Here is a 144,179-nt window from a genome sequence, read left to right on the forward strand (position 1 = left end):
TGCCCTAGGTCACACCCCCTCACTGCCCCAGTTTAGTGACCTCCATGCTTGCGTTTGCTGGGTGGAATATGCCTTCAAGCTGTGAGCATGCAACTGGCTTACGTGGACAGAGAGAGGTGGGTGCAGGTGTAGAAACCTCTTGACATCTACATTGCAACCTGCCGTATGAGTCATCTGTGTTACACCAGCCACTTTTTGTACTGCTTCTGCCTCCTCTGGCCCTACTCAAGTAACTTATCTGCATCAAGAACGACTGAACGACTCACATCCGGTGCTCAAATGCAACGGAATCGCCCCGGCTGCTAACAGAGGCTGATTCAAAGAAGGCGAGGCCACAGCAGGGACTCCTGCAGAGACGTAACAGGCGGTATTCTGAGTTCAGGGAATTCTATCTGTATCGAGGCAAGAGCGATCGAATTCTCTGCTCACATCCAGTAAAGAGATGTAGCAGAATTGTCTCCACGGCTAACAGAGGCTGAGTCAAAGGAGTAAAGGGAAGAGCAGTGACTCATTCTCAGCTGCAGCAGGCAGCCTCCTCTGTGGGGTGTGCGAGCTTTGGAACTTTTCATTGATCCGTTTTTGTGAGACACTTGCAGTTCTTTCACAGTTTATCAGTGTGCCCTGTGCCTTACAGTGGGAGTGACAGCAGAGTAAACATGGATGGTCCTTCAGCCCTTGGCCAACTAAAAATTGCTCTTGTTAAAAATTGCCTTATTTTTCCGTCTATGTTTTTTTTTGCTAAAAACATTTACTTAAAAATTGGGGGTCGTCTTACACACGGATGGTGAATACCCCCGGGGGTTTTTTAATATTAAAAAAAGCCACTACTTTTCTTCCCCTGGCTATCAACTTTGTGCTACCAAAGTTGTGCTGCTCAATATTTAAAATATTGATTTATTAATTATGGGTTAAAAAAAAATAGGGGTTGTCTTATACATGGGGGTGGAAAAATACAGTAGCTGCTGACCAGAGGGTTAAATATGAGAACTGAACTAAACCCCAGTGCAGATCCCTGTTGCAGGTCTTTGAGAAACCAGAAAGGCAGGTGTGTTTTGGAGAGCTCACAGTGATCAGAACAGTAATCTCAGGGGAGAGGGAGGGGTGCTTCTAGTACAAATTGCTTTCCCATACAGGAAGCTCAGTGATTTTGTATGGTTTCGATCCTAAGCCGGGCTGCAACAAGGCTGCTTTAGCTTGGTGATGTGTGTTCCCTCAATCACAATCTTAAAGGGAAGACTTTTAAATGGCCTCGGTCCAGTATATCTGAAGGAGCATCTCCACCCCCATCGTTCTACCCGGACACTGAGGTCTAGCGCCGAGGGCCTTCTGGCGGTTCCCTCACTGCAAGAAGCCAAGTTACAGGGAACCAGGCAGAGGGCCTTCTTGGTAGTGGCGCCCTCCCTGTGGAACGCCCTCCCACCAGATGTCAAAGAGAAAAATAACTACCAGACTTTTAGAAGACATCTGAAGGCAGCCCTGTTTAGGGAAGCTTTTAATGTTTGATGTATTACAGTATTTTAATATTTTTTGGAAGCCGCCCAGAGTGGCTGGGGAAGCCAGCCAGATGGGTGGGGTATAAATAATAATTTATGATGATGATGATGATGATTATTATTACTTGGGGACAAAAGGCAGAGGTAGGTGTATGCCCAGAAAGGTAGGTTTGATGGCATGTGTGGCTTGCCCAATAATGTGCAATGTTGTTCCCCGAATACTTTTGTTTTGAAGAGTTGCCAGCCATCAGGCGTTGCTGTTTCCGATTCAGTATGAAGTGCTTTGTCCCGCAACAGACATATTTTTGCACCAGAGGATTCTCCTTCCTGCATAATCCCAGCTAGGGGCATGGGATAAATGCATTTTGGTTTCCATTTAAAGGTGAATGCATCAACTTCACACTTTCTGAAACAATCCATGAACCAAGACACCGTTACCCTTTGATAAATGCGGTTTTCCAATTAAACAACATTTACAAAATATGCATCTATTAGAGGAAAGGGGGCGTAAAAGTGAAGATATTCCTGAAAATAACATACACAGATGCATTTGATATGGGGAAATAGCTTGCAAAACTGTGTACACGTGTTAAACCTGCATACAAAAATGGGTTTGATAGGAGAAATTTGCAGTAAAATGCCGATGAAATGTGGAGAATGGACTAGAAGGAAGAGAAACTGAAAGAACTGAAACTGGCAGATCCTTGCAGTCCTAACTCCAGCCCCTGATTTGCCTAGACTGGCTGAATGTAGTAGAGTGGAGGGAGGCACCAGCTGGGCAACCCCCAGGGGACGAAGGCTCAGAGCCCAGGGATTGGTGGTGGGATGAAGATGACTGGTCAGAGGGAGATGACTGGGAGGAGGAGGTGTCTGAAAGTGAAGAGGTAACAGGGTTTAGTGAGCAAGAAGATGCTGGGACAGAGAGCAGTCCAGAATCCGAGGCAGAAGCATGGGAATAGCCAGGGGAGGCAGGGAGGGGCAGGTGCCCCCCCAAATCAATGAAAATAAATAAAAATACATGGATGTCAGGGAATCAGGAGCAGGAGCACTGGGGAGAGAGGATTGGGAGAGCGAAGGGGAAGAATCCGAGGGCAGCGTAGGGGAGTATGACAGTGGCCCGAGAGATTCCATGAGCTTCTCCAGCGAATCAGAAGATTCCCAGAAGGGGTCGCCGATGGTCAGGGCAAGGGGGGTCCCAGGGGGGACGCACCAGAAACAAGGAGCCAGAGGGGAACCCCAAAGCAGCAGTGGAGGAACGGGACCAGTTTCCCCACCAGAGCATAGTGGGGGGGAAGAGTCACATGTGTCAGGGGCAGTGTCTCCTCCAGAGAGGGAGTCAGGGCTGACCACGCCTCCAACGGAGGGGAGGTCAGTTGCAGCTAGCCCCCCCGAAGGGGGAAGCAGTGACAGCAGCAGTGGAACGGTCAGGAGGAAAGCTGCTGGCTGGGCGCGCGCGCCAAGTTCAAATGTGCTGGCGCGCGGAACAGCAGGAGACCCGGATGGGGAACCAGCTCCTAAAGCCCGCCGGAGGGAGGGAGAAGGCTCAGGGGAATCAGCGGGAGAAGAGGCTAGAAAGGGCGGAACCCCGGCGGGCAGGCGGACCCAGAGGAGGAAGGAGCAGCGGAGAAGGTGGAGCAAGGCTAGAATCTTAAATTGGTGTCAAGGGGGAGGAGACTCAGACGGAGCATCAGCGGTCTGACACTTTAGACGTGGGGCTGCGCGCTGCGGCTCTGGAAGTGAAACTGAACTTCAATAAAGACTTTTATACTTAACAACGAAGCAGCGTTGGTCCTTTGTGAGCTGGGACCTAGGGTAGCTCTGACAATAGCTAACTCAGGTTCTGCCCCCCACAAGAGGCTTGCTCCTCAACAAAAGGCTCCCCCGCAAAAAAAAATCCCATGGGCAGAAGCAGGGGCTGGGGAGGAGGAGGACTGAGAGGCAGAAATGAGGCAGGCTGTTGAAGAAGCTAGGGGGTCCCCCCCTCCTGGTCCCCCCCCCCAGTCTCCCAGACCAGAAAAGGCACAAAGAGGAAGGAACAAAGACAGGCCTGTTGACAGAGTCTCAGATTGCTTGGGAAGGACCTGAGAGAGGAGGAGACTTAGGAAACTGTAGGAAGACAGAACTTCAGTCGCCACAACGGCTTCATAGAGGCAAGATCAACCGGGGAAAGTTGCTGTGCCCACTAGGCCTGGCCTCCTGAGCAGGTCTTGTTTCCTTGAATAAAGAGCTAAAAGGTTTTTTTTTAAAAAAAGGTAAAGGACTCCTGGACGGTTAAGTCCAGTCAAAGGCGAATATGGGATTGTGGCGCTCATCTCGCTTTCAGGCTGATGGAGCCAGTGTTTGTCCACAGACAGCTTTCTGGGTCATGTGGCCAGCAGGACTAAACTGCTTCTGGCGCAACGGAACACCGTGAAGAAAACCAGAGCATATGGAAACGCCGTTTACCTTCCCACCACAGCGGTACCTATTTATCTACTTGCACTGGTGTGCTTTCAAACTGCTAGGTTGGCAGGAGCTGAGACAGAGCATTGGGAGCTCACTCCGGTGCGCGGATTTGAACCAACGACCTTCCAATCGGCAAGCCCAAGGGTCTCAGTGGTTTACACCACAGGGCCACATGCACTGATGTCATGTGATTTATTGCTGACCTGCTGCTGGCTCCCATTCCTGATGGAAGGCTCTGCCTCTCCACCCAATAATCCATTAGGCTGTGCCTCATGATGGAAAACTCACAAGGATCCACCCCAGGACCAGTTCAAACTGTTGCTGTCTCTATCCACTGATTGTCCCACTTCCTCCCCCAGGCTCCTTCACCTCACTGAACTGAAAATTTTAGAATCACAAATTGGCAACTATATTATTTGGACATGAGTGAATTCAGTGACTGAATGATAACAACATTTAGTTCCAAGCAAGTTCTGTGGCTTGCCAATTAAGTTATGCTAATTAAAATATCTTCGTTATGTTTACAGATTTTGTTCTGCTTACGATGTCTGAGTTTTCACAGACTTGGAGGAATTATTTGGCAGTCAGAGCTGGCTAGCTCCAGAGGGCGGCAAGATACTGAGTCCCTAAAATGGGCAAAGTAAGAATGGTGGGAACTAAAATTATGGAAGCAGAATAAAGTATGAAAAGTCAACTCGTACAAAATATGCTTCGCATATACACCTTAACTGGCAAGTTACAGAAGTTGAAAACTCCTATAGTTGGTGGGTCAGGCACATACATAATCACACATCTTTAACACACAAGTGATTTTCCATGGAAACAGAGTCATATACTTTACCAGTAAGTCTACTCATTTCATCTTCTACTTTCTCCATAGATTTTACCCCAATGTTTGTGGAAAACTCTCCAACACCCTTTATCTGTCCTGACTGTGCAGAATGCAAAAAAAGTTCAGCAGAACTAACGCTCATCTTTAATTACACACTGAGTCTTATAGCTATTTGGAGCAACAAACTTCAAAATGCAATTGCGCCCCGGCAAATTAGCATTTATGCAGTTGCAAAATAAATGGCTAACCCTTTTGCACCTTAATTATTTATAAACGTATTTTTCTGTACTGCCATATCATGGCAGGGGGGCGGGGGAGCAGTGTGTAACAATTTGTAAAAACAGTACCAATAAACATTAAAGTGGCTGTCTGAGATTAAATATTTGCAAGGACATTTTCTCCTCTTCTTTGATCTCCGTGCAACACATCTTGCTGCAGTAGAAGGAGTTGCACACTTGGTACAATATCAAAGCCCTTCATCCCCTCAGTTGGTCAGGTGGGGACCTTGAAGCCTGGATAAAATCCAGCTGCAGCCTGTAGGATGGGGTTTCCCCGCCCTGCTTCATAGGAAAACTTTGATTTGGCTGGTATTGCACAGTCCACTTTTAATCTCACTTTAATTACAGAGCTGTCAAATGCCTGGCTTAATCTGGTTCTCACTGAGGTAAGCCTTGGGGGTGTTTTGCCTCTGCCTGCAGGTTCAGCAGTCAAGAGCAAGGACCAGGCATGTCTTGCCAGCTGAACCCAGCACATTCTGTTATACTTGCAAAAGTTACATAAATATCCCTTTGCTTCAAAGCACCCTCTCTTCTACGGTTCAAAGTTTGCCCCCAGTCCTGGTATTTGATAAGCTCTTTACTTGAATTCAGAAAATTGCTGAGACTCTTTGTTCGGATGGTACATGATTGTGAGTACAGTGGTACCTTGGTTGTCAAACTTAAGCCGTTCCGGGAGTCCGTTCGACTCCCAGAAGTGTTCGAAAACCAAGGCGTTGTTTCTGATTGGCTGGAGGAACTTGCTGCACTCAACTGGAAGCCACGTCGGATGTTCAGCTTCTAAAGAACATTCGAAAACCAGAACACTTACTTCCAGGTTTTTGGCGTTTGGGAACCAAAACATACGTGTACCAAGGCGTTTGAGAACCAAGGTACAACTGTATTTCTGCCTGAATTTCTACAACTGGTGTAGAAGCAGCAGCAATCTCCATCTTAGTCTGTGAACCACTAAGCCAGTCTGACAATAGCAGATACTGTTGGACTTTGACGGGACAGGGGATAGGCTTTAGTAGACATTCGATTAGTCATGGAGTAGACCCAATGGACCTGACTAACTAGGGCCCATTGTTTCAATGGCTCTTCTCTGGGGGTCCAAAGCAGCCTCCCCTCTGCGTTTCTGCATCTCAGCCATCTAGCTGCATCTCAACAAGATAATTCAGCATCACCAGGGTTGTAAAGACTGCGGAGAGAATAATTGGGTGCGCCCTTCCCACCTTGGATCAAATCTATGCTTCCAGGTGCCATAAGAAAGCTGCAGAGATAGCGCAGGATAGTGCACACCCCGGAAATGATCTCTTTCAGCTTCTGCCTTCTGGAAGAAGGTACAGGGTTATAAAGACTAGGACCTGGCCTGGGACAGGTTGTGGGTTGGGTCCGCATGAGCAGGGATGGCCTGAGATGTTTTGGCACCTGAGGCAAAATGCCCCACCATCACCCTCATAAGGGGGGGGGGGCACACTCAGAAAAGGCTTCTTGAGGCAAAGTCCTTGTGAAGGTTCCTTGCCACCTGGTGGTGAGGCTTTGCAAGGGCTTTTCCTTTTTTTAAAAAAAATAATATTTATTAACAGTTTAAAGATTACAAAAAAAGAAAGAAAATTAAACAAGACAATACAATGCATTACACAAACTAGGTGCTTCCGGTTTGGGAACGCAAGCAGCAGGGAGCGTGGAGAAGCCGCTGAGAGCTTTTCCGAGCTTCACGGGGACTCGGGGGCGACGCAAAGGCACTGCGACCCCCCAAATCTCAAGGGGGGCACCCTTGAGGGACAAGCTATCCAGCAGCGTTGGAGTAGTTCCGAAGTTTTTTTGGGTTTTTTTTTAAGGACCCGAGAGCGACGGGACTGAGAAACGCAAATGGTAAGCTCTGCGGACCCTGTGCAGCGATGCCTCTAGCTCCTACTGGAAAAGCGACAAACCTCCGTAACTTTAAGAACAGAACCCTTAGTGTTTTTGGAGTAATTCTGTGCTAAAATTTTTGGATTAAACACTAAGCGAGATCTGGATGCAAAAGGATTTAAGTGTGAAAAGGATCTAGGGGTCTTGGTGGACCACAAGCTTAACACGAGTCAACAGTGTGATGCAGCAGCAAAAAAAGCTAATGCTGTTCTAGGGTGCATCAACAGAAGTATACAGATCAAGGGAAGTAATAGTACCACGCTATTTTGCCTTGGTCAGACCACAGTTGGAATACTGTGTCCAGTTCAGGGTGCCACAATTTAAGAAGGATGTTGACAAGCCGGAACGCGTGCAGAGGAGGGCAACCAAGATGATCAAGAATCTGGAAACCAAGCCTTATGAGGAACTGTTGAAGGAGCTGGATATGTTTAGCCTGGAAAAGAGGAGGCTGAGAGGAGATATTGATCGCCATCTTCAAATACCTCAAGGGTTGTCACATGGAAGAGGAAACAAGTTTGTTTTCTCCTGCTCTGGAGGGCAGGACTCAAACCAATGGCTTCAAATTTGCAACCACATTATTGAAATCTGGTTATTGTCACAGAAAAATATGAACCACCCTGAGATCTAGGGGTATTGGGTGGTCTACTACTACTAGTACTACTACTAATATACTTCCGCTTGCAAAAGTTCCTACTGATCTTATAGAAGAGGTACTGCATGCAGGATTCCATGGACATAACTTCTGACAAGAATCACTGTCTGATTATGCCACAAATAACCAAAAACGTTCTTTTATCTGCCACTAATATGCTCTGATTTACTTCTTGGATCCAGATCTCCGTGTCTCTGCCAAACCCAATAGATTTCAAGTCATTAAGTGAGATATTTAAGTGGCTGGCAATAATCCTAATAATTTTCTGCTCAGTTGCACAGTAGAAAAACTTCTTCTTTACAGCCAAGACTTTGCTCCATATGTTCTCATTTGGAAGTCCACAGGTGACAGTTCCTGACATTTGCAAACATTATGTGCAACTAGACAAACAAAGTTCTTCTTGTTTGTGCAGACTGCTCCCCGGCTCTTGCATCATTGACCATGTTCCTCTAAACCGCTTTATCTCCTGCTCTGTGTAAGAGTCTCATACTTATTCCTAGAGCCGCAAGCTATAATTGGCTTCACTGATAAATTTACTGGATGCTTTAATCAAACAATGGCAAATCTTATTTGATTGGGCTGAGACTTAATGGACCCATTTTAAACTGCCTTTGGCTATATGTTTCTAAGTGCCCTATTTTAACAGGGAAAGAACAGGGAAATATTAAAGATGGCTTTTCTTACTAATAAGTACCTTTCTGTTTACCTTTTTTATTAAAGTTTGGTGGGGTTTTAAAAAATGAATAACATTATAGAAATTTTTTAAAATAAAGTAACTTTCGGCGTATTCATCACATTTCTCCAGTTCCTAGAACAGCCATGAACTGAGCTTTTGGTACATTTTATTTGAATGTCATCAGCCAGTTACAGGGAGGAATAAAATAACGTGTGTGTGCGTGTGTGCGCGCGCGCATAATTGATCACACAATGCCCATGGCAATGCCCCTCAAATACTTTTTTGGGGGACCCAAAGGCGCTCAGCCCCTAGGAGTTGGCTCCTACGGCCGATTAATAGTTCATAGGTTAATCAACCAACAATTCTTTAACTGGCTAACAGTGCTATGCATTCCAGAAGCCATTTGGCATACCGTATTTTTCGTCCCATAGGACGCACCTAGTTTTTTGGGGGGGAAATAAAGGAAATAAAGGAAATTTTATTTTCCCCCCAAATATCCGCAGCGTGGGGAGTGCCTAGGCTGCGGAAGTGTTCCCAAAGCGCCGGGCGCTCTGCTTTCAGCGTGCCCGGCGCTCGGGGAAGCAGGCTACTATCCGCAGCCTCCCGCAGGGCTGCCTAGGCTGCGGATGTCTTCCTGAAGCCTGGAGAGCGAGAGGGGTCGGTGCGCACTGACCCATCTCGCTCTCCAAGCTTCAGCGAAAGCCTGCATTCGCCCCATAGGACGTACCCAGATTTCCCCTTCATTTTTGGAGGGGAAAAAGTGCGTCTTATAGGGCGAAAAATACGGTATCTTGTGCAGTAGATACAGCAACATACTGAAGGCCGCAGGCTGGGAATCTGTATGTGACCACAGCTTCCCACTGAATTTGCATGCAGTAAAACCAACGAGAATGTTGTCGCTTTTTGCTGCATGTGGAGCTGCCCTCAAAGACTGTTCCAAAGCTGTATTTCAGGCAGAATGCTACTGCTTGCTTCTTCATGGGTGTAGTGAGTAGTGCAGGAGTTGGTACCTGGAATTTTGGATTCAAATCTGTATGCTGATTCTTACTTTTAAAGCCTTTGGCTTGCTACTGAACATGATAGCGAAATGAAGCCTTCCTCTTCAAAGTCTCTGTCTAACGGGCCAAGGATGCTGGCTCCATGTTTGGGTTTGAAAGATGCCCAGAAACCTCTGGCTGGCCACAGTTGGAAAGAATGCTGAGTTATAGAGGGACCTGTGGTCTAACTGAGGATGAAAGTTCCTGTGTTTAGGCAGGCTCCCAAAAGACCATTCAGTGTCATGGAAACCTTTGAAGAGGGAAAAATGTGCTCAGCTTTGCTTACTAAATATGTATGTCTCGCTTTGTTACAGTAGGTAATACACAGCTGAGGACCATATAGCAATCTTCTGGCACTTGGTTTTATCCTCAAAATCTTAAGTACTTGCTATGTTGGTGGTTAGGATGGAAGGAATTCCCCCTCTCAGGACAAAATTGCGGGATATTTTGGGAAAGTTCTGTTCTTCCCCTTCAGCAATGCGGTAGTGGCACAGGCCACAGGCCTGCAGCCCATTTTCAAAATGTATTCTTTGCTCATCTAGCAGCACTTCTGGAGAAGGAAGTCCTGGCTTCTGCTGCCTGGGCCTGTGGTTCAGTATAATCTGAAAAACATGGTCCTTACAAACAGGAGATCCCATACCCTTAGTGCTAGGGCCTGAATAGCTCTTCTGATGCATTTTTGCTTTAGAATTCTACCAACGTTACCATTAACCGTATGAAAGATGTTTCCGTATAACTCATCCTTTTCTTCCCCACCAGTGCTCTCCCATGCTGATGGTTTATAGCCAGAGCTGCACATACGCCCACAATTCTGTACAAGTTCTGAAAAAATTGATACAGTGGTACCTCGGGTTACATACGCTTCAGGTTACAGACTCCGCTAACCCAGAAATAGTGCTTCAGGTTAAGAACTTTGCTTCAGGATGAGAACAGAAATCATGCTCCAGCGGTGCAGCGGCAGCAGGAGGCCCCATTAGCTAAAGTGGTGCTTCAGGTTAAGAACAGTTTCAGGTTAAGTAAGGACCTCCGGAACGAGGTACTTAACCCGAGGTACCACTGTCCTTGATTTCACTTGCAAAGAATAATCACTTTTAAAAGTTAAGGCAGGTTTCTAGTCCTAGGGGGTGCAAAGCATGTAGGCAATGTGCGGTGAAATCTTCTGAAGGTGGAGGTTGTAAAAATAAGGGCTGCATAGGCACAGTGGCAGAGGAAGAGGAGTGCGGGGGGGGGGCGCACAGCCCCTGCCAGCGCGATCCCAGTGGGGTGCCATTGCGGCTGCCCCCCTGCCCGTGCTGGGCACCAGGCCCCTCCAGGCAGCATGCCTGTGGGCAGCGTACCACGCCCCCAGGACACACGCCAACCCCGTCCCCGCCTGCTCTCCGCCGCTGCATAGGCACCCCATATTTAAAGCACTTTAAATCTCATTACTTCCCTCCTAAAAAGAGTAATTCTGGGAACTGCAGTCTACACTTCACAGAGCTACAATTGCCAGCACTCTTAAGGAACTCTAGTTCTCACGAAACCTTGTGGGGAAGAAGTACGGGGCTTTAAATATGTATTGCATATGAAGTCAAGATTTCCGGAGGCCAGGAGCTCCATTCAAGTACACAACAAAGCAGGCCTAGTTAATTAATGTTAGGAACCTGGAGCTGAGCAGTTATCACAGCTGGGTGATATAAACGCACAGAAGGCACAGGTGAAGCATTTGAACACCCAGAGAGAGGAGCCACCAGCCTTCTCAGACCCAGGAACACCTGAACAGATTTTTCTCAAGGGAATGTGGCCCATGACTTCGGCTAAACATTAGGAAGTTCTGACAGTAAGAGCTATTAAGGCAGTGGAATTGACTCCCTTGGGAGGTTGGGGACTCTACTTCCTTGGAGGTTTTTAAGCAGAGGTTGCATGGTCAGCGGTCATGGACGATCTGGTTGAGATTCCTGCACTGCAGAGAGTTGGACTAGATAACCCTTCCAAGTCTATGATTCTATGAGAGGAGAGAGGTTAGAGAGTGGAAGAGAGAGTTGACCATCCTCTGTGGACCATCTTACTATACCAGATAGACACGGGTGGCGCTGTGGTCTAAACCACCGAGCCTCTTGGGCTTGCCGATCAGGTCAGCGGTTCGAATCCCCCTGACAAGAATGAGCTCCCGTTGCTCTGTCCCAGCTCCTGCCAACCTAGTAGTTCGAAAGCACACCAGTGCAAGTAGATAATTAAGTATCGCTGTGGCGGGAAGGTAAACTGCGCTTCCATGCGCTCTGGTTTCCATCATGGTGTTCCGTGTGCCAGAAGCGGTTTAGTCATGCTGGCCGCATGACCCTGAAAGCTGTCTGTGGACAAACGCCAGCTCCCTTGGCCTGAAAAGCGAAATGAGTGCCGCAACTCCCTAGTCGCCTTTGACTGGACTTAACTGTCCAGGGGCCCTTTACATTTTTACTTTTTACCAGACAGAAAGAATCAACAAGCAATGGTCTCACCGCACACTACTTTTTGGCCATTTTCATCTCAAAAAATTAAAGAGTTGGCCTTTGAACATGTTAAATCTTCTCTTACCTCTAAAAAAAAATCCAAAATGGTGCCCCAACGCTGGGGAGGGAAAGGAGCTGCAACATGGACTCCTCAACGCATGACCACGGACCTCTGCAGGTGGTGACAGAAAGTCATACTGCAATGGCAACAAGAGTTTTCCTTAATTTCAATTCATTAAATCTAGCACGTGGGGGGGGGGCATTTTATCTAATTATGTAATTCAGTATTTGAACTATTGGTATTAATAATTGTACAATAAACTGATGTTGTTATAATGAGGCTATTATTGGATTGCAACTGAAACCTAATAAAAAAAATATTATTACAATAGTTTCCCTTAATTTCGGTAGAGGGCTTAATTTAAATGGGAACTGCTAATCCTGGAATGGCAAGCACTGGTTTCCCAACGGAGATTCACTTCTGAGTAACAATGCCTGACTATGGCCCCATGTTCTCTGAAGCTCCATAATTTTAAAAACAAGTTTATGTTTTAACATATGTGGATTGGGAGCTAAGGGAGAAGAACCACCAAAGGATTGAAAATATAAGAGCAGAAACATTCCGTCGAATCAAAAACACCAACTTTTATTGTTTACAATGTCTTTAATGTAGTTTCTTGCAAAAAAAATAAGTCACCAAGCCACAGCAATGCTAATTTATCAAATGCTGCTCTGTGGAGCAATTCCTCCCCCTGCCCCCTTGCTATGAACATATTTTAAAGGCACTTTCGTCAAAACCGTTGAAGCTGAGAGCGCTAAAACGTATTCTCAGGTAATTCAATGTGGTTTCTATGACATCCCCCCCCCGATCTTCACACAAATAGACAAAAACACACAGCAAAGCTATTTATGATGTGCAACTTAAAAGTTGCTTGCATAGTACAAATGTGCCCACTCCCCCTAACGACATCCTGGACCAGATTTGGAGAGGGTTTTTTAATGCCTTCCAAAGTCCAGTGAAGCCATAGAGAGATGGCAATTTATTCTGAGAGTTAAAGGCAGCGTGAAAGGGGTGTGCGCATGCTCTGCCCAATTTTACCATGGTTTAATTTTTTTTGGTGTGTGTGCCTCTATCACCCCCCAAACCCCAAAAAACTGACCTGAGCAGGTAGAACAGTGGGACAAAAAGAATTCGTGCATCCGCTGTGGGAAGCGAAGTGTTTCGCAAACAACATGCTTTAGTTCCCCCCCCCCCCACGTATCCTGTGAGAACAGGATACTGCACTAGATGAACCACTGGCCTGATCCAGCACGATCCTTCTTATGTGCTTAATATTTAAGTCTCTTAAAAACTATTGTGTCTCCAGCTTGCAATATGTAACCTACATACCTGCTTTCTGAGGAAGAAAGACTAGAAATTTCCAGAAAGAGCAAATTTATTTCTGGAGGGTGGGCATCTCAGTAGCTCTCGCAGAGCTAAAAGACTGGTTATTTCAACAACAGGCACAGGTTGGTTGTTGGTTTTTTTTAGTTTCCTTAACTACTGGATACATTAAAATAATCGGGAGGCACTATTCTCCATAACTGTTCTTTAAAAAAATAAACCCACCATACTGAAGCATACAGCTGGGTTCCAAGGGCTGTTCACATATTACTTGGAAAGTGAATGATTTCTACCTCATAAACGATACCACATTCACACCATACATTTAAAGTAGCATCATACCTCTTTAACAGACATGGACTGGGAACTGTAGTTTTGTCAAGGGTGCTGGCCTCACAGAGCTAGTTTCCCCAAACCCTTGAACTACAGTCAGCCTGGATAGTTCAGTTTGGTTAGAGCGTGGTTCTGACAACGCCAAGATTGCAGGTTCAATCCCCGTATGGGAGAGCTGGGGGTTGGACAAAATTATCCTCGAGTCTCTTTCAACTCTCTACAATTCTCTGATTGATACAGTTCTTGGGGTTCTCCCCGTCTGTTCCAAGTAGTATAATGGTGCTTTGAATGTATGGTGCGGATGCAAATGTCTTGGGTATATATGGGTGCACTGACCCACCACTGCAAGGGAAAAGTATGTCTGAGCTAGACTGTGGTGCTAGTGTGTGCATTTCAATACTCATGCTTCCCTAACTGACCCCAGCCCACTCATTTCTTCTGGGGCTCCTTGCTATCAGGGTTCAGGGAAAAGCTCCATGCAAATATACAGCACAGTATGGATTCCTCCCCAAATACTTAGGTGAAAGGGTTGTAGAACAACCCAAGTCAATTACTATAGCAAGATGTATACCCACTATAAGAAATACCTGAACAGACCCATTGGTTCAAAATGCACCTAACATTTGATTGACTTAAAAAATAATAATCCCTGGTTACTTCTCAATTAAGGCACATTCCAGAGTGTTTGCAGTCAACTCCAAACACAAGTGAGCATATTTAAAACGAGAGGAAGACATACACTTCCAATTACAGATATATAGTTGTTCTGCCCTCTTCCCACACACCCAATAGTAAAAGGCTAAGCATTTGGCTCAGAGTGTTGAAATAAATAAAGAAGTTAAACCCAACATGCATGCATGAATGAAAGACACAAACACACATTACCAGCTAAATAAAAAAGGGCTCAATTCTTTGTATTCCTCCCTCCCCCTTAATTATCCAATTAGAATAAGTCAAAACCTCTTCAAGTTAGGAAACTCAGGACCTGTTTGAACAACATTCTCCACCGAACAGGGTTGTACCCTCCTTTCCTCAACTCTTCTCGCTGTGAAGAGAAATTAATGACTACGCATGAGATCCCCTCAGAGATATTTAATCTTTAAAAAAAGATTCTCTCAAATGATCAGGGGGATCCTGCTCTTGAGTAAAGGCAAGTTTGCCTGGTTTAGATATTCACTTCTTTTTGTGATTTACAGAGTGAGAGAGAAGCCATGGAGATTTGGGGTGAGGGAGGAGAGAAGTCCATAATATTTCCCTTCCAGGTATTTTGGACTACAACTCCCATCAGCCACGGCCAGCAAACTATGGTTGCTGTTCCTCACATGGCTGAATAGCCTCAGTGCAAGAGGGAGAAGCGTGGTGGATGCCTGCAGAACAGAGGATCTGTCTCCAAGCACAGGCAAGTTGGCTTTGCAGAAGAGAATTCCACCAGCATATTTTCTTCCCCCAGCAGCAGAACTTATAGTGACAGCAGCAGATCTCCATCTCAGTTTGTCTAGGACTAGATGATTTGCGGGTAGCTTTCCTTTGGCAACACAGCTGAGGAAGTGGAGTGGAAAAGTCCAAAGGTTACAAGAGGGCAGGAAAGCAGGTTAAGTGCCCCATCCTTTTAAAACTAGGTTGGACGTGAGGAATAGTGAGTATTCCAGCGGCGACTGCTGCTGTCGCCCGAGGAGATACTGGGAGATTGGTGAGGAATGTGGAAACTGCTTGCCAATTATACTTCATGCATCTGATGAAGCTCTCCACAAGAAGCTTATTGGCATAATAAAAATTGTTGGTCTTTATAAGGTGTTGCAAGCCTCTGCCTTGTTTATGCTCCTATATACAAGGCATAAAATGAGGTGAATTGACTTATGTGCCTCCACAGAAATAGGAGGCTGTGCAGCAGAAAGCTAAAGTTAAAGCCCATCCTCATTCATTTATGGAGTCCTAAGAAGGTCCTGTGAATGGTTTTGAGCACGCCTGATGCTATAAACACAGATTCTGACATTCTGGAAGAAGTATCTAGTTCCCTCCCGACTCTATGAGCCTATGATTCTAAATTTTGTAACCTAACAGCACTGCAATCATGTCACCTCTCCACACAGACAGTACAGAGAGGGCAGGGAGAAAACACAACATCTAAACAGGACCTGAGTTTCAAAGGCATCCAGATGGATATTTTGAGAATTCACAAAAATATTTTAGGAGATGTCTTTATCTCCTCAAGCAATATACTAAAAAGGCCACTTTTTTAAGGAGCACACCAACATCACAAGGATGGTTTATACAAATCAAAGTGCACAAACCCCCTTTTTAGTCTGGTTTAAATGTGACTTTGCCTGCAGCTTGTATTGATGGTGTTAACATGCTATTAGGTTTTATATACAACCCCCTGCAAACTTTTCAATAACATGTTGCAAAAATAAAATTTCACGTTTTAACATACAACACTGCAAGAAAAAAATATTTTTTTGTTTGACATTTATACAATATTCAGTCCTTAGAATAGTAAACGTATCTGACAAAATATTTTTTTTAAAAAAAGAGACTACCTTATGAACCCAGAATTACAGACCTTTTGCCATTCCTCAGTGAGAAACAGATTGCATTGTAACAGTAAAAAAGGAATATGAAATTCAGCATACACGCATAAGGCAATCAAAAAATGGTACTTATGCAAGTCATTCCAAACCCCCCAATGTCAAGGACTTACAGACATCATTGACAATGACACTTTGTAGGCCCACTGACCTCAAGCAAGGGAGTTATATCACAAGTCAATGGTTCATCCACTGATACAGACTACAGAGGCAGCCTAGGCCCAAGCTGCATAGTGCAGCCAATTCCCCCCTCCTAAAGAGTGGCAAATTCCTACTCACTGCTTAATAAGGTGCTTTCATATAGAGTTTCTGTTTATTTAGTGAACCCCAGGTCCTTAGTCTATCTATTGCTGCGCCTTCCCTGAAATCCTACCTATTTGCATAGGTGCCACTGCCTTACAAATGGAAATGGGCTTCGTTGGCTTGCAAAATCTTTGGCTGCACTGCACACACTGCTACTCTGTGTGCTTCTAGAGGCAAGCCCATACCGCAAACTGTTGCCTGAATGTTGCCTGACCTTCCAATACACAAGGTAGTGCTCCTCAGGCTTTGTGAAGCACTTACCTTGAGCAATACCTGGCCCATTCATTCAAGTGTGGCAGTAGTTTGCCAGTGATCAAGAAGAGGCTGAGTGCGCTTACAAGAGGAATGCTAACACTACACACAGATGGACTGACTCAGGTGAGCAAGTGAATTTTTAACAGGGCAAAATGCACGCGGAATGCTTTTTGTGTGTCCATGGGCCACATCTCATATGTTTGGCCCCAAGTCTCAAGCTTGCATTCTGCCCCTCTACCTCTTTCCCTCACAGCAGGGAGAAAGCACTGCATGATCTCCGGACTATAGCATGCGTATTTCAACTTGGGATCTCTCTAACCATTCAGTTTTCCCCAAGACAGAAGGAGAACTTCAAGATCAACTTCAAGGAGGCTAGAAAGATCAATTTGGATTCAAACAAATACTGTGCAGTCCAGTTCACTGTGCTTTTTCCCTGTGGTGGACAGAAACCCACGTGAAACAGATAACTGGGTTGAGAACTTTGCTCTCAGAGTCAGAGCCTAAATATTTTTGTCACGCAAAGACATTTTTCAGGAAAAAGAGACCCAAGATATTAAAATTCCCTCTGCCAGCAGAACAGAATCGAAGCCCCCCCCTTTTGATAATCCTATTTCTCTTCCCTCTTTTTTCTTTTTAGGTGTTTCAATAGCTATGAAGACAAGAACAATCCTGTCTGCAAGAATGGGGAGCTGTATCAAAAGAGGTAAACTCAAAAGCAATTTTAGCAGCATTTTCCAGTCCTTCATACGGTAACCACAAGCACTGAATTTTCATAAACATTGCCCAATTTTAAAATTGAATGGGGGGAAATGGCCCATAATTGCATAATACACCATCCATTTTAAAGCAGAAGTATTTCCCAAGTTTGTGCTACTGCTATTTATAGTGGAGAACATTGCAGTAAGCAATGGGCACCGTCCACGATGCAACTCTCTTGCGCAAGCCCCACTGAGGCACAGAGGAACCACATGAATGGATGGATGGTGCCTTCAGGCAGCTTTCAGACCTTCTTATGGGGCTAGCACAGCAAAACTTCCCAGTGGATTTTGCCCATATGTCACTACTATTCCCTGAAAAATTGACATATTTACGAACTCCTACAAACAGTTCTAAACTTTAAAAGAGAGACACACATAGCAAGAGTTTTGAGATTAAAATTCTTAATTGTCCATCCAACTGAAAGGCCTCAGAATGGCAAAAATAAGGCATCCTTTTTTTTCATGTTGATTGTAATAAAACAGCAGGGATAAAATTCTGATAGGATGAGCAGCCCCTGTTTAGGGTTCTCCAAGTCTTCTGTTGCACCTCTGGCATGCTAGCTCTTTGGTGATCCTATATCCACTGTGATTTTTGTATACAATGGGAATTTCTCAGTTCTTTCTACTGTGTATTTCAGAGTGTTTAAGCCATCAGAGTTCATCGTCTCCTTGGTGTGAGCAATTTTGTTGAACCTGCAAGAACAAGAGAGATTCACTGTTGGGAAATCTCCATTTGCAAATAGAACCTTCTTTTGCCTCCTCGAAAGGGTATTCGGGCTAATACGAAGAGAACAAAATATTTTATGTCCCAAATGCTCAAACCTAACATAAACATTTGTGCTGATATCACACAGAAATCTAGGAGACGGTATTTTATTGAACCAGCTAATAGTTTCAAGATGCGGCGCAAGCTTTCAAGTTTCACAAGGAAGAGTTAGGACTCAGGGATGGAAAGGGGCATAAAACAATCTCTTGCTTTTCCATTTGGCTTAGAGCCTAGAAGCCAGAGTAAACACGATGGTAGGGAGCAGACTTTTCCACCCATGTTCCTGCTTCATTCACATCTAAAAGAGGAGTAGTAGTTTCACTTTCTTACATAAAAAGGGTGTGCAGGTGGACAACAGAACCCTCACCCCAAATTACTTCCTTGTGAACTATCAGTTCAAGCATCATACTCTCCCAAGCTCAGCTCCGATGCTGAGGTGGAGCTGGGCTAGAGAGGAAAATATTTGAACTGCTGAGCAGAGGGAGAGGAAGATGGAGAATGGCAGGGTTACGTACCCCTCACCTGTACACTCTTTCCGTTGTAAAAAGACAGCCCCCCCACCTTGCTCCCCCCAGCAACCAATTCTAAGTATGAGCAGGCCATACAAGTCCCTTCACTGTTAGACATTTACCGTATTTTTCACTCTATAGGACGCACCTTTTCCCTCCTAAAAAGCAAGGGGAAATGTGTGTGCGTCCTATGGAGCGAATGCAGGGGGGAGGCAGACGGGAAAAGCCCCCAAGAGCCGCACACAAGCTCCGTGCGCTCTTGCAGGCTTTTCCCCAGGAGGGAGAAGGGACTGACTGGCCACGTCAGTCCCTTCTCCCTCCTCGTAGAAAAGCCCGCAGGAACTGTGCGCTCCTTAAAGGGTGCGTGGCTCCTGTGGGCTTTTGCGGGAGATGGGGGAATTCCCCCACCTCCCGCAAAAGCAGGAAGAAGGTCTGGGAGCAGCGCACAGGCTGCCTGCAGCCTGTCCGCTGCTCCCAGAGCTGGGGGGGGGGAATCATTCCCCCCCTTGATTTCCCCCTCTGAAAACTAGGTGCGCCCTATGGACCGGTGCACCCTATGGAGCGAAAAATACGGTAAATTAAAGAAAAGGAGAGCCAGCAAAATGGGGACATGTTGTATCCAATGGTGTCCTTCATGCTGATGGAAAGCTCCTTTCACCCAGTCGTGGCTACCATTTTCAGAAATCAAGGTAGGCAATTTTTTTTTTTTTGGGGCGAGTTCCTGCCCCCTGTGAGCCTCCAAGGTCTGCTTTGAAGGAACTTCCTGAACAGTATGGGAGCTTGCAAGGGGGGAAATGGGAGGAAATCACCTCCCACTGAAGGAAGCCTTGCTAGATCAAAAAGCCCACTAGCAGCATGAGAGAGACCACCGGCTGCCACCCAATACCACCATTTTGAAGATGTTTCTACAGAATACGATGAAGAAGGACCTACCTCTGTGGGTTGGGCTCATTTTTGTTGTCTCTCGAATGGCGAATCATCCGACATTTCCCAACTGCAGCATCTGGGCGGGAGATTCTCATGCCTTTGAAAACAATCCTGCAAAAGGCACACAAATAGAGAGGCTTGTTGTTACATAAAAGCACGGCCATGCTTTAAACCAGGAATGGGATGGGAAGCCTGTGGTCCTCCAGGTGTTGTTGAAACCCCTGGTATAGCCAGTATGGCTAGAGTCAAGAGTACTATAAAGTCCAACATCATATGGAAGGCCACAGTTTCCTTATCCCTGCTTTAAAGATGCCCATGGAACAAAACATAAGTCCAGCTGAAAGTAGTTTTTCAAATGAAAGGGAAATAATGTTATCACTTATTTCGCTTTAAGTTTATAGTACACTTATCTCATTATTATCTATAGCACAGTAATTAATGCGATACCCCTAGGTAAGTCACTTTCACAAGTATATATAGATATACAAATGAGTTATATAGATCAGTGTTTACTCTGTCTACATGATGGTTCAATCCCTGTGAATTCTGATGGCACTACCTCACTGTATTGGGCTGAAGGCTGATCCAGAAAGAAGTCAATATCTTCTTAAAAATGCAAATTCTAATGTAACTTTCCCCAGTCATAATTAGTAATCCAAGAGATATTTGGCAGCTGCAGCACCAGGAAATACAGATTAAGTGCCAAGACTCTTGGAAGGTTTCCACAACAATTTTTGTTCAACAAACTGTTCTCTGCCTGTCCCCTGCTCCATAATGTTATGTCCTTTATGTTCTCAAAGCTCTTCCCAGACCAGGCCCCATGGATTTCAGAAACTGCCTCTCCCTAGTCAGGCCCTGCTTTATATTCCTACTCTGTATAGGGCCTTGATATCTGTTGCAGAAATGTTGTGGCTATTATCTCCTTCTGGTAGGCATAGAGTTATGTTGCCACACACACACTAAAGGCTCCTGCCATGCTAACAAAGCTGTGGTTTCCAAGTCATAAGCAGTAATAGTTCCTGTTTATTCCACATTAGTCAGACACTGCCTGTGTAGACACTATATCTTTAAAACACATTTGAAGTACAGTCATAACTTGGGTTGAAGTAGCTTGGGGGTAACTATCTTTGGGCTGTGCACTGCGGCGACCCAGAAGTAACGGAGCCTGTTACTTCTGGGTTTCACCGATCGCGCATGTGCAGACGGTCAAAATGACGTCATGTGCATGTGCAGAAGCGGCGAATCGCGACCCGCGCATGCGCAGAAGCGCGGACGTGGGCTGCGTTCGCTTCTGGATGCGAACAAGGTTTCGGAACGGATCCTGTTCTCATCCAGAGGTACCACTGTACTCCCCCCCTCAAAGAATTCTGGGCACTGTAGTTTACTCCTCAGAGAGTCACAGTTCCCAGCAACCCTTCACAAAACACAGTGCCCAGAATTCTTTGAGAGGCAAAGTGTGCTTCGGATGTGTGTACACAGTCACCGTCCGGGGCACTGTGTTTAGTTTGTGTACTGCAGTTTAGGAAGTGGTAAAAACAGTTCAACTATGGAACCGTTTCCAAAAGGAATTGGGGGCTTTCTTCCTTTAAGCAAGAGTCGGGATGCTTTTGCTCTGGGTTGCCTACAAGCCTCCATGCCTGCCCCCCAACTCTTACAGTTCAGCCTGGCTTTTAGTCTGTACAACCCATTTCATTTGACTTTTAGTTTTGTTGGACGATTTTTCCCAATTCCCCAACGTTTGTGCTTACATTGTGTTTTTCAGCTATGGGCGTGAGGGGGGTAGAAGTGGCACTAACTAAATAAATAATTGTCAAGAGCTGTTTACCTTCTCATGTTAAGAACGGCTCACCTTAAGGAGCACTGAAATAAGAAGTAGCTGAAAACATGTCTTCAGCCTAGCAATAAAGGGCTTGAGGGCTGAAAAGCAGGTTTCTTGGTCTTGTAACTCTGCTTTTAACTTTTAACAGAGTTAACATTTGGCTTAACGTTTAGCATCACGGCCCTCTGCCATTACTGGAACGCCCTTTCTTTAAATGAAATGAAAATATACAAGAAGGAGACTTCTGAGCATGCCCAGAGTTCCTTTGGCTTCTGACAGTTCCAACATCCTGTGCTCAGGACACTTAGAATTAAAAGAGCAGGAAGTCTGGCCAGGGTTCCCAGAGCCCCAGTACCTTTATTTTGAGAAAACGAAACAGTGAATTCATTTCCTTTGACAGTATTCTTAAAACACCATCTACATTTTTTAAAAAAGCATTTAAGACTTAGGCATCTTAAATTCCCATACTGTTGCGGCAAGAGTATCGTTAGCCCAGAAATGGAAACAAGAAGAAATTCCGACGAAAGAAGAATGGCAGACGAAACTAATGGACTATGCAGAATTGGACAAAATGACAGGAAGGATTCGAAACCTGCGGGACCAGAGATTCACAGAAGATTGGAAGAAGTATATGAATTATTTGAAGAGCAACTGTAACCAACAAATTACGCTAGTAGGACTACAAGAAGTTTTGTAAGGAGAAATATACAAAGTGTTACAAAGTAGAAAAAGACAGAGATATTGGTTATGAGTTTGAAATGTAATAGGGAAGATAAGAAATGCATACTGAGAGATTAGATTGGGAAATTTTCAGACAGGATGGATGGAAGTCAAAAATTTGAATAAGATGTAAAAGTATGTTTAATTACTGTTGAAAATGATATGTTAAAAAAAACACTAAAAAAATTATATCTTAAAAAAATAAATAAATTCCCATACTGTTGTGCCTGCAATCCATACTCCCCACTTTTTCTACTCCACCGAAGACATGGACATCCTGGCATTACTATGTAAAGACTTCCTGGAACCTCCAAAGACTAGGAGCATACTTCCCTACAGTGCTAGTGAAGAGGAAGCAAGCTTTCAAAGAGCCTGAATGGAAACACTTGGCTGCCAAAGGCTTGACCCTGACAGTGGGAAGACAGACTCTTGTTTGCTCTGCAGTTTAGTGAGCGGCGCTAAAGAGACAAGGAGAACAGTGACCCCAGCGCAGTGGAGAGCAGCAGACTGTCCCAGGATCTCCTGCTTTCTGCCAGCTCCGATTGACAGCGAGCCAGGAAGAAAAGGGAAACAATGGAGGAGCTCCATTCCCTGGCCTTCTTTGGATACCAGACACTGCAGGCTAATGTCTGGAGTTCAAGCTGAAATACAAACAAGTTAAGCTATTTGCTAATGTCACAGCCAGGAAGGCAGGTGTGGCAGCTGGGGAAAGGTTACATAGCCAGCGGGATTTCTGGCACAGGCTTGTAAGCAGCCACTTTCTTGGTCAACTATGGGATGTTAAGAAGCACCTCCTATAGTAAGTGCACACAAGGAATGGGATTCAATGTCACGCTATGACGAATGTCCTGCTTATTCAAACATTTCGGTTTGCCAGACGAGCAATCCCTCTCTCCTCCTCCTTCTCTAATCAGCGAAAGAAATCTATGTTAATTGGGAGACACAGGAGCCTTACCTGTTATAAATGTCATCATCTTCACCACCCCAGCCCCAATAATTATTGGGAAAGCCATTGATTTTTTGGAACTGCTCTTTGCTCAAAGCAGACACTCCTCCAAAATACTGATTGTAAGGCAAGCTGAAAGAGAGAAAGGCAAGTCATTAAAAAAATAGTTTTTGCTATCACCAAGACGTTAGGATTGCTCGTCTAGTTGCGATTGTAAGTTAAAGTATTAATAATTGCATTAATAAGAACAGTAACAACAACAAGTGTTTTATTATTTGTACCCTGCCCATCTGACTGGGTTGTCCCGGCCACTCTGGGTGGTTTCCATTAAAGCAATTATAAAATGTAACATCAATAAATGCCATAGAAATATGTGCTTCAACACACACACAAAATCCTGAATGCCTTAAAGAGAATAATCTATGTTTCTAAAGATCAGGATGTAGTAAGCTCAGAATTCACTCAAACCCTTCCCCCACCCCAGGTAAGTTGGCCTGTTATTGCACTAAATGGAAGCAACTGGTTTTCATTCTCTGCCCTATCAGAAATACAGCAGAATGTAATAACTGCATAGTTATCAGAATTCTTTTTTTTTTTGTACTTAGCACATTACACACCTCAAGACTTCACTTTTCAGGCAATCATCTTCCCACCAATATAGCAACAGCCCATTTGATATCTCCAAAACTTGTTCCTAATGAAATTGCATACATAACCTGCAAGCATTTTCAGGCCTAATTCAGCCATGACAATAAACCATAATTTCCTGTTATATGTTCAGGCCGTGATGATCTTGCCTCTACTCCCTTTCCCTTTTCTCTGTCAAGTGCCAGAGGAGAAGTGAGTGCAGGAAAACAGCAGCTCATTCATATTACGGGAAACAAGGCTTCTCCATTACGTCTAAAATGGACCTCAGACCTTGCTTCCCACAAGGCAAATGGTTTTACTGTTGTTGTTGTTTTAAAAACGCATCATTATTTTTTATATAAACTGTTCTGAGAGCCTCTTGGCTGAAGAACAGTAATTAAAGTATCTAAATAAACAAATAAAAATAAACTTTAGGCAAACAGATCACAGATTTGAGAGTAGAGCAATTTCGGAGAAGAGGGAAGTAGGCTACTTTGGAACATAAGTAATTCAAGTGCAGAGTGGGCAAGCCAATTTGGATACAGGTTGCTAACATTAATCCACTCTTGATATTAACAGCCATGCTATTATTATGTGATTTTTTTGCTAGCATTGAATAAATGTTAGCAATTGATCTCTTACCGGAATCCAAATTTATCCATCGACACAGAGAGGTGCCTGGGTTGACTGTAACACTTGTATATATTTCTGTCATCCATAGGGATTAGGTCAACATCGCTGAATACAAAGCAGTCATAATCGTATTCTTTCAAAGCTTCTGTGAAGCCTATGTTCAGAAGCTTCGCACGGTTAAATGTTGCTTCTCCACCCTAATGTAAGAAAAAGAAGGGCTATTAAGCACAGTCAATAAAAGCTGCTTAACATTTACTAATGTTAACTGCTGAATTGCAACTCATTACCAAACTTAAAACCATGGAGAGACCTGGTCTGAACAAAGACATTGGGTTCTTATCTCATTATACATGACAAAGACATTTTTCACCTTCTCACCCCTTGCTTTTTCCTGTAAGACCTATTGCAGTTGTTAAGAGTCGTCAACAGGCTCATCACAGCTATCTGCCAATCACCCATTCCCACCACCCTTCTGAGTAATACCCCTCCCCACCTTCTCACTATATAGAAGGATCTGGCAACTTCTGTTTCAGTGTATCTGAAGAAGTGTGCATGCACACGAAAGCTCATACCAAGAACTAACTTAGTTGGTCTTTAAGGTGCTACTGGAAGGAAAAAAAAAATTTGTTTTGACTATGGCAGACCAACACGGCTACCTATCTGTAACATTTACTATTTATTATAGGCCTGCCCCTTCACAAGCAGTAATGTAGACATGCGGGTGGCAAAGTTCTCTCAAACGTTTCATTCACCATGTTTTTCTGTCCAGTTTAGCTTAAAATTATGATCAGCTGGTTCAACCCAAAAGAAGCATGCTTTTTCCAGGGTCTTGCTTGTTTTGCATTCCACACCGACCTCTCTTGAAACCTTGGGGAGGCTGAGAGCATATGCACCAAGTCCCTATCATTGTAAGGAATCTCATGGCTTTCCAACGTCCTAAAATATTCTCTTCCACAGAGAAGGCCTGTTATTGTGTTGCCACCCTCTGGACCTCTTGAGGAGGATACACACAATGAAGGGCCTCAGAAGATGATCTCAGGGTCCGGGTAGGTTCGTATGGAAAAAGGCAGGCCTTGAGGAATTGCGGTCCTGACCTATTTAAGGCTTTATAGGTCAAAACCAGTACATTGAATTGGGCCCAGAAACTAATAGGTAGCCAGTGCAGTTGGATCAGGATCGGTGTAATATGCTCAAACCGTCTTGCTTCTGTGACCTGGCCGCTGAATTCTGCACTAGTTGGACAGTCGTTCCAGAAGGATATCAAAAGCCACTGAGAGGTCAAGAAGAATTAACAGGGACATGTTCCCCTTGTCTCTCTCTTGATGGAGGTCATCATACAGGGTGACCAAGCAGTTTCTGTGCCCAAACCAAGCCTAAACTTTGTCTGCTCTGCAACCACTCGCTCCAGAACCTTGCTTATAAACCACTTACATTTTGGTACGCCCCAGCGACCCCAAAAAATGTATCAGCCAGCTGATTCCACCAGATGCCAATCTCATTTATGGGATATGGAGTGTGTGTGAGAGAGATCAGCTTCAGAAATGATTTATGATTTTAAAAAATGTCAATAAGAAGCTTATTTTCCTCATTCAAGGCCTTGACTTCTCCCTGAAGTTCACAGGTGACCCCATTTTTGTCTCCCGCCGTGGTTTGTGATCCACTGAACAACTCTAACCCAGAAGATTCTATAGGAGCCTGGAAATATCACTTGACCTGCTCTGACCTATTGCTTTCTTATGGGCAGGCCACACACAGACCCCTCCTTTGCACAAAATTAGGTAACATGAAGCACAGAAAAGCTAGCACTGTACTTGAAATCAGTCTGTTAGGGAGCTGGTTGGCTGCTGAGCTACAGTTATACAGTGGTACCTCGGTTTTTGAGCGTCTTGGAACCCAAACGCCGAAAACCCGGAAGTAATTGCTTCCATTTTCGAATGCGCCTCGGAAGTTGAATGGCTTCCACTGCGTTTTTTTCTTTTTCTCCATCAACTTTGCCAACTGCCCTTTGCGGTTGTCGAATGTTTCGGAAGTTGAACGGTCTTGTGGAACAGATTCTGTTCGACAACCAAGGTACCACTGTACTAATACAGTGGCACCTTGGTTTACGAACGTAATCCGTTCTGGAAGTCTGTTCTTAAACAGAAACTGTTCTTAAACCGAGGTGTGCTTTCCCTAATGAGGCCTCCCGCTGCCGGTGCCCTTCCAACGTTCAGATTCCGTTCTTAGACCGAGGTAAAGTTTGAAAACCAAGACACTACTTCTGGTTTTGCTGAATTTGAAAACCGAATCGTTCATAGACTGTTCTTCAACCAAGGTACCACTGTATAGGAAATTGATAAGGACTCATTTCCTCCCAGTAAGTGATCGGTTAAAAGTGGTACCTAACCTCTATAAAAAGGGTTTAGTCCTATAGAAGAGGAGGAAGATATTGGAGGCAATTTGGATCTCACTCAATACAAATACTGAACATCTGATGCAGCTGTGCTTCTTATTACTATATTTATATATGTGTGTAAAAGAGTTACTCCTCCTGAGGAGCACAATAAATGGTGTTATGTGGAGTGGTACCTCCCTGAGGTCCTAGATTTAGGATTAGTTGTATACTTGACAAGATCCCATATTCAAAATAAAACATGGCATCTTCTAGATTAGAAGGTAGCTAGTAAACCTTCTCTCCGTAGGAAGTGAAGTGGGAGAGAAAGGACGCTGAGTTCTCAGTTTCATTCTGGGATATTATTCTTGGAACCAAAGTAATAAGCAAGAAGGCCTGTGGAGACTGATAAGAGGAAATACAAGGAAAAACCTGTTTTTTGTTTTTAAAAGATTGGGACAGGAGGATGCTGCTGTATTTTGGGAGTTCCCTAATTTTCATGTAATTCATACTGTTTTTTTTAATGCAATACAAGGGAGTAAAAGATACCTGAAGGTGCTCTTAAATATACCTTATTCTTATAGCTATTTTAATAAGTAAATGGTTTCTGCAACAATGTATTGTCAGTTTGTTTTCAGAGTTTCTAAATTGTAATCTGCTCTGCTCTGACTTTCAAATATAATGAAGTTGTTCACAAACTTGGCAAGAATTCCAGGATTCTTAAATCCTTAAATCAATGAAACTAAAAAGTGTCCTTGCCAATTTAAGGAGGATATAGGACATGGCTGAAACCACACGTTTCTCTTATTTTAATTAACCCTTCAGGAAAACCAGCTAGGGCCGACTGCACACACAAAAAAGCAGCTCTTGATTACTATAGAAACATAAAAGCCAAATTGTAAGAAAGGAGAATTAAAATGTGATGCTCATTCAAGAAAAGTTTCTCATGAGCAAGTATTTCAGAAGTATATTAGGGGATTGCTTTGCTTCCAAAAGTGTAGAGAAAACTGTTCTAAAAATTATGCTTGTCTAGCAAATTCCAAGCCAGAATAACTTTCATAAATGCTATGAGACAGAGCTGGTGCTCAGCTTACTAGGGTTAAACAGAGATTAATTGACCACATTTTAGAGGGGTCTCACATTTTAGCCCCAACAACTGTATAGTGGATGTAGGTAAGGCAAAGTGAGAGCAAACCTCATGGCCAAGTGGTATTTGATGTTCTATCCACTACTCACATAGGAAGCTGCCTACTAAGTAGAAGAGGAGTTTGGATTTGATATCCCGCTTTATCACTACCCGAAGGAGTCTCAAAGCGGCTAACAATCTCCTTTCCCTTCCTCCCCTACAACAAACACTCTGTGAGGTGAGTGGGACTGAGAGACTTCAGAGAAGTGTGACTAGCCCAAGGTCACCCAGCAGCTGCATGTGGAGGAGCAGGGAATCAAACCCAGTTCACCAGATTACGAGTCCACCGCTCTTAACCACTACACCACACTGGTTCCCTAGTGTGGGAGTAAGAACATTTGGTCCATCTAGCTCAGCACATTGATTGACAGTGGCTCTCTGAGTGGTAAAGGTAAAACAGGATCTACTGGTAGATCTCTGGGTAATTTGCAGTAGATCACAAAGGATTTCTCGCTCCCCATTGATTAACAAAAGCAACTCCATCACCAAATTGGGCTACTGAAATGGAGAAAGCTGGGGGATGGGACTGTGAATGGATATTTGAGTAAAGGCCTGTGAGCTCAGTTCTGGTATTGAAAAGAAAATCCTGGGCTGAAATGACCCCAAGGTGCCTTGCTCCTTAATTCAAAGTGCATGCTGGCTGTTTCTTTAAGCCAGTGTTTGGCTCTAGTGGGTGGACTTCATGGTTTGAAGTAAAAGCAACGTAGACCTTGCAAGCTTAAAGTCTGTCCAGCCTGACACTGCCTCTCTCATTTCTATGTAACTGCTAAATTAATTTAATATTCTATATTATAGTTTCCCCTGTGACATTGTTACTTCTCAAGTCTTCAGAAAGGAGAAGGGCAGGAGATGAATTTAACAAAACAAAGTGTTATCAGCAAGTTTGCACTTGTTCACCTTAGTGGCGTAATCTCACAACCCGTTTGCTATCGGCATGGCTCAAGTCCAGACACATGAAAGCAACAATCCCAGTTGGGTTATGTGAAATGGCACTGAACCTTTACGGACAGAAAAGCTTTGTAATAATGACCCCTCAAACATAGCCCTAGTCACCTGTTATGTACTGAAGTTCTCACCCTGGGCCAGCAGGGGGATACTGTAGATAGTTATGCAAATGAAGGATCGAAAAGTAACGTCCAGTGATTGGATAGTTTTGTATGCAAATGAAGGATCGAAAAGTGACGTTCTGTGATTGGATAGTTTTAGAAAATGGCAACAGTTACATTGTTCTGGAGCTCTATATAAGCAGGCTGACTGAGCTCCTCAGCTTAGTTCTGTTCTGACATCTGAATAAAGAAGAGCTGTTTGAAGAATCGCTGTGTCGTCTGCTATGTTCGCCCACAACTTAACATCACCCATCCAAGATACTAATGGCAGGACAAATGTAGCACCACAGCTTCCATGAGTTCTCACAGCTTCCAAATAAACACCTGCTGGGTGTGTGTGTGCTCAGCTAATAATTTATGTTTACCTCATATCAAGCAAACAGGCGTTCCATGCAGAAAAACACTGATAACAATGCAGATAACACTGAAACCACAATTCATGCCAGCATTCAAGGTTAGCGTTAGAAAGTGCTGCAGGACAGGAGAAGCCCTACTGAAGAGACGACAGGTGCTCTTTCTCCTTTAAGGCTTATCGTGACAATCTTGCAGCTCTCTCTTTCGTGACAGTACAGTTGTATTGCTAGGTCTTCACCCTCTTTAAAGCCTATTTAAATGTACACTCTCCAGAACAGGATTTTTAATTGTAGCAGCAGAGTAACATTCAGTTCAGAAATAATTAGGCATTTCTGAGAGGACAACCTTCTGCCTGGTTACCACACAGAGAGGGGAGGGGAGAGATTTGTTACTACAGTACAGTGGTACCTCGGGTTACATACGCTTCAGGTTACATACACTTCAGGTTACAGACTCCGCTAACCCAGAAATAGTACCTTGGGTTAAGAACTTTGCTCCAGGATGAGAACAGAAATTGTGTGGCGGCAGCAGGAGGCCCCATTAGCTAAAGTGGTGCTTCAGGTTAAGAACAGTTTCAGGTTAAGAACGGACCTCCGGAATGAATTAAGTACTTAACCCGAGGTACCGCTGTACTACATTTGTTAGTTGTGTCGGCGTCCCACCCCCACAAGAAGTGATTTAGGGGATAAAATACAACAGTTATGATATGCCGGATGAGGATTATTATGTTAAAATGTGCACAGTGGGAGACAGCAGGTCCTACCAAAACCTTTAAGATAACTTCATAGGACACAGGAAGTATGTGCCTTATCATGAATCAGAACATTGGTCCATTTAATAGATTACTACAGGGTTGGAGCGTGGGAAGGACCGGGGGTGTGTGTGTGTGTGTAGCCCCAAGTGCATGATTTTGAGGGGGTGCGAGCCAGGCACCCCCACACATGGATTCCTGCCCTGCCTACTGCCGGGGGTCTCCGTGTACCCAGCTCCCTTGCTGAATGGCCACAAAAATAAAAAGGGTTAACAAAATGATGTAGATTGTGGAAGAACTAAACACAAAGATGACTTGGTTGCTGCCCACAGTAGTATTCCTGTATGGCCCTCTCCTTTTTCCCCACTAAGGTGGGCAGCTAAGAGGGGGAGTTGAGAGGACCTCAGGTAAAATCTCAACTCATCCATGAATTCAAGAGTACAGCACATGAAGGAGTTAGACAACCTGTCTATACAACCTTGGCATAAGAACATTTGGTCTGTTGTAATCTCAGAGAAGATAATGTCCAATCTACGATTGATACAGGGTAAAGCAAAACCACACTACATATTTTAGTGCAGTATGGTGGGACTTTATTCAATTTACCATGGATCAAAATATGTACATCTCTTTGCCAGAAATAGCCAAATCTATATGGATATCATAGACCATGAACACAGACAATTTGGCAATTGTCTCACATCCCTTTAGTTATATAATATATAACAATACTGTATGAAGTGCTCACCTACACCAATGTAACAGCAGATAGGTTTGGTTTTATATAGTCATCTTGAAAATAAAAAAAAAATAACTAACAGACCATGAACTCATTGGGTGGATTTAATGAAGCCCCTATTGCAGCTTTGGCTGCTCATAAGAACCTGCCTTAGTGTATATGAAGCTCTCTGTATTTTGGAAATGCACTATTAAAAACGTTTATTAATGCTGACTGCGCTTCCTTTTAGGGAAATTTAAACATAACAAACCAAGATTGTCTAACCGATTCCCAGGCATTGTTTTCTAGTGGTTAATCCCCTCTTTGAATGAATTGTGTTAGTTCCAACTCCCCCCACCTCTTTCCCCAGTGCAATAAATAACCACAGGGAAAAAATTGCAGGAAGGAAATCACAAGCCAAGTGCCTTAAGCAAAGGATTTGGAAATAAAAGCCTTTCATGTACATCCTCCTCCTTTTCACATGCACTTAAGAAGCCATCTCACCAGAGACAACCAACTTTCACTTCTGTACATTTCCATATCTTGAGTATGCTTTAATGAACTGACACCTTTATAATTTATTTAAATGCAACAAGGTTATAATGAAACAATGTTAAATTCTTGCCAAAGAAAGCTTTGGGTGGGTTCAAGGTCCTAAAGATATTTAGAGAACCATTAAGCTCCTGTAGAATGTCAACTAAATGGCTGGATGAAAAGCTACCAAAATTCTAGGCTGCAGCCCTAAACACAAATTTTTGAGAAAGTAAGCTCAACGGAACTCATACAGAGGATTTTACTGTAAAAAAACAAAAGCTGTTCTGAACCACAAATACATTCACTGAAATGTAAGGTGAAATACTCTTCAATATATTGTTTTTTACCATGTTGTAATTTTGTGTGTGTGTGTGACACGGGTGGCGCTGTGGGTTAAACCACAGAGCCTAAGATTTGCCGATCAGAAGGTCGGCGGTTCGAATCCCCGCCACGGGGTGAGCTCCCGTTGCTTGGTCCCTGCTCCTGCCAACCTAGCAGTTCAAAATCACGTCAAAGTGCAAGTAGATAAATAGGTACCATTCTGGCGGGAAGGGAAACGGTGTTTCCGTGCGCTGCTCTGGTTCGCCAGAAGCGGCTTAGTCATGCTGGCCACATGACCCGGAAGCTGTACACCGGCTCCCTCGGCCAGTAAAGCGAGATGAGTGCCGCAACCCCAGAGTCAGTCACGACTGGACCTAATGGTCAGGGGTCCCTTTACCTAATTTTGTGTGTGCAATTACATACATGTGTATGTAAATGTATGTTTGCACTTCCAATTTTCCTTTTTCCCTAAATAAACATTATACAGATAAGCAGGGCAGCGGGGTTGGTCATGGCACTCACCAATAGAGAGTACTGTCACCGCTTTTTTGCTGCCATTTTTTGGTGGCACTCACAGCGCTTCCACGAAGTACAGGTGTTTTTTTTAACCAAAGGCTCTGAGCTTGGGGGATAAGGTGGGGGGAAACCTGAAAGTATGAAAATCTACTAAATCTGCATAATGTATACAGGTCGCAGGGTTCAGTTTCTTGGGTCAGAATTTGAACTATTTCCTTTTTTAAAAAGTACAAAATACTTGGCTTAAAATGTTCTGGGGTAACTTGCTTGCTGCTTTGTGACAGGCTCTTTCCTGAGGCAAAATCAACACAGAAAACAAATTAGGAAACAGAATATCTGCTAGTTCATATGTAGCAAGAAATGGAGAAGTGGGGTTGGGCACAGCGCTGAAACCTGACGAAGTGAAACAGAACATAAGGAGAGAGATTTGAACCAAGAAAATAAAACTCTATCTTAAAACTATTTTCAAGACAAGACAGCAGTAAGGTTCCTCTTGGGTCTTGCACTGACCTCCTCCTTTTTGGGGGGGAGGAACAGTCCAAAATTGTGTTGCCCAAACTTAGCTGCGTATTAATTTCATCTACTCAATACAGAAGCAACAGAGCCATTGTCTGTTTGCACAACACACACAACTTCTGCTGCGGGCTGCAGAATCAAAATACATTTGCAGTCCATCCAAGTTTGGTCAGGTGGTTTTGGGTCAGCTGATCCACCTGCCATGTATGTAACATAGACAAACTGAACCCTTGGAAACAGTTCAAGAAGATGTAAATATTAAAAGCAGGTCAAAGCTGGCATTCAGCTGGGCAAGAGAAGATTTACATAGGAAAGATTTACTTATTTTTCCGGTTTCATCATCTGCTACCCTTTGACAACATATCTGGGACAGTTGCAGCTGTGCCAGCCACTTAACTCTCCTCCATATATTTGGTAAAATATATGATTATTTTTTTTGTTAACAGATATAGTTTTGTTAAAGAACTGAGACGGTTTGTAAATGTCAGCAATAATTAATAATAATAATTTATTTGTACCCCACTGGTTGCCCCAGCCACTCTGGGCAGCTTCCACCATATATAAAAACATAATAAAGCATTAAACACTTAAAAGCTCCCTTACGTAGGGAAATAAATAGAAACAGATCAGTTCTGATGGCACAAACATAGACTATGCTGAATGTGTCCAAACCTCCCACTCTTTTTTTGGTGCCTTATTTTGTTTCTGTGTGTTTCTCAAAAGCTGGAAGTGGCCTAGGCCTCTCTGGACCTCCGAGAGAGACTGGGTGAATCCTGCCCCCACCTATTTTCTTCCCTCCAAAATTGCACTCCCCCACTGCTTTTTAGAGGTTTGGCAGAGATCCAGCTTCCAAAACCCACAGAATATCTAGTTTGGCCAGCAGCAGAGTATGGTGAAACATGCCTCCTTAGGGGGGGGGGAAACAGTTCATCTGGAACCAATGTACAGCTTGCAGAGTCTCTAGTCATTCTTATTCTTCTTATTTTGCAAATTTAACAGGGCAAGGAAAAGGCAGAGGGAGAAAAAGATTAAAGTCCTGGTCGAAGAAAGACTGGTAGACCTGGGGAGGTAGGGGTGGGAAATATGGGTAACAACAAAGAAATCACATTTCTATCTTCCATCTGCGGGGACACAAGGGAAGAACTTGTTCCAGAGTTCTGGAAAACTGTCAAGCCCAGTGGTATGTGCTAGGTAACCAGCCCTTTCAAACAGCCCCTTAACCCCTAGAGAGATGGAAGGACCAAACCCACAGGGGGAAGGGAAAGTCAGAAAAAATGTGGGTGTTTTTTCTCTCTTCCTTTTTCCTGAGTCTTAATAACAAGAAATGCACACAGAGATTGAGAGGGGACTCTTAACTTTTCCATTAATAACAAATGCCACACTTAATTACACCATTTAGTTTTACTCAAACCAACAGCTTCCTTCCAGTATTCGGCTATCATTAATTTAGCTACCCCCAACATGAACACAACTCAACATTTTGACATCACCCCCGAGTTCTCTCCCGAGAAGACAGAAAGCAGACCTAATTTGAGCTCCTTAATGAACTAGGATGGCATTTATTTCTGTTATTGCACCTTCCCAGCGCATTTTCTATTTATATATTACAATACTGAAGTCAACACACAAATTCCAGCCCCAAATAAACATCTCTATTTTTATTTTTGCTCGACGAAAGTTAAGAGAATTTGTATGATCAGCACTCCCTCTTCGTTTGCTAACTAGGAAGACACTTTTCAGGGCTAAAAAGCAGGGTATAAATAGTAATTTGAATGATTAAAATAATCAACTAGCAAAAAGAAGACTTAGCTAAGCATCCTGCCTTCAAAGATTTCACAAAATTCACAACCTCTACACTGCCTCTGAAGAAGGGTCTCCTGGTTCTTAATTGTTTAAAGCCTCATCCACAACTTTGCTTGCCCCGCTGCTTTCACACAGGAAAACTTGTATGGGGTTTTAGGGGAGGGGTGGTACCTCTGGTGGGGGGCACATTGTGCTCCTTCAGGGGTAGTTAGTCCACCTTTGGTCCCCAACCTGCACTCCGCTCTCACCTGTGGCTCCTAAAAGCTGTCAGCATGTGACAGCAGACACACCCTGGGAAACGGATTCGACTGGCCAGCTAAACCAGGCGAGGGAGTCCCTAAGATGGTTGGATGGCGCCTTGTACGCCTCCTTCCAGCAACTCCTGCAGCCAAGCTGGTGCCAAACGTATTGCCCTGCTTTCCTTTAGACCATGTCAGTGGGTCCGAGAACAGGGTCTTGTCATCTGGGCAACCCAGGAACTCCATACATGCTGCCCAGGCTTGTGCCCCAGAGAGAGAGAATTTGGATTTGATATCCCGCTTTATCACTACCTGAAGGAGTCTCAAAGCGGCCAACATTCTCCTTTCCCTTCCTCCCCCACAACAAACACCCTGTGAGGTGAGTGGGGCTAAGAGACTTCAGAGAAGTGTGACTGGCCCAAGGTCACCCAGCAGCTGCATGTGGAGGAGCGGGGAAGCGAACCCGGTTCACCAGATTACGAGTCCACCGCTCTTAACCACTACACCACACTGGCTCAGTGCTTCAGTGCTGCTAAACCAGCAAAAACAACGCAGGAGGTAGCAGCTACACGTTGCCAGCCTCAGCCAGCACTGTTATTCTCCCGCGGCTTGACTTTGCCCCACAGGGCACACTCCTCTGTCACTTGAAACAAAAGGATGCCAACAACAGCTGAAAGAGAACAAACGTCAATCAGGTTTTCTCCAGATTGACGCTTGCTCCCATTTCACGCTAAATAGTGGGTTTTTCCAGTGGGGGTGGTGTGGTTAGCAAGGGACAAATGGAAAACCGCTTGGACCTTTCTAAAGCACAGGGCAAGTGAGAGTGTGGACAAGCCCTCAGCGTTTTATGTCACTATATATTATATATCACTAGAAATCAGCAAAGCTGACTTTTACGAGTTACTGTACAGACACCATTTTGAGGATACCCAACACACCTTCACTGCGCTCCTCAAATAAGAAGCCTCAAACTAATTACCAGTTGGTTCAGAGAGCCAGCTGGACGTCTGCCTGGAGCAGCAGCTGTAGGTTTCTGTCAAGTCTGGGCAGACAAAAATCCCGTTGGCTCTCCTAAGTCAGCCAATCCCACACAGAACTCTTTGCTCCAAAATTGCAACATGTGCAACAGCTGGTGCGCATTAATTATCCTGCACAAATATTATCTAACAAAGAATGAAGAGCGTAAGATTGGCGTTGCAAGCTTGGCGAGTTCAGTTCAGACTTGGACGTTGCTGCTTCCTTGAGGTTGGCAGAGCTCAGAAGTTAGAGGCTTCCCATCCCGCCTCTGTTTTGCAGGAGAGAGTTCATGTCCTTGCTAATTAAATCTCTCATTTATGATCGCATTAGGAAGTTGCAACAGCAGACGCAGATTTCTTAAGTTAACCAGTAAATAGCTGCTCTGTTCTTTCTATAAATGTAGCTTAATGCTTTTCGCTCTGTGTTCCAGGGCTCTCCGATGTTCACAGAAGTTCACCAAGGCTTGTCCAGTGAGAAGACTATCTATTATGGGGGAGCGTCCCTGAAAAACAGGTTGCTGTTTGCAACTATTTGCCTCAGGAGGTTGTTAAGTCTGCTCAACAACACACTCCAATGCATGCAGAGGTCTTGGCCAGTGGCGTAAGTGCTATGTAAACCCTATAATGCAGAGGAGTTTCCTGGCAGGCCCACAAGAGTTCCTTGTCAGACAAGTCAATGCAATTTCAAAGCTAGATGGAGTCCAAAAGCAAACCTCTGTGCTGTAGAACAGGCCTGTTTTATAGCTTAATTATAAGCTAAAGTTAATTTAAGCCAACTTTTATCAACTGACTGCAAATCTTGGTTAACAAGCGCCTGCTAACCATAATTTGTAACCTATACTTAAGTTGCATGGCCCCGTTTGGACCATTTTGAACTATGGTTAACTAAACCATGGTTTATAAACCATAGTTTAGTACGTTGTGCAAACCAGGCTGTTGAGTGTCCACTGAGCAATCATCTCAGCCAGAATACTATGCAACAAACAGAGAGCAGGTGCACCATTGAGATGTGACTGCATAGCAAGTAACTTAAAGGTAAAGGACCCCTGACAGTTAAGTCCAGTCGAGAACGACTCTGGGGTTGCGGCGCTCATCTCGCTTTACTAGCCGAGGGAGCTGACGTTTGTCCGCAGACAGTTTTTCCGGGTCATGTGGCCAGCATGACCATGGTTTAAAAAGAGTGAGGCAAATTGTATACTAGAAAGGGGTCAAAATTAGCATCCAGTTTTTTCCACTGGCTCCAGCGGCCCAACTTCCATTTTACGTATTCTCACATCACATCCCCCCCCCACCTCCACCCATCTCCATTTCACTATTCAGCCCAATTTAATACATTTCAGAGGTTCCAAAAGTCAATGGTAAACCTGCAGTAGATTCAAGTTTGAATTTGCATTGCACCGAAAGTTAAGAGGTGGGACGTTACCATTGAAGCAGTAGCGAGGTCAGCATTCCTTCCTTCCTTCTTTTTTCCTACCAGATGCAGAGTACAGAAGGATGCAGACGAAGTAAGAATCAATCGCTCACATACAAACTCTCCTTGCTCCAGCGATTGCTTTGCTATAGGACAGGTTTAACAAGAGAAAGGTAAGATTTTCCTCCCTAGAAGGAAGGGAGAAGAGAAGGAAGAATGGATGCAAAGGAAGGACAGACAAGGGAGGAAAAAAAAGAGAGAGAGAGAAAGCATTTGTCAAGAGAGCAAAGAAATAAGAACGTTTTCTTAGCAGGTTTTAAAAGCTCCTCATAACCCAAGAAAAATACCATCTGGATAATTTAGGCTCATTGTCAATGTTGCTTGATGCACACAAAACTAACACTGCTTTAAGGAAGTTAACTGAATGCTTCATTGACAAATTAGGCCATGATGCTCGGTAACTTTTGTATGATTTCTGCAGCATAATGGGGAAAAGCAGCGACACAATTATACTCTGTACACACCTAGCCTGTGTATGCTTACTGTTATCCACCATCCTCTGTTTTTCTTTCTAAACTATATAGCCCCTTTTTTGCAGAATGTCATCAGAGCCCTGAAAGCTAATAACCTTTGTAAGTAAGCTCTGTGAAAGTCAACAGAATTTCTTTCCAACTCAAGCATATTTTGGATCAGGGTGCCATCAACTTACCCCATAGAAACTTATCTCTATGTCTGCACAAATGACTCCTTAGCAAAAGAACTAGAAACCTTCATTCAGCCACAAGGAAACACAATTAAATAGCCTCACATCCCAACCTATGCTGATTGAAGCAAACAAAAATTTTAAAGGACAAGACAGAAGTTTAACTGAACAAATTGTGATAAGCATTTTCCTTAGAATAGAATCATAGAATCATATGAAAGAGACCACAAGGGCCATCGAGTCCAACCCCCTGCCAAGCAGGAAACACCATCAGAGCACTCCTGACATATGGTTGTCAAGCCTCTGCTTAAAGACCTCCAAAGAAGGAGACTCCACCACACTCCTTGGCAGCAAATTCCACTGTCGAACAGCTCTTACTGTCAGGAAGTTCTTCCTAATGTTTAGGTGGAATCTTCTTTCTTGTAGTTTGGAACCATTGCTCCGTGTCCGCTTCTCTGGAGCAGCAGAAAACAACCTTTCTCCCTCCTCTATGTGACATCCTTTTATATATTTGAACATGGCTATCATATCACCCCTTAACCTCTTCTTCTCCAGGCTAAACATGCCCAGCTCCCTTAGCCGTTCCTCATAAGGCATCGTTTCCAGGCCTTTGACCATTTTGGTTGCCCTCCTCTGGACACGTTCCAGTTTGTCAGTGTCCTTCTTGAACTGTGGTGCCCAGAACTAGACACAGTACTCCAGGTGAGGTCTGACCAGAGCAGAATACAGTGGCACTATGACTTCCCTTGATCTAGATGCTATACTCCTATTGATGCAGCCCAGAATTGCATTGGCTTTTTTAGCTGCCTTCTTAAGACATTTGTAGTAGGTATCAGATGGCAAAGAGTAAGACCCCATCAGATGTATGTCCCAGCGATACTCAAACCGCATGACCTCCAGAAGCATGTCTTGAAAAATTAAGCCACCATTTTGGACTCCTCTACTAGTCAATGATCCTGAGCAGAGCAGTGGTCCATGTACCACTGACCATCATCTGTCCTGCCAACATCCTAAGAAAAGAACCAAGGGTGTCCTGGATTTCCCCAACACAGCCAGCGCTGAAACTGATAGGCAATCCCAGAACATAACCATTGCTGAGAAATCGGGTCCCGTTCCTGAGCAATAAAGCAAGAGGAAAGATGAGATGCCATAAACCAATATTAAAAACAGGCTATTCTACTTTGCAAAGGAACATTTCTGTTTGTTGTTTTGGGAGCCAAATGGGGAAACACACGTTATATGTTTGCTGGCAACAATGAAGTTTGTCTCTTAAGCTAACAAACAACCTGCCCCCAGGTCATCAGTGTAATTTCATAAATGCTTTATTGAAATCCCATTCAAACGAAACCTGCCTAAACTGCTAAAAAAAGTGCCCCGAATCTGGAACTATTTGTTATTCTGTGGAAAAAGTATGAGACTGTTGTGTTATGCAACAGTGTACATACCCTATGAAACTGGCACATGAAAAAAGCATCAATTTGGCTCATGAAGATTAAGAAAGCTAAAAAAAAAACACACCAAAAAAACCAGGTGCATTCTGCTTCCCCAAAGCTCAGCACAAAGACAAAGAAGACATTAAGAGATAACTCTGAGCAGGCAAGCAAAAACCCCGTGTGATAATAACTAGAGGAGGCAACTAAAATTTTCAATATAATGTGTAAACTCATTCCAAGTACAACAAAATGCAACTAAATCTCATAGATATTCAGTCAATGCAACAGAACTAAGTATAGTCCATTATAATACAAGCCTATCAGTTAAAAGTTCTGCAGTACCTCACAGATCAACCAAGACTGCTGGCTAGAGAAGGGAACTGCAGGCAGTCCCAACTGCAATCGTTGTACAACTCCCAAATCCTTTGGCTTGGGACCTCAGGTGACACAAAAATGACCAATCCAGTGCTACAAGTCCTATAAATAAGGATGTTGATGAAGATGACGACAACAACAACAACAACAATTTATACACCACCCATTTGGCTGGGTTTCCCCAGCTACTCTAGGCGACTTACAGCATATATAAAAACATTGCAAAACATCAAGCATTAAAAACTTCTCAATAGAGGGCTGCCTTCAGATGTCTTCTAAAAGTAATGTAGTTCTTCATCTCCTTGACATCTGATGGAAGGCATTCCACAGGACGGGCACCACCACCGAGAAGGCCTTCTGGATGGTTCCCTATGACCTCACTTCTTGCAGTGAGGGAACCAGCAGAAGACCCTTGGAGAAGGACCTCGGTGTCCACCAGGCTGAGTGATGGGGGTGGAGATGCCCTAAAGCCATTTAGGGCTTTCAAGGTCAGCACCAACACTTTGAATTGTGCTCAGAAATGTACTGGGAACCAGTGAAGATCCTTTAGGACCGGTGTTATATGGTCCCAGTGGCCACTCCCGGTCACCAGTCTAGCTGCCGCATTCTGGATTAGTTGTAGTTTCTGAGTCAGCTTCAAAGGTAGCCCCACATAGAGCACACTGCAGTAGTCCAAACAAGAGATAACCAGAGCATGCACCACTCTGGGGAGACAGTCTGCAGTCTCAGCCGGTGTACCAGATGGAGCTGGTAGACAGCTGCCCTGGACACAGACAGTTCACAGATCCACAGCCATCCCCTCATTTTGGGCAACTTGTAGCCAAGGGAGGCTATAGGCTTCTCTCACTGTACCAACAAACTATTGCCACTGTTTTAGCATCAAGGTACAAAGAGGCTCTGTCAGCCCAATGACCCTAAACAGCTCAGATCTAGCAAACAGAAATATAAAAATCAGAAGGCTATACACTCACCTTGCTACATTATTTTATTATCATGCTGTCTATTGTTATGCTTTGTGTTAAGTTTTTATCATTAGGCTCTACAAAATGTGTTCTTAACGTTGTACATCGCCCTGAGATCTTTTGAAAGAGGTTGGAATATGAATTATAATTTGAACACATTTCTTATAAATGTCAGCTTTGTGTGGATACCTATCTGGACTGCACAGATCTATCTGTTTAAATTAATATAGATATATTTATGGTTATTTTTCATGTATGTTAATATGAGCTAAGGGTTTCCCTCACTTCTCTTAATCCACCCTTTTTTTCTTCGTTCGTTTTTCCTTTTTGTTAAATTTCTTGTTTAGAGGGGAAGATAAGGGAAAACTTGTAAATATATTTGAATCGGATATGCAGTAATAAAAAGATATAAAATAAATAACCACAGAAAGGAGGGGAGGGAAGTTGAAGGGTAGCTAAATTAGATTTGTATAGATTTTGTTTTCTATATGAAGGAAGGAAATGCTCCCCAGGAGCTCATATACCATGACCAAGTCTAAGTGTTGTAAAATGTATTATACGAAGGAACCCTTAACCATCAGAATCTTTAGCTGAGCATATTATAATACCGCAACAAGGGTGAGGAAAACCTTTCCTAAACTTTCTTTGTTTTTACACAATTTTGCACAATTCCACAACACTCCTGTTGCTAGCAGAGTTAAACCAACCATGAGGCATTACACACCGCAATACCGTTTTTAACAATTCACTCAGCAAAAAGTCCACGACGTGTCTGAAAGAAAGGGACAACATGCACGTGCTCCTTTGGCAAACGCAATAGGCTATTTGGAATCTGGCGATCTCTTACCTGGTTAATTACATATATACCATAATCAAGCTGCTGCCTTTGAAGGATTGGATGAAGATAATACAGCCAGTATTTCAAGTGTTCATCTCGATTTCTGAACGGGATGATAAGCGCCACTTTCTGAAGCGCTCTGCATTCCTTTGGGGTGTGGCGTCCTCCTTCCTTGACTTCTGGGTTGTCGTCTGCCACTTTCTTCAAATCCACAGTCAGCGAAAACTCCACACGCAAAGGGCCAACTGGGAGGGAGGGAAAAACCACAAGACAAGTCAGACAAGACAATGGTGCGAGATCGTTGGCGCCTTGTTAAAGAAGCGATAGGTTTGCAAAAGGTCTCCTAAAGAACAGGGGTGGGAGTCCAGAATTTCATTCTGGATACATTTATGGAGGACAATGTATTAGAGAAGTTTTAGCCTCATGATTCAGAAATGGCAACCATTTTAGGTGCCTTCAATTGACGCCCCAACGCACAGGTCCTTCTGGATCTGGAAGAAGGCAAAACAGGGGCAGAACAGCACAATTGGGGGCGGGGAGGCGGGGCACTTATACGCGCCCCGTATAACACGCAGGGGGCACGAACAGAACCCCCGTGAGAAATGGTCACCATCTGTACTTAGGTCACAAAGGTCTCTCATCCAAGCTATGGGTGGATACAAGTTGCCAGTCCCCTTTGTAGATGTTACCACACAGCTCAAACTGGATACAGTTGTACCATGGAAGTCGAATGGAATCAGTTCCGGAAGTCTGTTCAGCTTCCGAAAACGTTCAAAAACCAAAGTGCAGCTTCTGATTGGCTGCAGGAAGCTCCTGCAGCCAATCAGAAGCTGTGGAAGCTGCATTGGATGTTCTGGTTCCAATGAATATTCACAAACTGGAACACTCACTTCTGGGTTTGCGGTGTTTGGGAACCAAAACATTCGAGAACTAAGCTGTTTGAAAACCAAGGTACAACTGTAGTTATTTATTTTCTTTTTTTCAGAATGAAGCATTTTACTTACAGTTTTTATTCTCCCCCACTTTTTTGTTTTTGTTATAATGGCAGCCCTGGTAATATTGTACCACTCCTTTATATGCAGGCACAGTCAGATACTTCTGAGGCCTTCATGCATCTCAAGCCCTGATGATCAATGCTAAGACAGCAAGACGACAGTGTAGTTAACACTGTGAACTACAGATACACATGGAGGAGGAATCTGTTTTAAACAGATTTCTGTGTGGAACTTCGCAGTTCCAAGCCGACTGAGCTTTGCTTTCATTGGCGTGCCTCTTATATTGAATGCCCGCTTATCTCCAAACTGATCGTGCATTGTAAGTTGACTCATTGTACGTCAAAAATATGAACATTTGACATCTGCTGTGTATAAAGCCTCATAGGGTACTACTTTTCTGTAGCAAGGTTTTATAAGCAGCTAATAGTTGTATCTATAGACGGTTCCTGCACAGAGGGTTACAGTTTGAAAGACATGGCACAAAAGGAAAAATGAAGGAGGAGGGGAGAGGAAAACAAGCAAACACAACCAGGAATTCTTAACATTACACAGCAGTTTACAACTGAAACAGCTCAGGAAGATGAGGAGTCAAATGGAAATGAGTTGATGCACTGCAAATGACTTATTGATCATAGTCTGAAGGCGCCCAAGGCAACAACCTTGCTGAGTCTGGGACTGGTCAGATAGGAGACCAAGTATGGATGAAATGTGGGGTGTGGGGTGTGGCACGATAAAATCCTGCTTTCAGGCTTCCCGTAGTCATCTGGTTGGCCACTGTGAGAACAGAGTGCCAGACCAGAAGGCATGCTGGCCCAATTCAAAAGCGTTCTTAAAATAGAAGTCAACTTGGCATGACCACTTTGCCTAACCGTCATTCACCCACTTCTATCTAGTACCAATACACAGACGCTGAAGATACAAGGCAGCAATGTATACAGTCATTCTTAAACAGTCTTGAACATTTTCACTTCTAGGGTGTGTGTGCGTGTGTGTTTTAAACTTTAGGTACTAACCACATGCAAAACGAAACCTCTTTGGGGTTTAGCTCAGCCACCGAAAATACAACTCCTAAAACTCCTTTACCAGAATTCTAAAGCAAAATGGGTTTCCGGTATTGTAAGCTGCCAACGAACTTGCCTGGCTCCAATGCACACTTTTAACACAAACAGGGGGAATCCAGCAGCCTTTCAAAATAACATGACCAGCTCAGGATACTGGAATAGACTCATGTAGAAGGAGACACCAGGCGTACTCAACCTTCTTAAGGGAAATTAGATGCACTAGTGGTCGACTTAGTGATGTATGGAAGTGAGAGCTGCACCATAAAGAAAGCTGATCGCCGAAGAATCGATGCTTTTGAATTCTGGTGCTGGAGGAGACTCTTGAGAGTCCCATGGACTGCAAGAAGATCAAACCTATCCATTCTTAAGGAAATCAGCCCTGAGTGCTCACTGGAAGGACAGATCGTGAACCACACACGTGCATTTAGGACGGAGGTAATGGGTCATTCACAAAAGAGGGGGCACACGTTCCCATAGGGTAGGACTGGTAGAAAGCTTTTGATTCTGCTTGGATGTGAGTAAAGACAGTCTGCCCACCTTAAAAAAATAAAATAAATCTGCTTCTTGGCAGGGTGAGCTTGATCATTTCCTTTCATATCTTAAGGAAATAAGAAGGGCAATGCACTAACATGTTCAGCCTGCCAGTTTAATAAAACCAGCCATCACAGAATCATTCTAGCTGGACAGATAAAAGAAAACAAGTACAGATAAGGGCAAGGAGCAGGAAATTTTGTACATGGGGGCGTGGAAAACCCCTATGTGAGCTTGGCATACACGACACTGAAGCCAACTTTCGTCTTGCTGAGATTTCCCTCTATATCTTACTTCCCGGTTCTTTCTTCAATCATTTCCAAGTCTCTAGATAAATATACATAGGCTGCGCTGGTCACTGATCGTAATAAAAAAAGTGACTTGATACACAGGGTGGGGTGAAAGTTGCCCAATCTTTTACTGTGTATAATAAACAGATATCTATTGTGTTTGGCCTGGGAGGGACAGCAGGGCAGAAGAGGCAGGGAAAACCAGGACAGAGAAAGATCCCCTATACTGAGCCAGCAGTGTCAGAAACTCAGATATATAATCTAAGCACCAAATGGCTTCTTAAACCAAGGTTAGACTCACCAAAATGGAATGTCTTGTTGCACTGGCTGTGATTGATTCTCAAGTTAAACACCTGGCCAGTTCAGACGACTACCTTGAGCTAGGTGAAGAGCTTAAAGAAGAAAAGTCACTTGATGGTGGAGGTGTCAGGCATCATCCTGGTGCCCCAGCACTTGGTTGCAAAATGCGTCTGGCACCTGGCTAATTTTGAACACTGGTTTGTGGCACAAGACCTTCCGATCGTCCATGTTTGTGCCACCTGAATTTGCCGGTATGTGAACATAGTGATAGCCTGGAAACACCCCATGCCTCCTTGATTATGTCTGGCTTCCAGCTTTCAAAGCCAGATTTGGGCTGGAACCACCGGGACAGTAAAAGAGCACAGAGGAAATTCATTCAGAGAATGTTACATTTGTATCCCCTCCAATCTGCGACAGATCTGATTAATAGTGAACACCACATCAAACTGCTAAAGGATAAGGGGCATCCCCTCTCTGTGGGATAATTCTTCCAAAGTTTGCCTTCCTGGGACACTCTGAAACAGCATACAGTACATAATATGGAAAACAAAACACTCCTGCACAGTTGCTCTTATGCAATATAATTAATCATCTACAAATCTACAAATCAAGGTAATCTTAGAATGTGCCAAGATATAAAGCGCTGAGAAGTTTGGGAACAGGAAAAGCTTGCTTCATTTGGGAGTTTTTCCCAGTTTTTGCAACGGAGCAGATTTTCAACAGCCTCAACTATTTCACAAGAGGACTTTTATCCACGTTATAAATACAGTCCCTTCTGCAACCAAACGCCCATGGCCACGATTCTGGAAAAACTAGTGAATGACGACAGACATGGATGAGAGTCATTCAAGAGGCGCACTCTTCAATTAGAGCAGACTGGAGCATACACTGTCTATGTTAAAGGTCAGGCTCAGCTCTGCACACACAAACAATGTTGCTAAATACCGGAGTGCATCTGAGCATGTTTCCAGTATTCACACTCTTCACGGGTACATCTGTGTTCATGTGCCTAGCCGCAATGCAGGAAAAAACTACCCTACGTCTTCCGACATAACTAGCGCATGTCTGAAGCCACACTAAATATAATTGCAGGACAGATTTCTCAATTTGGTTAAAAACTCATTTTGGGGCGGAAATGCACCAAAATGGAGTAGGTAAAGGAAAAGGACCCCTAGACAGTTAAGTCCAGTCAAATTTGACTATGGGGTTGCGGCGCTCATCTCTGCTTTCAGGCCGAGGGAACCAGCGTTTGTCCACAGGCAGCTTTCCGGGCCATGTGGCCAGCATGACTAAACCACTTCTGGCGCAACGGGACACCGTGATGGAATCCAGAGCGCACGAAAACGATGTTTACCTTCCCGCCACAGCGGTACCTATTTATCTACTCACACTGGTATGCTTTCAAACTGCTAGGTTGGGAGGAGCTGGGACAGAGCAATGAGAGCGAACCCCGTTGTGCAGATTCAAACCTCTGACCTTACGATCGTCAAGCCCAAGAAGCTTGGTGGTTTAGACCACAGCGCCACCCGCATCCACCAAAATGGAGTATTTCATACAGGGTAGATATGAATTGTGGCTAACTGCATACGTCACTTCCCAATCCAGCACTGGGAGAGCATTGGTTGCAGAGCAAATGGAGAGTGTACAGAGCCTCAGTCCACTCTCTTAAAAGTGACTAAAGAATCAGGGTAGTTACATGTACACTTTCTGATACAGTGGTACCTCGGTTCTCGAACGGTATCCATTCTGGAAGCCCATTCGGCTTTTGAAACATTTGAAAACCGAGTCGTGGCTTCCCATGGGTTGCAAGAGCTAAGCGGAAACTGCATTGCACGTTCGGGTTCCAAAAAACGTTCGAAAACGGAAGCATTAACTTCCAGGTTTTCGGCGTTCGAGAAAAGAAACATACAACAACAGAGGTGTTCAGGAACTGAGGCACCACTGTACTGTCTGATATACTGTTCTTTTGCTGACTACAAAGAAGGTTAAGACCGAGCCACAGAAAATTCTTAGGCTTCTCATTAAAGCTAGTCCTTTATGCGAATGTCAACATTTGATGTCATATGCAACTGTACTTATTCTAGGTGCCTATCTTATTGTTTTTGTTTCTCATCTTTTAACTGCACTCTGCTTTTTAGACATTATGAAATGAACTTTAAAAAAAAAAACTTTACCCAAAAAACCCCAACACCTGATGTCATAGAGAGTAAACCATACAGAAGGTTTATCCCCAGTGGCGACCAGTATATTCCACGATCAGTCACACTTTTCCTATTGACTCCCATTCTATTTTACAACACTTTTAGAAGTTTGATTTTAATATATTTCTGACATTTCCCATCTTCCATTCAAGCTCCAATAAACAAAATCTTTAAAATATCTAGGAAAGTGAAAAGCACTCCCTTCTTGTCCTTCAAAAGCATTTTCAATGCTGTGACCAGCATAGAGTGATTTCTGTTCTTAAAACGGTTGAGCGCTCTACCACCTTGTCAAAGAAAGGCTGTTATGTGCCATGTACTGATTTATTTGTTCCAGCTTTCCACTAAATTGACTAATAACATCTTTGACCAGAATCCTAATCACACTCAACTAGCCATAAATGCCACTAAACTCAACAGGATTTGCTTCTGAATAGGACTGTGCTATGTAGATGGTCAAAGAAGCGCACAAAATTACTTTAGGCAATATAATCAATATTAAAATTCTTAAAACAAAAGTATGCCTAAATCAATAAAAGGACAGCTAAGAGCCTGGCCCATTCCTGCATAAAGAAAAGCTAAAATATTGGGGGCTTTTCAGGTGGGGGAGACAAGACAACTAGGAAACATGACAGGTGGTTTTCACATAAAGAGCAGTAGCAGCAAAAGTGAATTTTCTCCCTCTCTTATATAATACAGTGGAACCTTGGTTCCTGAACGGCTTAGTTGATGAACAAATGAGCTCCCGAACGCCAAAAACCCGCAAGTAAGTGTTCCGGTTTTTGAACATTTTTCAGAAGCCGAATGTCTGATGCAACTGCCAGCTATTGTTTCTGGGGTACCTGCACCAATCGGAAGCCATGCCTTGGTTTTCTAACCTTTCGGGAATTGAATGGACTTCCAAAATGGATTACGTTTGAGAACCAAGGTTCCACTGTACAGTGGAAGGTCCATTCTTAACCTGAAACTGTTCTTAACCTGAAGCACCACTTTAGCTAATGGGGCCTCCCGCTGCCGCCGCGCGATTTCTGTTCTCATCCTGAAGCAAAGTTCTTAACCCGAGGTACTACTTCTGGGTTAGCGGAGTCTGTCACCTGAAGCGTCTGTCACCTGAAGCGTCTGTAACCTGAGATACCACTGTACTGGAACTTGGGACCACCCAAGGAAAAATCGGCAGCAGATTTAGGATGGACAAGAGAAAAATAGTTACAGATAGGTAGCGGTGTTGGTCTGCCATAGTCAAAACAAAAAATTTTTTTCCTTCCAGTAGCACCTTAAAGACCAACTAAGTTAGTTCTCGGTATGAGCTTTCGTGTGCATGCACACTTCTTCAGATACACCATCTGAAGAAGTATCTGAAGAAGTGTGCATGTACACGAAAGCTCATACCAAGAACTAACTTAGTTGGTCTTTAAGGTGCTACTGGAAGGAAAAGAGAAAAATAGTACTTCACGCAATGCATCATTAACATATTGAATTTGCTGCAACCACACTAGCATCATTGGTTTTAAACGAGGCAAATTCATGGCTAATACTCATGATAGCAAGATGGAACCTCCATGTGCAGAAGCACAGAATCTCTGAATACTCACTGCTGGGGGGTGGGTAGGGGCAACAGCACGGGAGGGGGTGTCTACATATGTGACTTGTGGGTTGTGTTTGGCTTAGTGGTTCACAAGTTGTGCAGGCCTGAGCCTGCCTCCCATCTGAAATTTCCATACTGCGTGCCCTTATCGGGCAGCGGATATATTTAGTCTCCTCAACAACACAAGGTCAAAACAACAAGTTCCAGTGCTGCATTTCAGTTACGATAGTATCAGAGTTCAGTCAGCAGCAGCTCAGCAAAGCAATTCATGGAAAGCTAAGAGTCAAGGAAAGCCACATTGCATTGGAAAAGGAATGATCTCAATAACTGCATTAGATTCCTTTAGAATACACACACCCACACACACCACACACCCACGGGTTGTTTGCTATATAAACACGGATGTACCACAATGTTATGAGTCCCAAACCTGCAACATTGAAACAAGGAACTTTATGACTATCATTTAGTACAGGGGTCAGCAAACTTTTTCAGCAGGGGGCCGGTCCACTGTCCCTCAGACCTTGTGGGGGGCCAGACTATATTTTGAGGGGGGGGAATGAACGAATTCCTATGCCCCACAAATAACCCAGAGGTGCATTTTAAATAAAAGCACACATTCTACTCATGTAAAAACACGCTGATTCCTGGAACGTCCGTGAGCCGGGTTTAGAAGGCACTCCTATCTTTGGATGGAGGTGCCATTTCAGGAATAATTTCAGTATTATTTTTTTTGCATTTCTAGACTGGAAGGAAGCAAGACTGGAAAGGACAAGGGGAGTTGCTAATGATTACCTTCGTTATTGCATAAATGGATTATGGATAAACTACCGTTGGGGACACACAAAAACAGTAGAACACCAGCATCATCAAGCTCAAAGTAAATGTACAACAGGAACAGAAACACAATCTACATAAATGTGATGTTAAAGAAAACAAAGACCTTCTCGCTGGCCTCCTCCAAAAAGACAGCCTACAGCAAAGGCACTAATCCCCACATGAACACACAAAAGGCAAAGCCAAGATCACTGTGGCTGCATCTTTAGCTCTGGACCTAGTAACTTCACCCATATTAACCCCTTCCAGCAAGACATTTAGCAAAACCAGACCATTATTGCATTAAAAAATGGGTTAAACAATGGTTCTCATTGTGTGCAACTTAAAGTAGTGGAAAAGATATACCATATTTTTTGCTCTCTAAGACTCACTTTTTCCCTCCTAAAAAGTAAGGGGAAATGTGTGCACGTCTTATGGAGCGAATGCAGGCTGCGCAGCTATCCCAGAAGCCAGAACAGCAAGAGGGATTGCTGCTTTCACTGCGCAGCGATACCTCTTGCTGTTCTGGCTTCTGGGATTCAGAATATTTTTTTTCTTGTTTTCCTCCTCCAAAAACCAGGTGCGTCTTGTGGTCTGGTGCGTCTTATAGAGCGAAAAATACGGTACACATTGGGCATCCATCTATCATCATACATGTTTAATGCAAGTATAAACAAGCACACACAAATACAGACACACAGGCAAACACACAAAGCTTATAATAACAGGGAGGATAACAGCAGGTAGGAACGGGGATTGCATACTTACAGCAAGCTCAGACAGTCAAGTGCTTACCGTTTGGAGGCAAAAAAGCGGTTACAAATAAGACAAGCTGCTTCTACATACTCCAGGGACTCCAAAGGTATGCTTGTGTTTTTAAAATAAAAAATGGTTTAATGGAGAGAGAGGAACCTGAGAGCCCAGTGTTATAAGAATTTATGGTCTCAAATATATAAATTAAATGTTCATAAATTTACAAAGTGTGTAAGCCAGGTGTCTGAAATAGTACAGAACAATCCTGAAACCATTTTGACTCTTCGAAATTGACCTCAAATGTTTCTCTGCAAGGAGGAAGGAAATGGAAAAGCCTCTCCATTGTCTTTTGCTTACCTGTCTTTAGGGCATCTTTGTGTATGAATAGGGTGAGCCTGTGACCTGGATTCAGGAATTAAAGTACCGTATTTTTTGCTCTATAAGACTCACTTTTTCCCTCCTAAAAAGTAAGGGGAAATGTGTGCGCGTCTTATGGAGCGAATGCAGGCTGCGCAACTATCCCAGAAGCCAGAACAGCAAGATGGATCGCTGCTTTCGCTGCGCAGCGATCCCTCTTGCTGTTCTGGCTTCTGGGATTCAGAATATTTTTTGTTTTGTTTTCTCCTCCAAAAACTAGCTGCGTCTTATGGTCTGGTGCGTCTTATAGAGCAAAAAATACGGTATTTACCATCACCAAAGAATGGCCAGGCTGCCCAAGTAAGCAATCACTGGCCATTATCAGGTATTCTGGCAGACAGGATTTCTGTTGTAGACTGCCTCCTTCTGTGATGTATGTATGTTGTTTTGGGGGTGGTCTTGAGCTACAGGGTGGGCAATTTCAAAAGTCTATATAAGGGCTTGCACACCTTTGTTCTGGGTTCCTCCTCCCTCCTGCGTGGGGAGGGGGGCAGTGAGCACCCTGTTGCAACAGTTTAATAAAAATCAGGCTTACTAGCTGCTTTGCTTCTCAATATTCTCTGGTTAAAAAGGTAAAGGGACCCCTGACCATTAGGTCCGGTCGCGGATGACTCTGGGGTTGCGGCACTCATGTCGCATTACTGGCCGAGGGAGCCAGTGTACAGCTTCCGGGTCATGTGGCCAGCATGACTAAGCTGCTTCTGGCGAATGCTGTTTACCTTCCTGCCGGAGCCATACTTATTTATCTACTTGCACTTTGACGTGCTTTCGAACTGCTAGGTTGGCAGGAGCAGGGACTGAGCTACGGGAGCTCACCCCGTCACGGGGATTTGAACCGCCAACCTTCTGATGGGCAAGTCCTAGGCTCTGTGGTTTAACCCACAGCGCCACCCGCATCCCTAATCTCTGGTTATTTTCTCTTATTGATAGGGAACCCACTTAAGGACTCTATACGGGCTCTTGGATACCCCATAAGGAAAAAGGAGCAGATTTTGTTTACATCACCAGCAAGGATTACGTGTGCTCCATAGTCCCCAGAAACTGCAGAATGTTGGAGTGTCCACTGGATATGGGAACTGGGAAATCTTGGGGAGGGAAAAAGCAACTTGCTTTGTTTAACCTTCCACCCTACTTTATAGTTTTCTGGAGGACAGCATGTCAGTCTGGCTGGCACCCTGAACAGAAGCAAGTCTGCCCAAGTGAGACGGATGCATTGCAGTACAGTCGTACCTTGGAAGTCAAACAGCTTAGTTCCCAAACGTTTTGGCTCCCAAACGTCACAAACCTGGGAGTGACTGTTTCGATTTGCAAACTATTTTTGGAAGCCAAACGTCTGACAGGGCTTCCGATCGGCTGCAGGAGCTTTCTGTAGCCAATCAGAAGCTGTGCTTTGGTTTTGAATGTTTTGGAAGTCGAACGGACTTCCGGAACAGATTCCGTGCAACTTCCAAGCTATGACTGTAATTTGTTCTTCTAGTTTGTAGTTATTTTCCGCATTCTGTTGCATTCTTAGCATGAAGAAAAACTAGGACAAGCCCATGTAGATGAAGCATGTGGCATTAACTACCAATTAATGGAACGCTCTACTATGCATGTATCACCCTGGTGAGACAGTGTGCAGGCAGGCAGGGTCTCAGCCAGCACAATGGAATGAATTTCTGGAAACAAAATGCTTTTTCGCATGGCCTGAGCAGAAGCAGTGGACAACGTTATACCTAATTATTGTATCTTGTCTTCACACACCCCATCCCACTGCCCAGCTCACAAATTGTGCAGAATATTCTTACATCATGAATGGTCCGTGTCACCATTAAGAAAAAGAGGTAGGCATAAGAGGCCAATATATATGTGGACTGTCCCTGGATCAAGTGACTTTTCTTCTCAAAGTTCTCCCAAGTTCTTAACCTAGCTCAAGGTTCTCACTTGAACTAGCCAGATGTTTAACTGATAATCCATCACAGTCAGTCCACCATTTGAAAAACAAGACTTTAGAGCCATCTTGCCCCAAAATGGCAAATATACATTCCGTTTTGGTGGCTGCAACCTTGCCTAGCTTATATATTCGAGTTTCTAACACTGCCCACCCCACTCTCCACATCAATAAATGCCAAATTAATGACAGTGTTTCTAATCTTTGAAAATTAGGAAGTTAGGTCTGCTTCAATATTGTTTACACTGACTGACAGCAGCTTTCCAGAGTTTCAGGAGACATTCTGCATCCCAACCAGTGGTTTTACCACTGAGCTAGGGCCCTGTGTCTGATGCCAACAGTGTTGCATGTTTAGTCACCGTGTTAAGAAAGCCTTGTTCCCTTGAACTTTCCATGAATGGATTAACATTGATCTGTTTCAACAAATGGGAACCGCTACTTATGTTTCTCAAACAAGTTGCGTTTTTACAATCTTAAGGTAAAGAGTTGCACTTTTAGTTCATATTCCCTCAGGGTTACTACAGTAGATAAGGTCTGAGTGGTTTCATTTACTGTTGCTATGATGCACAACATAGAGATAAGGCCCAAAGTAATAGCAGAATATGCAAATACAATAAAAACTGGTCTCTTCCAATGTAAACAGAACACCTTTATATTCTAAAATACTGACATAAAACAAGGAAAGTAAAACAATAAAAAAGATCTGCAATCAGTTTCATAGGTGAATTTGACTGGACACGTTAGAGCATGTATATTTGTTGTTTAATTATATAGCTATTCTCCCAATTATTGGGGGGGGAGATAAAGATTTTTTAAAAAACTGACCAAAATGAATAAAATATTTGAGTTCACATATAAAACTAATTTAGATTTTGAAATATAAGCTAAGTTAGAGAGAACTAGAGCTTGGTTGGACTTAATTTATATAAAAGAAACCTAATGGCCATGAGCTACAATAAACAACTGTACTTCTACCTAAGCGGGAGAGTGATAAAACCTATCAACTATTAACACACTATGTAAGAGAGAAAATGAAAAGAGAATATTGCCAATCTTGTCAACAAACTCCAAAACATTCATTTAGAGCTTCCAGATGAATTGTATTTATTTAAAGGACTTATAATCTGCTTTTTTAAAGAAAACTGCTCCACAAAGAAGCTCAAAATAGATGTAAGAGAGAAAGCCAAGTACAGATACTGCGCAGAACCATTTAAACAGCCATTTTATAGCACTATCAAAAGCCTAACAGAAGTAAACCAAAGCAAAAGCTCAGTTGGTTAGAGGATAGTGCTGGTACTGCCAATGTGTTGATCTCCAGAGTCTGGGCAGGCTCGATAACAGCAGTCCTTTAAGTAACCCAGCCCCAAACCACGTCTGCACTCCACAAAGGCAGAAGAACTGCATGACTTGAGCAACAGAGGAGGGAGGAAGAAAAGGACCACATTATCTATTCCAAGGTGAGGAGAAAGAAAGCGGTGGATTTCGCCAGGCTTCACTGTAGCTGCAGAACAGACCTCTCTGAGCAACTGGGCACCCAGCTTATATAGGCATTCTGCCAATATTCAAAAGCAGTCTGTTGATAATTCAGGACGTTGGCTGCGATGGGAAGACGGAAGGCATGCCAAACCTCATAGATTGCGCTTGAGCTCCATGCAGTGTCTAAACAAACAACTTGGGTTCTTTGGAATCCTCCCAACACATTTTCAAAAGAGGGTGAGAGAAAAGAATATTCCTTTAGGGAGAACATGAGGCTTGCGTCGCACCCTGAAGTTTCCTGACTAACCTGAGGAGAGTGAGAAACATAGAAAATAGGCAAGAGAATAAAGTAGAAGAGGCAGAGGAGACTAGCTAGAGCACATGTGAAGAAACCAGCTTGGATCAAAGAGATGAGATTCCACACACAAAAAGCTAAGCCAAATGGGGGCTCACTCACATTTCCGTTTTGTGCAGATTTTTAAAATGATTGACGTTTTATTATGTTTTATGTGTGTTGGAAGCCACCCATAATAAGCTGTGGCTTTCCCAGCAAAAGCAATGGGACAAAAAAAAGCAACAGGACATGGACCTAGAAATCCCAGCGCAAAAGAAAATGGGGGTGAGCCTGGAGACTTCAAGACACATTGTTAAAGGCACAGGTTACTGAGGGGAAGGAACACCTCAGCACAGAATGCGTTTAGACTGAGGGTGACGCTAAATGGAAGAGGCACCACAAAATATATGCCGAGTCACAACCAGTGCAGACAGGTTGGGCCGCCCTAAGGGGCAGAGTTGAGAGGCAAGAGCCAATTGAGTCTCTCAGTTTGTGACTGGATTTGGTCTTGCGTGACAAAAACAACCCATGTGGGAACTGGGAGTATGGCCAACAGTCAGAGGTGTTGGGAGCTGTAGTGTGTGTGTGTGCGCTCAAGACATCGATTATCAGAGGCTCACTATGTCAGGCTCCTATTGGAAGACCGGACAAACACTAGAACATTAGCAGTGGCGAAATTTTTATCAGTGGTTGCAAGAACCAATGATCCCTATCTTTAAGTCCGAACAAAATGCTTGTTTAACCTGGAGGGAGGCTGTCTGAATTGTGCATTGCTTTGTTACGATTTGTTGGGTCTTTGGACCGTTATATATATATATATATATATATATATATATATATATATATATATATGGCACCATAGGAGCCAACTCCTAGGGACCAAGGCCCCTTCAGCCCTGTCCCCATAAAACTTTGGACACCCGTCCCAAAGTTGATGGGCACTGCCATTCAAATGGTGTGTGCGTGCCACGTCATGTGATCAATTATAAGGGGTGGGACTTACCTGTCGCCCCCCCCATTTTTATTCAAGTTGGCACTCTTGTATGGCACCATGTTGTCTAACTCCGAAGCAGAGGCGTGTGCCTGTGTTGGCAGTTGCTACAAATGATAAGTTGCAGAGTTTAATATTACATACATCCAGAGTTCTCACATTTCACAGTCCCAAGCATACAAGCAGTCACCTACCCAATTCCTTTTGTTCTCCAAAGACTTTGCTATAAATTTATGTCCACAGCAATTAAACAGACTACACCGCAACACTTTATGTTCCAGAGTTTCCACCGTTGTCCTCCACACTGACCCCAGAAGTTCTTCCGGAAGAATCCCTCAGAACTAACGTAATGTGACTGCATAATGGAAACTACCAAATCCCGCCAAAGTGAACACCTTTCAGCACTTTGCTTATGTAAGTTTTGTTACGTATGGTGAAAGTAAACACCTTCCATGTACAAGGAAGACATTATTTGGGCATTAAACTCTGCCAAGTACGCTCTTACATCCGAAGTTCTCACAGTTCAGTCCCATGTACACAGGTCCTCGCTTTATCAACAAGGGCAACCAGCCTATGCCAAAGTCCGCTTCCTCTCAGAGTGCCGAATGCACAGCTACCTAAAGGTAAAGGAATCACGTTGTTCTGGGGCACATGCAGAGTGCCAGCTGAATCAAGTTCCTTAGTAACATTCTCAATTGGTACCAGTCTGCCCAGAAGTTTTAAATGAAACCAATAACTTTAGTATTTAACAAACCATCAAATTCCAAAAAACTATTGTTGTTAAAATTTGTATACTGGAACAAATTTGTAACTTGGAACAAAGCAAAGATTAATAATAAATTATTGTTTCAGGAACTGTGGCAAGAGAAGAAAAGGTGCTTCCTAAATGGTAGCAAATGTCTGGGAACACCCAGTTCTGGGAAACAACAACTACTGAAGTGGGTATGGAACAAAACAGTGCCTGCAAGGGAGATCAGCAGGAGCCTGATTGTCTAAGTTGCTAAGAAGAGGCTCATGAAGCATCACTTTAATATATATAGTCCTCGATACTAGACATATATATATAATGGCTGGGTGGGAACAGGACTAAAGTACAATTAACAGAAACAGCATAAAGGACACAAGGATGCACCAAATATATACAATCTCTAGAAGCTGGAGAAGTGGAAAATAACTTAAGCCAGATATTTCTTTTCTTAATTTAGTAAAATTCATACCCCACCCTTCCCAGCTGCTGCTCCCGGGGTGGCTAACGAAACAAACATACAATTGAAACAGTAAATCAGATTTCAACCAATAAAACAGCACCATATCCCAGAACAACATGGAGGGTTGGAATCAGATTCAGCCAAGGCTTACAAAGTCACAGCTGCTGCATCTTGAGCCATGAAAAGACCTGCAAAAGTGTCAGAACAAAACTATGTTCAAAACTTTTTGCTCCAGCGATAAACCTGGCCGCTGGCTGGAGCTTCTGAACCATCTTCAGAGGCAGCCCTACGTAGAACGCACTGCAGTAATCTAACCTAGAGGTTACCAGAGCATAGACAACAGTAGTTAGGCTATCTCTGTCCAGATAGGGGCATGGCTGGGCCACCAGCCAAACCTGATGGAAGGTGCTCAGTGCCACTGAGGCCACCTGAGCATCAAGTGACAGCAAAGGAGTATCCCCCAAGCGATGTACCTGCTCCTTCAGAGAAAGTGTAACCCCATCAGGAGCAGGCCAACTCCCAGCCATCTGGTCTAGCGATCCACCCACTAACAGTGCCTCAGTTTTATCCGGACTGAGCTTCAGTTTGTTGGCTCTCATCCAATCCATTATTGAGGCAAGACACTGGTCCAGCACTTCCACTGCCTCACCTGCAGACGTAAAGGAGAAGCAGAGCTTTGTGTCATCGGCATATTGCTGACAATGTACTCCAAACCTCCAGATAACCCCACTCAGCAGTTTCGTATAGATGTTAAATAGCACAGGGGATAAAACTGAACCCTGAGGAACCTCACTGAAGAACACTCCCCAAGCAACACCCTCAGGTGTCACCCACCTCTAACTCAGACAGCTGCTCCAGAGGAACGCCATGGCCGATGGTATCGAAAGCTGCCGAGAGACACATTTCCCCAGTCCCTCTCCTGACAGAGATCATTATACAGGTGGCAAAAGCAGTTTCTGTGCCAAAACCAGGCCTAAAACCTATTTGAAATGGGTCGAGAAAATCTAGAATCTGGCATGGGGCTCTTGTTTCTTTTAATGTACAGTGGTACCTCGGGTTAAGAACTTAATTCGTTCCGGAGGTCCGTTCTTAACCTGAAACTGTTCTTAACCTGAAGCACCACTTTAGCTAATGGGGCCTCCCGCTGCTGCTGCACCGCCGGAGCACAATTTCTGTTCTTATCCTGAAGCAAAGTTCTTAACCTGAAGCACTATTTATGGGCTAGCAGAGTGTGTAACCTGAAGCGTATGTAACCTGAAGCGTCTGTAACCCGAGATACCACTGTATACATTTCCTCCTCTCTCTCTTTTTAAACAGCGTTTCTATCCTGTTTGTATTGTATACATTTCCTCAAACAGTATCTATCCTATTCACATTGTAACTATGCATGGGACATTTAAAAAAAAAAAAACTCTAAGCAAGGTGAGGCAACAAATTCAAGCACTTGCTAAGGAAAACACAGTTTCTGGGGTCGAGGGACAAATATTCAGCATGGACGATATCTGAAAACCTTACAAAATGACTGCTCAAAGAATAGCCAGGGGGCCCAATGAGCCCCACAGAGAGAGAGCAACCCATTCCCCCGCCCCAGACCCTCTAGGACAGGCTTACTCAACCTTGGCCCGCCAGATGTTTCTGGCCTACAACTCCCATGATCCCTAGCTAGCAGGACCAGTGGCCAGGGATGATGGGAACTGTAGTCTCAAAACATCTGGAGGGCCGAGGTTGAGGAAGCCTGCTCTGGGACTCCACTGGTTTTTGTAGCAGCAAAAAGGGGGGGGGGATTAAGCAGGTTGAGCAGAAAAGTTCAAACATATCAGCCTAGGTCATGGGTGAAGCCAGGGGGCAGCTGCCCCCCCCAAATCAATAAAAATACTTAACTGACCAATTCCATCACAGATAACACAGTTCTGCCCCCCCTAACATAAAGCCTGCCCCCCAATAAATCCTGGCTATGCCCATGGCTGGGATGCAGGTGGCGCTGTGGGTTAAACCACAGAGCCTAGGACTTGCCGATCAGAAGGTTGGCGGTTCGAATCCCTGTGACGGGGTGAGCTCCCGTTGCTCGGTGCCTGCTCCTGCCAACCTAGAAGTTCGAAAGCACGTCAAAGTGCAAGTAGATAAATAGGTACCGCTCCAGCGGGAAGGTAAACGGTGTTTCCGTGCTCTGCTCTGGTTTGCCAGAAGCGGCTTAGTCATACTGGCCACATGACTCGGAAGCTGTACGCCGGCTCCCTTGGCCAGTAAAGCGAGATGAGCGCCGCAACCCCAGAGTCGGCCACGACTGGACCTAATGGTCAGGGGTCCCTTTACCCTTTACCTATGCCCATGGCCTAGCTCAGTGACCTGATAAGAAAGCAAATGTTCCACCCTCTAGCAATCAGACCATTCATTTGATGAGCAGGGAGCTGTAATAGCTCCTTTTAAGCTGATCTGTACAGCTCAGCTGAGGAGGGTAATGCAGCACCCAAACCAAAACCGGTTTGCCACCCTTGAGCTAAAGGAACATCCAGGACACATGCATGATGATCAGGGAAATATTCCACAGAAGTGAATATAAATAGAAACAGCAACATGGACATTAAAGATATTACCAGGGCCGTCTTACCCATAGGCGCTAGGGGTGCAGGGCACCCGGGCGCTGGGCTCTCAGGGATGCCAGGCTGAGAGTCCAGAGCCCAAGAGTTGAGTCTGGGGAAGAGCCTGCCCCTCGGTCGGAGCGCCACAGCGGGCGGCTCTGTGTCATGAGTTTGGGGGCAACTGAGCCAGTCAGACACTGAGGCGGCTGGCTGGCTCCGCCCTCCTGCGCGCCTGGGACTGGGCAACCTGGGGGGGGGTGTGCAGGGCGGATCTTTCCACCCCGGTGCCACGTATGCTTAAGACAGCCCTTGATATTAGAACTGGAACAAATACCATTTGGACACGTACCCCCAAAACTGCAAACCTAACTCTGGCAATTCCGAGAAGCTTCCGACTTGTTTTTCCTGAGTCACCAGCATGCTCACCCGTGGCATGCATAGTGATGCTAGGGTGCAGCAATCACGCTTAAGATTAAAACTGAATGCAGAAATGTGGGCAGGTGAGAGCAAGAACATTACAGAATCATAGTTCCTGTTGCTGCTGCGTAGGGATCATTTATTCAAAGGAAACATAGCTACTGGGCTAGCACGTCCCCTGAGTTGTTTGGCTCCTAAACGATGTCTAACAAACTATTCTGAGGAGGAGGAGGCTACAACGGTAGAAAGAAAATATGACCAGGTTATAAATTTACTGTACACAACTTCAGGGAGGCAGTTTATAAACCTGCAAAATTAATAATGAACAAAGCAAACTGTATTAACATGGAGGTATTGCAGCAAGTGTAGGTAGATTTGCATGCCCACTGGCCCAGCTACGGAGCAGACTGAGGCCTGCATTTCTGCTGGTTCCTGGTTCAGCAGACGAAAGGCAGGGGGGTATTATAGCAGTGCACACTAGCGTGGCAATATGCCATACGCTGGACCACTTTTGGCACACTTGCTAAAGAGGTTCGCTCTCTTTCCAGCGGGAAAGATCCAGAATAATACAGAAATGGAGATTGCTCACAGGGTTCTGTGGCGGGTCCAGAAAGCTGTCCACGCATAAAATTAAAAAAGTTAAACCAGCGACACCTCTCCTTCAATAAGGGGAGAGAACATGTTTGTCTAGGGACGAGGAAGAAGTGCCTCTTCAGCAACGTGGCACATGTGATTCATCCACTTATATTCCTTTCACAAACATTGTCAGAAGTTGCACTGTGGAGCTGTAAAGTTGCACTTCAGCAAGACAGATTTAGAGCTATCAAAGAGCGACTCCGGAAAGGTGGGGGGAGCTTTGAGGGAGGAAAGGGGTGGCTGTAGCAGAAGAGGAAGTTATGAGCAACAGCCCATTTCGAAGCACGCTTACTTCAGCCCAGGTCCCACTGAACTTAAAGGAAGTTCCCTGCGCGCAAGTGAGCAATGGCGCTAAGCAGCCACGCAGTCCGATCCTGTGCGTATTTACGCAGAGCTCCCGCTTAGCTCCGCTGGGCCCCCCTTCCAAATAAGAGCGCAGATAGACTTTATGGGGTAAAAGATGCCCCTCCTCACCCGCTTTACAAGGGATACAAAAGCTATGGGGCATTGTGTTCCTCGGCACACCCACCCACCGCGTTCCATGTACTATTTAGCCCGACGAAGAACTCTGAAGAACTCAAAAGCTTGCTCGCCGTTTTCAGACGGTTGAGACCAAGCCATTGCCCAGTTTGTGTAACAAGCCATACCAGGGAAGAATCTTGCGAACCCAGCGCGCTAGCTGTTTATTATCCTGGGGAAAGTTCCGCTACGTTTAATCCAAAGGAAAGAAAAAAGGGATAGTATAAAAGGGAAAGGAGAGGCGCACGCGAATCCGCGCCCGGGTTGAGAAGAGGCTTCCGAAAGAAGGACGGGCCGTCGAGGAAGCAGGAACAGGAAAGGGTGGGGGGAGAAAGTGGGGGGCTGGGAGGAAGAGCCGGGGAAGCGCGTGGGGTTCAGGAGGAGAGAGGCGAAGGAGATGGAGGGGGGACCCGCGACGGCAGCGTGTTGGGCAAAGGACCGTCGGGGCTGGCGATGGAGAGGGTGGGTGGGGGGAACACGAGGACGCCAGCTGGAGAGGGAGAGGCCGGCCGAGCCCGGGACTTACCCAGATGCGGAGAAGGCTCGGGGCAAGAGGCGTCCGGCTTGGAGGCATTGGGCGCCGGGGCCGCGGGGTCCTTCCGAGAGGGCGCCGGGCCGCGGGGCGCCGCCGCTTCCAGGCTCCACTGGAAGCTGAGCGTGCTGCCGGCCAAGCAGTAGAGGACGACGGCCAGGAGGTGGAGGACGCAGAAGATGACCAGCAGGCGGCAAGCCTTCTGCAGCGAGGCGCCGGGCAGCTCCTTCATGGTGCGCGCCGTCAGTGCTGCTCCGAGCGCGGCATCCGAGGGCGCAGCATCGCGGCGCGCTCGGCAGGCCGGGGAAGCGACGGCACCGCTACAAAGGCGCCCAGGCGCTCCGCAGCCGCCTGCCTGCCTGCTGTCCTGCCCGGCGCGGAGGGGAGGGGAATTGTGATGTCAGGCTGGGACTCCGCCTTTCCCCGCGGCGGAGGGGCGGTGGCTCCCGTTGGGGAGCTCCTCCTCCTCCTCCTCCCCCTGGAGGTAATGTGGCGGCGGGCAACCCCCGACTTGGAGCCCTTGCTCTTTGCCAAGCCTCCCGGAGGCTGCGAGGAGACCCCTCCGCCTCGCTCACCCTGAAAGCAAACCCGCCTTGAACCTCCCTAAGCCGGACGGCTGACTTTGGAGGATTTCCCCCCCCCCAATTTTTTTTATTAGTTTTCACAACATTATAAACAAACAAACAAATAAATAAATACATAAGACAAACAAACATAAATCATAGCCTTATTAAAAATTACACATTATCATTGTTAAGTGACTTCCTCGCTTCCCCTCGGTTGAATTTCATTACATGTCCTTTTAACGGTTTTTATAAAATTCTTTAACAGTTCTTATAAAATTTAACTTAAACATTAACATCCTTAGATCTTCACATTATGAAATTGAACATATTAATTCATCACTTAACTTAAATAAAATCCTAAGCCAATTAAGTATCTGCAAGCTGTTTTCAGTTAGTTTAACTTAACATATTTAACTAAGTAATCATTAAATTTAATCCACTCTTCCTGATATTCCTCCTCCTTCTGAACACGGACTCTTCCGGTTAGGTCGGCTAGCTCCAAAAAATCCATCATCTTCATCTGCCATTCTCCTACCATTGGTAATTCTTGGGTTTTCCACTTTTTAGCTAACAAAATACGAGCAGCAGTTGTGGCATACAAAAATAATTTAACATCTTTCTTGGGCAGACGCTGGAGGATTTGGTGCAGGCAAAGTTGCGTTCACACAACCTATTCACGCGCTCTTCGTGTACACGCGTTCGCCCAGATTATCTAGCGCGCCCCCTGGTGGCGACTTTGCGTGCGCGCCAGCAGGCAGGTCCGGCGCTAAATCCTCGCGCGCGTACGGGTTGCTGGCTGCTTGTTGTGGGTTCGAGACAAGCACGTGCGAATGTGCACATTGCTCTGAACGAGGTGGGTAGACCGAGGCAGTCATGTTCTCGGTTTTAGTACTGTGAACTGTAGGGTGGAGGGCATCTTTTTGAATGTTGTCCCCGGTTAAGTAATGAGCATTCAAGCTCCATGCACACAGTAAGCCAGCACATCAGGGAGGGGACTGTGCTAAACCTTTCTTGTTGGTGCCTTAGTTTTCTACCAGGAAGGACTTTAGTTTTTTAAGGGCAAGGCCCTCAGAGAGATGGCTGGCACCCAGGTGTCAGAAAATGAGTGGCAATACCTCAAATCTGCCATTGTTTCCTGCACCTCCAGTCATTACAATCTTAAGAATTTCATAGCTATCCTATGACAAACTATCCTATGACAAACATAGCTATCCTATGACAAACTAGTGCTTTTCAGTGGAAAGGAAGCCAGTGTGGTGTAGTGGTTAAGAGCGGTAGTCACGTAATCTGGTGAACCGGGTTCACATCTCCGCTCCTCCACATGCAGCTGCTGGGTGACCGTGGGCCAGTCATACTTCTCTGAAGTCTCTCAGCCTCACTCACCTCACAGAGTGTTTGTTGTGGGGGAGGAAGGGAAAGGAGAATGTTAGCCGCTTTGAGACTCCTTCGGGTAGTGATAAAGCGGGGTATCAAATCCAAACTCTTCTTCTTCTTCTTCTTCCTGTAATCTCTCAATTCCTGGAAATTGCACAATATTTCTGCATGTCATTATTGAACGGGCCTTTTTCTTTTCTAAATTTGTGTTTCTTAGTATCTTTGCATTCACTTACATAGATAGCTTGTTAGTTTTATTTGCTAAGTTCTTGTAACAAAAACTCCCAAGTGCTTCTTTATTATCTCAATTCAAGGTCCCATGTTGTTGCTGTTCTCCCACCTGTCTGCCTGCTCACCCTATCATAGAATCATAGAATCATAGAATCATAGAGTTGGAAGAGACCACAAGGGCCATCGAGTCCAACCCCCTGCCAAGCAGGAAACACCATCAGAGCACTCCTGACATATGGTTGTCAAGCCTCTGCTTAAAGACCTCCAAAGAAGGAGACTCCACCACACTCCTTGGCAGCAAATTCCACTGTCGAACAGCTCTTACTGTCAGGAAGTTCTTCCTAATGTTTAGGTGGAATCTTCTTTCTTGTAGTTTGGATCCATTGCTCCGTGTCCGCTTCTCTGGAGCAGCAGAAACAACCTTTCTCCCTCCTCTAGGTGACATCCTTTTATATATTTGAACATGGCTATCATATCACCCCTTAACCTCCTCTTCTCCAGGCTAAACATGCCCAGCTCCCTTAGCCGTTCCTCATAAGGCATCGTTTCCAGGCCTTTGACCATTTTGGTTGCCCTCCTCTGGACACGTTCCAGTTTGTCAATGTCCTTCTTGAACTGTGGTGCCCAGAACTGGACACAGTACTCCAGGTGAGGTCTGACCAGAGCAGAATACAGTGGCACTATTACTTCCCTTGATCTAGATGCTATACTCCTATTGATGCAGCCCAGAATTGCATTGGCTTTTTTAGCTGCCGCGTCACACTGTTGGCTCATGTCAAGTTTGTGGTCAACCAAGACTCCTAGATCCTTTTCACATGTAGTGCTCTCAAGCCAGGTGTCACCCATCTTGTATTTGTGCCTCTCATTTTTTTTGCCCAAGTGCAATACTTTACATTTCTCCCTGTTAAAATTCATCTTGTTTGTTTTGGCCCAGTTCTCTAATCTGTCAAGGTCGTTTTGAAGTGTGATCCTGTCCTCTGGGGTGTTAGCCACCCCTCCCAGTTTGGTGTCATCTGCAAATTTGATCAGGATGCCCTTGAGTCCATCATCCAAGTCGTTGATAAAGATGTTGAATAAGACCGGGCCCAAGACAGAACCCTGTGGCACCCCACTAGTCACTCTTCTCCAGGATGAAGAGGAACCATTGATGAGCACCCTTTGGGTTCGGTCAGTCAGCCAGTTACAAATCCACTGAGTGGTAGCATAGTCAAGACCGCATTTTACCAGCTTCTTTACAAGAATATCATGGGGCACCTTGTCAAATGCCTTGCTGAAATCAAGGTAGGCTACATCCACTGCGTTCCCTTCATCTACCAGGCTTGTAATTCTGTCAAAAAACGAGATCAGGTTAGTCTGACATGACTTATTTTTCAGAAATCCATGCTGACTATTGGTGATCACAGCATTCCTTTCTAGGTGCTCACAGACTGTTTGCTTAATGATCTGCTCCAGAATCTTCCCTGGTATTGATGTCAGACTGACTGGGCGGTAATTATTTGGGTCCTCTCTTTTCCCCTTTTTGAAAATAGGGACAACATTTGCCCTCCTCCAGTCTGCCGGGACTTCGCCTGTTCTCCAGGAATTCTCAAAGATGACTGCCAGTGGTTCTGAAATCACATCTGCCAGTTCTTTTAATACTCTTGGATGCAGTTCATCTGGCCCTGGAGACTTGAATACATCTAGACTAGCCAAGTATTCTTGTACTATCTCCTTAGTTATTCTGGGCTGTGTTTCCTCTGCTGAATCATTTGCTCCAAATTCTTCAGGTCGGGCATTGTTTTCTTCAGGTCGGGCATTGTTTTCACCCTCCCGTGAGTTCAGGCCAAAGGCTTATCTGCTCCAGCATTCTAGGCTCTGGCTGCTATTCAGAAGTACAGGAGAGACAAAAGCTCAGTTGGTTAGAGCGGGGTGCTGATAACGACAAGGTTGCAGGCTCCATCCCCTTATGGATGAAGGAACTGCACATTCCTTCATTGCAGAGACTTAAGTGATCTTTGGGGTCCCTTCCAACTCTTTGATTCTATGAATTCTAAGACTTTAAAGGGAAAGTTGCAGTGTATCCCCACCCCTTCCTGGATCCCTCTTCATCTAGTGCATGGGTAGGCAAACTAAGGCCTGGGGGCCAGATCCGGCCCAATCGCCTTCTAAATCTGGCTCGCGGATGGTCCGGGAATCAGCGTGTTTTTACACGAGTAGAATGTGTCCTTTTATTTAAAATGCACCTCTGGTTTATTTGTGGGCCATAGGAATTCATTATTTTTTTTTCCTTTTCAAAATATAGTCGTCGTCCCACAAGGTCTGAGGGACAGTGGACTGGCCCCCTGCTGAAAAAGTTTGCTGAACCCTGAGATTCTAGTGCAAGGAGTGAAAAGCCACCTTCCCAAAAAACCTATCATAGGCTGTTTGGAAGTTGAGCAGGTCATTTCTTTCTTCTCTCTCCTCTTCCTCCACTGCATTGCAGAAGGTTGGACTAGATGACCCTCAGGTCCCTTCCAACTCTACAATTCTATGATTCGACATTCTGAGCATCCTGGAAGCTCACAGGCCCTTGTCAGTCCATTTCTTGATTTTATTTTTATTTACAACCATATATGTCTGGGTACCTTCAGAATTTTGTTTTTTTAAATATAACCCTCTTTTGCTTCCAGTTCCAGTTCCAGTCACCCTTGCCCACCATTAGAGAGTTTTAGGATGACTCATGGTGCAATCCTATCCTCTGGGTGAACTGTCTCGTTGCAGCATAGGATCAGAACAGTGTCGGATTTAGGGCGGTGTGGGCAGCTCCCCTGCACAGGGCACTGAGCTGAGGGGGCTCAAAACTGAGGACAGCCATAATCGAGAAGGTGCATTTGGGGACGCCGAATTTTGGCCTTGCACACGGTGCCATATTACAAAAGATGAACAAAGTCCACCCCTGATCAGAACCAAAATCTCCCTGTGCCAGCGGATCACGGTGACACTAATGTAGCGAGGCCATTGTACCAGAGGCACAGTGCCGAAGCTCTTACGCAGTCTGTCTGACCTCCTCCTAAAATAAATTGGCAAGCAGCTGACACTGACACACACACACACACACACACCGTTCTAGGAGGAGGAAGTTATGTGTCCAGGGTAACGGGAGCAAAGCATTTGGGTTTATCGCAGAGAGTAGCCCCTATATTTGTTGGATCAGCAAGTTCATGTTTGAGCTTTTAAAGACCTCTTGTCCAGAGATTCAGAGCCAGAGATTTGTTAATTTTTAACTTGTCAAGAAGTCCTGGAGCTTCATCTCTTGTCAATACTATTTTCCTAAGTTCTTCAGACTCCTTTACTGAAAATGTTGGTTCAAGCCCAAGTATTTGCAGCGGTGAGTGACGCAGAGGATAAACTCAGCTGCAACTCATTTTTCTTAGAAGACGGCTAGGCAGATTGTGAGTTCCCTTCCAAATACATCTGCTTTTAAAGCAGCAGGATCTGGGTTGCAGCTGAACTTTGAAAAACAAGATAGGTAGCCGTGTTGGTCTGCCATAGTCAAAACAAAAAATTTTTTTCCTTCCAGTAGCACCTTAAAGACCAACTAAAGACCAACTAAGTTAGTTCTTGGTATGAGCTTTCGTGTGCATGCACACTTCTTCAGATACACTGAAACAGAAGTTGCCAGATCCTTCTATATAGTGAGAAGGTGGGGAGGGGTATTACTCAGAAGGGTGGTGGGAATGGGTGATTGGCAGATAGCTGTGATGAGCCTGTTGACGACTCTTAACGACTGCAATAGGTCGTCAACAGGCTCATCACAGCTATCTGCCAATCACCCATTCCCACCACCCTTCTGAGTAATACCCCTCCCCACCTTCTCACTATATAGAAGGATCTGGCAACTTCTGTTTCAGTGTATCTGAAGAAGTGTGCATGCACACGAAAGCTCATACCAAGAACTAACTTAGTTGGTCTTTAGTTGGTCTTTAAGGTGCTACTGGAAGGAAAAAAAATTTTTGTTTTGAAAAACAAGATTATGCATGGCAATGTGTTCCAACAAACAAAGACTGTGGTCTAAGCTCAGGTATTTTAATCAGTCACACCTTATTTTCTGGGGTAGCTTTAGAAATTAGGTGTAAATAATGCACAGGAGTTGACTGACCAGCCCGCCCAGATTCTCCCCGGTTCTTCATTTCCTGCAGAGAGTGTGAGATGGGTGGGGTATTGCACCTTTGAATGGCATAAAATGAAAGAAAGCTCAGTTCACACCCTAATGAACTAATGGCATTTCCAGATGACTTGTTTATTGAGAGTTCATCCTCATTTGTTTGCAAAGAAGTTAGATAATGTTGCATCAAGACAACCCCCCCATCCTTTCTAGTCACTTTCCTTCTTGCAAAAAAAAAAGTCTGGAGGTTTTTTGTGGGGGGGAGGCAAAGTAGGTTTGTGGCACAATCTAAATTGAATCCTACTCCAGAATAGCAGCAAACTGGAAGTGCCCCAAATTAACGATTTAAACTGACATATGGTGCAGGAACACTACACACAGGTGAGTTTCCTGAAAAATTAAAAAAATCATTTTAAGCAGGGCTTATATTGTGCAGGCCAGAGGAAGAATGAAGCATTTGGTGGCCAAGGACCACATAGGGACACGGCTTGTTGAAGCAGTCTGGACAGAAAGCTGCTTAACTTTAGTCTACTCTAGGAGTATATAAAGGGGCAGGCTCGTGGGCTCAGCCACCAGGATTTTAGCCACATCTGTTGCTGGTTTGTCTCTGGAGACAATGGAGTATGCCTCCGGGGGTGAAGTCAAACTGTTGTGTTAGCAGCACCAAAGTGACCTCTCTGGGGCTCAAGTCTGAGCAGTGTGTATGGAGGTCCTGGGCTTCGCTGATATGGTCCAAAGGAAAGCAGAGCAATACGTTTGGCACCAGCTTGGCAGCTGGAGTTGCAAGAAGGAGATGTACAAGGTGCCTTCCAACATCTTAGGGACTCCACTCGGGATTTGTGTAGGGTTTACTCCTTAGCCTTTTCTTCTCCTGAAGATATCTCCAAAGGCAATGGACGTTTAGGATTCCTTCTCCTAGGTGGGTTACCTTCCCAGGTTGACAATCCCCATCTGCCTCTCACTTCCCTCTGTGGCACGTGCAGAAACTGCCTTCTGGACCATTGGACCAACTATTGGTCATGTCCGCTCAATCCATCAGTGCTTGTCTTCGAATGCAGGCCAAGTCCCTAACTCATGGAGGGTTTGAGATCCATTGGCTTCCCTCACCTGGTTTAGCCGTCCAGTCAAAACCATTTCCTAGGGTGTGGACTGTCATATGCTGACAGTTTTTAGGAGCCATGGATGAGAGCTGGGTGCAGGATGGGGACCAACGGTGGACAAACTACCCCATAAAGAGCACAACATGTCCCGTAACACTCCATATACCTCACTTATACATATAGATAATAAAAACAAGCAGGTATAAAAGCATACACTAAACTACTGCTACGTAATCCAACAAGGAATACAAATCTTGTGAAGTTCCCAAGTACAGTGGTACCTCGGGTTAAGAACTTAATTCGTTCTGGAGGTCTGTTTTTAACCTAAAACTGTTCTTAACCGGAGGTACCACTTTAGCTAACGCTGCTGCTGCTGCACTGCCGCCGCACGATTTCTGTTCTCATTCTGAAGCAAATTTCTTAACCCGAGGTACTATTTCTGGGTTAGCAGAGTCTGTAACCTGAGGTACCACTGTAATGTATATGGGTCTGTATTGTCTCATAGCTTCTTATACCAATAAAGAATGATACCATAGTCATTTCCAAACCAGAAAAAAGACATATTTTATCAGTATGAAATAAAACTGTAAGCTCACATCCCATCCATGCAACCCAGCAGAACTTAAGGCAGCCTTTGCCCAGCCAGCTGGCCTGCAAATGTTCTGGGCCCCAGCTCTCGTCTGTTCCAGCAAGCACAGCTGGGCTGGCCACCAGGTTAGCAGATTGCTGGCAGAAGTCATCCATGAAGTATGACTGTGTACCTAATTCCAAAGACTCTGCAGACAAAGGCTAGCAGCGCTTCCCGCACTGATTATATATGTGTCCATTGCAATGACACGGTACAATCATCTTTGTACACAATCTGACAGATTCAATCACTAAAGTATTGTCTCTTAAGCAGAGTCTGTATCATCTTGATTCTAATGAATCATAGTCTCTGTTTTGCCTTTGGGGAATATCTTTTTATAATATTGTCGTTAGTGTGTGCGCGCACACTCACACACAGCGAAGTTCTCCAGATTGTGGTCTCCTTCCTGTGGCCTCTAGAAATTGAGTCTGTGAGTGGGGGCTATTGGAGAGTTCGCTAAAAGATGATGCCTATTTCACAACAAGGATGCGGGTGGCGCTGTGGGTTAAACCACAGAGCCTAGGGCTTGCCGATCAGAAGGTCGGCGGTTCGAATCCCCGTGACGGGGTGAGCTCCCATTGCTCGGTCCCTGCTCCTGCCAACCTAGCAGTTCGAAAGCACGTCAAGTGCAAGTAGATAAATAGGTACCACTGCAGCGGGAAGGTAAACGGCGTTTCCGTGTGCTGCTCTGGTTCACCAGAAGTGGCTTAGTCATGCTGGCCACATGACCCGGAAGCTGTACGCCGGCTCCCTTGGCCAATAAAGCGAGATAAGCACCGCAACCCCAGAGTCGTCCGCGACTGGACCTAACGGGGTCATGGGAGTTGTAGTTCAGCGAAATCTGGAGTGCCAAAAGTTCCCCACCCAGAGCTTGGAAGCGAAATGGGACCACCAAAAAACAGCAGAGAGATTTCTGCATACTCAGGGTCTCCCTAGTTACACTAAAGCCGGCATAGGCAAACTCGGCCCTCCAGATGTTTTGGGACTACAACTCCCATCATCCCTAGCTAACAGGACCGGTGGTCAAGGATGATGGGAATTGTAGTCTCAAAACATCTGGAGGGCCAAGTTTGCCTATGCCTGCACTAAAGTATACAAGCCTGAAAATGCTGATTAAAAACACACATACACATGAGCAGCCCAAGAAACACCTACAGACTTATGAAATGTTGATGCCACCTGAGCCTATAAGAGAAAGGTCTCAGTCTGCAATTCTGCACTTACTTGACTGAGAGAAAATCACATTGAGCTTAGTGATTCTTGCTTCTGTAAAGCTTATGGTACCACAGCATAATGTAAAATCACTTATACAGGCTAATGTTTCCATGGCACTTGTAGAATATGTTTTCAGAATTACAAAGCCACATAAACCGCCTTCATTTATTTTGAAGGATAATGGATTGCTAGCTTCAGACCCACAGCAGAGGTCCTGTGGTTTTAAGAGTTTAATAGAAATAGGGGAGGGAAGTATCTTGGGATTTACAGATTTATTTTTCAGTTGCTTCAGCGCTATGATGTACCAGTTTCCTGACTCACAAACTGACTGCACTTCATCCATGTGAGCTTTCTTGTATAACTGATATACACAATATACTTTAAAGCATATTCCCCGCCCCCCCTCAAAAACCCTGGGAACCTTAGTTTACCCTCAATGAGTTACAATTCCCACAAACCCTTAACTAACTACAGGACCCAGAGTTATCTGAAGGAAATAATATGCTTCAAATGTGTGTTAAGGGTATAATATGAAACCTCAGACAAGCAAACAGTCACAGAAAGATTCTATTCCGCAGCTTCCAATTATAAGGACAAACAATTTCTTTTAGCTAGTTGGTCACTGGTCCCTTTGCAGAGCTTACCTGTTTCTGGCTGGGGAAAAAATACCCAAAGTAATTCATCTATCTCTCTAGAGTTTACTAGCCATAAATAACCTCCGGAGCTGAAGGAGACCTTTGCAAGTGTACCTTAATTGGTTATAAAAGCAATTAGGTCCACCTGCTCCTAGTGGAACTGCAACTCGGGGATCACTGCTGTTTTCTCATCATTCCTGAAGGTGTCACCTTGTTTCCTGGGGATGCGACTTTGCTTTTAACAGCTGCATGGCAGGGAGTAGGTCCCCCCAATATTTATCTCTAGGTACCTGGAAGGTACAACAGCTGAACTTCTGCCTGTCAAGCCACTGTTTATGGAACAAAAGTCCTGATAGAAGGAAAAGATGGCAGCAATAGCTAAGGTTGCCTTAAGGCAGCAAAAAATTTAGCTTGCCCTTATTCTGCATTACAGAGCAACTTCTAAGCAGTGCCAATGGCAGGCTATTTTGCACTCTAGGCAAGGCTAACAGCTTGCACCCCCCTCTGCTAACTTCAATTTTCAAAAGCAGGTGTGTTGTCGAAAAAAATAAAAAGCACAAAACTTGACATAAACTACAAATATAAGTATAAGTATAAATTGCAAATATAAGTAATACAAGAATCTTTATTTTTCTCAAATCCAAAAGAAAACGTTTTAGCACACAAATCATATCAAATAATCCTGTTAATTGTGATGTTAAAATTTGTTGTTGTTTAGTCATTTAGTCGTGTCCGACTCTTCGTGACCCCCCACCCTGCTCCGTCCCTGTCTTGTTCCACCCCCTTTTTGGGCCACTTCCAGGTCCACAGAGACGAGTGTCTGACAGTCACACCTCAATCGGATGCATGTAAAATAGTTGCTGCCTGTACATTTAAAAACACACACCAGCATTCAGACTCCACCGATTCTAGACTAAAATGTGTGTATGCAGAATCAAGTGTCTGGAGTGAGAAGCAACTGCTGTCCTTCTCAGCTGTGCCCCAGATTGCAGCCTGTTTATTTTGTTCCATAGAATTCAATGGGGGCCGCTGAGTCCCAGGCATGGGCGTAGCCAGGATTTTTGTGGGGGGGCAGACTTTTGTTAGGGAGGGCAGAACCTCAGTTAGTTAAGTATTTTTATTGATTTAGGGAGGCACCTGCCCCCTGCCCCCTTGGCTAGGCCCATGGTCCCAAGCCAGCCCCTCTTCCCATAGCTTTTCCCTCAGCCCTTTTCACCACGGTGGTCACTCGAGAGTGCGATGGGTTAATAAATGCCAAGAAGTGATGAGAATGCCCTCTCCAATCCAACATCTTCAGCAGCAATCCTAAAAACACAAAGGTGTAAGGCCCATAGAATATACCAGGACTAATTTCTGAGTAAACACACACCTGTTTGCAGATTTATTCAAGTGTGGGTCAAGATGAAATGGCGAGGGAGTCACCTTAATAATAAGATGATGAAAGGAACAGTGTGAAACACACTTATTTATTTCCAGAATGTATGAATGTGGGAAGAACATACTAATTCCTCACCAAAGCCCTGCAATCACTGCATACTGAAAATGAAGACATTTACACCCACTGTATTAATGCTGCAAGGGACTTTTTTATGTGTCATTATGACAGGTGGTGGAAGGAGCGAGCCACATTCCATTGAGTGAGCCTGTCCCTGGCTATGCTACTGGTGTTGGCCCTCTCACTAGTCAAAGCTGAAGGAGTTAAGGGGCAGAGGGATTAGGAGAAGGAGGCTAGGAAGATGAAACAGGTTTGTAAACACAACTGAAACCACTTTAGGTTAGATTTTTTAAGTAAACAAAGGGATTTTACTCTGCTGAAACATTACTGTTTCCAACTTCAAAAAGAGGTACAAGTAAAATTCACCTGTGAGCTGATATATATGTATTAATTAGGTATCTGTCTAAAAAGTGTTAGGAGAGGCAATAATTTTGAAATCAAACAGAAACAGAAAGAAACTAGAAGACCAAAGAAGAATTAATCCTTATCAAAGAGGGACAGTCAATTGTGGACAAAAGATGGACTTTGAGAAAGTCCCCAAAAGAAAGCTTAGCCAAGCAAAATCAGAATGCAAGATGATCCCCAGCGCTATGTGCTTTGAATCTTTAAACTCAACAACCTGTGTTGTCAAGGAAGTGGATACCAGTGTTGCAAGGCCCCCCTTTGGACGTCCTTTCTCATATAGTTTAGTGGCCTTAATTTCATGGGCAAAGTAACCCTCCAGGACTATATTGAAAGTTGCCCAGGTTTCTTGCAACATTATCACATCGAAACGCGTTATATACTCACGAAATGACCCATCCTCTACTTTGTTGGCCCAACCTGCTATGTTCCATAAGATAATATTTAGGCTATTCTCGTTGCCGGCGATTTGGCTTCATTGTGGAGGGCAGATTGTAGTCAGCTCTCCCTCTGTCTCAGTTATAACACAACCATTCTTGAGGTGTTTGAAGTGTTGTTCTTTCTGGGGTTGTTTGACAGACTTGTCCAGATTGCCAGCCATCAGCAGTAGTGTTCAATTGTTTGTGGCTTTCAGGGGATTGGAGTCAAAAGTAATTAAGTCTGTCTCTAGCAGTCTTGATGTAATGCTTTCCTCGGGTGGGGCAATGCCTGGCAATGGATTATCTGTTTTCTGTGACGATGGTGAGTGGTGGATTTCGAGATCTACCAAAGTCCTGGTGGAAGAACTGATTTTTGACACAGGTGAGTTGGGCAAGCATTCTTTGTGTGTTTGGCCATTAAACTCAGAAGGTTTTCTGTCCTGGGGGATGTTTCGGCCAAATTCTCCACCCGGAACCTGCCTTAGTGGCACTGGGGTTTGTGCCTTAAACCTTTGGCAAATGCCCGCCGATGATGAGGGCTTGGATTGATTGAAGTCAGTCCAACTGCACAGAAGATTCGGCAGTAAAGGCTTTAATTGTGTGTCTTCAGAAACATGCCTCAAGATAATTTTATAATCCTATAGGCAGGTCTTGTATTTCAGAAGTAGCTTTGGGATAACTGAATCAGAGAATGATAATAAAAGTCTAGAATGCTGAGAGTCCGATGAAAGCAGGTTTATCGTGGTAAGATTGTCACACTGGATGTTTAGCAACAGTTTGAAATTTCGCTTTTCACTTGCGATTGAATTCCAGAAAGGGAGCAGACCATTAAAAGGGTAAACATCGAGAACTACTTGAGAGCTTTGCAGGATTAGTTTGCTGTTTTCATGTTTGTTATTCTTTCTGTAAGAGGTTTTACGGGTTCTGGCACAAGAACAGCTACACCCCTGAGTTTGAAGATCTTGTTGAGGAAGAGCGCTGTGGCCAGACTCTTGGGTGGCAATAGGACTGTTCCGGGTTGCCAACAGCACCAACTCAGCCAGGAGGGACACTACCTTTTCTAATTTGAGGTTAATTTCCTCTACCATTCTTGCTGCTAACAAACAGTGGTCCGCAAGTACAGTACTTCACCATAAGGTGGTATACCCTCAGCTGTTTTTTTGTTTTGTTTTAGATCTCATTTTCTGTAAGATTGGTGGAAGGTGACTGGGGACAAACTAGTGATTCTAGATGTCTCTGTTCTGCCCCTCAAGATTAATGGCTCACCCAGCTTCAAATAAAATGGCGGTCAAAATGGTATTCCATGACTGAAGGACATTTAGGTGAGTATCCCTTGGTTGGCCAGGGAGAAAATCTCTGTTGTGTTCCATCTACAACTCATTGTGCTAAGACTCTTTCAGGTTGTAGTGAGTGAGTTGTCAGAAGAGGGCCTATTCCGTATCATCACGATGAGGCTCACCTGCAGGTAGGAGAACACTTCTTCTTTTGTTCCAGCTCGTCTTTCCTTCAGGTTTCTCAGAGTATCCCTTGCATGGCTAGGGGGAAATCTCTATTGTGTTCTGTCTGCAACTCATTGTGCTAAGATTCTTTCAGGTTGGGGTGACTGAGTCATCAGAAGAGGCCCTATTCCGTGTCATCACGATGAGGCTCACCTGCAGGTAGGAGAAGACGTCTTCTTTTCTTCCAGCTCTTCTTTCCTTCAGACTTCCCAGAGTTCACTGTTCTTGAAGTGAGAGTCACCAGCATTAGGACAGTGCTGCTTTAGGTAAGTTCACATTGCACCACTCAGTCGTCTGTTTTCAAAACAATGTCTTTGGTATTGGTCTCTCCTTTTCCTCATTTTCTTTTCTGCTGGTCTCTCCACAGGGCTCCCCAAAGAGCTCTTCTTAATGTCTTAAGGTTTTCTTTTTCCTGAGAGAACATTCACAGAATGTTCTCTCAGGTTTTGCTTTTCCCCTTGTTGCATTGCTCAAAAAAAAAAAGCAAAAGACACTGGTGGTCGGCGCTCCTGGTTCCCAGGATGGGGTTCAAATCCCTGCGGTGTCCATGCTTACTTCCAATGCAACTGCTATCTCTCTCTATTCCTCTCTAACTTTCTCTGTCTCTTTATCCCTCTCTATCTCTCTCTATCCATCTCTATCTCTCTATCCCTCTCTGTCTCCTTCTCCCTCTCTATCCCACACTGCCCAAATAATGATCCAGACATGTATCTATGCTTCTTGCACATGCAGGCTTTTCACAGCATCCACACAGCATTGCTGGAATCAAAATGCCAGCCACTATCCTCCCCCCACCCCCAGCCATTTAATACAGATTTACATTTTGGGTGGGAAATCCAAAAAGTTACCGAAAACTGTGTCACCTGCCAATGATCAGTTTGCAATATTCATTTTTTTTTTTTTTTTTTTTTTATAATATATTTATTAAAGTTTTCAAATAAAACATATATCAAATAAGCACTTATCGTTGTCCATTTAACATCTTTCAATTGTTACATGGGACTCCCCCACACCTCCCGCATACACTTACATCATTATTAAATTATTTTCAAGCAAATTATCATTTAACTCATCTTAATTAATAATCTTAATTTGGTTTGACATATAATTCGACTTTAAATCTATTTTAATGGTAGACAATTGTCTGCACTGGCATCCTATTCAGCACTCAGCCAGATTACAATATTTTTGTAAATAAGTCTTAAATTTCCTCCAGTCTTCTTCCATCCTTTCTTCTCCCTGGTCTCGAATTCTGCCGGTCATCTCGGCTAGTTGCATATAGTCCATCAGTTGCATCTGCCATTCTTCCACAGTGGGTAGCTCCTGAGTTTTCCAATTCTTGGCAATTAATATTCTTGCTGCTGTTGTTGCGTACAAAAAGAATGTTCTGTCCTCTTTTAACACACTCTGGCCGACAATACCCAGGAGAAAGGCCTCTGCTTTCTTAGTAAAGGTGTATTTAAACACCTTTTTTAATTCATTATATATTTTCTCCCAAAAGGCCTTCACTCTAGGGCAGGTCCACCAGAGGTGAAAAAATGTTCCTTCATTTTCCTTACACTTCCAACATTTGCTATCAGACGAATGGTATATTTTAGCCAGTTTGACAGGGGTCATGTACCATCTATACATCATTTTCATCACATTTTCCTTCAACGCATTACATGCAGTGAAGTTCAGCCCAGAGGTCCACAACCTTTCCCAATCTTCAAACATAATATTATACCCAATATCCTGCGCCCATTTTATCATTGTTGATTTTACCATTTCGTCATGTGTGTTCCATTTCAGCAGCAAGTTATACATTCTTGAAAGTACCTTAGTCTTAGGTTCTAACAGTTCAGTTTCTAACTTTGACTTTTCCACTTGGAATCCTAACTTTTTGTCGTTTTTAAACACTTCTTTAATCTGAGCATAGTGTAACCAGTCTCGCACTTTGTCTCTCATCTTTTCTAAACTCTGCAATTTCCAGTTGTCACCATCCTTTTCTATTATCTCCCAATATTTTGGCCAATTGGCCTCCATATTGGCTCTTTTCCGAGCCTTAGCCTCCAGGGGTGACAGCCACCTCGGAGTTTTATTCTCCAGTAAGTCTTTATATTTTATCCAGACATTAAAAACTGATTTTCTGACAATATGGTTCTTGAAGGCCTTATTTATCTTAGCTTTATCATACCATAAATATGCATGCCATCCAAACGCATTATTAAAACCTTCCAAATCCAAGACATCCGTATCTCCAAGAAGTAACCAATCTTTTAACCAGCAGAAAGCTGCAGCTTCATAATACAACTTTAAGTCTGGCAGGGCAAAGCCCCCTCTTTCTTTCGCATCTGTTAATATTTTAAATTTAATTCTGGGCTTTTTGCCCTGCCAGACAAATTTAGAGATATCTTTCTGCCACTTCCGGAAGCACTCTGTCTTGTCTACAATCTGCAGTGTCTGAAACAAAAATAGCATTTTTGGCAATACATTCATCTTGATGGCAGCTATTCGGCCTAGCAATGAAAGTTTTAATCTTGACCAACTATCCAAGTCTCTCTTAATCTCTGACCAACATTTTTCATAATTATCTTTAAATAAACTCAGATTTTTTGCTGTTATGTTTACCCCTAGGTATTTAACTTTTTTAACCACATTTAGTTCTGTCTCTTTCTGAAGCTGTTCCAACTCAATATCTGTCATGTTTTTCCCCAGAACTTTAGTTTTTTGCTTATTTAACTTAAATCCTGCCACTCGACCAAAGTTTTGAATCAGTTGTAGTACTCTTTTCAAACTAGACTCCGGCTCCTGTAATGTCAGAACTAGGTCATCTGCAAAAGCTTTAAGTTTATATTGTTTCGCTCCGACCTGAATCCCTTCCACCAACCGGTCCCCCCTAATCATATTCAGGAGCACTTCCAGAACCGAAATAAACAGTAATGGGGAAATCGGGCAGCCTTGTCGTGTACCTTTTTCAATTTTAAACTCTTCTGTAACCACATTGTTAACTATCAGTTTAGCCTTTTGTTCTGAATATATTGCCTCAATCCCGTTCTCAAACCCCCGTCCCACTCCCATTTCTTTTAAGTTCCCCTTCATAAATTTCCAAGAAATGTTGTCAAAGGCTTTCTCCGCGTCTATAAAAATTAAAGCTGCTTTGGTGTTTATGTTTGTTTGTAAAAGTTCCAATATGTCTATAATGTTCCTTGTGTTAGTAAACATATGTCTGCCCGGGAGAAAGCCTGCCTGGTCTTTATGGATTATCTCACTTAAAACTTTCTTAAATCTTCGTGCCAAAACATCTGCAAATATTTTGTAATCCACATTTAAAAGGGAGATGGGACGGTAATTCTTAAGTTGTGTCTTTTCAGTTTCTGACTTTGGAATCAATGTGATAAATGCTTCTTTCCACGATTCAGGCGCCTTCTTCCCCTCCATTATTTCATTACTGACCTCCAACAAAGGTTGTATCAAATAATCCTTCAATGTCTTATAGTAGTTAGAGGTCAGTCCATCTGGCCCTGGTGATTTGCCCTGTTTCAGACTCAGGATGGCCTGTTCAATCTCTTGTTGTGTTATTTTGCCATTTAAAATTGTTCTGTTTTCTTCTGACAGCTTTGCTAATCCATTTCTCTCCAAAAATTGTGTAATCTCTATTTCATCTTGTGGCCCTTGAGTGTATAACTTTTTAAAATACCTCTGGAAGCACTTTCTAATCTCTCCCGGGTTCTGAATGTTCCTTCCTTCAACCTCTAGGTTTGTTACTGTATTTAATCTTTGTCTCCTTTTCAACTGCCAAGCTAGCAGTTTCCCACATTTATTTGCCGATTCAAAAGTTTTTTGTTTCATTGTTTTAATCTTCCATTCTATTTCCTGATTTATCAGCTTGGAATATTGCGCCTGATAAAGTTTAATTTCTCTCAGAATCGGTTGGGACTTCGGGTTAGATCTTAACTTCTTCTCCAACTCTTTGATACTTTCCAGAATTTTATCTTTCTTTTCATTTTGCAGTCTTTTCTTTAAGGAATTCTGTTGGATCAAGAACCCTCTCATCACAGCTTTACTTGCATCCCAGATAGTTCTTTTTTCCACCGTAGTGTTCAAATTAATCTCAAAATAGTCCTTTAAGGTTTTTTGGGCCTTCTTTACAATTCTTTGATCTCTAAACAGGCCATCATTCATCTTCCATCTAAAGGAGCCGATTGGGATCAATGTCATATCCATTCTCAAGGCGTTATGGTCGGAGCATGTTTTGGGGCAGATTTCCACCTTCCTCACCTTAGGTGCCAGACTTCTAGTTATCCATATTTGGTCGATTCGTGTCCAAGTCAGTTGAGCTTCAGAAAAGAATGTTCCTTCTCTTCCCAAGGGGTTTCTAACTCTCCAGATGTCAACCCAGTCCATATTGTCAGTCATTTCAAAAAAGGTCTTAGGTAGTCTTCCCTCTTTAGTAATGTTCTGGTTCTGTGACTTATCCATATTTGTTGATACGACCCCATTCATGTCCCCCATCATGATGACGTTGTTGTAATCCAGATAGTCCAGCATGATCTCGTGCAACTTCTTATAAAAATCCGATTTTCCTTCATTTGGAGCATAAATTCCTAATATCAAAATTTTTTCTCCTTGATACTGTATTTCTATTGCGAGGATTCTTCCACTTTCGTCTTTAAAGAGAAATTTTGGTGAAAGGCTCTCTTTTGCATAGATCACTACACCTCTCTTTTTAACTGTATCCGATGATATAAATTCTTGACCAAGCCTTTTATTTATTAACACCTTTCTATGGAGCCTAATCACATGCGTTTCTTGTAAGCATATAATGTCCAATTGTTCCTTTTTTAAAATATGAAAAATTTTAGACCTTTTTTCGGGACTGTTACAGCCATTTATGTTCCAACTCAAAAGCTGCAGAGACATCCTGGATAGATCTGGTTATTCTTTCTGGGGTGGTACCTTGTTCTCCGGTCCTTGAGGATCCGAGGGGGCGGGCTCCCCTGGAGGTTCTGGCGCTGGCAATCCAAGTCCTTTGTGGAGGTCTTCTCCGTGTGCTCCCAAAAACTTGTCTCTATCTTCCACTGTTTTGATTTTGATCTTTCTCCCTCTGTAGGTAAAGGATAATCCTTGTGGAAACTCCCACCTGAAGATAATTGCGTTGCTTCTCAACAGTCTTGCCAATTCCGTGTAATTAGATCTAAGGTCCAGCAACTGCTTAGGAATGTCCTTGTAGATTTCAATTCTCTTGCCCGAGATGTCTAGTGACTTTTCGTAGTGCAGGCCCAAAATCTTGTCCCTTTCCACCTTTGATCTCAATGTTATCAAACAATCTCTGGGCTTCTCTGTCCTTCTGACTCTGCCAAGCCTGAAAGCAGATACAATTTTAAAGTCTTTTTCCTCTAACTCCCAAAACTTGGCAAATTCCTTAGTTAGAAATTCAATAAGATTATCTTCTTCCACCTCTGGTATTGACCGTATCCTCAAGTTGGTCTCCCTGTTTCGCAGTTCTGTCATCAAAAAGTAAATCTGATGTTCTCCAACTTGTTTGCTGAGTGGTCTTACTTCTTTCTCAAGTTCTTCCAATCTTTGACTAGTATCTTCAGCCAGTTTACGATTTTCACCTACAGCCTCCTTTAATTCTCCAATGGATTGGGCATTCTGTGCAACTTGTCCAGTCAGCTTATTCAAACTTTCTGTGTTCTGTTCAATTTTAGCTGTATGCAAATCAGCCTTCTTGTCCAGAGCCTCCAGTTTCTCCAAAATTTTCTCCAAGACAGAGCTACTTGTCCCTGAAGCCATATCTCCCAGGTGCAGCTCCTCTGTCTCACCCTCCCCTGCCTGTATTAGGGAGGCCGCCTCTATGTCTGGAGGCAAAGTGGAAGGCAAGGCCGGCACAGAAGATCTACGCTGTGAGGCTGCAGATAAAGTTAAAGTTGTTTGTTTAGTCCTTCCTCTTCTCCTTGCGCCACTCATTCCAAAGTTATCTGTAATCCAAGGTCAATCCAAGTTGTTCCCATGAGAAAGCAGAGTCCCAGATGCAATAGTCAAACAGAGGCCGGGAAAGGGAAAGTAAAACAAAGTCACTGCTGTAAGCCCAAAATCCTCTAGAGGGAGCTTAATACGTCTTCAGGGAAAAGATCAAATCCAAGTTAAACTTATAAATTTAAATCCATGTCTATCGCCTCCACAGTGTGTTATTTTTAGCAGAGTAAAACTTAAAGCAAAACAGTGTTTCTTACAGTGCCTTGACTGCAACAGTTTCAAAGTATCCAGTTCCAGCTCAGAATGTTTCAAAACCTGAATTCAATATATCCAAAGTTGCAAACTGGTGCTCATTCAGGCAGCTCCAGCACCAGAGATTCTTATTTATTTTATAATCCACTGGTACCACAGAAGAAGAATATCAGTGCATCCCACATATGACCAGCAAAAGTCAATAGCTCAAAGTCTTTCTCTCAGAAAACTGCTTTAACAGGGTGCCAGCATTTAGTTAAAGCATAACTTTTTGTCTCCAGTTTGCAATATTCAGCCCCCATCTGGAAGAACCCCGAGACTGAGAGGTAGCAGAATCAGGTGCCTGCTTCGCCTCAACGTGCTCGTCATTAACAAAGGGCAGTCTGCATTGGCATTAGAATGTGGTTTAGGTATGTGGCTGTGATAAAGTTTGCTTAGGAAGTGGCAACCACCTACTCAGAAAGGTGGGGCTGCAAAGGATTTCAGAGAAGTAAGAAGATATGATCTTCTGTTAGCCGAGGATTAGCCACAACTATTCATGCACTTAGTTCACTCCCTGTGCTGTTATTTAGTTTAGGGGTTACCCCCACTGTTTTTTCCCCTCGGCTCTAAAACCCGCTTTTCAGCAATAATGCAAAAAGCATTTCTAAATCAATTACATGCCACTGTGCTGTGTAACGTGCACTTGTAATTTCAAGGTTTTAGGGTTATCCCATTTCCCCCTGTCTCTTAACTCCTCCTCTGTGCCACTTCCATCCTCCACCAGGTCCCTGCATGCTAGATGCAAGGTAGCAAGCTTTTATATATATATACTTTTCAAATTTATACATTTCATTAATTTTACAGACATTTTGACTTTTCAGAGTTTGACTTCCTTCCCCCTCTTTCTGCAGTTCCTTAAATTAATTTTGTTTATATCTTCTGCATATCCAAATTCACTTAATTTGCTCAGTTAATTATCTACTTTAAATCTAGGTAAAGGTAAAGGATCCCTGGACGGTTAAATCCAGTCAAAAGTGACTATGGGGTTGCTACGCTCATCTCGCTTTCAGGCCGAGGGAGCCGGCGTTTGTCAACAGACAGCTTTCCGGGTCATGTGGCCAGCATGACTGAACTGCTTCTAGAGCAACAGAACACTGTGACGGAAACCAGAAAGCATGGAAACAGCGTTTACCTTCCTGTCACAGCAGTACCTATTTATCTACTGGCACTGGAGTGCTTTTGAACTGCTAAGTTGGCAGGAGCTGGGACAGAGCAGCAGGAGCTCACCTCGTTGCGGGGATTTGAACCGCCAACCTTCTGATCGGCAAGCCCAAGAAGCTCAGTGGTTTAGACCACAGCGCCACCTGCGTCCCACTTTAAATATATACTGTTATGAAACTGCAGGTTATTACAATAATCCTGCCAATATTTTTACCTGTTTGCAATTTATCTGTAAATATTCAATAAACCATTTCCATTCTTTTATAAGAAATTTGTTATCTTGATTTCTTATTCTTCTGGTAAGTTTTGCCATTCCTGCATATTCCATAAGTTTTTGTATCCATTCTCACTTTGCTGGGACTTCTGCTTCTTTCCACTTTGGGGCAAGTAGCATTCTTGCTTCTGTAGTCGCATACATAAATTTCTATACCATTTAGGTAGTTCTGTACCTATAATTCCCAAAAGAAAAGCTTCTGGGTTCCTCCCCCACAAAGGTTATTTTAAACATCCTTTTCAATTCATTATATATCATTTCCCAGTAAGCTTTAACCTTACTACATATGCAAGGTGGCAAGTGGTGCAGGCAGGAAGGAACACATTTACCTGAGAGGAAGTCCCTTTGACCTGTTTCTGAGTAGGCCAAGTTGTTGGCTGTGTTAGTCAGTCAGGACCACAGGGCAGATTTTCCTCTACTCACCTGAGAGGGGAGGAATGTTGTAAGAGAATGACAGCCCCACCAGAAAAGTCACATAAGGTGCTATTCTCCCTTCTGAGACCGGCTGTCACAATCTGGCAAAAGCTTCACCACTAGAAAGCAACTGACACAGATCCACTGCTTCCCCAGAAGTGCATCTCCCTCCTCCTTTAGAGCAGCAATGGACTAAGAGCGTGCCACCTGCATGGGTTATAGAGCTGAGGCAGGATTGATGATCGCTGAATCATAGTTAGCTAGACATGGAAATGAAGTCCAGTCCAAATAGTAGCAGTCTAACAATTCCCCCAAAATATAGGGAAGAGGGAAGCAAGCAGAGCCCAGGTGTTTTCCTTATTTCCGCTGGAAAGAGGGTGTGGGTTTTATGAAGGGTCCATGGGTAAGTTTTTTTAAATGAGCAACACGACTGTTGATCTGAAATACAATGGAATGCAAGAACAGCAAACAACTCCCATAGGTATGGAACCACAGAGGGCCACAATGCACAAAACAGATTTGGAAAATGTGGCTTTTGGGGAGCGTTGCAGAAGAGCCCAGAGCAAGAGTCAAGGATGGTCCTGAATCAAGTTTCTTAGAAAGGGTAATAGTGCCCCCTGGTGAACTGTGATTGCCTCAACTGAGCATATAATGTTTTGGTTCACTTGTCCTGTAGGAGAGCCAGTATGGCTTCAGAAAAATTGCCTGTATTCTTTGTAGAGGAGAGAGAGAAGTGTAACAATAAGATAGATCATGGGAGTCACTCCACTCTTTCAAGATCAGCATCAGAGCCTTTAGTAATATATGCATATTCATGCACAATTCACCATATTTGCATTTTTTTTGTACACATTCCTTGGCTGGAGAATTTGGAAAGCAATGTGCACAGTAAAAGAAATTCACACAAAAATACTGATCATTTTTTCAGGAGGACTTTTTTTGGAGGAGAAAATAATAATTTGCAAACTGATGTGGAAATGTGGAAAACTTAAGAACAGGAAAATGAGAAACTGAGAGAAACAGAAATTGACAGATTTGCCCACCGCTAGTTGTGCCCAATTTACAATTGCCGAGTGGCATATGATTATAATTCATGCTCAAAGCATGCGTGGCTACAATGCACCTATGCCTTTTCTGGATGTGTGCATAATCCTTTCTTGGTGAGTGTCAATTCCCACGGCCTTTAGAAATTGAGTGGGAGGAGCTCCTCAGGACTGGGATTTTGAGAAAAGAGGGTTCTTGGGAGAGTTGAGAACTCGTAATTCCTTCGTATGTCTTGTGGCTGCCTCTCATTACAGCGAGGAACCTAGACAGAAGACTGCTCTGTTTCCAAACTGCTTTAATAATTTTGTGCATTTGGGACACAAATATTTCACATCCATGTTGACTCCATTAAGATCCATGTTATGAATGCCATATTAGACATTTCTGGCTTCCCACCCTTATCGCAACACCACAGGACTAGAACCATGTTCTAGAACTATCTCCTTCGTTCTAGAAGCATTGGTGAATACCAGGAGCAGTGGAGTCTGCGGGGAGGGTCGTTGGCAGGGCAAAAGAGAAATGGGTATACTTGATCAGGGTCTGGGCTACACCCTTTTCTAATATCTAACACAGCACAACTTTTTGCATGACTTGAATGATTGAACTCCCCCCGATGTTCTTTCTGAACTGCCTCTGACTCTTTCTACCTGCCCATTTTGGATCTGACTTCCCTTTTTAAAAACAAACAAACAAACAAACAAACAAACAAACAAACCCTGTTCTGCACTAAGTGCTAACATCACCCAGAGTTCTTCAAAAAGAAACTTGCTAATAGATTTTGCAAGGGCCATCTCTGCGATGTGGCTAGGATTTCATCTGGCAAGATCAGAAAATAGCTTTGGTATTGTCCCATGCCCCAGTTTGATACTGACTTGTCTTGTTTTGATTTGACTGAATTTCAGAGCAAGGCAAAATTCTTTGAGAAGTGGGAGAATCATAGCTGCCACTAGTGTTTCTCGTTTCCTGAAATTCCTATTCTGGGGTGCTTCTTGGATTTCACAAATTCAAAACAGCTGCTTCTTTTGCCACTTATTGGCACCTGCCATTCTAGTGGGGGCCACAGCTGTATATATAGCAGAAACCCTTCTGCAAAGTCCGGTGGGTTGTTCCTTGAACAGCTCATTTTGTTCAAGAGGTGTAGGTAAGATAATTTTTATTATGGACAAAGACCAGCTCGCATAACACAATAATGACAGCATTCATAAAGATAAAATATACAATTAGAGCAGATTGCAGCAATAGCTTATGAGTTAAAATTGAGATATATACATACATCCGTACAACTGAGTTTTGGGCTACCATAAAAATTGACCCTGAGGCGCCCCAAAGGGCGACTTCAGCTTTTCCTTAGTATGCTATTTTATTCTAGAGGATGATCTGTGCCTACAAATCTGGGCGCAGAATCTGGCTACCAGCCAGGTTGTCTTATGATCTTTGCCTAAGAGGAGAGAATTAAGTTTAGACTTGTGTGGAAGATTGGCGAGCCTCTTCAGCAAAGGGTCAATGGTGTCTCTACAAACCTCAGCATAAAAAGGACATCTAAAAAATATATGTCCGGGGCTTCCTATTTCCCCTAATGGGCAGGAAGAGGTGTAGGTATAAATACTGCTCCAAAGAAAGGGCAATGGTTGAATCAGGCTTGCTATAAAAAACAACAGCAACCTCAGTGTGTTCTTCTATGCAATCCTATATTTAGGTAGAAATGAGAGGGGAAAGGTTAGATGAAAAACACACACACACACCAAAGAATGTCTTGCAAAACCCAAGGTGCTTTATTCAAAACCAGACCCAAGGGTTTTAAAAAGGCGTCCATGGGAAGAAAGGACCCAAAATTAAACAGTGCAGTTCTATGTATGTCCAATCAGAATTAATCCCCATTGAGTTACATGGGCCTTACACAAGTAAACATTAGCAAAATGATTCCATGAAACCAAGTTGGAGAGAGTTTTAATGAACAGTTTCTCCTCCCAATACTGGGCCAAGTTCCCTTTCCCTGCTCTACAGCTCCAAAATGTATTTATACATTTTATACATTACATTCCCAGCTCCACTGGGCTCCTCCTTCAGCTGTTGTTTTGTCAACCTGCAGAGAGGGAGAGATGTGATTACAAGGCCTCTCCATCAGCTCTGATGAAAGACCAGCAACTTTTTTTTCCCCATTCCAGCAGGTCATTACAAGAACTCTGTAACAAATTAGATAGTGCCAGAGTTTTTTCTCATCCTCCCTCTGAATCACTTTTCCTTTCATTTGTTTCTTAGAATGTATGTCTGAAGGTAGGGGCTGTCCTGTTATGGATAAATGTAAGCCATGCCAGGAGTCCGATTTTCAAGTAATACATCAATAGCCTGATAACCATGGAATCCACCATAACCGTGCGAGATGTACACAGTTACCAGGAGCCACAGAGGCCACTTCAGTCAGGTTATATAAATGGGCTTTGTAAGAAAGAGTTCAGGAATGATGTTGTTTCTACATACTTTTTGTTACTATTGGCTGAACCAGGCTTATTAATTGGGATGGGGAGGAGCCAAATATATGGAGGAAAAGCAGTAGTGTGGATGGCTTATAATCAATGTAGATCCCTGTCCCAGCCTATCATTTTCAAGGGCCACTATTCTACAGAGTCGGGAATGTTCAATCTCAATTTTAAAGGTTGATGGCATTTTACTGTACGGTTTCCATAATCAAGATCACATCCTCAGGCATAGCCGTGATCATATGGATGTGTCTCATAAGGAATTAAGACCACTGGTTAATCTAATTTATGCAGTCTACACTGACTGTCACCAGCCCTTCCAAGGTTTTTCCTCATATCTGCTCTTAGCTCTTTTAAATGGGAGATGCCATTAAAACAGGTTCACCACAAAGCAGATAAAGTTGTCTCGGGGGCTGCCACCTAGCGAGCTGATGAAAGGTGGTTACCTTTAGACTTAGCTCCTAGAAGGAAATTGTTCCAGTAGAATAAGTTAAGATAAATTTATTTATACAGTTAACATTCTAGCATTCAACAGTGCAAAAAATCCGAAGCAAAACCACAAATGGTCACAGCTATGTTAACATTCTTATTGCTGATATTAATGAAGGTTTTGTTAAGCATTAATTTGCCTTTGAAATCTCCATACAATATTGGGTCATAATATCATGAATCCAGATATCTGTGTCCGGTTGTGATGTGTCAACTAAGTAGACGACAGCTTTGCGCTCCCATGGATTAGCCCCATCGATAACTGCTTGCACCTGCGCCACCAAAGCTTTCTTCTCAACATGATTTCGGAAGACTACTGAGGCCTCCTCAGACCACTGCTTGCCCTCTGTTCCTAGAGGAAAGCAGCACAAAAGCAAGTTAACATGTAACCACAGAACAGTGGCGTAAGTTGAAAGCTACTGGACCTGTCTACGCAGCAGGCCATTTGAAAGCTCATGATCTGGAGAGTTTGAAAGCAGTCAATTACGGCTTTACTGTCAGTCACAGATTTTCTATATAACTACGCCTTCTCATTTTACTTAATCTGAGCCTACATTAGGGAAAGTGAAAAAGTTGATTTAGAATCTATTTCCCAAATCACAAGAGCCTAAGAACATCCTTCTGGACTAGGCGAATGGTCCATCCATTCCTGCATCCTGTTCTCATAGAGGCCAATCAGATGTATGTAGGAAGCCCACAAGCAAGACCTGAGTGCAGCTGCGGATGATGAAGCCAATTCACAGTTCGCAGCTGTAAGGGCAATGGCTCCACAGATGTGGCACTGACTCAAAGCAGGCCTGAGATGAAATACCCTTCTGAGGACAACTGAAAGTAAAGGTAAAGGTAAAAAGATAAAAGATCCCTGGACAGTTAAGTCCAGTCGAAGGTGACTATGGGGTTGTGGCGCTCATCTCGCTTTTAGGCCAAGGGAGCCAGTGTTTGTCCACAGACAGCTTTCTGGGTCATGTGGCCAGCATGACTAAGCAGCTTCTGGTGCAACAGGACACCGGGACGGAAACCAGAGCGCATGGAAAAGCTGTTTACCTTCCCGCTGCAGTGGTGCCTATTTATCTACTTGCACTGGTGTGCTTTTGAACAGCTAGGCTGGCAGGAGCTGGGACAGAGCAACAGGAGCTCATTCTGTCGTGGGGATTTGAATCACTGACCTTCTGATTGGCAAGCCCAAGAGGCTCAGTGGGTTAGACCACAGCGCCACCCGCGTTCCACTAAGAACTGAAAGAACTGTTTAAAACCTTTAAAGCCCTATACAGTGGTACCTCGGGTTACATATGCTTCAGGTTACATACGCTCCAGGTTACAGACTCCGCTAACCGAGATATAGTACCTCTGGTTAAGAACTTTGCTTCAGGATGAGAACAGAAATCGCACGGCAGTAGCGCGGCGTCAGCGGGAGGCCCCATTAGCTAAAGTGGTGCTTCAGGTTAAGAACGGTTTCAGGTTAAGAATGGACCTCCGGATGGTGAAGTTTCATTAAGTTCCCAGAACCAAATGTTCTTTACTATACTTAGATTAGGGGTGTTGTAGTTTTAATTACATCCATGACCATCATCTCAATCATCTACTAGGGCTGGGCAACATCTGGTTTCAGGATTGCGATATCTCACCAGCTAAAAATTGTGATATGTCACATTGTCTGAAATAAAGATGGAACTATGTAGAGGCATTGGCTGGCTTCACAGTTTTCCCCCACTGTCATTTTTGCATAGCACACACCCATACACACCCACTTACCATATTTCACAATATACTGCCCTTTCAAAAAATTTGAAACCGGTATCACAATATGGACTTCAACTGGTTTGGGATGATATTTCGCCCAGCCCTTACATACATCATGATTTGCGATATATTGCCAGGTCAAAAAAATCATGAAAGTAATATCAGGATATGGACTTCAAACCGGTTTTGGATGATATATCGCCCCTCCCTATCACCTACCTGCAAGCTGGGCTGTTATGGCCTGAAATGGCAGTTTTCTGAACATATCCTGCAGAGGCTTTACATTCTGGATACCGACAAGCTCATGTTTACCATAGTCCAGTTCATAAACGGACACCAGCCCGTTGGCCAACATTCCTCTTATTAGCACTCTGTGCCACCTAAGAAACAAAGGAGGTGTTTGGAGAGCGTACAGACACAAAGCATTTAAGATAAAGTGTCCAGTAACATGGTCAGAAGTTTACCATCACTGCTAGTTTTACCGTGTTTTTATATTACGTTGGAAGCTGTCCAGAGTGGCTGCGGCAGCCCAGTCAGATGGGCGGGTTATAAGTAATCAATTACTATTAATATAGTTAAATGCCTTTTTAAATTTAACAAATCAAGAGTTGCTATGATACCTGTTGCACGCAGAGGACAAACAGGAGCTTTCTGAGACAGAGGGGCCCTGATTTTAATTAAAAGCAGGGACAAAATGTCACATGGGATCCTTGTATAAAGCCAGGTAACCCCACTATGATAGGGACAGGCCCCTCTCGCTCCATTCTAATGTCTGAACGGCTGCTTGCACCCGCTAGAATGCACCCTACAAGCATGTATTAATTTATTCCTGCCGTTAAGAACTTCTTTTGTGGCTTCAGGAAGTCAAACCCCTTCCGTCTCGCTTTTCTCGCCCAGAAGGGAAGTATTAGCCTCACCTCAAGGAAGAGAGTTTCTTCTTCCCCACCAGGTATATGGCCAGGTTGGCTCAGCAAGTACTTTTCTTTCTGTTTCAGGATTTTTGCTTCAGTTGGCGCTTTATTTGCCTTCCAGGTCTGCTACTGCCTGGCACTCTGAGCCCCTGTAGTTTCCTGCTCCCCACTGCACCCTTAAAAAACAGACACCCCACACACAACTCCTGCAGAACTTCTGTCTGCTGGCAATGCCACTCTTCAAGGTCACAGGCAAGCCAACTGTTCTTCCCCCAGCTCACAATTCTCTTCCCCAAAATCTCCAATTTAGCAATGCTGCATGTTCTGGGGAAGGGAATTGCGAGCGAGAGAACGTCCCAACTTCTGCTGGAATCGCATAGAAGCCCTGGACCACTGCCTCACTGCTCTTCCTACTTCAGGTGGATGTGGATTTCTATTCTATTCAGAAACCTACAGACCACATCATTTTATATTCTCCTATGGAACAGAGGATTATTGGTTTGTTTTTGTTTTTATTATGTACTTTGTGTTTTTTAATATTGTAATTTTAAGTGGTAAACCGCCCTGAGATTACAGGTATAGGGCAGTTTACAAATCTTAATAACAACAGATTGTATATGGACAAATATAATGGTATTTGTAATGCATTTATAAAAAGATAGTATCTTATAAATAAATGTTATATGTATTAAAAGAATTTCACTTATATACCTTTGTATTAGACAAGTATGTACAGAATTATAGCGTTTCCCCCTTCCTTTTGTATTTTTTTATTCCTTTTTTATTCCTTTCTTATTTTTTCACTTTAATTTGTTTAATTGAAATTATAGAAAAAGTGTGTGTGTGTGTGTGTGTGTGTGTGTGAGAATATATATATATGGCCGTACCTTGATTTGTGAACAGAATGCGTTCCGGGAGCCCATTCGACTCCCAGAACCGTTTGAAAACCAAAGTGCGGCTTCTGATTGGCTGCAGGAGTGTGCTGCAGCCAATTGGAAGCTGTGCTGGACTTTCGGCTTCCGAAAATCATCCAAAAACCGGAACACACACTTCTGGGTTTTGATCGTTTGGGAGCCGATTTGTTCGGGAGCCAAAGCATTCGGCTTCCAAGGTACCACTGTATATATTCCCCAACATACTGGTGTGTGTTTCCTTCCTTCCCCCTCCCTCTCCAAATGTTATTAGTGAAAAGGTACACAGATATTTGTCCACAATGTTATGGCCCCCCAAGAGGAAATAACATGTAGGAGTCAGGAATTAGTAGGGGCAAAGATGCACCAAGGTCTTCAGCAGAGGGAAACTGATGCAGAAAGAGAGAGAAGGATGGAACTTGAAGCAACGGAGCTAAAATGCTATGGGCCACTATCCCCCTAGACTGCAAATGCTGAGGACAAACATTAGGGGAGAGGTAGGGATGCGAGCATCCCAGAGATATTTGGTTAGCCACTGTTGAGACCAGCCTTTCTCAACCTTGGGTGCCAAGATGCCCTTGAGCTACAACTCCCATCATTCCTGGCCACTGGGCCCAAGAAAGGCTGGTCTAAACCGATGGGATTGGGTCCAATACACAAAGACCGCTCTGAGATCCTTAAGTACACAGGGTCGCATCCAGGCCACTTCACGCGTGCACCATTGATGAAAAGCTACTTACATGTTTTTCACTTTAGCAGCATAGAGTTTGTTTTTTTCAACGGCGGTAGTTCCCTCATCCGCTTTGCCGTAGTATAAAAGCATCTCTTCCATCAGTACTTCCAGGTTGTGCATCTCCTGCCAAGGCTGGAGGACAAAGTAACCGGGATGGCAGGCCAAGGTGACGAAGACATCCATCTGCTCCTGGGGTTTTGGCAACGGCAAAGGCGGAGGCATAGTCAAGGCTGTCCCAGCACTGCTGGCCTCTGGAGCACGTGGAGCAAAACCCTTCTTGGCACCTGAGCTTGCTGTCTCTGCTAAGTTCGTTTCCCCCTTTGCAGGGAGGGAACTCCCAGGAAAGGCACTCAAGAAGACATCCTTCTGATGCTTCCACAAGTCTGCGTTCGTGATCCGCCTGTTAATACTATGGTCTGGGTCTGGAAAGCTCTTTGGCGTAAATAGATAGACGTGTGCAATCCTGTCATCCAGTTTAACCACCTTAAGAGTGGAGGAGGGAAGAGAGAGAAAGTACATTCCTACTAGCAAATTTACTCTTACTCAAAACAGTGGCAGGAAAATGTTAACGCATGAACTCTTGGCACCATTAGAAACGTCACCAAGAGTAGGCCATCAAACGAGAAAGTACTACTGCTAAACACACGTCAAGTTTGTGTCACTCCTCTTTAAAATACTCAAAGCAACTTACAATAAAAAAATGGAACTTAATATTGTATCTTAACTGAACCTGCGGCCTTCCAGATATTGCTAGAGTCCCAATTCCATCAGTCCCAACCAGCATGCCCAATGGTCAAGGAAGACAAGCGTTTGGGGTTAGCCGCCCTTGCATTACAGTAAATATAGTGCTCAGAACCCTCCCACTGCTCTGTTCTCCCTATGATTTGACAGTTCTGGTATGGCATACAAATGTACATTGTTAGATAAATGCTGTAACAGGGGTTCTAATATGGACCACAGTAAATTTAAAGTCTACTGAGACATCACGTTCCTGAAGGAGAGTCTTCACTCTCATCATTCAGCCAGGACACTGAGGTCTAACTCCAATGGCCTTCTGGCGTTTCCCTCTCTGCGAGAAGTGAAATTACAGGGAACCAGGCAGAAGGCTTTTTCAGTAGTCACACCCACCCTGTGGAATGCCCTCCCAGCAGATATCAAAGAGTTAAGCAACTATATAAAATTTTGTATATGTCTGAAGGCAGCCCTGCTTCAGGAAGGTTTTAATGTTTGATTGTTTCCTTCTTTGCTTTTATATGTATTTTTGTGGAAGCAACCCAGAGTGACTGGGGCAACTCAGTCTGATGGGTGAGGTATAAATTATTATTATTATTATTATTACTATTAGTAGTAGTAGTAGTAGTAGTAGTAGCAGTAGTAGTAGTAGTAGTGCCCCATTAAAATGGGCTGGAAAAGAGAATAAACACCAGTCCAGTGAGCAGCAGAATAAGATACCAGTTTTTACCCCAACACCAGATCCCTGGTTTATCAAATCATTTGCTCAGGGAAGCATTTTGAAGCCAATGCCTTTTCTCTTCTTGCCATAACCTCAAGACAAAATGGAAAATTCCCTCTCATATCAATACCAGAATCAAGACCAACAAGGAACTCCCAAAGTACAGTCAAACCTCGGATCCCGAACGTTTTGGCTCCCGAACGCCGAAAACCAGGAATACCCCGGTTTTCGAACGTTTTTCTGAAGCTGAATGTCCGACGCGGCTTCTGCATGAGTGCAGTAAGCTCCTGCAACCGATCGGAAGCTACGCCTCGCTTGCTGGACATTTCGGAAGTCAAATGGGCTTCCAGAACGGATTACGTCCAACAACCAAGGTTTGACTGTATGCAGCAAACAGTGTAGCGCTGCCTGTATTTGGTTCTTGCAGACTGTGATTACCTTCCCAGAGAGTTTGTGAAGATCATTCACTGACCAGTAAGTATACACACTCATTCACTCGGATCTTAGTTTTATTCACTGGTAAGCACAGCCAGAGAGTAACTGAAGCAGCAAACCTCTGTCAACAGTAACATTGGCAGGAGTAGGAGGGAGAAGGAGCTCCAAGGAGGAGACAGGTCACAGGTCACTTGAGTGTTCAAAATGTGCTACATCTATTCTCAGAAAACCTTAAATAAATTCTGTGCAATTCAGTAGTATCCCCATATTGCAGGTGGAACAGGGTGAAGACTTAAAGAAGACAGGTCATCTAGAGAGAATGTGGCAAGTGGCGAGATTTAATCCCAGGACTTTCTGGCCTAGAGCTCAGTCTTTACTACTATTCTAGCTTCCAAGTCAAAACTATACTTTCGAAGTTAGCTTTCATAACACCCGCCATGGTACTGAAATCAAGGATGAGAAGGAAGTGTGTTGCATGGCACCACTTTAAAATAATAATACAGGGACAGAAAAAAAATATCTGATCACTGTAAGCATGTTTCCGGAAAGATAAATTTCTTTCGACAGGTAGTTGAGAACCTCAGTGTTAGGGCTCCCCTACATCATGATGTCAACATCCTCAATTTGAGAACAGTATTACAAGGGTGTAAAGGAAAACACTCAGGTGCCCAGGAGGAAAGCACGTTCACAAAGAGAACAAAAGGTGTGCAAAAATTCTGGGGAAATTCTCAAATCAGCAAAAAGGAAGAAGCCAAGGACTGCACTGCTCCAACCTAATTCTGCTGCTCTGCTTTTAACAGAGAAAAAGATGGACTCGGGTAACCCTTAGAGCACCTCTATGGTTAACACTTTACTTCAAAAAAAAAATCTGCAGCAGAATCATATTGTAAATGTAATTGTTACGTTGTCACAGTTCCCCCTGCTCTCGGGAAGACCTGTGGGTTAGCTGCACATGACAATATCATATGGAGATATGGTGGCTACAAAAATGTCCTTCATTTATGACTGCAACAAGCAAAGCACATAAACTAACAGTGGTACAGTTTGGCTTTGCAAGAGACATTCAAGAACATCCTGCACCCTTGAATTTTAAGCAACGAACAGGCATATTTTACCTTAATGCTGCAGTCAGGACAATTTAATACAGTGTCTCTCAGCCAAAGCACAGCATCTGGAGTCCACATGCCAATATTAAGAGGAAGGTCAGCCAAGCAGCATTTTGTTGCCTAAAACAATCATACAATATAATTACAATGATATTCAGGTTACACTGAAATGCACGCGGGTAACAAGTATGATGTCTACACAGCAAGCTCCTGGGAACAATCAGTGATTAACGAAAATTCATACCTGAGGAGGTATTGCAATGACTTCACGCAGAAACGTCGGGGGAATCTCTCTCAGCTCTACTACTTTTACAGATGCTACTGTTCCAGTATCCATAAACTGTACATCAAGAGCCCGGCTACTATGAACACTGGTTATCTGCGTCAAGGAAACGAAGCAAAATACGAGAATGGAGAAACCTATTTTAATACATAGAGTGGAATTCAATGTTGTGCTAAGGTTATCATTCAGTCAGCGGAAGCATTTTTTCTTGCCAGGTAGAACAATCTCTCTTCTTCTCCCCAGCATACCCTTCTGGGGGTTTTCCCAACCCCCCCCCAGGAGCCTATTTTGGGGGAGTGCAGTGGGAAATCCCTGCTGAACTGAATCCAGCCTGTATGAAGTAACAGTGGGTGACCATTTTGGGTCTGAGGGTTGCATTCATCCTCGGCCAACCTTCCAGAGGCTGCATGCAACGGTGTGGTCACCCAACACTGCCGCATGCACATTCTTACATGCACATACAGAGGCCAAACACACACACACTACTTCCCCATCGCTTTACCAACAAAACCAGTGGGGTCTTGGGGACCATAAAAATCTGTTTGGGTGGGCTGAATCAGGCTCCTGGACTGGGGTGAGCAGCCCTGGTCTAAAAGGAAATATGTGTTGCCCACTTTGAAAGCTCATTGTGAAAGCTCATGGCGGGAATGGTCCTTTAAGCAATTAGGCACTCCAAGGACCATTATGCTGCCTAAGATTCACTAGACAATCTTGCACTGGTGCCAATTCCAGGGGGCCCTGGGTGCATGGGCACCCACAAACCCTTCACTGTGGGTGTCCAGCCTTCACCTGCCGCCTGACTTCTGACTCTCCAGCGCCACCAGGGCCTCCCACCACAGGGCCTCCGTTGGGATCCATTATGGGTGCGGACGTGCTCCACCCCCCACCCCTGTTGTGGAAGCACGGAAGTGGTGCCAGAGAGCAGTGCCAGCACATCCACGCAACATGTCATGGGCACGTGACGTTGGGTACCCTGAGGCTGGGGCCTTAGTCTGCACCTCTGCAATCTTGTGAAACCAGATAGCGTAATGCATATTCAGATTGACTTAAAGCAGAGCTTTCCAAACTGTGTGTCGCATCAGTGTGTTGGCTGGAGTGTAGGTACAGTGGTACCTTGGGTTACATACGCTTCAGGTTACAGACTCCGCTAACCCAGAAATAGTACCTCGGGTTAAGAACTTTGCTTCAGGATGAGAACAGAAATTGTGCAGCGGTGGTGCAGCGGAAGCAGGAGGCCCCATTAGCTAAAGTGGTGCTTCAGGTTAAGAACAGTTTCAGGTTAAGAACAGACCTCCAGAACGAATTGAGTTCTTAACACGAGGTACCACTGTATATCATGCAAACATTCCCCACGCTCCTCTCAGGGTTGGAAAGCGTTTAGTTTAACCTCCAGTTGGCTAATAAAACTGAATGACTGTGTTGCAAATGGATACAAAAACTGTGTATGTCACCAACTTGAAAAGTTTGGAAAGCTCTGGGCTTAAACCATCTTATTAGCTTAGAACGCTTTCCCATTTAAAGATAAAAAGGTTCAAGCCAGTGGTCCACACCAAGGATAAGGAACCTGTGACCCTCCAGGTGAACCCAACTCTCGTTAGCCATGTAGGCTGGGGCTGACACAGACTGCAATCCAATAACATCTTTTCAAAGTAAATAAATATGTCACAGTGCTGCATTTAGGTAAGTATACAAGGCAATGAAACAAAACCAGGGCACAATACAAAAAAGTCTTCCATCTAAATGCTGGCACAGCTGAATCCAACAACATCTACTGGTTTGCCATTCAGAGCCTAGACTATGCAAGTCCCGCTTTGTGGGGAGCCCCATATATATATATATTTTCACAGCGAAAAGGAACCAAGCTTCTTAGAAATCTGAAGGTGAAGGACATGTCAGCTACTGAACCCAAGGCTGAGATCAGTATAAATTGCAGACAGAAGTTTACCAGACATCTCTGAGAAGCAGCAAGCAAAAGATCAGCAAACATTTCACAACTAGTTTTCAGCTTTTATTTTGGTTCCATTCTACTTATTTCACTAGCTGCCAGTTTCTCAAATATTTAAGCTTGAAGCAGTTTTCACTCAATTAAAACTCTTTCCTATAATAATATGGGAAATGGGAGAGACTGTTCCATCCATCCCATGGCACTGTCAGGATTCTGCCTCACCAGAAACCGGTTCATGAAAACCGCAACAAACAGTGTGCTTATTGTTAACTAATGGCAGTGGAATTACTTAAACCCATTAAATTGTACAAGGTAGCTAAAACCCCAAATTTTATTCTAGGATTCAATGTACAAATAAGTAGCCCATTTAGAATATCAGAGAATTAGAATATTTGAACCTTTTTTGCAGTTCATTTGTTAGTGACAACACATGCCCTACCTCCACACGTGCCCACTTTCCTTTACAGTTAAGCAGACAGATCTTGCCACAGTAGGGGAGCGATACCGAATGCTCTGTTACCTGCTGGAACAAAGAAGCAAAGCCTTTTTAAGTAGTCACAATGCAGCAGCCAAATGGGCAGGTAAGGAGTGCATTATAGCTCAAGCAAGTTATCAAAAGGGAGAACATACCTAACCCTACCTGCAGCAATTCCACTATATAGATTTCTTCCCCAAAATACTAGCACACACATTGATGAGTTACCTTCAGATTTCCACTCTGGTAAGGGAAGCACCAGAGAAACGATTAAGAACCACCGAGAAGCCAGGAACAAGCATCACTATCAATCTCCGAAAACATGCATCTTGTACTTTCTAGACATATATAAAAGGTAAAGGTACCCCTGCCCGTACGGGCCAGTCTTGACAGACTCTAGGGTTGTGCGCTCATCTCACTCTAGAGGCCGGGAGCCAGCGCTGTCCGCAGACACTTCCGGGTCACGTGGCCAGCGTGACAAGCTGCATCTGGCGAGCCAGCACAGCACATGGAAACGCCGTTTACCTTCCCGCTGGTAAGCGGTTCCTATTTATCTACTTGCACCCGGGGGTGCTTTCGAACTGCTACGTTGGCAGGCGCTGGGACCGAACGACGGGAGCGCACCCCGCCATGGGGATTCGAACCGCCGACCATGCGATCGGCAAGTCCTAGGCGCTGAGGTTTTACCCACAGCGCCACCCGCGTCCCTGTTCTAGACATATACAGTGCTACATATACAGGGCTCTTGATGTTCAGTGGGGTTGCTCTTTGCAGGTTTTCCCAAACTTGGGTCTCCAGCTGTTTTTGGGCTACAGGTCCCATCTTCTGCGACCACAGGTCCTGCTAGTGAGGGATGATGGGAGTTTTAGTCTAACAACAGCTGGAGACCCAAGTTTGGGAAACTGTGCTCTACGGGATCACCTGTCCTGAAACGGCTACTGCACAGGTGGCCTAATCAAAGAAAGCAACAATTGTTACTGAGGAACCCTATTTTATTGCGCAATATGGGTCTGGATAACGCAAGCTGGATTTATCTGTAAAAAGGCATGAACATGAAAATTGCTTTGGGGATTTCAAGACTGAACTACCTTTCCTGACATTACAAGGATTTCCACGTATGAAAATATGCAGTACTGCATGGCACACATATTTAATACTGCAAGAAACGACAGCTGGGCAGCTAATAAGTATGAACAGCAAAAGTGTGTGGTGTTCACTCAGCAAGAATGAATGATTAGGAACCTTAGCATTCTTCATTTGTGAACAAAGGGGTTGTTAGGTGACTTTTGTGAAGGTACAGTTGGCAACCAAAATTAAAAGCAAGATTCACCTTGTGGTGGAAGTAATTTTCCAGCTTCTGCAAAGCTTCAGAGAGTTTGGTCAGGCCCTTTGATGGCACTTGACAGTATAAAGTTCCATCCGAACAGACATTGGTTACTCGGACATTTGTATAGAGCGCATCTACCTGTTAAAAACAAAACATGCATTTGGGATGCTGCAACTTAAGTGCCCTCAACTCAGCCTTACTGGTTTTACAAGCAGATGAAAACAGTACCTGAAGGCGAAGCTCAAGAGATTTATCACAAAGTGCCTTCAGGCAAGAAGCGTTGATGTTGATGTCATCCTCTCCTGAAGTATCGTACAGGATGACAAGGGGAACGTCATTTTTCTCTAGTATTTCGACAGCAAATATCTTGCCACAGGTTTGAGACTCCACCACTTTCACCATCACAGGGTCGTCCGAGAAGGCTTCTAACCCTAAAGCAAGGCAGTCAAGAGGAGAGTGTAGGTTTTGCGGACATCTCCGAAAGAGATCTTCTTGCCTCAGCACGGCTGCTTGGACTATCATTGCTTATGGCAAAAACGGGGGAGAGTTCCACTTGTTTGGTGGACCTTATTTCTCTTGATGCTTATTTTGTCCATCTCCTGTATGCCATCACCTGAGTCTCCCTGCACCTTAGAGCTACTTGCTTTAAGGAAATCTGTAACCCTTACTACTCTAAAAATGTATTTGCATGCCTGCTGAAGGCATGCAAGCCAGAAAGAAGGGTGGCCGATTAAGACTTCCAATGGTACAAGGCAGGGCTTCAGTACTCTTAAGTCTTCCTCCTCAGACGTAGCAAATCAGAATTATACAAAATATGTGAGAAATTACACAGTAATTGATGCATCATCAAAATGTTTGCAGGGATATAGGCTTATATTTTAAAAGCAGAAACCACACTATGCTTCATGTGGGCTATCATCTCCCCCACCACAAAAAGATGCTTGTAGAACAGAGAGATGCTCTTTCAAGGAACACAAAGAAGAAATTCTAATTTCAGACTCCTAGTGGCTATGCAGTCATTAATGTCCCATGCATCTTGTGCAATTGTTTTACTTTTAAAAACAACAACAACAACAAAAACACTACTTATTACATTTATTTCTTGCCTTTCCTCCAGTGAACTCAAGGCAACATACATAGTTCCTTCCCCTTTTATTCTCATAACAACCCTGTGATGTAATCTCTCCGCCTAACCTACAATTAGCCCAAGTCACACAGGGAGCTTCATGGATGAGTGGGGACTGGAAACCAAGCCTCCCCAGTCTTAGCCCAACACTCTAACTGCTACATCACACTGGATACACTAATCTCATTTCCTGTCACGTCTGTTTGCAAAGTTAAAATGCACGAAATAAGAACATGTTACAGATAGGTAGCCGTGTTGGTCTGCCATAGTCAAAACAAAAATTTTTTTTTCCTTCCAGTAGCACCTTAAAGACCAACTAAGTTAGTTCTTGGTATGAGCTTTCGTGTGCATGCACACTTCTTCAGATACCTTTCCAGTAGCACCTTAAAGACCAACTAAGTTAGTTCTTGGTATGAGCTTTCGTGTGCAGTGTATCTGAAGAAGTGTGCATGCACACGAAAGCTCATACCAAGAACTAACTTAGTTGGTCTTTAAGGTGCTACTGGAAGGAAAAAAATTTTTTTGTTTTGAAATAAGAACATGCACTTCTAAAAAATCGAGCTGAGAATTTACTATACCAGAGGTTTTTTTGTTTTTTAAAAAGACACACACCTTCCGCTGGAGTAAGAACACATTGCAAGGAAACATATTCACAGGGAAGACCCACCGCTCTTTATGCTGTTGCACCCACTCTTTACTATAAAAGCTGCAAGATGGCACTGCCAGGTGGGGCAGTCCTTTACAATCCCAGCTGGCAGTATTTGGAGTTAGGCACAGCCTTCCTTCCTTCTCCCAGTTTGTAGTACAGTGTTACATACGCTTCGGGTTACAGACTCTGCTAATCTAGAAACAGTGCTTCAGATTAAGAACTTTGCTTCAGGATGAGAACAGCAATTGTGCTCCGGCGGCGCGGCAGCAGCAGGAGGCCCCATTAGCTAAAGTGGTGCTTCAGGTTAAGAACAGTTTCAGGTTAAGAACGGACCTCTGGAACGAATTAAGTACTTAACCCGAGGTACCACTGTACATTCAAACTGCTTCTGTAGTCACGCTGAAGGCTATGGCGCAGCTCTTACCTGCTAGTTTGCATTTTGAAGCCTGGAACGGCAGTGAATAGAATTGCTTGGCTAGTTTGCACACTCTGGTATTCTCAATGGTTTCACTAAAGCCATAATCAACGTAGCATACCTAGTGACGGAACAAAGACAGAAAGACACAGCCATGTTATATAAGGAAGACTTATTCATTGGTCACATTACTGGTGCTACAACGTGTTGGCCCTGTTCTTTTTCCTGCCATAGTTCGCAGTTAACTGTAAATCCCCGAGGGAGAAATTCAGCAGAGTGCTAGATTTGCTCCAGCAATGCAAGCATTTATGCTTGTCTGATAGAGCCATTTGTTCTCTCCTCCCTACTGTGCGCTGTTCCAGGGGTTTTCCTGACCCCTGCAGAGCCAACAGGGTGGGGTGGGGGAGCACTGCTTCATTAGTGGAAGCCCTTGGTCAGGCTTCTGCTGGTGGGACTAGTTAGCTGAATCTGGCCCTGAATATCCAAGATCCCTCCTTATAGGCCTCCATGCAGTGAAAAATTGAACGTTTGCTTTCCTATTCGAGGCTGCCATCCTAAGCCATACGTACTATGAAATCACATGGAGATTCGCAACTTACAGTTGAGGCTGATGGAAGCGCACTTACCATGTTATTCATACAGAGAAATGCCCTTATTGCAGAAATCCTAAGGCTTCATCGGAGGCACAATGAGTCTTTTCCCCATATATATAAAGAACAAGTCACCCAAGTAGTGTTTAATGTTTCCGAGTGTATAGATGACAAGATAACCACTTGTCAGTATGCGGGGAGAGCCCATGAACAAGGAAAATGTGGCAGTAGCCACTCTCTTACTGATCCCTTCTTCTTCTCATACAGACAGAATTGCAGTCAGTAAAATCCACAAACACTTGTATGACCTGATCTCTATTTCCCTCCTTGTTCAGCTCCTCAGCTCAAAGAAGCCAAGAGGGACTGAACAGTGCATCAGGGGTAGGGGGTTGGCACCAACATCTTAGGTGACAGCTGGCAAGAGAGTGAGCGAGAGAGAGAGGTTTTTTGCCATCACTCCAGCCACCCTGGCCCATTTTGCAGGCATTGGGGATCCTGGAATGAAAGGGAAGCAGTGATCCTCTTCCCTAGCCAGTTTCTGAATTTATACACATGACTGGTGCAAGTCAAATAAGTCTGGTGGCTGAGTCAATTGAACCCCCTAATGTTTCGCTGACTGCAGTAGGAACATTGGACCCCACCCATCCTCTCTCAAAACACTGCTAACTACAAGCTTGTAAGCAGAAGCAGTAGATGTAAGGCATTTTTGACTGGATATGAAAGATCCACAGCTCCGTTTTCATCTGAATCTAAAGAGAGCAACTGTAATCCAACAAAAAAATCACTGCGTGTTACTATGCTGAGATTTCCCAGAAAGGCTCTGTTCTTGGTCATTTGCTAGAGCTCCTCACCCACCCAAAAAACCCTTAGGAGACGTTATCATTATTATTTTATTTAAGCAAATATTATCCTACTTTCCTATGTTGTTACAAGTGTCCAAGGCAACTATCACAATCAACTGATAGAGACCAGCACTTTCATCTGATTTTAACACCATTTTTACTACAGAAATCTACTGCACTTGCCTTTATCCTATTGCCGTCTGTCGAAGTAATCTGTGCACGCAGCCAAGCATCTTCTACTGCAGGCACAGCAACAACCTGTCCAACTTTAGGAGACTGTATCTGCAAACCTGAGGGGTTCCGACCATACCAGTCCTTCATCTGCTCTTCCATTAATTCCTGGGCAGCAGAATAGTCTTTGCCCACATACCTACAGGATTTCAAGCAGAAATGATAGTTGGTATAAATCACAACAACCAAAGTGTAAACAAGTGCAAAAGTGTTTACATAATCAAGGTGTTAAGTAACATACCCCCCCCTACCCCAAAATAATTTTAAGGCAAAAAGGGTGTAGAAACAGATTAGTGCAGGCTGTATGAAGGCTAGATTCTAAGAGCGCACACTTACACAGTGGAATACACATACCTGGTGTAGACATTAAGGAAGACAGTTTGCATGCTATTTTGTGAACAAGTGAGTTTTTTAATGCCTTAGATCTCCTCTTAAACTGAAGTGTGCAATCCTAGAACTTTCTTGCTTCTTGTAAAAGGAATGTATGGAATTACATGAGAGCATAGGTGTGTGCAAATTCAATTTCACTGCAAGTCTGATCTTAATATTCATACTGCAAAGAGTTGAAAGATTTCACATATTCCCAATATTTATACCAACTCTGTTATTGCTGGGTTTTTTTTTGAATAATATTCATAATTTGTCCAAGTGTTCAAAAGCAAATGTACACTAGGCAGGTAATGGACTCCACTGTTGATACAGTCAAACCTTGGTTCCCGAATGCCTCTGTTATCGTACGTTTCAGCTCCTGAACACCGAAAACCCAGAAGTAAATGCTTCAGTTTTCGAAACCTGAACATCCAGAGTGGCTTCCGCTTGCATGCAAGAAGCTCTTGCAACCGATTAACAGCTGCACTTCGGTTGTTGAACGTTTCTGAAGTTGAACGGTCTTCCGGAACAGATTACATTCGACAACCGAGGTTTGACTGTATGCTAAATTGTCCCAAGGTAAGGGTGGCTTATGACATCACAAGACTGCAAATCAGTCGCATGTGGCAGACGCCTTGAAAGAGACACCTCACTTCCCGGAAGAAGAGAGCGAAGGCAGAGTGTGCAAATTAAGTGAATTAATGGCAGAGCTTTCTCTTTCACATACTTACTAGCTGATTGCTCTAACAAAATGTATTTGATTGCAACTAAGCAAAGCCTTTATGTAACTTACATGCACAATGCTTTGGCCGTGGAGCTTACATGCATATACTTTTTGTACCCTTTGTCTACATCTTGACAAGGTAGTGTGTGGGCATGCGAGGACAGCAAGCAAAATCACTTACTCAAAGGCTAAGGAAACAATTCTATACACGCTTATTTAGAAAAAAGTCCCACTGGACAAAGCGGAATTTACTTCTGAGTAAATATGCATGGGATTGAGCTCCAATAAATGTTGAGAAGAGATGGTAGTTGCTGAATAAAAAAGTTTCAACAAGTGAATTGTCCATGGTATCTGGTTGGTAAAGTTATAAATAATAGTAATTTCACAATTGAACACATTCTAGATAGTCTGAGGGCTAAGAACACAACCTTGTACTCTTATGGGCTCAGTGGAGGACCCTGCCACAATATAGGAATGTGTCATCTACATCCTCGAATTTACTAGTCCCTAGGTCCAATAGAAAGTTCATACTTATTATGAACTTCCTACTGGACCAAGGGTCTATTGAATACTTGACACATTTGCAATGTTTAACCTCAGAAGTTGGCTTCTGGCCACTCTTTCATGAAGAAAAGGCTCCCTTGGTTCAGTTAAGAGATTTTAAGCTTAAACATGTTGATAACAAATGGAATGTGCACTCTTATACAGACTTAATGAGACTTTGTTCTAAGCAGACATGCACAAGATGGTCCTATCAGATCGTATTTTTAAAGTGAACACCAGAGTAAATCTTTAGATTTTTCATTTTCTTAATCTGTTCTCCTTCAATTGAATGGCTGGTGTGCTGACAGTTGAAGAGATAACCCCATTGCACTACTACAGGAGTATTAGGGAAGACCGGGACAGTAATCTTACCTGACAACAACTTCATTTGTTGAGCTCAGTTCCACCACCAGCACAGATGGTGATGTTTCTGCTGGGATAATTAACGGAGGCACGATCATGTTCTCCGAATACTCCTCTTGGGATTCGTGTTTGATCATGGTGGGATGCTGCTCGGCTGGTCTCGCTAGAACTTCATTTGCGTGGGTTTTGTCAGTCACATTCTGGTTCTCGTCCGTGTGCTTTTTCGACTTTGCATAGAGAATGGCCTTTTTGGGGTTGCCAGATATGTAATCCACTGAACATATATCCGAGAGGGCGTCAAGACTTTTCAGAATATCCTGAGGTAATGGTGCTTTGTATGTGTCTTCATACACTTTGGGGAGAGCATTCGCCCAAAGGCCATTGGAATATTTTAACAAGATGGCAGCAATTTTCTGCTTGAAATCCTCCTGGGGCGCATCTACTTTGGTCTCTACAGTCTGTTTTATTAAGGGGGGCTGAAGGCTTCCTTCTTGGCTTGAGACACCCTTCACCAAAGGTTGTGTTTTTGCAGCAGGGTAGAGGAATATATCCCTAAGGCCACCAGAACATACCTTCTCTGTCTTTTGAGAGAAAGCAGGAGGGTTACAAAAACAGCTACGTTACTGAATTGGAGCATTGCGGGCAATTCAAAAGTGGTTTCCAAACGTGTCTGTATATGGGCCATTTACTTCTAAGTACACTGACCGCCATCGGTTTTGACTAACCTTTTGTTTTCTCACCATCTCGTCACATCCACTCACCCCTACATGAAACAGCTTTGTTTTTTGCAGCCGTACTAAAAACCATGTCAAATTAGCACAGGTTTGTTTCATCTCAACAGCAAAAAATTTCTACTGTGCTTTTCCAACTGTGGTTGGATTTGATTTAGTTTTAGATCTCCAGGACTAAAACAGGACTAATCTCACCCTTATGAAAGTAGGTGGGGCTCATGGTCAAGCACTGTTCAACTGCTCAAGGTGTCCCTCTTACAAACATTGCTTATCTTTAACAACTGAAGCTTGCTGTTATTCATACATGTATTTACATGCAGGTCCTGCTACTCACCCTCTCACTATGTGAAAATTCACTTATCCAAACAAAGAATTATGCCCAAACTTTGCAATACACTCCACAGATTCAGCTATCCGAACATCCAGTATTTGCCCACTTTCTTGCTTGTGTTTTGCTGGCCAGTGGCAGACATTTTCAGGAAGAAACCATGCGGGGGGGGGGGGGAGATTGAACAAATCAAGGAGTAGGAGAGATAGGATAAATAAGTTTTCCTTTGTCTCTTCTGCTGGTCGGCTATAGCTGATTCAGGAAGAAACCATGGAGAGAGGGCAGGGGGAGAGATTGGATAAATCCCCAATTAGAAATGTTCCCATAGGAACCAATGGAAATTGTGGACTCATTATGTGAGTTATGAACATTTCCCGGGAACGCATTGCGTTTGGGAAGTGGGACCTGTGTGTATTTGGGTATAAATGAGCAGATGATTGGAATATTTGAAAGTGTGCTTAGGCTTGTGCTAAGATGCTCACATATTTTAAGAACTGAGAAGTATTCAGTACGGCTACAGACTGATGAAAGCAAAAAGAATATAGCTTATCTGCATTCCACCCAAACTGGCTGGTATGTCAACATGCTGATACATTACTTATAAATAACATTTATTATATCTATTTAAGAGTATAATGGCAAATGTAAGAGCAGAAAACCATATGTGTGCTCATATATGCATTCTGATTAGCATTTTTAAATGAGGGTGAAGTCTACCTTTATTGCATGCAAAATGGAAAAGCACTCAAAATGAACAGTCTGAAACTGGCTTACAATAGATGAAAGGTAGTCAATAGATGATTTTATAGCTTTTGGACTACATGGCCTATCAGCCACAGTCAGGATTGCCAATGGCCAGAGACAACCAGGGTTGATGAGAGGGGCGATGTCTACAATAACTGTAGGCACCACAATGTTTACCCCTGCTGCAGATTATAGGCTAGTGATATTTTTAGATTATTCCCAGGAGTAGCATTAGATATGCTGGAAAAGCAAGTACGGATGCATTTTCTAAAAACAAATAAAAAATGTAAACACGATTTGTTCAATTACTGTCTCCTTTCCAAATGTACTGTTTAAAAAACAACTGTCCATACAGAGTGGCTATAGCCATTAACTTAGCATGCAACTGAAACTGACTTCAGGCATTCAAGTCACACAAATAATTGTACGGAGCAGGAGAGAAGGAGCACAACTTCTGCCCCCCACCCTCCCAGGTCCACATGGGCGTCCGCTTTATCTGCATTGGTTTTCCTTGTGGAGTAAAACCCTTCACAAACATGACGACACACTACAAGGGGAAGCCTCCTACGCATAAGAAGCAGCCACCCCTCTGCAAACGTTCACTGCCAAATTTAGCTGATTTAACCATTTTATTAACAGCATAAAGCCGTCAAAGTGGTAAACACGAGATGAACACAGAACGAAACACAGGTTTTAAAAACAAAAACATTTCTGAACACAAGAAAACCATCTTTACATATTCTAAAAACAACATAATTTTGCATATATACAGCTGACGTATGGTCAGAACAGAACCAGTGGATGCAGCCCTGCTCTCCCCCTCCACCCAACAGCTGATTGTGTGAACTGAATGCCTGAAAGGGGGGGGGGGGAATAAAGCCTTTATACAACCCTAGGAACACAACTGATGAAGCCCTTTGGCTATACAACCCACAAAGCCTTCACGTGGCAAAGTTACACCTGCATACATCTTTTATTCCACTTTGCACATGAAAAAATCTTGAAGCGTAAAGCTGCAATCCTATGCACACTCATTTTGAAGTAATCCCAGTGAATAAAGTGAGATTGACTTCTGAGTAAACATGTCTACAACTGGGGGGAAAGTGAGTGTCTAGAACTTTCCAGAAGCAAGGATAGTACTTATTAGCCAAAAAGGAAAATGGGATATTTCCAAGTTGCTTTCTTGACTGGGGTCAAACAGACATCCAAAATGAATTATATGTCTTCCTGGGCTGTATTAGGATTTAACACAAACTTAAGTATTTGAGCTTGTATCTGTTTAACTAGGAAACTTCCACAGATCCTTTGTGGCCAGCTAGATAATAGAGGATTGCAGCCTTAGCATCATTTATATTGCTTAACCTCAGCAGTTGGCCACCATTCTTGGTTTCACATAGAAAAGCAACATTTAATTCAGTGTTGAGAGTCATATTTTAGCTGGGATTGTGTAGGCCCTTTTTGTATTAAATTAAAATTTGCAGTTAAACCCATTTTTAATGAGATATTGTGTATACCTGATTTTTTTAAAAAAAAATATTATTCAAACCAAGAAATGGGATTTGTCTAAACCAGTTCTTATCCACTCTGGTAAAAGCTGACACCTACCACACAAACATGAGGCCAGTTCTCAAACTGAGGGAGCAAGGCTGTATTTAAGTCCTCCCGATAAGTCTCTCTGTACACATACGGTAACTTTGATAAACATATTCCATTGCTGCATCGATTTAGAATCTCTTTAATTCTTCTCTGAATCTCAAATATATCGGTATTTGAAGGATAAGAAGGCTGAAGTGGCACGAGTTGTCTCATTTCTTTTGCATTTTCTGAAAAGCAAGAACACAAACTTTTGGAAGACAGCATTTCTTCTTTTAAAAGGATACAAGGTAAAGCCATTGTTCTAGTCCAGCAGCAGAACATTTGTAAAAAGGTAAAGGGACCCCTGACCATTAGGTCCAGTCGTGACTGACTCTGGGGTTGCGCGCTCATCTCGCTCTATAGGCCAAGGAAGCCGGCGTTTGTCCGCAGACAGCTTCCGAAGCATGACTAAGCCGCTTCTGGCGAACCAGAGCAGCGCACGGAAACGCCGTTTACCTTCCCGCCGGGGCGGTACCTATTTATCTACTTGCACTTTGACGTGCTTTCAAACTGCTAGGTTGGCAGGAGCAGGGACCAAACAACGGGAGCTCACCCCATCACGGGGATTCGAACCACCGACCTTCTGATAGGCAAGTCCTAGGCTCTGTGGTTTAACCCACAGCGCCACTGTAGCAACTAGCTTAATCCCTTTTTGTTGGTGGCGATGACAATCTTACCAGAATCCTCCAAGCTGGTAGCTAGCTTTTTAAAACTTTCCTTTTACAATATTAAACATTAAATATAAAAGCTACAAATGTTATATACAAATATAAAATATACAAATGTTAAATAGTCTAACACTGGCTTAATTTTTCAATCTGTTAACATATTCATATAAACAACAGTATGTTTGAGACACTACACTGAAGATGGCTATGGAAGAGTTCTCTGTGCTGGGCATCCTCTTAACATAAAAAATATACTGGCAACCATCACCATGGCAACTGTTCTTTCCTGCTCTGTCAAAGGTTCCTTCCTTTGTCTCTCCCTGGAGTGAACGCTCTAAAGATGATGTCACAATAGGGAAACTAACCAGGCTACCGTATTTTTCGCCCCCTAGGGCGCACCGCCCCCTAGGGCGCACCTAGTGGTTTTTTTGGGGGGGGAAATAAAGAAATTTTATTTTATTTTCCCCCCAGGCGCGGGGCTGGCGCGGGGGAAGCCCGAGCTTCCCCCAACCCCAGCCCCCAGAACAGCCTGCTATCCGCAAGCCTAGGGAGCCCGGCGGGAAGTCGTGCCGGTCTCCCCAGGCTTGCGGAGAGCTGTGCAAAGCCCGGGCGCGCTCTTCAGCGCGCCCCAGGCTTTGGAATGCAGGAAGCTCTGCGCAACCCTTGGGAGACCGGTGTCGCGCCAGTCTCCCAAGGGTTGCGCAGAGCTTCCTGAAGCCTGGAGAGCGAGAGGGGTCAGTGCGCACCGACCCCTCTCGCTCTCCAGGCTTCAGCGAAAGCCTGCATTCGCCCCCATAGGACGCACACACATTTCCCCTTCATTTTTGGAGGGGAGAAAGTGCGTCCTATAGGGCGAAAAATACGGTAAATATCAAGTTTGTAGGAAATATGTTTGAGCTTCATTTCTTTATCTGAGCTTGCAAGTATTTTCAATCCCAGTTCATACTGAGCTTTGAGATATTTCAAGTATAGCTAGACGAAACGAAAAGGAAACCACCTAACTACTTAAAAAGGTGAATGAGGAAACTAATATTGCAGGGTTGGGCAAGGGTCTTCTCTCTCTCTCTCTTTTGATGGTGCTCACAATGAGCAAACATTTTACAATCATAATACTTTGGAAAGATACTTTGGCTTTTAATTACCAGTGCAAAGGTTGTGTTCCAACTGAACGGACAGTCTTTTAAGCATTTGTTTAACAATGTCCTTTACAGCATCATCCTATTCATGTTTACTCAGAAGTAAACCACAAGTTTAAATGAGCTTACACCTAACTAACTGAGCACAGGAGCAGTCTAAGAAGTATATACTGACACTGTTGGTGCTTTTAGGAAATGTTTACTTGGTTGATAATCCACGTCTATTCATTCTACATTACCTTGCCAAGTTATGTATTTTCTTACTAGGTATTAAGAGCAGAATTATGTCCAATGGAACTGCTTGCATGAACACCAAAATTTGATTTTACCATGAGTTCTGTTTAAATACATAAAACCACCCGCCCACCCATGAAGTGTGGCTTGGTTTAGCAGTCAAGGTTTTGTGGCCCTCTGGTAACATACCATTGAAGTCCACAGGTACGTTTTTTGACGGGTGACCCTGAAGCTCCTTCTGAAATCGTGGTGGAAGTGTTGCTCTTCTATCAAGCCTAAAAATCCCAAAGCAAACTACTATGATTTGATTTGCACTTTCCAAAAGTACAAGCTAATATGTTCAATATAAGTAAAAGTATCTGCTTACTGCCATGTCCTTGTATCTGTACAGATAAGCTTACGGACAATTATACCATTAAATAAAAGAGAACCATTTTACTCTATGTGAAGCTGTTATGGATGGCAAACTCACATATATTCTGCAAGCCAGAACTGCAAATCGACTCCTTTCTCTAGCAAAATCAACAAAATTTGGCAGCACATTTTGTAGATTGAAAAATAGGCACATTGGAACAGGTCTGTTTGCATACAAAGTTGTTGAACAGTCACTTCTATACCTGGCTTTTGTCAAGTTGTCCTTTTGAGCTACAATATTTCCTTCCAACAGACCCATAGCAGATACAATGGTTAAGATCCACAAGCATAAACTGAGTAAGTCTACTGAAATCAGCATAAGTGCTGGACACTGTCCCTAGAGATTCCATCTTTCTGAAATTGCTTTACAGTTTATAATCTGCTACTAACACAGCAAATCCACTACAGGAAAGGTTGTATTTGAGAGGCATTTATTACCTTCACAAACAAAACATATCTCACCACTAGATGGCTCAATTTAGGTGAATTCCACAGCTGGGGATAGCTTTAATAGGGCCAACTAAAAGGTAAAAAGAAAGGCTTTTCACTTCTCCACAAGTCAAGCCTCCAGCCTTTTCTGGGTGAGTGCTAGATTGCATGTTTTCAAAAAGGGGAGTTCAGCCGTGATTGTCACAGCAGCTCCAAATGCAATCTGAGACCTACACAGCAGACTTAATTAGATTGCGATCTACTAGGTGATATCTCCTTTTACATGCCATTTTAGGATTGCTCACTGCAACTTAAACAGCAAGTCAGCATTTCATTGCTTTGCTTAAACACGGAGTTTTTCTAGGGAATCTACTGACTATTTTGGCTAGGGCTAATAAAAACCCAACTCTTATTTTTGCATTTTTCTTAGGGAGCGATAGGGATTCATTTTCTTTTTGGAAGCCTAGTGCTGCCAATACTTCATTTGTGGCACCCAGGCTTGAACTTCCTCATACAAGGAGCACGGAAAGTGGGTCCAGCTCACCCAAAACAGTATCATGGGACAAATTCAGGAATAACTTGGTTAGCATTAAATAACCTGAATATAAATATGGTTGTGCTATATTTTAATCTCAAAGCTGAATGGTTGGCTTCTACCAGATATGTCGAGTTAAAATGTATTTTCTTTGTATTTTTTTTTGTCCAGTGAATCTCACAACATGCTTGTCTAAAAAAAAAAAAAGGACCTAAAGGAGACATTTTAAACAAGAACTTCTCATGAGTAAAAAAGAATACATATGGAAAACATTTATATATATATATGTGACAAATAGGTGTAAGGCCTGGGCAAAAGAATGAAAGAAGAATGAAAAGAATGAAACGAGTATAAATTGATTCTATTGACTTGTAACTTGGCTTAGTGGTCAAATTTGCAACATTGTTTAATAAATACACAGGCCATATCCATGGCAAACTTGCTGTATAACAATGATTTGAACCGGCTCCTTTCCTTCTTGTTTTAAATCTGCTTGCCGGGACATTTTGCGGGAGAGCATTCAAACATACCGTATTTTTCTGTGTATAAGACGACCCCCTATTTTGGGGGACTCCAGATTAAGAAAACACCCCTCAGCACTACCCGTGTATAAGACGAGTCCCAATTTTAAACCTAATTTTTTGGTTAAAAACCCCTAGTCTTATACAAGGGAAAATATGGTATGTCCCACATGGTCAATACCACTCGTTCTGTGGCGTATGCAACAATGAAGCCTGATCATGGAGGAATTAACTGGGGAATCAAGGGCAAGCAAGCACTCCATGTTTCATGCCATAATAGTGCATACCTAACAAAGTTCCACCCACATCTGCTCCATCCTATTATTCCTTCTCATATCTATATTCATGACTCTAGACTGACTGAATGAATAAACTTTTCATCTCAATGAAGACGTGTTACCTATTCAAAAGTCTCGGGCCATTAAACACACTCCCCCAGGCAAATGGGCCAAAGTTGGCCTGGGACTGCAGAGGCAAAGGAAAGGTAAGTTGGGGGAGTCTGGGAGTGCCCAGGGGAACATAGACCCACTGAGACGGTCTATTTCTTCTTGCCTGCCAGAAGAACATTGCGGCAAGGGGGGAGACCAGGGTGGTCCCATCTATGGGCCAGACTAGGAGCAGCCAGAAGGCACTCCCTGCCTCCCACCTTCCCTCTCCACTAGAAAGAATACTCGGCTCCAACTGTCAATTGTTCTTTGAATGCAGCAGCTTAGTGGGTGGGGTGGGCAGAGATGGGACATTCTGGCCCCATCCGTCAGCCAAAGGCACAACAGTCACCAACCACTATTCAACCACAAACTCTAGCAGCGAGGGAAGATCAGCCTGGCCCCATATGGGTATGCATGCCCTTATATAGGTCACTTCTCTGTTCTGACCTTGAAGAACTGATTTCCCTCCTCTCCCCTCCGTATTATTATTGTTAAGTCTGATGGCAAAACCTCTCTCTCTCTCTTTCGACGAGAGAGGTTTTGGGATGTAATAATTGCCTGAAAAGTGAAGTGAAATCTAACAAGCAGTTTTCATGAGCTACTTTTCCTGGCCCTGCATTACAAACACAATGGGAGGATTATGAAGGCAATCAAACCATTCCGAAATTTAGATAAAACTAAATGATGGACCAAGCAAGAACATTATCTGACTCATGATTTGATGACCCATGACAGCAACAAACAATGCATGAAGAGAAGTGATGGTACAGCAGCTGAGCTTGCCAAGTTGGATTTTAGTCAGTCAAAGGAATAATTAGTGATGCTGGGGTGGGGGCACTGAAGTGCAATACTGAATCAGCAGAATTTCAGCATCAAAACCATCCGCTTTCTTGTTAAGGATGCAGTAATGGGGCAGTACTGTTTCAGCTGACAACACAATACAGGCTACTGACAATATTTTAAATTTGTCTGTGCCCAAATTCCTCAATAATTTTTACAGGCCATTTCACTCATGTATACTGTAGATCTAGACATAAATATCCTGCTAGAAAAAGCAGAAGAGAAATATCACTGGCCCAAGTGTAGAATTTTTTTTCTGCAGTGAATATGAATTCAATAGTTTTAGCAAATAATTTAGGAAATACATATGAAATATCCCAGTCTTCCTAGCCATGTATTTGTCCTGAAGAAGTGTAAAAGTTGCATATATATAGTTGGTTTAATGAAAAGGCATACATTAAATTCAGTAAACTAGTACAGTCATACCTCGGGTTAATGCATATCAATGATGCATATAAAAACTACTGCACAAACTTAAAATATATTGTGTATAACTTGAAATTGTTGCAAATGTCTCCATTGTTTGATATTAGTTGAAAGTGCTGCATCCTAAGATGCTCAATTTGAAAAACAAAAAATAAACTTGTGGAACTTGTGAGCTCCACAAATACTTCACAGTAGGTTCCCACAATCATGTATTTCACTCCTGGTAGTATGTGTTGTCTTCATCAAGAATTCCATTCAATGTAACGGTAAAGGTACCCCTGACCTTTAGGTCCAGTCGCGGACGACTCTGGGGTTGCGGCGCTCATCTCGCTTTATTGGCCGAGGGAGCCAGCGTACAGCTTCCAGGTCATGTGGCCAGCATGACTAAGCCGCTTCTGGCGAACCAAAGCAGCGCATGGAAATGCCGTTTACCTTCCCACCAGAGCGGTACCTATTTATCTACTTGCTCTTTGACATGCTTTCGAATTGCTAGGTGGGCAGGAGCAGGGACCGAACAACGGGAGCTCACCCCATTGCGGAGATTCGAACCACCAACCTTCTGATCGGCAACAACAAGCAGACACTCAAATATGTACAACATCCATAGAGTGAACCCAACCTTCTCTAACTGAATGAGCAAACTGACAGGCTTGGTCTTAACCTTTCATTCATCTCAAAGTTACAGTAACATATCATCGGGATTTGTGTGCAAAAGGTGCTGCAGAACAGGAGAGAGAAGGCATGAAAAACTAAAGGTTTGTTATTGGTGCAGCTTTAAACATTCATTAGTTTATTCCCTCTGGTGAAGAACATAGAAGAATTTGAGGCAAAGTGAGAAAGGTGAGTCAGCGTGCAAAGGTCCTATGGATGTTTGTTTAGTAAAGACTAAGTGTGTGTGTGTGTGTGCGCGCACACACACACACACACACACACACACACACAGATACACATGATGTAACCTTGCTGTCATGACTAACCACTCCGAGTATAAATTTGTAGAAAATGTGGTATATAAATAATTAATACTAACAATGTTGTATCTAGGGTTTTTGCAGTGATGTAATAAGTCATAAACATTTTAAACAGGCTACTATGCTCAGACACAATTCTGCATGCATCCCCTTCACCCCGCCAAAATCTCTCAAGATTTACACAAAGTTACAAAACTGTTGGGCACACTTTCCCCCTTCCATTTCCTACCCTTGTAGTTTTCATAAGGCAGTTAAAAGCACAAGAAATGGGCCAGTTTGACTTTCATTGAATTTTACGTTGAAAACGTTTAATAAAAAAAATGATTTAAAGAAGTGGGCCACTTAAATAAAGAGCAGCAACCCCAGGGTTGAAAGGCAAAAAGATGGCAAAAAGAGTGCTATAGCTCTCTCAAATAGTGCTATCGTTTTTTCAGTGTATGTTAACGCTTTGTTTAGGACAGTTTTCTATACAATCAGAAGGCCATTTCCTCCCTGAACGTATGAGATTCTAGAGTGGTGTCAAATAATCACCTGGTTTATACCCAGTAAGTTTTCCAACAAGAGGAACTCTAACCTGTTTGTCACAGTCATGTGTCCTTGATTTAAGACTTCTTTCTGCAGAGGGGTCCCAAATTCTAGAGGCAGAGGATACGATGCAGAGCTCATGTTTTGTCTAACAACAGGACAGCTTCCTTTGCTTCTCAGCACTGGGAGTGCAGGTCTCCTGCTTTCATCTGTGAAATGCATGAATCCTGGCTTCCGCAGAGTACCCTTTGGCTTGCCTGCAATACAATGATGCAAGACACAAAATGTCAGCTCTCATTTTCAGATTACCTATGGTTTGGGGCACTTCAACATAAATTCTTAAGTTTACCAAAAAGATGCTGTGGCGTTTGCCTCCTAGGATGGGTCATAAGGAAAGGGTTAAAATAGGTGTGATGTGATTGGCCAGTGAGAATGCAAGGGGGGAATGAAAGTTAGAGTGGGAGGTTTTGAAAGTTTTTGTTGAAGTTGAGTTAGTGGAGAGTTGAGGTTTGGGAGTTGAAGTTAGTTGAGTTGAGAGTGAGGTTTGGGAGTTGAAGAAGGAAGAGGGAGGAATAGGCAGTGGGTTGGTATAGTTGTATTGTGAGAGAGTGAGAGGAATTGTTAGGTGGAGTCAGGTAGATAGTTGGGAATAATCATTTTGAAGTTGTTAGGAACTAAGATTAAGAAACTGTCAAGAAAAACTAACTGAAACCATAAGCTTATTCCTGCATTTAAAAATAAACTTGATTATTTGTTTATGTTAACAACTGACTGGACTCCATGTGTCCCCGTGAGATACGGGGTGGTGGCAGCGGAAAAAGCAATCGCAGAGGCGGCATAGGGTCAATAGACCGTCAAACGTCCGGGGGCCCTGTGTGTGATCGCTACAGATGCAAAAGATAGCTAAGCCAGACAACTAAGGGTGACTATGTATAAAGCAGCATATTAATGTTTGCTCATGCAATATAGTCTTTTTTCAGGGTGGGGGGGGAGAGTAGTATTTCAGGTCCCACCACTCAAAAACAGGGGGTTGTTAATAACAGCCAACTTACAGAGTTGTTAGGGCCAATTAAACTTGTTGAGAACAGTTAAAAAGCACACAGACTATTGTCTTTCTGCAATAAGATATTATGTCCCTACTTTGCTTTCCAATATTAGTTTCCTTATGTGCAGTTTCAAGACACACATGAATAGTCAGCCAGACTGCCCTGTAACATGACTGTTCAAGAGTGTAAGTAGTTTATTTCAGTCAGCAGAATCACAACAATAGAGAAGCTCTGCAAGTGATGAGTTTGAAGTTGATTAATTCAGCATATGCCCATGTGGTGTTTTGCAGCTGACAAACTTACCAACCGAGGCAAATGGAGCTGTTCTTTTCAGCCTCATGCTGCAGTTCACTTGCCGACCCGTTTTCTTTTGGGAAGTTCTCTGGCAGGCAACAAGCTGAGCAATCTGTGCAGTCTCCTGGCAAATGACCGCACGACAGGTCACCTGATCAAAGAAAGAGGAAACCAAAAATGGAGAGCCAGATTTACCAATGACTTTTATGGGAGATACTTACTCATTGAAAGCCACTTCAGACTCGCTGCATGAAACTTAGGTAATGGTAAAGGGACCCCTGACCGATAGGTCCAGTCGTGCACGACTCTGGGGTTGCAGTGCTCATCTCGCTTTACTGGCCAAGGGAGCCGGCGTAGAGCTTCCGGGTCATGTGGCCAGCATGACTAAGCCGCCTCTGGCGAACCAGAGCAGCACACGGAAACGCCGTTTACCTTCCCGCCGGAGCGGTACCTATTTATCTACTTGCACTGGCGTACTTTCAAACTGCTAGGTTGGCAGGAGCAGGGACCGAGCAACGGGAGCTCACCCCATTGCGGGGATTCGAACCGCCGACCTTATCAGCAAGCCCTAGGCTCTGTGGTTGAGACCACAGCGCCACCCAGATTTACCAATGACTTTTATGGGAGATGCTTGCTCATTGAAAGCCACCTCAGACTCTCTGCATGAAGCTTAGAATGTGCTAAAGCAGGTGTGGGGAACCTGTGGTCCTCCAAATGTTGTTGAGACTCCAACTCCCATCACCCCAGCCAGCATGGCCAATGGACAGGGATGATGGGAGTTGAGAGTTCATTAGCACTGGAGGACCACAGGTTCCCACTGCTACAGCATTAATTTGGTAAGGTGCAATAATAGTGTACCCAATGCGTAAGAGATACGGGTCAGCTACACACTATAAAATAGTGTACAGTGGTACCTCGGGTTACATATGCTTCAGGTTACAGACTTTGCTAACCCAGAAATAGTGCTTCAGGTTAAGAACTTTGCTTCAGGATGAGAACAGAAATTGTGCTCCGGTGGCGCGGCGGCGGCAGGAGGCCCCATTAGCTAAAGTGGTGCTTCAGGTTAAGAACAGTTTCAGGTTAAGAACGGACCTCCAGAACGAATTAAGTACTTAACCCGAGGTACCACTGTATAAGACTTTGCCATGCCACCTGAAGAAAGCAGTCCTGCAAAGCTTTGCAATTCATTCTAATGCAGATTTTGATTCCCCCCATTCACTAATCAACATTTGTGATAAGACGATGGCTATTTGGACACTGTTTTCCGTCTTTGGCTCCCAAATATGTAACATGATACCTAGTCTGTTTAAGAAGGATGTGTCTTTAGTGCCCTTCCCTTCAAATGTTGAACTTGTATATTTTGATTGTAGAGGAGGTGCTGTCATGAGTGTAACACACAGATCTTCAGGTGAAAATGCTGTAGCAGTGGGGTGGGGAACTTGTGGTCCTCCAAATGATAATGAACTCTCATTAATTTCAACTCCCATCATCCGGAGGGGGTGTTTCAGTTAAAGAAATTACATTCAACTGTGCACTATAATGAACATAACCAAATTAAATTTGCTCCGGGTGAAGCATTATTTGATTTGCAGCAAAATCAATGTAAAGAAGCAAAAGGCCCTATAGCAACATTAATCTTTTGTCTGGTAGCACAATGGACAGTGTGACTATTAACCAGAAGGTTGGTGGTTCGAGCCCACCCAGGGATGGCTGTGGTCAGGATTCCTGCACTGCAGGGGGTTGGACTAGATGACCCTCGGGGTCTCTTTCATCTCTACGATTCTATGATATTTTACAGCCAAATACACACACAATTATGAAGTACTGTATGCATTTCTTACCTCACCAGCTTTACTAATTTCAACCCTAACAACTCCAGGGATGCTTTTTATATATCCTTCTAAATTAGAATGTCCCAGCTGCTTAAAGGGAATCAAGTCTCCAGTTAATGATTTATATTCTGCTTGCAAACGGGAAAAGGGTACTCCATGTTTATGGGATTGTAGAACAGCTCGGAGCATTTTTGCAACTAAATCCGCTTCCTGCATTTTCACCTGTAACAGAAAAGCGATGTCATTAGAATTTAAGATGCAAGTCAGCATTTCTCCTTTTTTTGACCTCTTCCATTAAGAAGCAAAAATCCAATACCATTGTGTTCAGCGTTTGAGAGTCAATAACCAACACAAAAGAAGAAAGCACAGTGATTCCATGATTCTGAAAGAAGCCACTTGCTACAGCAAAGCCAAAAAGCTGTTTGGTTGCTAACCCAACAAGCATTCCCCATCAGATGAGCAAATGCCTTGCCCGTTACTGGCATCAAAGTGCAACACAACCAGCAGTGGTCACTGACAACTTAACCACAGATGCCTCAATTCAAATCCTCACCTGCACTGTGACATTCCTTGGGAACTGAAATTCTGTAAGACTAGGATAACTTACAAGGTTGTTGAGAGGACAAAATGGGGTAACTCATGTATGAGCTGGAGTTACTCAAATGAAAAGAATGATAAAAATGTCAGTTCTCTGTAAGAAGAGGCTTCCTTTTTGAATTTACATAATAGCATCAGCAGCTTCTTAGAATTTCAACCGACAGGCTTGGCAAATATAATGCAGTAAAAAATTGCAAAATGTATGCTAACTCAAGAGGAGACAAATTCACAGATCTATTGATACGTTCCATTTTCCGAAGGACAGTTTTGGCAAAGGTATCTCAGTTTAGGTATACAAGCCTAGAACGCGACACAGGAAATAGGTGACTTATTGCTTGAGGTGTGACACCTGTATTCTTAACACATCATCATGTTGATTTTATGAACAGAGTGGAACCACCCTTAACCTCCTAAACCAGGGATGTGGAGCCTGGATGTTGGGATTCCACTAATGAGTCCTGTCAGCAAAAACTTCACTTGTGCAACAGGGCATCCTGCCTTCTGAAATTGGCTTGAGGGGAAGGAGAACTCCCGAAACAGTACAAAGGGGAGGAAAAGGATTGCTCTGTCTGACAAGTTAAAATACTTGCCCTGACCAAATGTATCAAAGATATGCTGCTTCAATCTACCTTCCTGCAAATGAATATGTTTTGTTAACTTTATCATTGAGGCTATACACTACACTTTATGAATTCATTCCTTTAATATTAATATGTTGGGTAGCCTATCGTTTAAGTGGCTGTAACTATTCTTGCTGTTGCTAGAGGGGTTTCCTACAAATTCCAAACAATTCCTTTAAGACAACCAAGTAAAATATACAGTTAGAAGGTACAGCATATTCAGTAAAGTCATTTTGTTAACCACGTTTTATTGGCCCAGTTTGCATATCACCATAAACCATGGTTTAATGTGAATGAGCAGCATGTTAGTTTATGTTGTCCAAGAGTTCTTGGAGTGCTTCTCCCGTGTCATGGATTACACAAGCCAGAATCTGGCTGCTTGTGTTGTCCAACAGAGGCTCATGATTTGTTTCTATGCTGCCCACATTCCGTTCTGCCTACCACTGTAGACATAAGCAGTCAACTGGACAAAATAGGTAGAATCTGAGAGGGCTATCAAATACTTTTACAAACATCACAAGGTAGAATCTATAGGGGCCAAGTGACCATGTCAAGTAATCTCCAAGTGAGGATGACAAGCACAGGAGAACACAAAGGTTGAGACAGTCCCCACTTTGTGAACAGCTGTCCCCCCATGATTATTTTGTCAGAAACAAATGCTGTCATTTGTTTTAAAAGAGCATAGATATAGTACACATCTCCCAAGAGCAGCTTCCTCAGTTGCTGTTTTTAAAGTGTTGTAAAATATGAAAGAATGTAACATTTATATCTTTCCCAATTCATCTGGCATAGGTGATTCATATGCACGGCAGCTGGTCTAGCTGGCCCACCCGAAATGCCTTGCCACTCAAGACCTAGAACATGGAAATGCCCATTATGTACCAAGTTCTTTAAAAGTTCTGATTTCATACTACAGGAAAATTGCGATGACATGTGTTTATGAAGTTTGCCCACAGTACTTAAGGGAAACTTTGGTTCCAACTTTACCCCTGCATCTTCAACATGGGGATAATACTATCCTATCCTGCAAGGCTGTTGCTAGATAATTACTTGAAGCTCACGGAACACATTTTATAATACTTTATAACAACTATTCTTTATTATCAATCAAAATAGGAACAAAATTGATGGGTAACAGCTTTAGAAAGCTTGTTAGAATTAACTGCTTAGGATCACTTTATATATCTGCATCTGGTTCACACACAATGCTAAATTATGGTTTAGGACTATGTGCTTGTTTAGGGCTTGTGTCCTCAGAGCCTTGAGATGATCAGAAACTTTCACTTTCACTTCTAGTTAATTGTGAGTCTACCTGTACAGTATTGAGAACTGTGGTGATTCTTAGCTATGGTTTAGAGAAACAAGCCAACTTCATAAACCATGGTGTGAAGCTGGCTTTCCCACTAACCACAGTTTGACTAACAGCACATTGTCTGGGTTTGGATATAAGTAGTAACTGTGCTCGTCTTAAAGCTAAGCAAAAACTTTAATTTGCTTTCTCTGTATCACCACACCAGAGCATTGCACATGAGCCCAAAGCTCATTCATACAACACTAAACTGTATTCAACACCCTATTGTGTCTTTTTAGAAGTTTAAAGTGAGCACCCATAAAGTAAATTCCAACACTGACATGAATTTCCGGAGGTCATGTCAGCCTATGGCAGCAAAAACAAAACATCTTGTGGCACCTTAAAGTCCAAACATTTTAAAATGGCATATGCCTCCATAAACTCCACTTCAGTCAAGGAAAGCTTATGCCATAAAACATAAAACATTAGTTTGACTTTAAAGTGCTAAAGCCTCTTTTGTCGTTTTTATTGATATGAAGTCCTGATGGATTTGCATAACTACCCTAGAAATGAGAGATACACCAACTGATGTTGAAGCACTCACTGACACAAAAGCTGGGGCGGGGGGGGGGGGGTCGGAGAGAAAAAACTGAAAGGAAAAAACCACCATCAGTTTCCCCCATTTTTTCCAGCCCCTCCCCCAAACTTGCTTTTGAAAAATGCTAACTTTTAGTTATAAAACGATATAATTGTCATTTGTTGAGGTTTTCAACAATTAGCAGTGTACTGTGTCAAAACAAATTTTTTTTCCCCTATCTGTAAGTGTACTGTGTGACTTTTTTATTAAATAAATCAGGAAAGAAAAACAACAGAAAAATCAGGGGCAGGGACAGGTATTTCTTCTTCATTGTTCCAGGTCTCCCCCCACCTCAGGCCTTCATGTATGCCCCAATAAATTCATTTCAGACTGATGCCATTTATCAGGCGTATGGCACTAGATGCTGACATTCAGAGTTTAGATTTTAAGCACCAGCAACACAAGGAAGCAGATATCAAGACTATCTATGACAAGCCAGAAAATAAATTCAGAGATCGTACGGGGTGTGGGTGTGTGTTAAAGGTGTGTATGTGAAGGAGATGGAGAGAGAGCCCATAGACCCGCCTCTTAGCCAAGTGACATCAGGGTGGGGGAAGTGACCAATACAGAATAATATTAGTAGCACATTATTATTTACTGAATCCATATACTGCCCTAGAAGCAGGATAGAAACGTTTTGAATAAATGAATGTTTAAGAATGTGAACAGTTCAGCAAGACAACCAGGCGCTCTAGTGATAGATGAGTGTTAGATTAGTGATGATGACATTGGGTGGTATTTATTAATTGATGTTATTACATTTATTAAATTTATATACCGCCCTATACCCAGCGCGGTTCACAGAATAAAATCAAGATATAAAAACCACGAAATACCTAATAAAAACAAAAACAACAACCCAATAGCACCCCCCCCCGGGAAAAGAACACATTTTTAAAGGAGGGCATAGGATGTAAATGCCAGGAAGGCCTGGCATTATTATTTATTGAATTTATATATGATGACAGCTCGGCGAAGCTGGGCTATATTCATGCACGGGGTCAGGCGGCGAGCAGCGCAAAGGCTGACGCGGGTTCCTCGGTTCCCACGTTACGCCCGTGCGCAAAAGGGAATGTAAAAAAAAGGGACTGTGCCCGAGGAGAGCGAGACCAAACCCAGCGCATGTTGTTTATTATTTTCTGAGGGTTTATTATTTTTTTGAGGAGAGGAGGGGAAAAAAGGCACCACTCACCCAGGCCCGCGGCGACCCCGAGGGGTCTCGGCCCGGCCCGCTCCCCGCAGCCTCCTGCTCGCCGACCGCTTCTCCCGGCCCGCCACGGCCTCCTGACTCGCGCAGCGCCGCGCGACCCCGCTGCTGCCGCCTCCTGCTCCTCCTGCTCCTCCTCCTGGGCTACGCGGCCGACCGCGGAGCCGACCCCGCCCTCTCTCTCTCTCTCTCGCTCTCCCTCAAGCCGCTTTTATGACGAAACAAGACCAGGCCGGCCGGGAGCGAACACCCCCCCCCTTTCCGGACGTGCCGAAGGAGGAGGCGGGTCAGGTAAAATGGCCGCGTGCGCGCTCTCGCCTCGAGCGCCGGTTTGCCAGGCCCGCAAGGCCCCTCTCCGGCCAAGCCACGCCACGCCCTCGACACGTGAAGGCCGCCAATCGAATTCGGGGGCGCGAGGCGGTTGAAAAGCCAATGAGGAGGAGGGTTCCGAAGACGTGACTCTGTCAACATTCCACACACACACCTCCCCCCCACACGCCCCGCTTAGATTTCGAATTGGCCCAACGCAATTTGAACCTGAAAGTATTATTATTCATTGAACGTTGAAAGTGTTGTTGTTGTTGTTGTTCACATTCATTTTTTAAAAAAAAACTATTCAAAATTAAAACAATTGCCGGGCAATTGGGCGGAAAAGCGTACCCCCCCCCCCATCAAAAAAGTTTTTGTTTCCCCTCTAAAATATCTTTGGCTCCCCCCTTAAAAAAGCACAACAACTTAGGGTTGTCCATAAAACCCCGCCTCACTGCTGACTGGTTATATTTGTTGGTCTTGCATTTTATTTTATACCACTTAATCATTAATAAGGGATGCGGGTGGCGCTGTGGGTTAAAGCACAGAGCCTAGGGCTTGCCGATCAGAAGGTTGGCGGTTCAAATCCCCGTGACGGGGTGAGCTCCCGTTGCTCGGTCCCAGCTCCTGCCAACCTAGCAGTTCGAAAGCATGTCAAAGTGCAAGTAGATAAATAGGTACTGCTCTGGTGGGAAAGTAAACAGCGTTTCCGTGCGCTTCTCTGGTTTGCCAGAAGTGGCTTAGTCATGCTGGCCACATGACCCGGAAGCTGTACGCCGGCTCCCTCGGCCAATAAAGTGAGAGGAGCGCCACAACCCCAGAGTCGGTCACGACGGGACCTAATGGTCAGGGGTCCCTTTACCTTTACCTTTTAAAACAAAACATATTATCCAGAAACATATCATCCTTATTTTTTTCCCCATTTTTCTCTAAGAATGCTGTTTTCTGCATGTTACACAGTTGTATAGATCCTCAAACTATTTAGCTGACTGTCATCAATAAAAAAAATTGTGAATGTTTATTCAAAGCCAGCCAAGGAGTCCAGTTCGCTTTGCTGCGTCTTCAAATACTTTGTAAAGGGTTCCCATTCATCTTTAAAATCACAGTTATCCTTGTCCCGTAGCTTATATGTCAGTTTTGCCAGTTCTGCATAGTCCATCAATTTTTCTTGCCATGATTCTTTAGTTGGGGTTTCTTCAGTCTTCCATCCTTGTGCTATTAGAACTCTTGTGGCTGTTGTCACATACATGAAGATGTTTTTCAGCTTTTTTGGCAGATCTTTCCCTACAATCCCTAACAAAAATGCTTCAGGTTTTTTAACAAATGTTAAATGGAACATTTTCTTCAATTCATTGTATATCATTTCCCAATTTTTTTAAATTACATTACAATCCCACCACATATGATAAAATGTCCCTTCCTTTTCCTTACACTTCCAACATATATTTAAACTAGTTTTGTACATTTTCCCTAACTGCATTGCTGTCATTGTTCACATTCACACCTCCCCAGCTAGGGTTTCCACCTTTGTTCTGGCAAAATAAAGGACAGGGCTATGGATGGGGGTTTCGTCTGATGGCAAATGTCTACAAAAAAACCTGTTCCAATCTATTGCAGCCTAACAGGATGGCCTCTTTAGAATTTGTCACACACATATGCACATGAATGTGTAAATCTGTCTATGCTTGGCTATACCCATGTTATAAGAAGAAAACTGCTCAGGGGTATCCAAGAGCCCGTATAGAGTCCTTATGTAGGTTCTCTTATCGGTAGGAGAAAATAACAGAGGCCAACTACTAGAGAAGAAGAGGAGAGTGCAAAATATGGTCTGAAGCTCAGCGTCAAAAAAACTAAGATCATGGCCACTGGTCCCATCACTTCCTGGCAAATAGAATAATAATAATAATAATATATAATAAATTTTATATATATCCCGCCCTCCCCAGCCGAAGCCGGGCTCAGGGCGGCTAACAACAATCAAATAATCAAACAATCAAATAAACCAACATTCTAAAAATATTTCATTATAAAAATTAATTGAAATCAAGTTGATGGCAACCATTAAGCAAAACTCTGTGCAGGTTGCCAGAGGAGGGAGTCAGGCTGCGCCCTGACCAAAGGCCTGGTGGAACAACTCTGTCTTGCAGGCCCTGCGGAAAGATGTCAGGTCCCGCAGGGCCCTAGTCTCTTGTGACAGAGCCGATTGGAGCCGCAGCCGAGAAGGCCCTGGCTCTAGTTGAGGCCAGCCTAACCTCTCTGAGGCCTGGGACCTTCAGGATGTTTTTATTTGCAGATCGTAGGTTTCTTTGTGGGGCATACCAGGAGAGGCGGTCCCATAGGTACGAGGGTCCTAGGCCGTATAGGGCTTTAAAGGTTAAAACCAGCACCTTAAACCTGATCCTGTACTCCACCGGGAGCCAGTGCAGCTGATATAGTACCGGATGAATGTGGTCTCGCAGCGAAGACCCCATAAGGAGTCTCGCCGCGGCATTCTGCACCCGCTGGAGTTTCTGGGTCAGTCTTAAGGGCAGCCCCACGTAGAGCGAGTTACAATAATCCAGTCTGGAGGTGACCGTCGCATGGATCACAGTGGCTAGGTCAGGGCGAGAGAGATAAGGGGCCAACTGCTTAGCTTGGCGGAGATGAAAAAATGCCGAAGGGAAAGAAATGGAGGCAGTGAGAGATTTTACATTCTTGGGCTCCATGATCACTGCAGATGGTGACAGCAGTCACAAAATTAAAAGATGCCTGCTTCTTGGGAGAAAAGCAATGACAAACCTAGACAGCATCTTAAAAAGCAGAGATATCACCTTGCTGAGAAAGGTCCGTATAGTTAAAGCTGTGGTTTTCCCAGTAGTGATGTATGGAAGTGAGAGCTGGACCATAAAGAAGGCTGATCGCTGAAGAATTGATGCTTTTGAATTATGGTGCTGGAGGAGACTCTTGAGAGTCCCATGGAATGCAAGAAGATCAAACCTCTCCATTCTGAAGGAAATCAGCCCTGAGTGCTCACTGGAAGGACAGATCCTGAAGCTGAGGCTCCAATACTTTGGCCACCTCATGAGAAGAGAAGACTCCCTGGAAAAGACCCTGATGCTGGGAAAGATGGAGAGCACAAGGAGAAGGGGACGACAGAGGATGAGATGGCTAGACAGTGTTCTCGAAGCTACCAACATGAGTTTGACCAAACTGCAGGAGGCAGTGGAAGACAGGAGGGCCTGGCATGCTCTGGTCCATGGGGTCACGAAGAGTTGGACACGACTAAACAACAACAAATAAGACCTTAATTTTTTTATTTCAAGGGATTGAGGGAGACTGAGGGGTTTTTGTTTTCATTTAACAAGGAGAAATAGCACAGATGGGTACAACACAGGAGCTAACACCAAAATGCTGACATAACAGGGCCTTTCCCAACTCCCGTCTCACTGGAAGACGGCAGTTGAAGACAGGAGCGCCTAGTGTGCTCTGGTCCATGGGGTCATGAAGAGTTGGACACGACTAAACAACTAAACAACAACACTAGAGATTATTGAGAAGCAAAGCAGCTAGTAAGCATGATCTTTATTAAACTGTTACAACAGGGTCCCCCGCTCACCCCACACAGGGAGCGAGGAGAGGAACCCTCGAACATTGGTGTGCAAGCTCTTATACTGACTTTTGAAATTGCCTACCCTGTAGCTCAAGGATCCCCCCCCCCAAAAAAAAATCACACATACATAACAGAAAGAGGTGGTCCCCAGCAGAAATTTGAGTTTGTTGCTTCTCTCCTGTCTGTCAGGATACCTGATAATGCCTTATCTGATTGCCTTTTCTGGGTAGCCTGTCCATTCCTTTGAGATGGTAAATACTTAAAGTAGTTCATGAATCTCTTACGCATATTGATAGCGTGCTCAGCTTAACAGATACTTTCCAGACTGTATTTACAGGGAGGTGTAAGCACCTACAATTGGAAAGCTTTTCCCATTTCCGTCCTCCTTGCTGAGAAATATTTGAGGTCAATTTGGGAGAGTCAAAATGACTTCAAGATTGTTCTCCTGTTCTATTTCAGACACATGGTTTATATACTTATGTATGTGTTTGCCTTGTACATTTATGAACATTTATTTTTTATATATAAGACCTTCGAATTCATATAACAATTATTATTATTCACACCTCCCCAACTAGAGTTGCCACTTTTGTTCTGGCAAAATACAGGACAGGGTGATGGGGGTGGGTTTTTTCTTTTCTTCATCTGGTGGCAAAGTGACTTCAAAGCAATCTCTTCCAATCTATTGCAGCCTAACAGGATGGCCTCTTTAGAATTTGTCACACACATATGCACAAGAATGTGTAAATCTGTCTGTGCTTGGCTATACCCAGATCTTAAATACATGACCTTTCACACATCCTTTCAAGCACATGCATTTGGAGAGTTTCTGTAACTTGGCAGAGAGAGAGAGAGAGAGAGAGAGAGAGAGAGAGAAGACCTGAAATACAGGTATCAATACAGGATGTAGAATTTTTCCTTGAATTATGGGACAATTCTGTATTACACAGGACAGGTGTCATGGAAATTCTGCTCACTATTGATCCAGAGTAGAATCTCAACGTATAGTTAGCAGAATAAAAACTTAAACACGTTGTGGGATTCCCCAAAAATGGACCAGAGGCAGTTGTATTTCATCCAGCAGAGCTTTACTGCTACTGAAGGCAAATGAGCATAATGGTCACAAATCCAATACATTCAGGATTGGCCCTGTCCATAAGTTAAGCAGACTTAACTTAAACTTACAGTAACTTATAAAAAGTCTAAACCTTAACATTAAGCATACCATGTACAGAACACCACACCAAAAGGAAAAGAGATAGAAAGAGAAAGTGAAACCCAGGCTCCTTCTGGCCTTATTATTAGTCAGCATGACCTTGACAGAAAGAGATAAGAGAACCAGTTTAAGCCATCTGCACTCAGCTTCTCTGAAGGTAACCCAAACATCATGAACCTTCTGCTTGTTTCTTTCACACAGAGAAGCTTCCAGAAGCTTCTTGAATTAATTAGAATAGGAAAGATCTCTACACATCAAATCAATACTTTATGTATTAAATAATGCAAACTGACACACACAGCTCAAGTGTTGTGTGCGCAGATTGCACACACCTCAGGTGCAACATATAGGCTCCTCTTATCTTTGTCTTTTGAGGGCATCTTATTGAAACATTATTATTTCCTTTGCGGTTTCTTCCCATGAAGGATCCCAAAGTGCTTTACAGCAGGATAAAAATATAGACAGAAAAACCAAAATATCATGAACCTTCTGCTTGTTTCTTTCACATAGAGAAGCTTCCAGAACCCTCTTGAATTAAGCAGAATAGGAAAGATCTCTACACATCAGGTCAATACTTTCTTCACTAAGAAATGCAAACTGATAACCCTACCTTCAACAGTGGTGTAACGTGGGGAGGGCACAGGGGCAGTTGCTCCTGGAGCAAAATTGTTAGGAGGCGCAACATTTCAACACCTGGTGGTGCCTCAGTACACTTCCATCACTGGGCTCCGTTGAAAATGGCTTCTCTATGCAAACCAACTAGTGTCCTCTCCAGACAACAGATGACTCTTCTTTTCTTATCTCTGTGGCTGTGATCTCCTGGGTGCGCAGACATGGTTAGGCATTTGAATGTGCATGTGTACTCTGTTAAGTTGTGGGTGAACATATCAGACGACACAGCGATTCTTCAACAGCTCTTGTTTATTCACAGGCCAGAACAGAACTGAACTGAAGGGTTCAGTCAGCCTGCTTATATAGAGCTCCAGTACAACGTAACTGTAACAATTTTCTAAAACTATCCAATCAATGAACGTCACTTTCAATCCCTTATTTGCATAACTATCTACAGTATCCCCCTGCTGGCCCAGGGGGTGAACTTCAGTACATAACATACTCCATCTGTTTCCAACCCTCCACGCGGCCCTGGTTGCTGGCAACCCACGCTACACCACTGCCCCCCAATCTCCACAGCACTGTGAGATTGCATGTGTTCTAGGCGCTTACCTATGTTTCCTTTGGAAATAAGGCACTGTGGAGACTGTGGCGACTTTGAGATATATTTACACTTGAGTCAGAGTTTTGGGCTGTATGGGGTGTTAGGGGAGAGGAAGTACCTCTGGTGTGGGACACATCGTGCTCCCCTTGGAGTAGTTTGTCCACCTTTGGTCCCCACCCGGCACTCAGCTCTCACCTGTGGCTTCAGCATGCAGTGGCAGCCACACACCAGCAACGGCTTCTGCTGGCTGGTTAAGCCAGGTGAAGGTGATCGCTGGGTCTCAAACCCTTGGTGAATTAGCAGCTTCCCCTGCATGTGAGGACAGGCTCTGGCCGATTGAGTGGACAAGATCAGTTAGTCAAGAAGGCGGTTTCTGCCCGAGCTGTAGAGAGAATTGAGAGGTAGATGGGGCTCATAATCCTGGGCAGGTAGCCCATCTAGGAGAAGGAAAATTCAGGTCCTAAACTTCCACTGCCTTGCCTGTCCAGACTCATAAATTTCAATATATTTTTTTAAATCTCTTCTACTGTTAATTTTAATTATTTTTAAATGTTTTTGAATTGTCTTTAACTGTTTTTATGTTTTTTATGTTTTTAATGTTTTAAGCAGAGACATCACCTTGCCAACAAAGGTCTGTATAGTTAAAGCTATGGCTTTCCCAGTAGTGATGTATGGAAGTGAGAGCTGGACCATAAAGAAGGCTGATCGCCGAAGAATTGATGCTTTTGAATTATGGTGCTGGAGGAGACTCTTGAGAGTCCCATGGACTGCAAGCAGATCAAACCTCTCCATTCTGAAGGAAATCAGCCCTGAATGCTCACTGGAAGGACAGATCGTGAAGCTGAGGTTCCAAGACTTTGGTCACCTCACGAGAAGAGAAGACTCCATGGAAAAGACCCTGATGCTGGGAAAGATGGAGGGCACAAGGAGAAGGGGATGACAGAGGACAAGATGGTGGGACAGTGTTCTTGAAGCTACCAACATGAGTTTGACCAAACTGCGGGAGGCAGTGGAAGACAGGAGTGCCTGGCGTGCTCTGGTCCATGGGGTCATGAAGAGTTGGACACAACTAAACAACAACAACAACAAACTTCCGTTGCCTTGCCTATTCAGACTCATAAATTTAAATTTTTAAAAATCTCTTCTACTGTTAATTTTAATTGTTTTAAAATGTTTTAAAATTGTCTTTAACTGTTTTTATGTTTTTGAAGTTTTAAATATTTTTTGTTACAGGTAGGTAGCCGTGTTGGTCTGCCGTAGATGAAACAAAATAATAATAATAATTATTATTATTTTAAAATCCTTCCAGTAGCACCTTAGAGACCAACTAAGTTTGTTATTGGTATGAGCTTTTGTGTGCATGCACACGAAAGCTCATACCAATAACAAACTTAGTTGGTCTCTAAGGTGCTACTGGAAGAAGTTAATATTTTTTGAAGTTTTTAATATTTCTTGTCAAGTTTTACTACAATCCCACAGTATATAAATTTTGTTAAATAATAATAAAAATAAAATAGCCCCAAACATCAAGAGGGCACCACGCTGGCGAAAGCATGTTAAGAGGATGTCACATTTACAGTATTGTTTCTAAAGTTTTATAGTGCTGAAAAAATATTTCCATCATTTCAGACCCGACAGTGCCAAAGTGCTCTTGTGAAATGTTGACTACTGATGTTTCCCCAGCTTTTAAATTTGTTCACTTTGCTCCTGAGGTGAAGGCCCAAGCCTTCTGCACCTTACTATCTTGCTGAGTTAGCTTACTGTAATATTTCATAGTTGGTGATAATGGATAGGGAGTGGCTATCCGAGAACAGAAAGCACTACGTCAGCTAAACTGAAGGAACTGAAAGTGAAGTGGGGAAAGGGAACATACGTACCGCATGAGCAATTTAATAAAAAGCTAAAGTGAGACCTCTAGCTGCAGCAGAAACATAATGCATTTGCTGAATGTTTGCCCAACACTTCAAATATTGGAATATCAGAAGCTGCCTTATACCAATCAGAGCATTGGTATATAGAAGGAGAATTCCTGGGTGCCAAGATCCAGGCTTGGGGCAAGTAATCTTTGGTGAGAGAACCTCAGGAGATATTTAAAATCACAAAATGTGCAACAAAGTAAAGCCAGAAAATATAGGCTGTAGACTTAAGGTTACCAGATGCCCCTGTTTCCCGGGGACAGTCCCTGGATTTACAAATCAGTCCCCTGACAAAATCCTGTCATTCCTACTGAAGTTGAAAAGGGTCCCCGGATTCATTGAAAAAAGTCTGGTAACCGTATGCTAGACCTTTAAAATATGCCCTTGTGAGTTCCAGAACTTCCAACTTCTCTTTATTGTTTTATTGCTGACCTCTGACTGACTCCAGTTCCTGACAATTAAATAGATCTTTGCATGTTGTTTATATGAGGCTGGTTATCTGTCAGCAATAAAACACCTAGTGTCAATGAAGTCCAGAAGAAGAAGAGTTTGGATTTGATATCCCGCTTTATCACTACCCTAAGGAGTCTCAAAGCGGCTAACATTCTCCTTTCCCTTCCTCCCCCACAACAAACACTCTGTGAGGTGGGTGAGGCTGAGAGACTTCAGAGAAGTGTGACTAGCCCAAGGTCACCCAGCAGCTGCATGTGGAGGAGCGGGGAATCGAACCCGGTTCACCAGATTATGAGTCCACAGCTCTTAACCACTACACCACACTGGCTCAGAAGCGGAAGCGGATGGGGGTCAAGAGGCAGAGATGAGGCAGGCTGCTGAAGAAGCCAGGGCAGCTCCCCCTCCTGCTGTGACTCAAGTGAGGATTTAAGTTGGCTATGTTTGCTAAGCCCCCGCTTAGCTAACTTAAGTTGGCTTGGTGGGCAGTTAAGTGGGTTAGGTGGGCACTTAGGTGACCTAGATGGGTACTTAAGTGGGGCACTTAATTGGGCTTGGTGGGCACTTAAGTTAGCTAAGTGGAGACTTAACCAACTGAGCCTACTTAAGTCCCCACTTAGCCAATTTAGCCCACTGAAGCCCACTCAGTTTGGGTGGGGCAGCACAGAAAGTGGATTTTGTGGCACAAAACAGCACCAAACCAGCACACCACTTTGGCTCTGGTCAATCAGACAAGGTTGGGTTTGGGGCCATTTAATTGTGACCCCAGTTGGAGTGTCAGTTACTCAGTTTGAGGGCTGGCACAAAACGCTGAATTTGCGGCACAAAACTAGCACTAAATTTTGGCACCTGTTTGGAGTCAATTGGACAAGGTTGGATTTTTTGCCATTAACCTGTGACCCCGATTTGCTATCAATTACTTGTTTTGGGGGGCAGCATGAAATGTGGGGTTTGTGGCACGAAACAGCACTAAACAAGAACTAAACTTTGGTATCAGTTTTCAGGGGACCCGGAATTTTGGGGTCGCATGTTAATGGAGCTCCCTGTTACCTCTTCAGCTTCTGACACTTCCTCCTCCCAGTCTTCTCCCTCTTTTCCCTCTGGTCACCCATTATCATCCCACCACCAATCCCCTGGCTCTGAGCCTTCTTCCCCTGTGGGTTCCCTTGGCGGTTCCCCAGCTGATATCTCCCACCATTCCTCTGCATCCAGCCAGTCCATAACATTATTCTATACATTCCAACCTGACCTGGTGGTGCCAGAGACTGTAGCCTTCTGCATGCAAAGCAAGAGTGCTACCACTAAGCTACAACGCTTCTCATAGGCTGTGAATGCTATTGCTTATGTAGTCAAAATGACACCTACTGTCATAGAAGAGGGAACCGTCAGCAGGCTTGGGCACCCCTCAAGACTTGCAGAAGCAACCCCATAAAAAAACTTTAGAAAATTTGTAGGTGGAACCCAAAGTAGCATGCTCAGTGGGCACAGAATGCAAACTGCTGAGGGGGAGAAATGGAAAATAGGAAAGGGAATGGAATATCCTGGAAAAGGCCATGGCTGGCTGGCACCCAGACATTTTCAGGCAGGTTTCATTGTTAAGGAAAGAATTAATTCTCCATAAGTTGGCAGAAATGTCATTCCCCCCCCTACAGTGCAGCTGCAGACATCTTGTGAGTTCTTCTCTCTCTTGCTGGGCAAATTAGCATCTAGTGAGGCCTAAATAATGAGCTCAAGTTACAGCATTCCTTGTGGGAGGTTGGTTGGAGAATAATTTGTTGGAGACTTTGTACAGAGAAATTGTTGGAGGGAAGTTGGTGAAACTGAAGACTTCTGGACATAAGAGAACTGTGGAGTTGCAAGACTTTTCACAACTGGACTTTGCACTTACTCTGTGGACTTTGTCTAAGCAAGAACACTGAAAGCTAGAACCCTCTCTGGGCTCAGAGAGTGAAGACTTCTGTAAGCAACTGTTTACAGTGTGTATATAGTGTGTGTTTGTGTTTGCCAAGTAAAAGCAATCTCTGTTGTGGTAAGTGCTTAGGTGCTTGACTGAACTTGCATGCACATACGCAACACTCGACACTCGTAAGTTCTTACAGTGGTGACTGGTGTCCATTTGAATTTGGAAGGCAAGGGAGGTCAACAGCAGGGGGAGCCAGGGGCAAGAACAGGAAAAGGCAACTCATTCTACTTTTGTCCCCATCTTCCTCACTGCTGAATTCTACAAGCGCAACACTGAGAATAGGGAGGAAGAAGCTGACAGGTAGCACCTCTCTATGAATTTGACAGAAGGCAGAAGGTGGGGGCTGGCTGAGGGCAGGCTGAAGTTGATGGAGCAGTGCCCCATTGGCTCCAAAGAACCAGTTCTAATGTGTATATCCAGAACCCTGCATTCTAATGGTGCAAATCATCTTTTGTCTTCCAGCAGATGTCAAAGCGATAAACAACTACCTGACATTCAGAAGACATCTTAAGGCAGCCCTGTTCAGGGAAGTTTTTAACGTGTGATATTTTACTGTGTTTTTGGTTTCTATGGAAGCCGCCCAGAGTGGCTGGGGAGGCCCAGCCAGATGGGCGGGGTATAAATAATAAATTATTATTATTGTTATTATTGTCTAGAGATGAAGGCTGGAGTCCCTGGAGTAGCACACCTCAAGAGTGGTGTTGTTGTTTAGTCGTTTAGTCATGTCCGACTCTTCGTGACCCCATGGACCAGAGCACGCCAGGCACTCCTGTCTTCCACTGCCTCCCGCAGTTTTGTCAAACTCATGTTGGTAGCTTCGAGAACACTGTCCAACCATCTCGTCCTCTGTCGTCCCCTTCTCCTTGTGCCCTCCATCTTTCCCAACATCAGGGTCTTTTCCAGGGAGTCGAGTCTTCTCATGAGGTGGCCAAAGTCTTGGAGCCTCAGCTTCAGGATCTGCCCTTCCAGTGAGCACTCAGGGCTGATTTCCTTCAGAATGGAGAGGTTTGATCATCTTGCAGTCCATGGGACTCTCAAGAGTCTCCAAGAGTGTAGGTTAATTTAATAACTTTAGTCATTTTTCAGTTTTCAGAACATCAAAATATTCCTCAGTAAGAAACTGATCTGTTGTGATTTGGGGTGTGTGTATGAAGGGAGAGCTCTAATTTGCAAAGGACCAAAAACAGCCCAGTGAGGACTAAGAGTGCGCTGAGGGACAGAATGCTCACTGAGTTGGCTGGTGTGAATAAAAACTCACTCCCCCTTGGTGTGTGTGTGTGTGTTGGAAGGGAGTTACTGGATTTCTGAACAGCAGCACTCTATAATGCAACATGTCTTTGCAGATTCCTCTTGCCGCTACTATTCTCATTCCAGGCCACTTTCCCATTGAAGATTGCTAAAGGTGGGCCAGATCCAGAGCTCCCCCACCCCCCTGTGGGCCACTTTGATAGATGGGTGAAACCACCCACTTCTCAATCACTTTCCAATTCTTTCCTCGCTTCCTTCGCAGCCACAGCTTCAAACTGTGCCTACAAAGGAACTTTTTAACTTTGATGCCCAGCTTGAACTCAAGCCAGGCTGATCAGGAGCCATGTACTTTAGGAACAAAATCATAAAAGGAAACAGGGCGGTACATGTAAATCTCGGCGGATTAAGCATAGGATTACCAGTTTATTTGTTTTTCTTTTCCAGGTGTCGTATTTGTGCCTTTAATACCACTTCTATGCACGAAGAAATATCGCGGGCAGAACAGGTTCTGCAGCGCAGGGCAGTCTCTATGTAAGAGGCCAAATGGTACCAGAGTTAGTGCTGCCAGAATGCAATCTGGAGAACATGCAGTTACCTTTTAATGCAGTGATAAAGAAGAAGAGGAAGAAGGTGCAGTTTATATAATAAATTGGAATCAAGTGGTGAAGTTTTCCCCACTCTGTCAATTCAGACTGCAGGAGATGCATTGCACATATACCTGCTCCCAGTTGGGAGGCAATGGGTGGGACCAAAGCTATCCTTGCACAAAGAAATATAGCTTGTCAAGGAGATAATGAGGCTGACCCATGGGTGTAGCTAGGATTTATGGGTGGGGCTGGACCGAGCTACCTGTGACACGATTGGCTAGTTTGCGAAAGCCACACCTATCGCTCAGTCAGGTAACCAGTTGCGTGACTAGAATGAGCCACAACATCATCATCCAAGTGGCCTCAGTGAGCATTTCAATTTCGAATATTCTGATTATTTCTACTTTTAGTTAAGTATTTTTGTTTATTTACTTGACTGCTGGGCACCTGCCCTCCCTGCTTCCTGGGTTATGCTCATGGGCTGAACCATTCTCCCTGACCTGATTAGTTAAACTATGGAAGGTAAAGGGACCCCCGACCGTTAGGTCCAGTCGTGGCCGACTCTGGGGTTGCGGCGCTCATCTCGCTTTATTGGCCGAGGGAACCGGCGTACAGCTTCCGGGTCATGTGGCCAGCATGACTAAGCCGCTTCTGGTGAATCAGAGCAGCACACGGAAACGCCGTTTACCTTCCCGCCGGAGCGGTACCTATTTATCTACTTGCACTTTGACATGCTTTCGAAGTGCTAGGTTGGCAGGAGCAGGGACTGAGCAACGGGAGCTCACCCCGTCGCGGGGATTCGAACCGCTGACCTTCTGATCAGCAAGTCCTAGGCTCTGTGGTTTAACCCACAGCGCCACCCGCGTCCCAGTAGCTTTATAATAGAATTGGACAAATTCATGGAGAATATGGCTATGAATAGCTGCTAGCTATGATGACTGTACTCTGCCTCCATGACCCGGGACAGTAATGCTTCTGAACAGCAGTTACTGGAAGCCACAGGAGCTGTTCTGTTTGCTATAAATAACCTTCTTCTTTGGTGATCACTCGTAGCCAAGTAAGATTGTCTTCCATGAACACGGTCCTAGCAGTGTGTCCGTAGGTGACTGTGGAGGCCAATTCTGGATCCACACGTCCTTCCACAGTGGGGACATAGGTTTCCGGGTGGGAGTTGATCACAGTGTGGATTTGCCAAGCATGCCTTCCTCTTAGCTCGTTTCTCCCTTTCATCCTGAGTTCAAGCGTCTTCAAAGTCCATGACACCTTTGGTAAAGGCTGTTCTCCAATTGGAGCGCTCGCAGGACAGTGTTTCCCAATTGTCGGTGTTTATACTACATTTTTTTTTAAAAGATTTGGCTTGAGAGTCTTTAAGCCTCTTTTGTTGACCAATAGCATTATGCTTTCTATTTTTAAGTTCGGAATAGAGTAGTTGCTTTGGAAGACGATAATCAGGCATCTGCACAACATGACCAGTCCAACGAAGTTGATGTTGAAGAATCATTGCTTCCGACACTGGTGATCTTTGCTTCTTTTCCACAACAAAGCTTTAGAGGGGTAAGCCATGTTACTCTGTGGCAGTAGAAATAACCAAGAGGGTGGGTAGGCAAACTAAGGCCCGGGGGCTGGATCCAGCCCAATTGCCTTCTAAATCCGGCCCGCGGACGGTCCAGGAATCAGCGTGTTTTTACATGAGTAGAATGTGTCCTTTTATTTAAAATGCATCTCTGGATTGTTTGTGGGACATAGGAATTTGTTCATCCCCCCCCCAATATAGTCCAGCCCCCCACAAGGTCTGACTGAGGGACAGTGGACCGGCCCCCTGCTGAAAAAGTTTGCTGACCCCTGACCAAGAGTCTTTTGGCACCTTGACCAGGCAATTATCTCCAGCTCCTGGATGACAGATTGAGCTGGCCCACTGGCCACCCCATCTCAGTCTTCCCTGCTATAGTGAGAGGTAAGGTATTCTACTTAAATGATAGTCATTGTTTTGAAATGTTCACATATACCTACAAATCAACACACACACACACACACACACACACACACTTTCTACACATCACTGTCATAACATTTTGTCCTCTTTTTTGGCAGTGTGTAAGTGACCACCCTGGTGGAGAAACCCAAAATGTCTACTAGTTAGTTTATACTAAAGAGGACACAGGAGAATCCAGGCATGTCACTCCTATTGCCAGTTTCCTATGTACAGAACATCATTATTTTTTTTTTAATGGGGTGGCATTTTGTTGGGTGATCTTTCACCAATACAGTGGTACCTCGAGTTACATACGCTTCAGGTTACAGACTCCGCTAACCCAGAAATAGTACCTCAGGTTAAGAACTTTGCTTCAGGATGAGAACAGAAATCGGGCTCCGGCGGCGCGGCAGCAGCAGGAGGCCCCATTAGCTAAACTGGTGCTTCAGGTTAAGAACAGTTTCAGGTTAAGAACGGACCTCTGGAACGAATTAAGTACTTATCCCGAGGTACCACTGTAGTATGAAATGGTACAGTCATACTGAGAGCCGATGTGGTATAGTAGTTAAGAGCGTCTGACTAGGACTTGGGAGACCAGCTATTAAAAAAACACTATGCAACACTTTGAAAAGAAACCTTGCAAAAAGCTCAACAGAAATTCTTGTTGACTTGTGATTTCAGCTCTACAGCGCCATCTAGTGTCACATTGTTATAATACATTTATAACGTCATAAGTCGACGAATGTAGATGAGTCTCAGGGTTAAAATTCCCCCGGGGACATGATGTTCACTGGGTGACCTTGGGCCAAGAACTGCCTCTTAGCTTAACCTACCTCACAGGGTTGTGTGGATTAAATGAGGCATAAGGAGCAAAAAAAAGGTGGGAGATAGATGCAGTAAATAAATATATGGGTATAGCCCGTATAGTTTGCATTTTGTGTAGACTAGTTCTAACGCTATGTTTTCAATGGTTGTGACCTGTGCTGGGATCTAAGGGTAAAGGGAGGAAAAATAAAAATAAAACGCAAGGGTTGATTATGTTAAAAGGATGGAAACACCTCATTGAAGGGAGAGTTATGTGTTTACTTACTGGTCCCAATGGAGTATCCCTTTGTTGAATAAAAATATATATTATATCCATCTGATTTAGCTTATTTCCCAGTATTCCTTTTTTGGGCAAGGTGCTCAAATGCATCAACAATGACCCCATCAAATGGACAAAGCCAATTAGCGAATACCTTTTGGTCAGCTTTAAGCTGGTTTTGGGGCCTGAACTTACTTGGTTGCTATGGTGGGCAACTTGTTCTAGCAGAACGTTTGGGGGAACATGGCTCAACTGATTCTCCAGAGATTTCCAAGTGGCTTTAGATACCATTGGCTATAGCCATGGTGGGGTACCTCTACCCTGCAGGAATACTGCAGCCATGTCTTGAAGGCTCCTATGCCCAAAAGGGAGAGTAGCAATTTGCTAGTTACTGGGTACAAAAAGGTGTTTGTTGATTTTGGCCATTTTGTGAGGCCATGACAGTGGTTGGTATATACAGTGGCATAGCGTGGGGGGTGCAGGGGAGGCCGGCCGCACCGGGCGCAACATCTGGGGGGGGCACGCTCGCACTTGCAGCTCTCTGCCCCTACCTGGCTCACTCACTCTCTCTCACTGCAGTGCTGGCTGTGCGAATCCGATCTGAGCCGCCGGGTCGCCGCCCACTGTGGAGGGGGTGGGTGCCAGGCGTGCGGTGCGGAGAGAGAGCGAGGGACTATCTGGGGGAGGGACAGTGCAGCGGCCGCCCAGCGCAGCGCTGAGCGCGGGAGAGAACCACACCAGACCAGACCAGGCAGCAGCAAGAAGAAGCTGGCAGCGGCGGCAGGTTAGGGGGCGCAAATTACTTGCCTTGCCCCGGGTGCTGACAACCCACGCTATGCCGCTGGGTATATACAAAGTCATTTCTGTGCTCCAGAGGGAACGGGGGGCTCCTTTGGACAAGAGTGCAGTACAGCACTAGCAGCTCAAACTTTTGTTCAGGAACAGTAACAACACCTCAGCTTTTCACTACTCTTTATTTATAAAATTCTCAAGACACATTTAAATAGCCCTGCATCGGTATTTGCCCCCCACATGGCAGGCCCCTTAAGATTTCTGCGGCTCGTCAGACAAGGTCAAGTTGAACCTTTGGATTTGTAGATATAAGGCTTTGCTCAATATAATTATCAAAAAGGAGTACAGTTGTGTACACACCATAGATTTAAAGCACATGGTCTCCCCAAAGGATCCTGGCAACTGTAGATTGCTCTTCGCAGAGCACCCATAACAAATTACAGTTCCCAGGATTTTGGAAGGTGGGGGTGAAGTCATGAACTTTGAACATACGGTGTGTGCAAATTTGATAAACAGTTTGTTTTAAAACATTTGGAAGCATCATTCTCTAGAAACATCAGCAGTCTAAGGAATTTACCATTAGGGACAATTTTAGTTCTCACACTTTTTCAGAAGTCTTTATGCTACATATTGGTCCAAGAGAAGTAGACAACTTCCAAGCAGAACCCCACGTCTGGCACTCTTTTAGGCCTCTGCCTTTGCCTTCTTTTCAGATTCTTCCATAGAAGTTTGAGCAGGAAAAAAGGACCGAGCCACCAATGTTGTCAAAATCACGTATTCTATGGTCTCAAATATGGTCTCCTGGGCCTTCCCAATCTTCTCCTGGCTCTCCTTCAGGCTACCACTGGGAAGGTCCTTCAAGGATTTGGCACCGGAGAGGGTATCCTGCAGCTCTTCCATGCTGCTATATGTTTGCTGCACCTTTTCTAGGAGATCAACGGGGAGGCCCCGCGCATTAGCCAAGAATGTCTGGCAGATATTCCGCATCTGCTGGCTGATGCCGTAGGTCAAGCTTAGAAGCTGCGATTCTGCCTGCCATGGAGTAGAAGGGAAGAGAGGACTTGTTAGATGACATGTTTATCGTACACCACCCTAAGCTTTCAGTACAAGTATTTGAGAGAGGCTAAGAAAGAAGGTAGGGTTAAACCACAGAGCCTAGGACTTGCCGATCAGAAGGTCGGCGGTTCAAATCCCCGCGATGGCATCAGCTCCAATTGCTCGGTCCCTGCCAACCTAGCAGTTCGAAAGCACGGCAAAGTGCAAGTAGATAAATAAGTGCCGCTCCGGCAGGAAGGTAAACGGCATTTCCGTGCGCTGCTCTGGTTTGCCGCAAGTGGCTTAGTCATGCTGGCCACATGACCTGGAAGCTGTATGCCGGCTCCATCGGCCAGCAAAGTGAGATGAGCGCTGCAACCCCAGAGTCGGTCACGACTGGACCTAATGGTCAGGGGTCCCTTTACGTTTACCTTTAAGAAAGGCACGTTTACTTACTCATGCACTGAACGGCAGTACTGATTTCTCTACAAGGCTGCAACCATCCATGTTGCTTGGCGCACACCACTCCAGTGCTCTGGAGCCATTTTGGGAGGCTGCAGGCTGGGGGGAAGTCAAGCACAACTTCCCCTTCTGCCCATGTGAGAGGCCAGAGAGATGCTTTTTGCACAAGCGAAGGAGCTTTGAACCAACCCTCGGCATTGTCTTCATTCATGTTTACCAAGAACTGTGGCAAATATTTGCAGAAACATCTCACTCTTCAGGAAGGCTCGATTCCACCCACCCCAAATCCAGCAACTTTGCCTGGGACAAAAGTTGCTTAGCATCAGAAATGCAGCAAAGGAAACTGCCCTGTACCAAGTCAGAACATTGGTCCATATAGCCAAGTGTTGTTTACACTAGGGGAGGGTGGGAAACTTGTAACCTTCAGGTGTTGTTTGATCCCAACTCCCATCAGCACCAGCCCATGGTTGGGGGTGAGGAGAGCAAGCTGGATTTAGAAGAGGCAGAGGAACCAGAGACCAAATTGCAAACATGCGCTGGATTATGGAGAAAGCTAGAGAGTTCCAGAAAGACATCTACTTCTGCTTCATTGACTATGCAAAAGCCTTTGACTGTGTCGATCACAGCAAACTATGGCAAGTTCTTAAAGAAATGGGAGTGCCTGATCACCTCATCTGTCTCCTGAGAAATCTCTATGTAGGACAAGAAGCTACAGTTAGAACTGGATATGGAACAACTGATTGGTTCAAAATTGGGAAAGGAGTATGACAAGGCTGTATATTGTCTCCCTGCTTATTTAACTTATATGCAGAATTCATCATGCAAAAGGCTGGGCTGGATGAATCCCTAGCCGGAATTAAGATCGCCGGAAGAAATATCAATAACCTGATATGCAGATGACACAACATTGATGGCAGAAAGTGAGGAGGAATTAAAGAACCTTTTAATGAGGGTGAAAGAGGAGAGCGCAAAATATGGTCTGAAGCTCAACATCAAAAAAAAGAAGATCATGGCCACTGGTCCCATCACCTCCTGGCAAATAGAAGGGGAAGAAATGGAGGCAGTGAGAGACCCTGATGCTGGGAAAGATGGAGGGCACAAGGAGAAGGGGACGACAGAGGACGAGATGGTTGGATAGTGTTCTCAAAGCTACCAGCATGAGTTTGACCAAACTGCGGGAGGTAGCGGACGACAGGAGTGCCTGGCGTGCTCTGGTCCATGGGGTCACGAAGAGTCGGACACGACTAAACGACAACAAAAACATCTGGAGGGACACAGGTTCTCCATACTTGGTCTACAGCAGTGTTTGGCAAACTGGGGTCTCCAGCTGTTTTTGGACTACAGTTCCCATCATCCCTGACCCCTGGTCCTGCTAGCTAGGGATGATGGGAGCTGTAGTCTAAAAACAGCTGGAGACCCAAGTTTGGGAAACACTGTTGCTACCTCTAAAGCATACCTCTAAAAGACTCTCTTCATAGCTCTGGCTTGGCATTGGAAGACTCCCATTCCACTCCACCAAGATTGGTTCCATTTCCTTCTGGTGATTAGCAACTTTAGGATTCAGTTGCCTTTCCAGAGACTGCAAGGTGTACTTTATCTGGAAAGGCATTTTCAAAATATTAACATTCAATGTAAAGAAGTATCTTGCAGCTATTGTTGACCAATAGCTTGAACTCCATTCAGCCGCTCCCATTCCATCTTTCATTAGAGACCTTTTCAAGCATTATCTTAAGAGCCACTTCAATGTTCTGCCACAGAAGTTAGTAAAGAGGTGGGCGTGGCGGCAGCAGGAGGCCCCATTAGCTAAAGTGGTGCTTCAGGTTAAGAACAGTTTCAGGTTAAGAACGGACCTCTGGAACGAATTAAGTACTTAACCTCAAGTACCACTGTATTGGATTAGACTTTCAAGAGCTTTCAGCTGAGTACTCGCTATACTCATCTCTGCTCCAAGGGAAGTCTGGAGAGCAGCAACACAAAATGAGCCTTTTTAGTGGTGGCTTCTCATTGGTGGAATCCGCTCCTAAGGGAGGCATGCCTGGCGCCACCATTACTATCTTTCTTTAAGTGCCAAGCATTTCTGTCTCAGTGGTTATTCCAAACACCACTTGCCCAGACCCCATTAACCCTTCTGCATATCCAACATGACGTTCTCATGGCGTTGGACTACAAGTTCCATCATCTCCAGCCATTGGTCATGCATGCTGGGGCTGATGGGAGTTGTAGTCCCACAACTTCTGGAGAGCACCATGGTAGGGCTCCTCTGTCCTCTAGCCAGATCTTGGAACCAGAGAAGTAGTTTAGTTCTTACCAACAAAACAGATTCTTGAAGCTGGGAGAGTATCTCCTGTGTGCTTTGCTTGATCCTTTGCATCTTTGCCCGAGAACTCTGGTAGACTCTGTGTCGGAAAAAGGCTGAGAGAGCGCCCAGGCGCCGATAGTAACTCTCCTCTTCTTTTTCCTTTTTGACAGGAGCTGTTTCAGCAGTTTCTTCGGGGTTGTTTATCACCATAGAGGCTGCGAGGGCAGCTAGAAAAGAACATACACGGTCTTGACAAAAATCCTCCTTTGCATGTTAAGTGGCTATTTATTTCTGCTACCATAAACCTACCATATTTTTTGCTCTATAGGACACACCCGACCATAGGACGCACCTTGGTTTAGAGGGGGAGAACAAGAAAAAAAAATTCTCCCCCTCTCTGCTCAGTGCCCCTTCAGCGAAGGGGCAGGAGAAATGGAGGAGGAGGAAGAAGAAGAGTTTGGATTTGATATCCCGCCTTTCACTCCCTTTAAGGAGTCTCAAAGCGGCTAACATTCTCCTTTCCCTTCCTCCCCCACAACAAACACTCTGTGAGGTGAGTGAGGCTGAGAGACTTCAGAGAAGTGTGACTAGCCCAAGGTCACCCAGCAGCTGCATGTGGAGGAGCGAAGACGCAAACCCGGTTCCCCAGATTACGAGACTACCGCTCTTAACCACTACACCACACTGGCTCTCAATGGAAGAAATGAGCCCCTTCCATTTCTCCTCCCGCTTCGCTGAAGTGGTGCTGCGCAGAGAGGGGGAGAATTTCCCCCCCCTGTTCTCCCCCTCTAAAACAAGGTGTGTTCAGTCGCCTTCAGTGAAGGCAACCCGAAGCCTCCGGAGCGCAGAGGGAGTTCGGTGCACACTGACCCTTCTCACTCTCCAGGCTTCCGTGAAGGCAACCCGAAGCCTCAGGAGTGCAGGAAAGGAGAGGGTTCCTTTCAACATGCTCTTTGGGGCTGGCGGCGGGAAGCGCTGCTTTCCCGCCCTGCCAGCCTCAAAGATCCCTGAAGCCTTTGGAGCGCAGTGCGAGTTCCCGCTGCGCTCCGCAGGCTTCGGGTTCCTTTTGCTGAAGCCAGGAGAGCAAGACTCTCCTGGCTTCAGCGAAAGGAACCTGAAGCCTGTGGAACGCAGCGGGAACTCGCACTGCGCTCCGAAGGCTTCAGGCGGCTATCCCTGAAGCCTGGAGAGCGAGAGGGGTTAGTGCGCACCGACCCCTCTCGTTCTCCAGGCTTCAGTGAAAGCAACGCGAAGCCTCCGGAGTGCGGAGGGAGCGCTCCCTCTGCGCTTCAGAGGCTTTGCGTTGCTTTCACTGAAGCCAAGGAGCCTGCATTCGCTCCATAGGACGCACACACATTTCCCCTTAATTTTTGGAGGGGAAAAAGTGCATCCTATAGAGCGAAAAATACGGTACCTTTTTACCAGTTACCTGGCTACAGCAGAACCAATGTAAACAAGCTCAGAGCATCTTTTACTCATCTAGCTTTATGGTTTCGCATGATGCTGTCTGATCATACAGCTCCATATTGATTTTTTAAAGAAAGATTGATAAACCAATTTTGTTATAGTCCAATTTTGTCTCCACTCAAAGCAACTCCAACCATTAATATACAAGTTAATAAAACTAAAATCCAAAAAAGCTTCGATGGCAGGCTGCAACATCCATCTTCTTAAGACTGTTTACCCAGTTATATACCTTAGCAAGTCAGAAGGTGAACATATATCACAGTCTACCGGTCATAGAAAATACTGTATTCTCCATGGGGCAGGGACTTGTATTTGGTTGTAATGTGCCAGGTGCATGAATGGAAAATGTTTTAAGATTTTTTAAAACAACTGTCTAAGACAAGCAACTGACAAGCAATGGTCAAATCACACCATTGGTCCCATCTGACTCACTATGGTCTACCAACAACACAC

At 44.1% G+C, this 144,179-nt stretch overlaps 3 protein-coding genes and 1 long non-coding RNA gene across 10 annotated transcripts in view; all 4 read right to left on the bottom strand.

Moving 5' to 3' along the window:
* Window positions 1–12,399: 12,399 nt before the first annotated feature.
* Window positions 12,400–61,632, bottom strand: B4GALT1 (beta-1,4-galactosyltransferase 1). The gene is made up of 6 exons (XM_083593866.1): window positions 61,055–61,632; window positions 41,502–41,737; window positions 24,349–24,536; window positions 23,089–23,211; window positions 19,601–19,705; window positions 12,400–18,085 (listed from the first exon to the last, which is right to left on the bottom strand). Exons 1-6 carry the CDS (start codon window positions 61,290–61,292, stop codon window positions 17,950–17,952), a joined length of 1,026 nt encoding a protein of 341 aa, XP_083449992.1. The 5' UTR covers window positions 61,293–61,632; the 3' UTR covers window positions 12,400–17,949.
* On the bottom strand, window positions 26,374–30,016 carry LOC310753120. Its single transcript, XR_014543202.1, has 3 exons — window positions 29,252–30,016; window positions 28,295–28,949; window positions 26,374–27,905 (listed from the first exon to the last, which is right to left on the bottom strand). It is a non-coding gene; the product is annotated as an uncharacterized lncRNA (long non-coding RNA).
* A 24,012-nt stretch (window positions 61,633–85,644) lies between the features above and the next one.
* Window positions 85,645–122,487, bottom strand: TDRD7 (tudor domain containing 7). Of its 6 annotated transcripts, none has more exons than XM_083592946.1 (17): window positions 122,107–122,487; window positions 117,779–117,991; window positions 115,947–116,088; window positions 114,647–114,854; window positions 109,698–109,783; window positions 107,441–107,658; window positions 104,042–104,613; window positions 101,986–102,172; window positions 100,380–100,491; window positions 98,409–98,611; window positions 98,184–98,318; window positions 96,818–96,901; window positions 94,395–94,529; window positions 94,160–94,270; window positions 91,164–91,639; window positions 88,821–88,981; window positions 85,645–87,213 (listed from the first exon to the last, which is right to left on the bottom strand). In XM_083592946.1, the coding sequence occupies exons 2-17, from the start codon at window positions 117,983–117,985 to the stop codon at window positions 86,993–86,995; spliced, it is 3,258 nt and encodes a 1,085-aa protein (XP_083449072.1). In that variant the 5' UTR covers window positions 117,986–117,991; window positions 122,107–122,487; the 3' UTR covers window positions 85,645–86,992. The 6 variants fall into 6 exon arrangements, with proteins under 6 accessions (XP_083449072.1, XP_083449073.1, XP_083449075.1 ...); XM_083592947.1 differs by having other exon boundaries at window positions 96,818–96,898; window positions 122,107–122,434; XM_083592949.1 differs by lacking the exons at window positions 114,647–114,854; window positions 115,947–116,088; window positions 117,779–117,991; window positions 122,107–122,487 and adding an exon at window positions 111,808–113,899 and having other exon boundaries at window positions 96,818–96,898.
* A 16,142-nt stretch (window positions 122,488–138,629) lies between these two features.
* LOC310753011 (perilipin-3-like) overlaps window positions 138,630–144,179 on the bottom strand; it is a 12,260-nt gene continuing 6,710 nt past the window's right edge. Inside the window, exons 5-7 of one of the 2 annotated variants that reach the window (XM_083594226.1) lie at window positions 142,269–142,486; window positions 141,417–141,557; window positions 138,630–139,495 (exon numbers count right to left, since the gene is read on the bottom strand). In XM_083594226.1, the coding sequence (XP_083450352.1) occupies window positions 139,148–139,495; window positions 141,417–141,557; window positions 142,269–142,486 (707 nt within the window). In that variant the 3' untranslated portion in view covers window positions 138,630–139,147. Of the gene's footprint in view, window positions 139,496–139,954; window positions 140,118–141,416; window positions 141,558–142,268; window positions 142,487–144,179 lie in introns of those variants that run through there. The other variant, XR_014543059.1, reaches the window with a different exon arrangement.

Source organism: Podarcis filfolensis (assembly GCF_964270895.1).
Source record: "Podarcis filfolensis genome assembly, chromosome: 17".
Lineage (NCBI taxonomy): Eukaryota > Metazoa > Chordata > Lepidosauria > Squamata > Lacertidae > Podarcis > Podarcis filfolensis.

Excerpts from the sequence above, each read along its gene's own strand:
- B4GALT1 (XM_083593866.1), bottom strand. The coding sequence starts at position 61,292 with ATGAAGGAGCTGCCCGGCGCCTCGCTGCAGAAGGCTTGCCGCCTGCTG. Across the intron at positions 41,738-61,054 it reads CGAGCCTTCTCCGCATCTGG|TTGGCCCTTTGCGTGTGGAG; the intron begins GTAAGTCCCGGG and ends CCTCCCTCCCAG. Across the intron at positions 23,212-24,348 it reads ATGGATAAATTTGGATTCCG|CTTGCCTTACAATCAGTATT; the intron begins GTAAGAGATCAA and ends TCTCTCTTTCAG.
- TDRD7 (XM_083592946.1), bottom strand. The coding sequence starts at position 117,985 with ATGCAGGAAGCGGATTTAGTTGCAAAAATGCTCCGAGCTGTTCTACAA. Across the intron at positions 104,614-107,440 it reads ACTGGCCTCATGTTTGTGTG|ACAGAGAAGGTATGTTCTGG; the intron begins GTAGGTGTCAGC and ends TTCTCTCAAAAG. Across the intron at positions 94,530-96,817 it reads GAAAGTGGGCACGTGTGGAG|ATAACCAGTGTTCATAGTAG; the intron begins GTAGGGCATGTG and ends TCCTTGACGCAG.